Genomic DNA, 115751 nt, shown 5'->3' on the forward strand with positions numbered 1-115751 from the left:
AGATATAACAAAAATAAATATAATGAGGCACAAGACAATTTATAATGGTTCGGTGTCTTCACATACACCTAGTCCACTCTCCTAAGGTTTAACCACCTTTGGGGTTCCTCTAAATCAAAATCACCAAGATTTCCACACTAACTCACATTAGAAACTAAATACATACTTAGATTACAATGGGTTCTAGACAACCACTACACCAATGTTTTCTCCCTAACTCATATTGGAAACTAGATTCACCTAGATTTTAACGAATCTAGGAAACCTATACAATTCTCAATAATAATTTAAATGTTACAAATAATTTGTCCACACTTGGACACAAATAAGAAATTAAGAACAAATTATACAAGGTAATAATATTTAAATAAATAAATAAATTTGTAACCTCAAATGGAGAAGTTCGGATTTGTCGTAGAAGACTTGAAGAACTTTTCTCCACTTGTCTTGTGGCTCTTCGGTGGATCAACAATGAATGTTTGAGAGTCTTGGAATACTTGGAAATTAGCTTGAGAGCTTTTGAGAGTTTTGGATGTGTAATATGTGCAATGGATATTCAAAAAATAAGTTTTGGAGGAGGTATTTATAAGCATTTTAGCCACTAAAAAAATGATTAATATGAAATTTCAAATTCAAAAAAATGTTTAGACTTTATCAAACAATAAAAAAACATGTCTCACATTTAATTCAAAATAAATTTACTTTTGCATAAGAAATCAAGATTTTAAAATTCAAATATAAGATTTTGAGACATAAATGATTAAAACAAGAAAATATGTCTAAACAACAATTTTATTTAATTTAAAATAAATTTACTTTTTGCATGAGTAAGAGAAAACATGTCTAAAATCAATTCTCTTTAATTCAAAATAAATTTACTTTTTGTATGAGAAAGAGAAAACATATCTAAAAGTAATTCTCCTTTAATTCAAAATAAATTTACTTTTTGTATAAGTAATAAAAATATTTATCAATAAATGAAAATTAAAACATAAACTTTTGAGACATAAATGATCAAAAGTAGGAAACATGTCTAAAAACAATCTACCTTTAATTCAAAATAAATTTACTCTTTGTATCCACTTTTAATTCAAAATAAATTTATTTTTTTATATGAGAAAGAAATACATTTATATCATAAAAATATTTTTGTTAATCATCAAAACTTAATTAATATGAGCAAGTTAGCTCAACAATGACAAAATAAGCAACCGATGTAGGATACAAATGATTCACGATGTGTATTACAGTTTAGATGTCGAACACAAAGACCTTTTTACAAAATCATGCTTTGGACACTTACTCAATGTTGCAAACATGAAAATAGCTCTACAAATGGTTCACCAGTTGATTCTTAGGTTAGTCAAGACCTCCAAAGAGAATGAAGTATGGTTCAAATTTGGGAACCAGTTTGCAAGATTTGGGCTCAAAGAGTTCACTTTAGTTAAAGGCCTTAAAGCTGGAGAATTGGAATTTAAGGATGAGAGCTTAGGTCTACAATGTCATCTTTTGCAGAATCACTTCAAAAAGAATAAAGGAAAAATAATGAGAAAACAATTGTTGAGTGCATTCCAAAAATGTAGTGATTAGCATGACAAGTTTAAGCTGGGCTTTTTTTTTTGGCATATGTTTTGTTGGCCTCTGTAGAGAATACAAATTTGAACTTGTGGTAGTTTTATTTGGTTGATGATCTAGATCGATTCAACAACTACGCCTGGAGAAAGAGATCAGATAAATATATAATTGCGATATTCAGAGGTGATTTGGGGAAAAATGTGAAGCAATGTAGAAAAAATGATGGATATCCGTACAACTTTCACGGATTTTCTTTTGCAATCATGGTAATAGTTTTCAAAATTCTTTTTTTGTATAATGTTCTAATTAACTTGTAAACTGTAAGAAATCTTTTTCTTTCTACAGATTTGGGCGTTTGAAGCAATTCTTGATCTTGGGGAGGAGTTTGCTCACAAACTAGAAGGTGATAGAATTCCAAGAATGTTGGGGTGGGAATTCGAGCAGCCTATGCAGGAGGGAGAAAAAGTTAACAGGTTTTTGGAATATGAAATTACAATGATGAAGCTCAAGGTAAATTGCACATTAGTTCCTATATTGAAAGAAGCTGATGAAGAATTTTGGCAGGGAATGACCCCTCTTGATGATGTAGAAGATTCCAGAGTGGATAACAGCTTGAATGAAGATGGAGGAAAGGAGTCTGAGGAAGATGCACCATTTGTTTCCATGCACCATCAATTGTTTTAAGCTGTTTCCATGCACCATAAATATACAATTGCAATATTCAAAGCCTTTTTGGATGAGAATAATTGTTTCCTCTGCACATCCTCGCACTCAGGAATCCTCAATGATGTTCCACAGGGGATAAAATTTAAATTAATTGTTAAATTTGGGGTGTTGTTGTGGATAGTAGATTCACGTGGATAGACATCATGACCATTCTTGCCTGTCACAAGAGATTCTTCACGAAGATCTCGTCTTTTAGGGCTAAATGGAATTATATTCAAATCATCCCATTCTATAAAGTTTCCATCAGCATTCTCATTTGTCATATTACCCTCAGCTTGCACAAAATTTAATACTCTATTCACGCCTCCAAATTCTATTCCATCACCTGTTTGCATTTCATTCAATGAATCATCATGTGTTACAATAGTTGCATGTTCTTCGTTCTCTCTTAAACCATCATTTTCTTGATACTCCTCAACATCTTTCTTCAAAAAGGTTACACAAAGAGGGACTTCCATATAAATAGAGAGATACCATTTCGCATTGTTGTCACAATCAATCTTCATTAGTGGAATTGGAACGTTAGACATCCCAGGGACAATAGTTGTCATCTCTATATCATTTAATCTAGAATCCACCTCCAACGCCAATCGAACTTTATTGTATAGCTCCGCATAGGTAATGGTTTTTGAAACAAGAACATGAGTCACATTTGCTCGACCATTCCCTATATGCCTTCATGTCCACCCACCACTTTCTTTCTCCTCAAACTCAACGAAATAACAAACTAATATCCATACCTTATCCACGAGATCCATAACTGCAATTCAACATAAAACAAATACAATTCAATTGATCATATGATGAAGTGCTACATTATACAATTCAAAGTGTATATCATATATTTTTCAATAAAGATATGAGTGTCAACTATTAGAATAAGTTCAACAGCACTAAACTAGACATATTTTTATTGCCAGTTATCACACTCAAAAATATATAGATTATGACAGTTAAAAATGAGATAACGCTACTTATGCCGTTATACATTATAGATAACGACATACTTGTCTTTATTTTAGAGTGTTATTAAATTCACATATTAACTCACTGAAATGCATAATGATTGGTGTTCAAGAATTTTTCTCACTAAATTGAGATCTGACAGGAAGTGGAAAAATTTAAGACAAGAGCTTGTTTAAGGTTTCAACTTGCTTAGACTTAACTGGTAGCTGTAGTTTTCCAAATTTTCTGTACATTAATGTGATCAAACAGATTAGCAGAGATCAATATTGATTAAGTCTGATCAAGTCAGGTCAACACTGGATCAAGAGCCATTAGGTTTCATAAGAGACAGGTAATACATAACAAATATAATGCATGTGTAAGTCTAATACTAAAGTTCAAATAGTATGAGATTCACAAGATGGCTTGTTATGTTGTTGGGATTAAAAAGGTTATGTGGACAAGTAATTGTACAAAGTGTAAGGTGGATAAGGGGAAAGCTGAAGGATAAAAAAGTGAGGAATAGTTGAAGATTCATCTAATGATAGATATTTGTGCTCACAACTTCAGGAATAAGAAAATATATTGGTGGTGAAAAAATATATTCTGAAATATTATGCATATGATGGGTGTGCTACTGTCAAGATGCAAATGGCATAGAAAGTTCAGTTGGTGTGGGAAAATGGCAATTTTGTATCCACTACAGGATTATTCTTACTTTAACCAGGGCAAGAAAGGTGCCCGATCTAAATAATAATTTTTCTTAGAAATATTAGTGTTAAAAGGGACTTAGATTATTATCTGAAGTAGTTCTTGAGATTCCTATGGGAAACAAGTGCTCTGCATGGATGGTAATTGACAACTTGTATAGAATATTGTAACAAAATGGGATATTGACAATTTGTATAGAATATAGATCACATTCAAAGTTGTATATTTTGATAGTTAAAAATAAGATAACGACAGTAGTGCCGTTATACATTGCAGATAACGACATATGTGGTGTTATAATAAATTCGTAAGCATATATATATATCTGCAATAAACCAATCAAAAAATAAACAAAAACAAAAGGTGCAATAAATAATATATACATTTCTTGTTCTCTAAATGCAAATGATAAATGTGGAAGGATTCAACAAGTTTAATAATAAATCAAAGTTTAAAAAGGAAGATTATAGGATTTTGCTGTAGAATAAGAACAATGTGAGAGATGAAAGAAGAAATCAGATTTTCACCTGTTAATGTTGCTCTCTTGGTGACCCTCTGTGAATGCTGTGGGTTTGGGGAAGAAACAACTTTCTCCCACTCTCTTTGTCTATGAATAATGTGCGATTGGGTGGGGAAGAAACACAAATTACAACCATTAATTGTTAAAACAAGATGAGGGTAGTAAGGTCTTTTGACAAATATGGTTATTTTGGACATTTAATAATAAATTTTACCTTTTATTTAATACTTGAGGCCTTTTGTACAAATAACATTAAAAGAAGCTTTTTAATCAAACTTATCCTTCCAATAAGCTCTTTTAACTCAATCCCCTCGAGTACTATATGTAGAGCTACTCCATCATATTGGGCAACAACAGCAAGAAATCAACTGTCGATGTCGACCTCTCCTTCCTTGGCAGCGGCATGAACATCTCTCGCCACCACGCCAGCACCTTCTATGACTTATCGGGCATTTTGATTCAACTCCAGTAACCCAGATCTGATATTCAGATTTGGAACACGGGATTTCTTTTCTTCTTTTTTTTTTAGTTGTCTTTCTATTTTTCTTTGGTTGGTTTGGATTTTAATTATGCAACAATTCTTGGTTAATTTTGAGAATATTTTATTTATTATGAGTGATTAAATAATTGTCTAGACTTTTTAAAGGATCTTATGCATTAAAATTTTATTGATTACTCAATTTTTGGTTATGAATGTTATATCAATTACATTTATTTTATTTTAAACTTAATGTTTGTAATTGCTTAATCATCAATCAATGCGAGATTTGAAATTTCTTATTATGCTAGATATAGATAAATAAAAAATAGTCCTCGGACAAAATCACATACGTTAATAAGGGAAGACAGTGACTTGATTACATGCGGCTGCTTCGTCGAGGGCGTGCAACACCTTCCCGGTAACGCTCCCGTCAAGCTCGACTCTCAGGACCTCCTCCAGATCGGGGACAAGGAGTTCTATTTCCTTCTTCCCGTGCGCAGCATCCTCGGCGGCCCCATCGGCCCCCGGCACCACCTCAATTACCATCCTCAGCCCGCCGCGGCGGCCGCGCCGCATCACCACCAGTTGCTGCCGCCGGCCGGTAGGGTTGCGAAGGCTGGGAGGAGTAGGGTTATGAGTAGCAACAGTGAGTACTTTGAGGATGACTATGCCGATGAAGAAGGTCGTGGCGCCGGCGACGAGGGCTTGGTTCCGGCTAAAAAGTTGAGGAGGGGAGGGGATGGGCATGAGATGTACGGGCACATCTCGGCAGGTTCCGGTGGAAAGGGGGTGGTTTCGGGACAATTGGGTGAGTAAATATTAGCCTTCTTTTTGCTTTAGGAGAATATTAAGCACCAGAATTTTACTATGATGAATAATAAAGACGCTGCTTGTTGAATAGTTTTATCTAGACCATTACTTGGATTAACAACACTTTTCTTTTATTATCGTTTTCAGATTCTGACAATTGTCAATTTACAAATTACTTGCACCTAGATTCGATACGAGGCTTCCTGCTTTCATTTAGCTGGATATCTAGGTTTGTTTTTAAGAATTTTACCTTATCATCTAACTATGTATCATTCCGCAGGGTATGTGGCATTTGGCATTTGCTGCAAATTGATTCACATAATTTCACACCTGAGTTTAAGTTTCCTTTCTCTTTTTCTTGGATGAGTTTAGGTTTCATTTTACTGGCCAACACAGTATACGTCTCATTCTAACTGAGTGCTAGCTAAACTCTGATTGCACGGCCTTTTTTAGTGAAAGTGTCCTTTTCGCTACCCTCAATTTAGTGGCTAAAACAGGTCCATCATTTTAGGTGTCAAAATTCTGATTGATGGTTGGGATAAAGCAATTCGGTGAAACCTTTTATAGTTTGCTTTATGTTCAGGTTTCAAGATCTTGGAGGGAGGTGATTTTTGGAAACCACAGTTGTGTTTCCTATGTGCCTTTACTTTCAATTCAAACCCCAAGCATACTCAGTCTTGCCTACCAATGGAAGAAGTATTTAGTTGTTGTATGACATTAACTTTTATTACAACACTGTTGTATATCATGGGAAGTATATCTGAATTTAATTGGAAATGAAGGTTTTTTTTTGGTAGTATAGTTGCAATATGTCAGTATGGAAAACTGATTTAAAAACAGTGGTTTGCCTCCCAGACGTCTTTTGCTCCATGAGTTGGGACTAACTAGATACTCTGCTCCACTAAGCACTTCACTTATTTGTCAATGTTGACATTGTTGATTATTATTTTCTTTTGTTAAAACCAGTTTCCACATGGCATTGGTGCTTTTCAAAAATAGAGCTGCTAATGTTTCCCAACTGAGTTGTCGATAAATTAGCTAGGTAGTTAATATCTGCAACAAGGAGCAATCTTACAGGACTAGATCCCAAATGCAAAACCTTGATGTAATTGAAATTCCCCCAATAGTAACCTCTCTCTCTTTCTCTCTCTCTCTCTCTATATATGCGTGCACACATGCATTTGCATGACTACCTTGCCTCTTAACCCAAGCCATTTCCCCAGTGTTTGCACATCACTCAACTGTTGCCATTTTCGCTGGAGCTCCATCCACTCATGCACATCCCACACTTGCTTTTTGGTTCAGTATTTTATTTTTCTTCCCCTTGGGCCCATCTTGAAGGAACCAATTAGTAGAAGCCAAGCCACATTACTTCGTAATCTGCTGCTGTTCTTATAAATCTTATATATTTTAACTATATGCAAGAAGGAAAGGGTAGATAATAGAGAGACATCTTCTCCTTCTCTTCAAATGGACAGTTCCTGTGAATCTTATACACTACATGCAAAAAGGGACGGAGTGTTGAAGGTGAAATGAGATCTTCGGTTGAGCTGTATGAAAAAAATAAAGAATCTAAACATCCGACGGACAGTTTCCTATGCAAGTATCTAGCAAAATAGGTAGAGAGAAACTAAGAAAAACTTGGTGGGAGATAATTAGTATGATATGAATTATGAGGGCCTGCAAATGATAAGGTCATAGTTTGTAATGATATGACCAATCTCAGATAGGAGTTTTTTACTTAAATAGATTTTTTTTTTTAAATGATATTACCAAAATAATAGCCTCCCCAAACTATTTACTGGAGTAGTATTTAGAAGGCCACTCAGCATGCTGCGCAGGTGTATGCTTGCAAGGCTTGTGACAGAAAAGGACCCCTGGCAGAAGCTTAAAAATGCTCTTGGCAGGGTATTTTTAACCCAAGTCCTTGCTTCCCGCACTATAATTATTCTGAGTGTGGGAAGCAAAGCAATATGGTGAGTGATTGATTGAACACTTAGCACACAATCCTCACACTCTCACACAAAAACAGAAAGGAAACAAGAGACAAAAGGGTTTATCCTGGTTCGGACTTTGAATGAATCAAAGTCTTACGTCCAGACTGAAAGGCGATAACCACAATTCACTATATAGATCAGTACAAACACAGCCTTCACACACAGGCTTCCCTCACAAAGATTACAAAGTCTAATAATCCTAGGCTTTTCTCTCTCTCGTGTACATGCAGAAAACTGAAGAAAATGCGCATCAAAAACATAGCCGGCCCCTCTATTTATAGAGTATAGAGGAGGCAGCAATTACAAGACATTTAAAAGAAAGAGCAAAAATTGGTACTAACTGTTACATGGTTAGTTACCATTACAATGACTTTTAAAACTTAAAAAAAACATTCGATTCCTTTAATGCCTTTATTCTGATTTTAAGACTTACTTTGTGCAAACTTCAACACAATATCTATAAACCTATAAATGCTGCTGAGGGAGCTCCAAAATGCTCCCCCCTGCAGCTTTTATATGAAACACATATATAATACCAATAATACATATATCTAATACATGTAATGAATGTACCCCAACATATATGTAATACAATATATCACGAAATATGTGCCATTAAAAGAAACACAATTAATGGTACACACCCACACACATACATGATGACTGCCTTTAATGTTATATACATATACATTCCCCAAAACTGCTTCAATAGACAGTGTTCATCATATTGTGTGTGAGAGTATTTGTCCTAGCTTCAATCAACAGTGAATTGGTTACAGATTAGATTTTGTGCTTGCTTACTCTGTTGGATTGTGAGTAAGACTGGTCAAGACTCAAGACTAAGAGATAGAGAGAGCGAGGGTTCAATGCAGATAAGGGTTCATGCAAAGTAATTTGGGGATTTTGTTGTTGTAACTCACATCGGCATAAAATGGCGTCATATAAGTAGCCTGACTTAAGTCTGATATTGTCCGTAGGCAATATACGCTCTTCATATGTGCGTTTTATCAGCTTTGTGCATTCGAACACTCTTGGCAGGGGCGTTTCTCTGTTTCAGCATGTCATGTGAGCAATCGTGCCTGTGTAGCTGCTGAGTGGCCTCCTCAATACTATTCCAGTAAATAGTTTGGGGAGACTACTATTTTGGTAATATTGTTTAAAAACAATACTATTTTTTAAAAACCTCCCTCACATAGTGGCTTAAAGGCTTGAGATGTTGTTGTTGTTGTTAGGAGAGGGCTGTGCCAAGGCCAACTGTCCTCTATATTGGGGAAAAAAAGCAAGATCTTAAATCTATGAATTGGCTGTTCAAACTCTGAATGGTTCTTTTGTTTCACTCTCCCCATATTGCATCAACTAAAAGGATGTGAAAAAACAAAGCAACAGTCACTTGCCATCAAACATTACAAAAACCACTAGAGCTGCCAGAACCTGTATAAAATGACTGAATAATGCTGTTTGTTGGATTCACAAAAAAATCACAATCCCTTGGTGTATATTCCTCTTTTTTTCTTTTTACTAATATTGAAAAACAAAAATGAAGTACATAGGTAAGTTCCTCATGGAAATTTACTGTAATTTTTTAGTAGGACGTGGCTTTGTTGATTTTGCCTCTTCCAGAGGACATGATGAAGCCTCTTGTGCTTCCATATGAATGCAAATCGTTACAACCTGCTGAGAAAATTGAAAGAATTGAATAGTGACATGGAGCTGTACATCAGAACTTGTTTCTAATGGTGCTCTGTACCATTAACATGATATTTATCTCCAGTCCCTGCAGATAAGAAGGTTGAGGCAAGGTCCAGAATCGACAGAGATTCCGATAATCATCAACTTCTTCAGTTGGAAGAGAAGGATGTGGTATCATCTGTAGCTACAGTGCTTTCTGATCTTTGTGGCCCTGGGGAATGGATGCCAATGGAAAAACTCCATACAGAGGTAACTTTGAAACATTTTCCTTCTGGACACTGTTACTGGTGCTGAAATCATTGGCCAGTTTGGGGTAGTGAGTGTGAATGCAAAGGTAGAATGAAGTAGAATGGGCCTTTTGCCCATTCGCCATTCCAATCCGGCCGATGACTTTTGCATATATTACATTATTCTTTTCCTTTTGCACCGTTGCTTTCTATGCATTAGTTGATTGTGATCTCACCCATAAGGTTAGTTGTGTAGTGCCAAGGATTTACTGTTCAATGGTGCTGAAAAGCTTCTTACTGGCTTATTGTTTTTCTTATCCTGAATGATCATAAATGATCAAAGGCCTCCATCTTTGCTTGATGTTTAGACAATTACAGGTCAACCAGTGAGAATTAAATAAAGAGCAAACGTTTTCAACTATTCTGGTCAATTACAGCTAATGTTTGGTTTAGTCCACTCTCTGGGATAATACAGAACCTTCAGATTCTTGGAATCCTTTTTACTTTCTTGCCTGATTAGAAATCCATTTTAAACGACCACCTTCTACTTATTTTTGCTCCTCCCTTCACTTTGAAACATCATGCATTAAATTGCATATTGGCTTGACTTTAGGTATTCATAGCTGTAGTTAAACTGAATTTTGTTCCTTAATGCATGATCAATATATCACCGCTTTCAAACTTGACATTAATTATAAGGAAATTTGTACATCAGTTGACTGAAAGCTACCTTAAAATTTGATTTGGGAGTATGGTTCCTTTAGGCAAATGGGAAAAACTGCCTTTCTTAGGAAACATTTGTTCTTGCTAGTATTGTTCAAGTTTTAAGGATTGAGTACTTTGACCTAGTACCTCTGAGATCTCGAGTAGTCCAGCTGCACTGCACTGCATCTCGAGTACTTAGACATTCTACTGTTCCAGTGTACCTACATTAAGTCAGATAGTTGTGCTTGGCTTTCTCCATTGTTAGGCAGTCCATGATAAGGGCTACTGATTAGGCTTTTTTACATGGGATTTGAATTAGCTATTGCATCAATGCTGGTCTCCAGTTTCTTTGAATTAACTATTCCACTTGAATTAGGCACTATTCTCTGTTTATTCTTCGGCTCCAGTTTCTTTGGGGCCTCCAGATCCTCAGAATACAAACTCCTATTTTCTTGTTGGTGCAGTTGTTGGACCAATACAGCAATGTTTGGCATCACAGTCGCGTGAGGAGATATCTCACACCGGAGGACTATCCTGGTCCTGAATCGATGGGGAAACCATGGTTTGGATTGCTCATGTTGTTGAGGAAGTATCCGGAGCATTTTGTCATCAATACAAGATCCAAGGGCCGGGTAACCCTAGAGTTCGTCTCTCTTGTATCACTGCTTTCATGAGATATTGAAGCCTCGCCATAAATGCTCCAAGGGCTGTGCAAACCCAAGAGCCCGTCTCTCTTTCCCCGTTGCTTTCATGAGATCTTGAATTCTCGCCTGTTATGACTCTGATCTGTATGTACTTAACCCTGGAACGTGTTAAGCAATAACTTAGGATAGCGGATGTAAATGACCCTCTCGGATGTCAATCATGATATTTGTATATTTATCATTTACAACTTCATGCACATCATCCCGTGTTTGTTTGACTCTTTTGGTGCCTGTCTTCTCCCCTCCTGAGCCAAATGGGGCCACATATGTTTGCGGGATGTTTCATTGGCTCATTTTTGCTCCGTCCTGCCACGCCATGTGAATTAATGATCGTTTGGCTTGATTCTACTTTGCCCCTTTTCTAAAATCTCAAAATAAGTAACACGTTTTCTCCGGGTATAATTGTTTGGTTTTGCTATCTCACTGTAACCATCTGTAGACGGAATCAGAGTTTTCTACTCTTCAGCCAATTCTACCCAGCAGCAAAACTATGAAGCTTTTAGACAAGAAAAAAGAAGAAGCATTCTTCCAAATGTAACTATAAGTTACAAACAAATGACAAGACACCTGATGCATACTTGTCCCTTAATTAATCCTGCATACTTGTGCTTGTGCTTCTGCCGTACAAATTTACAGGCCCATGCCAGTACATGAATTAGCCAGCAACGGCTCACAAGTTCAAGGGTGCTGAAGCTCAGGAAATACTCCTCATGGCATCGACTGGATGTAATTCTCATCCACAGTATAGGTCTCATTCTCAAAGCTCGGGATGTGCCTATAAAATGGAGTCACATCCAGAGGAGGGAAAAAAACTGAGAATATCCCTACTTGCTGCGAATTGTTATTTTGAGGTCGAGCCTTACCAGGAGGCGAAGAAAAACGAAAAAAGAAGCGACAAGGAGTACAAGTAGTATAATGTTAAATCTCATGATTCTTCTTTGCTAAGGTCATCAACATTCCTTAGAGCAGAAAGCTGCTGCTCCCGAGCTTTCTTTGCAGCAAGAGCTTCCTCGTCCAGCACTTGGATCGGTGACCATTCTGGCAGCCTCAACCACCCACCATTCTTATGTGAACTGTCACTGCTCCCCAGCATGGATTCGCGGAAGCTCTTTAGAGCAGGTTTGAATTTTAGAGTAGCAAAATCTACTGTTGTTCCCAAAGCTGCAAAGATGATGGAGTATCGGATAGCATCAATTTGACCACCTGAAAAATCAACGACTTGAAAGGTTAACCTCTGGGGATAAAGAAGAAAAGTTAAGACGGCCTTGAGCATATATTTTAAAAGAACATGGTAACAATTGGAGCTTGATTTATTAGAAGCTTTCATGACATGGTAACAAGGGAACAACCTTTCATAATGGACAAGCAAAAGGCTTCATGCTCTTTAGTAGGAGACAGACATGAACACTTCATATAATATAATATTGTGTGTACATATGTGTAATATCCAAAACCATCTTATTGACCGTTAAACATAATTCTAGGGGCAATTTTTTTTTTCCTAATAGTTTAGAGACTCAAACGTCATTTTTTTTCCATAATTTGGGGAACAAAATGAAAAATTTAGATAGTCCAGATTTTAGCCCTGCCATGACACAAATTTCTTGAATATTCTTGGGGATTATTTGATTTTATTTCTCTAGATATGATATGATTTAAATATTTTTAATTAATAAAAGATAAGATAAGATTATTTGATTTTATAGATATAAATAAATTGATTTCTCTATATACGATATGCTATGATTTAAATCTTTCTAATTGATAGGAGATAAGGTAAGATTTGAATTTATCTTATGGAAAATAGGATATATGAAGAAATTGATTTCTCTAGATACAATATGATATGATTTAAATCTTTCTAATTGATAAGAGATAATATAAGATTTGAATTTATTTTATGAAAAAAAATGAGATATGAATAAATTGATTTTTCTAGATACAATATAGTATAATTTAAATCTTTTTAACTGATAAGAGATAAAGTAAGATTTGAATTTATCTTATGAAAAAGAGGATATTTGATTTAAATATTTCTAATTGATAAGAAATAAGATAAGATTTGAATTTACTTTATGAAAAAAAAAATATTTGATTGAGATTTTGATCATATAGGATTCTTGACTATAAATATGGCTTTCCCTCTTCACAATTCTTCACTTCCCCTTTCCTTAGTTGGTCGACCCCACCCTCTTTTTTCTTTGTTTATTCATTTCTTACTATAAGCAAGACAACAAGGTGTGAAGGTTTTGATTAAGAGAAAAGAGTTAAAGATCTATTTTATTTCAATTAAGTTGAATGTAAGTGTATTATAAACTATTTTCGTGTTTAAATACAACAACAACAACATATCCAGCCTTTATCCCACTATGTGGGGTCGGCTACATGAATTCTAGACTTCTATGTATTTCTGTCTTTTGTCATATCCTCATTTAGATCCATATATTTCATATCAAATTTTAATGTCTCTCCCAAAGTCTTCTTGGGTCTATCTCTACCTCTTTTTGTGACTAATTATTCCATTTCATCAACTCTCCTCACAGGAGCGTCTCTTAGTCTCCTTCTCACATGACCAAACCATCTTAGTCTAATCTTTCTCATCTTCTCCTCGATTGGCACTACTCCTACCTTATTACGAATAACTTCATTTCTAATTTTATCCTTTCTTGTATGTCCGCACATCCATCTTAACATCCTCATCTCCGCTACACTCGTCTTTTGCTCATGCTGGTATTTGACTGCCCAATATTCTGAGCCATACAGCAAGACTGGTCTTATAGCTGTTCTATAAAATTTTTCTTTCAATTTTAATGGGATTTTACCATCACATAACACTCCCGATGCATTTCTCCATTTTAGCCAACCTGCCTTAATTCTATGTGCGACACCCTCGTGGATTTCTCCATCTTTTTGAATCACTGATCCCAAATATCGAAAATGGTCTTTTCTTTGTAAGATTTGGTCTTCTAATTTTATTATAACATCATCCACTTTTGCATTTTTACTAAATTTTCATTCCATATATTCTGTTTTCTTTCTACTTAATTTAAATCCCTTAGATTCTAAATTGTTTCTCCACAACTCAAGTTTAGTGTTCACTCTTTCTTTTGTTTCATCCACCAACACTATGTCGTCTGCAAATAGCATACACCATGGCACATTTGTCTGAATATCTTTAGTGAGTTCATCCATTACTAGGGCAAATAAGTATGGACTTAGTGCAGAACCTTGATGCAGTCCTATTGTAGTTGTAAATGGTTCAGTATCCCCTCCGCATGTTTTGACCCTTGTCTCTACACCATGATACATGTCCTTAAGGGCTTGTATATAGGCTATTTTGACTCATTTCTTCTCTAAAACCCTCCATAATACTTCTCTAGGGACCCTATCATAGGCCTTTTCTAGATCTATAAACACCATATGTAGGTCCTTCTGATGATCTCGATACCTTTCCATTAGACGCCTCAGTAAATATATAGCTTCCATTGTTGACCTACCAATCATGAAACCAAACTAATTTTCTAACACCTTTGTTTCCTTTCTGAGCCTCTACTCTATTACTCTCTCCCAGAGTTTCATGGTATGACTCATTAACTTAATTCCTCTATAATTTTCACAGTTTTGAACATCTCCTTTGTTCTTGTATATAGGAACCAAAGTACTCTTCCTCCACTCATCTGGCATCTTTTTTGATTTAAGGATGGCGTTAAATAGTTGCGTTAGCCAGGAGATGCCCTCTTCTCCCATGCATTTCCATGCTTCTATTGGTATATTATCTGGTCCCACTGCCTTATGATTTTTCATCTTTTTTAAAGCTTGCCTTATTTCATTTGAACTTATGCGTCGATAGAATGTGTAGCTCACATTCCCTTCGGAATTACTAAGATGTCCTAACCTAACTCTTGTGTCACCACCATCATTGAATAATTTTGTGAAATACTCCTTCCAGCTCTCCTTAATCGCTCCCTCATTTACTAAAACATTTTGATTGTCATCTTTTATGCATTTCACTTGATTTAAATCCCGTGTTTTTCTTTCTCTTGCTTTAGCTAATTTATATATATCCCTTTCTCCATCTTTTGTATCAAGTCGTTTATATAGATTCTCATATGCTTTTGACCTTGCTTCACTAACAGCTCTTTTTGCTGCCTTTTTTGCTTCTTTATAATTTTTTTAATTTTCTTCATTGTTGCATTGATATACCGCCTTATAACAAGTTTTCTTATTTTTAATTTTCAATTGTACCTCTTCATTCCACCACCAAGAGTCCTTAAGGTTAGGGGCTCTACCATTTGTCTTTTCAAGGACTACCTTTGCCGTGCTTCTCAGAGCATTAGCCATTTCTTTCCACATTTGGTTTGTCTGTCTTTCTCCATTCCATTCCCTTCTACCCCTTAATTTTTCTTTGAAGATTAGTTATTTCTCCCCTTTTAAATTCCACCACCTGATTCTTGAATTTTGTTTTATGTGATTTTTTCTCTTCCAATTTCTTACTTGGACGTCAAGTACTAGAAGTCTATGTTGAGTAGTCAAACACTATCCCAGTATCACCTTACAATTTCTATAACATAACCGATCCTCTTGTCTCATGAGGAAGTAATCTATTTGGGTGCTTAAGGTGATATTTTTATATGTGATTAAGTGTTCGTCCCGTTTTTTGAACCTAGTATTGGTTATAATGAGCCCATATGCCATAGCAAAATCTAGGATAGATTTACCCTCGTTATTAATTTCCCCGAATCCATACCCTCCGTGTACCTCTCTATATCCGTTTTCGTCTCTACCCATGTGCCCATTTAAGTCACCTCCTATAATCATTTTCTCTCCTCTTGGTATCATTTGTATGAGTCCCTCTAGGTCCTCCCAGAATTTTGCTTTTATCTCATCACCTAACCCCGTTTGTGGTGCATATGTACTAAAGATATTCATAGTCATTCTTCCTAGATTAATCTTCACTATAATAATCCTATCCCCCATTCTCTTTACATCCACTACCTCATCTATTAAGCTTTTATCCATAATAATCCCCACTCCATTTTTTGCTCGATCAGTTCCTGTGTACCATATTTTATATCCAGCTTCTGATAAAGTTTTTGCTTTTTTCCCTACCCATCTCGTCTCTTGAAGGCGCATAATATTAATTTTTCTCCTAATCATCACATCCACCACTTCCATAGCTTTGTCTGTTAATGTTCCTATGTTCCATGACCCAATCCTTAATCTATGATTTTGTTTTTGGCATTGACTTTGGATTTGATTTTGTTTTTGGCCTTGACTTTGAATTTGATTTTGGTTTTGGTTTTGATTTTGATTTTGATTTTGATTTTGGTTTTGATTTTGATTTTGGACTAGCTTCTTTACCCACATCCGTCCAAGCAAATGCGGGAACCCTTGCTCATTTATCACTACATTCGGGCGCCGATGCAGCGGCCCTAGCTCACTTGTCACTACACGGGGGCAGTGTAGCGCGTCGCTATGAAGGGTTACGCCCACGCCCAAACGATTTTTCATAATTTGTCTAGAGTTCATGTTTTGGATCCGACTAAGTTTTACGTTGGCTGTCGGCTACCTAACACAACCCTCCTCCTTTATCCGGGCTTGGGATCGGCAGTGGATAACATCCCCAGGCGGAGTTTATTTTTGTGTTTAAATAAATTTATAAAATCAAGTTTCACGGTCCCTTATGTCATGATTACAAGCAAGTTTCAGGAATAGCTACGCACGAATATTCTTACCCCCACAAGTTGGTAGAATCTATCGTGTCACCTCATGTTGCAAGTTCAAATTATCTTGTATTTAAATACGATTAATAGTTTATTTGTGCTTATTGAGATTTATCTCACCCCCCTTATGTTTCCTCCCCCCCAGGTGGCTATGAATAAGGAGGTTGGATCATGGATGTAATAAGTGTGGCATTTTCAAAGGGATTTCAATAATTTAATTTTAGTTTTTTTTAGGATGTTTATTAGATAAATCAATCCAAGTTTTTTTTTTAAATATTTTTTTTCAATAATGAACTCTAGATTTTATATGAATGCTATAAAGCATATTTTAAAATTTTATTTAAGTTTATGAAAATTTGATTCTCGGTTTAAGTTCTGGATGTCGCAGTATGTGTATCAGAGCATCAGATTTGGTAAAAAAAAGTCTCGCTGAATGAATACCCTATCCATCCTCTTCTCCATCCCCCACCCCCAATGAAAGGATACTTTCAGGAAATAACAGTTCATGAAGATGCTAACACATACAGTGTCTAACTAAATGTAGGCGCAGTTAATAATATATCAAGTGGGACATGCAGTACTGCTTAATGTGAAGGATTTGAATTTTGGATGCCTCCTCTCCAACTTGATGAGTCTACCACCAAACTGACCATAATGGAATCCAACACCAAATAAAACAAAATAATTGGCTATTGGTTATTAGTTGACTAATTAATGGATTTTTCTCGTGTGAACCCCAAATGATCAATATACCTGCTGGAGGGTTTTGAGCCTCATCCCATGCATGCATGGTGTTGTTCAACTTATTACTAGAATCAGCTTGTGTTATTGCTTGACATTCAAGCATTAAGCTCAATAAGTCAATTACAAGTAGTCTTCCTACAGTTTGAAAAGCTAAAAAAAGAAATAAGCATTTTATTAGGGTAAGCAAACAGTGAATTCCTCAAGAACACAAAGGCACACCCACCTAATGCCTTGTAGCGTGGACAACTTGATGATGCGGTAGCCGATCATCTTCGTTTGCCTAAGCTTGAGTACCTACAATGGAGTCGGGGACCTGCTCCTCCAGTATCACTCCGACGTTTAAGCCAGATTACTGGAATATCTCTAACACAAAAGAATGCGATTTTAGAGTTTAGAGAGAGAGAGAAAGATTTGATCCCTTACCCGTTGCTGGTCCTCTCCCTTTTATCCTCCTGCTAAGGTAAGGATCGTCTTTCAAATTATCGGGATCCTTATCCCTCTCTTCGCGGAGTTGGGATCCTACCGGTATGGATTCCATAATCGCCTCCGAGGAGTTTGGGGTAGTTCCCATCTCCATTGTCTTTGGTGAGATAGTTGATCCCGAGGAATCCGGAGAATCCTCGTCAAGTGACAGGCTAGCTGGTGTGGTGATACGCATCTGTCACGTGTCTCATCTAGACCCGAGTAGGATGACGTAAGTAGAGTATCCTATTAGTGGGCCTACAACATTGCTGTCAATGACTATATTTCTGGGATATTAGAGTAATTATGGACTCGAGGGTATTTTCCCTTATCACAACTGTCCAAGTTGTAGGGTAGCCAATTGTTGCTTATAACGTCTTTCAACTGTATACACACCTACTTCGACTGCTATATCAAAGTCGGTTACTAATACAGCCAGATCGGAATTGAATTTTAACTTCAAGTGATATTGAATTCAATTGAAATGATTATTTTGAAAGGTATTCCCAGTGTAGAGGCTCCTCACTTTGTGAGCGTCCCAATTTCAAACACGACATTGTCTTAAATGAATGTTTAAATGCACCATACAATTAGCAACTGATGTATTCTTTTGCAAAGTGTAATAATGATTCTACCAAATTGGATTAATGTAGTAGCTTCACTCTTGCACCAACCAAGTCCCAATATGGAAGATTCAATGCAGTTTAAGTAAATGGATAACCTTCAAAACCCCCAAATGTTGCTCGCAAGTAGCGCACTCACTATTAATATTTCCCCCAAAAAACAAAAAAACACATAATAAAAAAATCTTGATTTGGATGTAAACACAGAAAGTTATAGGCCAAAAACCAGAGTAATGATAGATTATATGAAAATAAAATTTCCAAATTTGAGTAGATATTTCACAGGGCACTTACATGCTCAATACTTGGCCAAAAATTCCAAGTAATATATGTTGGTTTTGTGTTTCCTAATGAGGCCCAAGCCTGTGACGATTTTTCGGGTGGGTTTTATCGGCTTCAGCCCGGGATTGAAGAACCCAAGTCCGTCACCACTTTTAGGCAGCTCATTTTAGAAGCTGAGCCACAAGCCCTATTCCCACTTTAGAGGAGAAATGGGCCTTAGCCCATTTGCTCAAGTGGGGGGAAGCCCACTGTTCTGAGCCCTAAAACCCATTATCTTTAAAGCCCAAAAGCCCACATATAAAAGGCCCGTGTGCGGCCCATTTCCTTGGCATTTCTCTCTCTCTATCTCGACTGAACCCTAGCTCTTCTCTCTCTCTCTCTCTCTTGTATCTCCTTGCTTGGCCGATTGCTTCCTTCGTGGTTTCCTTTTGCGGCTGTTCTTTGATGGCTCTGTTTCCATGTCAGTCCGATGCTTATTTCCATGTTGAGAGATAACATCTGTCCTTGTTGATCTTGGCTGATTTGTTGGTGTCGCATGCCCTATTTAGGGGGTTTCGATCATCCATTCTCGGTAAGCTTTTCTCTTTACTTCGTGCTTTCTACTCTCTGTCTTTGTGACCGATCTACCTTCTGTGGTAACCTACTGTGTGTGGCTTTGATCGATTGGGTGAGAGAGGGCTTCGTTTGGGTTCGGCCGAGAGGTGTTGGGGCTTTCTGGGTTTTCGATTTGAGGGCTGGTTTGAGGGTTTCGTTGTGGCTTGTGTTTCCTATTCGTTGGCGTTACCAAAGTGGTGAACGGACTCACAGATCTAAGCCTTGAACGTGTTTATACAGAGAGTTTTTTTTTTACTTCGTGTTCATCTTCTTGTTACTTATCGATACTTTGTGTATTGTTCTTTACATTCGATTAAATCTGGTTTGATGTTATTGCACTAACCCTACTGTTTTGTAGAGATTTTTCGTAACAATATATCAAAATTAAGCTCAGGAAGTCTAGTTTACATCGTAACAAACGGATCTTGATTTAGATGTAAACACAGAAAGTTATAAGACAAAAAACTGAGCAATGGCAGATTACACGAAAAGAGAATTTTCAGATTCGAGTAGATATTTCACAGGGCACTTACAGATTCAATATTTGGCCAAAAATTCCAAGTAATATATCAAAACTAAGCTCAAGAATTCTAGTTTACATCAAAACAAACGGATCTTGATTTAGATGTAAACACAGAAAGTTACAGCTTGAGATGTACAATATGCGCAAGTTGGCCAAAAATTTAATAATTTCGAAATGAAGAACACGGAAGGAATGAAACTTGCCTTAAATGGAGAAACCGAATTTAGAGAAGAAGAAGATTGCTAAATGCTGCAAAGACACACCCCTTGAAACTCCAAATCAGAAAAAAAAAAAAAAAAAAAGAAGAAGAAGAAAAAGATAGGAAGTTGGAGGAGGAGGAGAAGAAGAAGAAGAAATACTAACGGGAGAGAGAGAGAGAGAGAGAGAGAGAGAGAGAGAGAGAGAGAGAGAGAGAGAGAGAGAAGGGAGCAAGAAAGCAAGGAGAAGAAAAAGAAGGAGAGAAATGGGGGAATGTCTGCCATCCCACCCCCCATTTATGGTTTCTCAACTTTGCCCCTCCCACTTGCACACACACACACACACACACATATATTTTTATGCCCTTTTTATGTCATTTGCTACTCATTTAATTTTCCTTTTAAATTTAAATCATCCTTTTGGGCTCAAGCCCAAACCTATTCATCCTTTACATATAATTTAAGCCCAACTCATTTAATTAGGCCAACATCTCATAAAACTCAAAAGGTTTATTTTCAACTTGGTCCAACACTTAAGGCCTGAAAGATTTATTTTTCAGTTGGTCCAACCTATTTCATTTAAAATCAACTATGGATTCAATCTATACATAGTTAGGTCCAATCCATTAAAAATGGTTTCATTTAAATTCTAACTACCATTTGCCATGGGCTTTCTCACATTGGCCCAAATCTAGCTTCATTAAACCCTCAATCTATTTTATTTAATTTTAAAATAATTAAGATTATATATATATACACCAAAATGAAATAAATATCAATAATGGCATAGACCTAATCACATGTCATTACAAAATCAACTTTGAAATAAAGGTTTCAGTCAAGGGTTTAAGGTATAAATGAGTTGTGTTTGGACCAAATTGAGGATTATGGTTAGAAGGTTTTGATTTAGGAGATCATAAGGAAGAGATTGGGAGAAATTGGTGAAGGTTTGAGGTGGTTTTCATGGTTGGTAGAAAATTGCAACCTCACTAGAATTTAGTGAGGTAAGACGATACCTATAGTAGCTGTTTCTGCCAAGAGGAGAGAAAGAAAGACGAGGAAAAGAAAAGAAAAAATAAGAAAAAAATGAGAAATGAAGCATCGTAGTCGGTTGGCTACATAAGATATGTTAAAGAAAAAGACTTGAGTTAGAGGCCTCGGGCGTGTGCAGATCACACTCCAAATAGTAGGGCATGTGGTCGTATTGGTGATACATGTGTGATTCTCATGCACTAGTAAAAAAATAGAAGGAGAAAAAAAAGGAAAAAAATTAAAAAGAAGAATTAGAGAAAAATTTTGGGAAAACACAAAAGAATTCTAAAAAAAAATATTTTGAAGCAAAGGTCACTTCATTCAAGGTCGACACATAAATTGAGAAAGCAAGTGTTAGTCGTTAATTAACAAATCGTATGGTGAGTGGTTCACCTTAGAACATAAGTTTTTCATACATGTTAGACATATGTAACATCGATACATGTCATATAAGATGCATTTGCACAACACGTTATTACTCATAGTACCTAAGTGCATTCTTTTATCTATCATACTGCACTACTTGTTGTTTAGTGACAAAGTGTTGAGACATTAGGGGTGATAGGTGTAAATCTCCTTGGTTATAGTGTAAAGGGTTGTGTAAAATGATGATATAGTAAGGGTATTCTTAACCTTGCATTAATAAACTTCAAGGAAAATAAATGACATCATTTTGCATCCAAATGTATTAAAATTTTTAAAACCCTCACTAAATAATTTTCCATTTAATTCGACATATTCAAATGTGTTAATTGACTTTGAGCAAAGGGAAAGAGCACCTTCTTGTTAAATGGGCATTTTCATAATTTTAAAACCATTTTCCATCATGCTTACATTCCCATGGAAATTCGTGATGTATTAATTTTACCCCGTCATGATTTCTTTCTAGTCTCGTGATATAATAATAAACATTTCGTTTAATGTGACGTGATAAATGTTATGTACCTTTATTTAGCTATATTTATTGTTTAAGTTAGATCCATGTCAATTTATGTATTTAAATGTTGTTATTTTGGAAAAATTAAGTGTTGGTAAAAAGAAAAAACCTAGTTTTTCAAGACAGCAACATTTCTTGAAAGTAGTGCTATAGTTGGTATCAAAACAAAGTTAATTATTAGAAATTGAGGTTTACATAGTTAGAGTGGAAACATTAGAGATTTGCATGGTCTAGGGCACGACCAAACAAGACAGTTCTATGAAGGATTTTCAATTCATTAAGGAAACCCATAAAGATAGGATCCTAAACCAAAAGGAATCAGTTGAGTTGGGAACTAATATTTGATTGGTTTTAGGATTGAGATAAGTCAAACTCTAAGAATGAATTTTTTTGAAAAGAATATCGAGAATAGATTCAATCATCTAACCCAACTAAACCCTAGTTTAATGGAGAAATCTTCACAGAATCCTAAGAGTCTATCCAACATTTAAGCATAACGCTTTGGAGATATCTTTACACATTAATTAAGCCAACTTGGGTTAAGTAACAACCATAATAATACATGAGGATTTTTGAGGCACTAGAGAATTTGAATGATCTTGGAAGTTGAGGTTTAAAATGGTCATATATGATTGAAATTCATGTTAAGATGATCATTATACATATTGAATGAAAATTTAAAAGTAACCTCAAAAGAAGACGAAACTTAATTTATTGAGCAATGATTATATATAGAAAAGGGATAAGGAAGTAATTAGAAGATATTTTCAGGATCAAATGAAGTCATGTGACTTGAGATGTTTAAGGACAAAGAGAAATGGCTTTGAAGACATTACAAAAGTGACAGTGGTGTAACCATTGTAACTTATGAAAAAGAAACGAGGGACCCTCGTGTAAGGATAACACTGTAGGTGTAATACTCACAAGTGATGGGTCTTATGCTAAGGACCAAAATGGGTTGGATGCTCGCAGGGGATGGGCTTAGACTTTCATTGATGAATGGTTCACAGTGAAGGAGGAAAGGTCCCTTAACCAAAACAACAAAGTGTGCTACAAAGATGATTAAAAACTAAAAACCTAGAGCAATCGATAAAATTATGTTTGGTCTAGTACCTAAGTTTGAGGCACCAGAATGACATGGTAGAACCATTTCATTTCTATGAAAGTCTAGAAGCCTACGAAATGGCCTACCAATGATAAGTTACACCCTATGATAAGATAACAAGACACTTGGACACATCTTGTTAAGGAATCATAACACAAAATGTTTGTTATATTTGATCATGACTAAATCAAGAAAATTGAAATTTATGAACCCTAGAATGATCCTATAATTAGCATTTATAACTTTCCCTATTTGTAACAAATAATAAAAATTGTATCAAGTAAATAGATCGATTATGTTTCTATGAGAGAATTGCTTGGAAGTCAAATGAAGACTTCGAGAAGGATTTAGATAGATAGAAAACTTAGGTTAAAATTCGGGATATAAAGGGGCCTCTTTTTTGATAATTCAAAACCCACAAAACCTTAGATTGTTTGTGTGAGATATCATAGATGTAGTTTTTTATGTATTAGGTCTATAATTAAGATTCGTGTGATATCTTGAAAACTTGTGAAGTATCATGATTTCTCGAAATGAAATTTAGGTTGATGTGCTAAGAAGTTACAAGTGATGGATTTAGGTTCCCAAGGCTTGAGGAACAATAGAATAATCAAGAAGAATTATATGTTTGAGGAGCTTGATATGATCACAAAGGTTTACGCTTAATAAAAATCTCTACGATGATAGAAATTTAAAGACAAATCTAGAAAGAGAGAGAGAAACTATAAATTATGAGGAATCTTGGGGATTGGCCTTCATGATTTGTTATAAGTGATGAAACGTTTTAATATTTTCATTAAGAATAATAGAAAGACCATGAAAATGGTTGGATTTAAGGTTCTTGTACTAGTTAAGATGATTGAGATTTTTGTTGATAAAAAGGATTCAAAAGGTGATTTTGAAACGAACCCCAATACTTTTGTGTATCAAAAAAGAATAACATCATGACTTATGATGATTACAAGACATTAGGATTCTATGATCAAACAATTAGATTTATTATATGTTTAAATGAATGATTGGTGCTTAGTTTTGAAATCCATGACAAGGCAAGAAGTCCAAATTAAATGAATCCTAAGAGACTATAACTTAAGATTATTGTAGCGGCCCGCCTCCCGGAGCCCCCGTCAGTATAGAGAATCTGTGAGAGGGTCATTACTTGAGTGATATAGAATAATAACACAAACTAAAAACTCAAACACCACCCTTATTTAAACCATACCTTTTAATCACATAGCATCTCATAGTCGTTCTTACATAAACATTCATACCGTGAGCCCACCTGGCTTACATAATATATATCCATCTCTAAAATTATAAAACGTTACTCTAACACAAGCACAATGATACCCAGGATCTAGTTTCGGGAGAAATCTGCACTTGCTATCATGATCAACCTATGGACCCAACCCCGTCGAACGTACTTGCCAATACAGGCGTCTTCTCTACCTAGAATGATGGAAAATAAAGGCGAGTCGCGAGACTCAACAAGCTCTAGAAAGGAAGGTTGTAGGTTAAAGACTAAACTATCCCCATAACACCCCATGCAAGTCATGTCATGCCATGTCCAATACCTGCCTTATTTTTAGATGCATAAATATATAATAAACTTCACATAAATGGTCATTGGGGCCCACATAAAACACACATTGGCACCCAAGTCCAACATACAAACCTGTTAGCAGCCCAATATAGGCTACTTTATCACTGCTTACACTGTGGGTCATATCCCACTTTCCCATAATCACTCATACTGTGGGTCGTATCCCATTTACCACAATCACTCACACTCTGGGTCGTATCCCACTTACCACGTGGGCCATTTCCACGGCATACGTTCCGTAGTGGGCGCCACCCATCCCCATCACTTATAGCCACACATCCTCACCATGTAATGCAACAAATAAGAAATGCAATGGATTTTGTAGCACAATCGTGATGACAAGACCCCCATAAACTAAGCATCAGGCCCTGCTATGCCCACATAGGAAGACACACATGTGAAATGCTGTAAATGCACCGGCTCACCTAAGGAACCCAAGTTAGCTCTTAGACTAATCGAGTCATGCAAATGCTCACACATCCCATCACACACAAAGCATGTCCCCCAAATGAATGTAACCCAGTCCCTATGCAACACACGCATCATGATATGCACAAACCAAGACGGGAATCTGACAATACTAGCTCTTCTAGCCCGTCTAGCGCTTATCGTAACAGCCGATGACTAGTGCCCATACATCCAGCCATCAATTGCCACAACCCATGGTCAACAATCAGTGGCTTTGTATCCCATACCCTTAGACACACCCACTGACAACATCAAACTTATACACTTCCGACTCAACATTTCTTAAGCTACTCTCATGACATCTCATGCACTCGTAACATAACCATTAACATACCATTCTTGATCTCATTCCCTCTTATTTACATAAAACCATCTCAACATACATAATAGACTCTTAACATATTCCCATAACCTAAACCATAACATTTACTAAGAACCTAGCCCCAACGGGTTCGACATCATTCCCAAGGAAAGCGGAGCGATACGAAGCTTCATGATGGACGAAAAGAACGACACCGAGACATCGCTGCTTAGCTCATTTCACTAACAATAAACTCATTAATAAAATATAGATCATATGGTGGTTACCACGAGGATTATTTTTATTAATGCGTGGAATCGAGTCACGGTGAGAGAGGAAATAAAATACGAGAAACCGCAGAGATTTTCACGGGAAATAAAGAACATGAGGATAGGGTTAGGAGCTTACCTTTATTTGGCTGGTTCTGGCCTTTATCGCGTTCTCGCTGCGAAGTATAACATTCTATAGAAAATAACAAGATAACGGCTCAAATTAATTAAATCTAACCACATAATCCACGTAATCTAACTGTGAAAAACCTATAATTTAAGTATATAACACCTCCAATAATTTAACCCACTTACCGAAATACTTTAAACACCGAATGCCCCAAGATTCTCTAATTTTTCTTCCTATTTCCTATAATTTTCTCTCCTTCCTGTTGCTAGCCGAGCTCTCCTCCTTCTCACTCAATTTTCTCCCATTTTGGCTCTCTGTTCGTACACAAGAATGGCCATATTTGGCCTTTTATATGAGCAGAAATGAAGGCTTAGCGAGCAAGGCAGATGTGAGGCCCACAGTACGCCACGTGGCGCGCCCAGCTACAGCTGCATCGCCCCCCACCGCCTACCCAAAACGATGCCATTTTGAGTGCCTTATGGCTAAATAAATTCAGCCAAAAATCCTCGCGCGCACCTGCTCCCCTACGGCCTTAAACCCTTGCTTTTAGGGGTGTTCGCGGTTCGGTTTGGCTGGTTTTGAGCCGGTTTAAAGTGCCAAACCGTAGGCTTGATTTTCTACCAAATCAAACCGAGCAGTTTGATTTGGTGCAGAAAATCGAACTGAACTGAACCGCAAATTGTGGTTTGGTTCGGTTCGGTTTTCACGATTTCACTTTTTTTGCATTAGTTCCGGTCCAGGCCGGTTCGGTTCTGTTTGGTTAAAACCAAACCGGTACTAAATTTGTGTTTTTGCTACAAATTCACTGTTTACACTGAGATGACCTAATTTAATCCATATGGTCAACGTGAGTAACTTATGGCCTAGTGTTGTTGGACTACATGGAGCAACTCAATTAAACACCAGCAACATAATGTAGTTAAAAATAGAACATTAAGCATGAAAATGCAGAACCTTAAGAACCTTCTTGCAGGACAAAGATTAGCAAAGTACAAAAATTTAATGGAAACATGGTTTAAAAGTCACAATACAACAGATTTAGGAGGTGTCTACTAAATTTTTAGATCAAGTCAATTCCTGAACAGACATTTAATAAGCATAAATGCAACATAATGCTTTCCCAAGAACCAATAGGACAACTCAGAATCAAACACCAGCAAATGAAACAAAGGAAATATTAATGAGTATAAATAGAGAGCAATAATTCCATTCCTAACACATCATGTAGATGAAAACCTTCTAGTAAAGACAACCATAACAGTAAGAAAGCAACAATTCCATTACCGTTTCAGTGCATTCCCATTGAAACAAAAGCCCGAAACTTTATCTCTAACACCAACCTAACACATCACTAATCAAAGTTCAAACTTCTAGTTTGGTGCAAGATAGCTCTAACACCAAAGTAACACATCCTTTGACTTTATCTCTAAGCAGCAATTGAAACAAAAGCCTGCACAATGAAGAGATTATGAACAAAGGAAATAATGAGTATAAATATAGCATGAAGAGATTAGGAACAAAGGAAATAGAGCACACACACAGTTCAAAGTTTACAAGCATGCTCCAAAGTCTTCAACTTCATCACTAATCAAGGCTGATAAATTTTTTTGTCATAACGGACTTATCTGCAATATTAAGGAGAACAATAAAATTAGAAAATTAAAATGTTAAAATTAAAAATTAATACAAATAAAATAATAAACATGTTTGATGAGTAGATAAAAAATTATCAGATTCAATTGATTTATAAGTAGCATGCTTTTCTAATATTGGGCTCATATCCAATGGTAAAAATGTAGCTCTCAACCAATTCTGGAAATAAATCAACGCTTTTACCATATATGGACACAACGAACTTCGAAAGCAATCAAGCACCCTACCTCTAGTGCTAAAAACTGACTCAAAAGCTATTGTTGACACTTGAATGACAAGAACATCTCTAACAATCAGTGATAGGACATGGTACTTTGTCGAAGATACCTTCCACCATGCCAATATATCAAAAGTCTTGTTTCTTATATCCTTATTTGGCTCATCTAGGTACCTTTCAAGCTCATTTTTCATTTCAGTAGCATTGTAATACCCCATGTTCATATAAAGTTGTCACATAATTTCGATGAGTTTAGAGTACCGAAAAATTGGTTTGATAGCAGTTATAAGTACCGAATCAACTGCAGAGAATGCCTCGGAGTGAAATTATCCAAGAAAAATGATATGGTTTTGATGAGCGTTCCAAGATAGGATTTATGGTATCAAAAGAAATTAAATCGGGAACGATTTTTGATACATCTAAAATATAGCTGCCATTTAGGCTGCAAAACCGAATCGTTGCAAGAGACTCCTGAAAAATTAATGGAACCCTAGGGGGGCTCCGATTTTGCGTAAGGATCAACCCTTCAGTGGTTTTGAGATGAAATGACGGCCCGGTGAGGACATTGGGATGAATCGTTCCTTTTAACTAAGTTTTGAGTTATTAATTTTGTATTTTCGGTATCGTAATGTCAATTAATTCAATGTTTGAGAATATTATTGCAATTAGAGAATTATTTCGGTGAAATTAAGAAAAAAAATTGGGATTTATATGTAATTAAATGTGTAATAAATCAATATAATATAGAATTATATATATATATATAGAGAGAGAGAGAGAGAGAGAGATTGTGTGCGTATGGCAGCCATCCCCTGCAAGTAGCCATGCCCTGTCACTGCAATCTCCATGCCTTTGCAAATTGCCAACCCAAAGCCACGCCTCTGCAAGATTTTTGGAGTGTCTTTCATGCTAAGAGGGATGGGCAACGCACCTGGACGCGCAGGATGTGGCCTATAAATAGAGAGGAATGGAAGCAAATGGGGAAGAAGCAGAGGAAGCAGCTAGCAGCCATGGCTGGCCGCGATGGGAGCTGGGCAGACCGAGGATGGCTGGTGGCAAAGATGCGGTGGAGACCGGTGCGGCTGCTAGCTAGGCTGAAGGTAGCCGGGTTGGCCGTGAGCTCCAGTGCGCGGCCATGGAAGCCGCTGCGGAGCTGGAGGCGTGAGGCAGGGGGCGGCCGGAGTGCATGTGAGGCGGCCCAGCATGGTGGTGGTGGTTTGGCGAGGTCGAGGCAGCCGACGGAGGCCGAAGAGAGCAGCGATAGCGGTCGGCGGAGGCAGGCTGTGCGCGTGGCCATGGCGGTCCGTGCGCTAGAAAAGAAGCAGAGGAGAGGAAGAAGAAGAAGAAGAAAGAAAAAAGTAGAAAGAAAGAATGAAAAAAAAGAAAAGAGAAGAAGCAAGTTGCAAGAGTTGTAGGCGGGCGCTGGAGGAAGAAATGAAGGAAGAAGAAGGTGAATAGGGACAAAAAGAAATAGAAAAGAAAAAGAAAAGAAAAGAAAATGGGAGAAAAAAAAAGGAAAAATTGAGGAAATGTGGAAAAATTTTTGAAAAATAAGAAATAAAGTTTTATGGTTATTTCGGAGATTTTAGGCAAGAAAATGGTTCAGGCACGCGTTTCGAGATTAGGGCACGCATACCGAGGAAGCCAAAGAAGCTAAGTTTAGGTAAGTAAAATTTCCTAAAAAATTTTAGAAATTCAAGAATGTTATTTTATGAATTGTCGTAGCGAAATATTTGAGAAAATATTTGAGAAATATTTAGCTGGATTTATTGAGGAAAAATAGGAAGAAATAGAGAAAATTATAGAAAATGCCAGAAATTATGGAAAATAGGTTTTAATGTTTATTTAAATAATTATGGTGAATAGGATGCTTTGAGGAATAAGTTGAAGTGACTCGTCGAATTTTGAGGTTGGCACACAAATCGAGGCGATGCACGAGGCAATGCATGAAAATCGATGTAGCCCGATAAGCTTGAGAAGGTAAGTGGTACTTCCCAACTAGATTTAGTTTTATGAAAACTGCTTGGTTTGTAAGTAGTTTATGTTCCTCGAAAATGTTTTCATTATATTGAAATACTCTGATACGTACCCATCACGTAGACTGCATACATGACATGACTATGAAATGCATAAATACATGTTGATATCATTGATCACTCGCATTGAGGCTGTAGGGAGTACGAACTGACACTGCTACTTTACCAAGGGTGCACCGATACACCCCGACTTCGAAAGAGGTGGTCGCAAAAATGGTAGGAAGCATGAGGGGTGCAGTTGACACCTACGAGGAAAGACATTACATACACACATGATATAGCATTATGTACTCTTACTGAGATGGTTCATCATCTAACTTGGGTTTTGCCCCTGGAATATTTAAACGTTCCAAATGGAGATTGTAGCAGATTCAAGAATAAATGAGGTATGAAATGGCACTTAGCAGAGTGCATGAAGAATGAAATGTATGTTATATTCTGCTGCTTTGAATTTTGAACATTTTGAGAAATGTTGATGTATATTCTTATGGTTAATAAAGATGTAAGAATTGATTTATGATCAATGTTAAGATATCAAGTTTCGATCATTGTTTCCGCAATTTGATGTGTATAATGATTCTCTTTCGAGATAAATAAATGGGAATTCTGGGATGATTTCGAGGAATGATGTGGTGTAGCATTAATGTTTGAAAGAATAAAAAAATTATTGTCCCGGAATTGTCCCAAGTTATAACGCGCCTGGGAAAGCAGGGCGTTACAATTGGTATCAGAGCTTAAGTTTATTGGAAGCCTTAAGTGACTCTGATGTAGTTGATATCGGAGTCAAACCCTATATGGAGATCAGGGAACAACAATTTGGAGATTTAAGAGGATCCGATATTGATAAAACTAGTTAGTAGGAACCCCAAGTGGAGGTTTAGAGGAAAGAGAGTAATAGTTCATAAGACAAAATCCCTATTTTGGAGGTTCGGGGATTGTCGATTGAAGGCTTAGAGGTTACTGGATTTAAGTGTTGTGTAGTGGAAGTGCATGTCTAGGGAAGTTCTGACTAAGGAAAGACTTGGTATTTAAGTGTGTCCATTTGTGACCCACCTTTCTTTCCTGGGAACTTACCTGGTGTACTATTCACATACAGACACTATTCCAGTATACGATTACTATTCTCAGTAAATAGTGAAAGCCTGATAGAAGCTAGTACAAGCAGAATGATCTAGCTATGGAAGTTAGGATCCGATGATATGAGTCAGGTGTAAGGTTGGCTTGATAACCATGATTATGGATCCGAGAGATTTAGAGACTGTTGATTTGAGGTCATTAGTTAAAATCTTTATAATGAAAGATATGATAATTGTGGTTATCGAGGATAATTGAATCATGAATGATTAGTTTGATGTGACATGGCCTAGCTAAAGAGTTAGGATCAAATGATAAGTATTTCGAGGATCATTTAATGTCTCGGAAATAGGATGTGTAGATCAGAGATCCAACGGATTAAGTCAAGTGAGAGGCCGAAGATGGTCAAATGATGGCGTATGAGTTGTGTCGATCGATGAGCTGGTAGTGGTGCAACCGATGTGACAAGCAGAGACAGGATAAGGAACTCTAGCAACGTGATGACACTACTGGTTCGGTGTTCACAGTGATAGATCTGGATCTAGGGACCCACGTGCAGATAGTTGATGGATAGCTTGCGATAAGGTATGAGAAGCCCGTCGATCGAAGCATCATAGCAGACTGCCTGAGAGACGATCAGATGCTGAAGATCTGGGACAGCCCAGTCAGGTCTATACCTTGTATGGGTCTAAGTCCCAATGGTTTAGGAGTGAGGTGTACCACTAGCTGTAATTGATTGAGACCGAAAAATCAACCCGAAATGAAATGGATTGAATATGGACTGAGTGTCCTATTTAAAGAATTGCAACGAAGTTCGCGGTCATCTTGGGAGAGGGTGACACGATGAACAATGTGAGGCTCGAGGAGTGAAATACCTCGGTATTTAGTAGGGTAATGGGATCATGAAGGGTTGTGTGCTGATAGTCAACTATATCTAAAGGGCAAAATGCGAGAGTTAATGGATTCTCGGCAAACAAGATTTCGGGTAGTAGAGCATGGTTAGTTCAAGGCCTTGACGATGAGTAGTAAGATGGCAACCTCGGTTCAAAGTAGAGTTCAGCTACCGAAAAATGAAAGAGTTGCTTGATAGGTCATATTGACCCTAAAGGAATGATAAAGAGACCTAGTCAACGAAGGTTGTGACTACGGTTCAGTATGCCAAGTGGACTTGAGGATTCAAAAATCTGTAAGAGAAGACTTGTGAATAAGTTATGCCTTGTGTATCGGTATGTGGACCTGAATCGTTATTTGAGGTTTAAAGTATCATTCGGTAAAGAGAACTTGCAAGTTTGAGGTTCGGTTGTTTTTAGGAAATAATTGGAACCAGGTAACGTGATTTGGGATTTTCGAGGAATTTCCCTAAGGATTGGAGTACCATGGGAGACGTAAGTACCTACCCACTGTAGTTAGCGAGATGGTTATGGATAGATGTCTTTGAGAATCTTTGGCATGGCAAATGTGCCAAGATGTCAGATTGTAGTAGGAAACGCCGTTGGAGATCTAGAATTTTCAATTTTAGGAGAATGGAACTCCTGTTGGGCTAAACGGTTAGTCTAGATAACCCTGATGGGCAAATCGGGAGATGTGTAGCTAGACGATCACTAAAGTGATGTAAGCAAGTTATGAAAATAAGGAGCCTGTCAATATGTGGTACGGGCACTTGTGGTTAATGAAAAGCCGTGAGAAAGTTGAGGAAGTGAGAGAAATATCAGAATGTGCTCTCGGAAGATTTATTGGAATTATTTCTTAATGATGGAATTGCCAATAATAGCTTGAGGTCATTAGATGCTTAGCTATAAGTGGCTTGATTGATTATTAGGCTTTGAAAGAGGTGATAATTAAGAGTTAATATCTTTACCTCAAATTTGATGAATTATAAAACAACTGTAAGAGACTATGGTATTTTTTAGGAATGATGTGCGATCAAGGAGTAAAGTAGACCCGTGTAATATTAAGGTTATGTGTGACGCTCTTCATTGTGATGCTTGGGAGTAAATAGTCCCAAGATTTTGATTGGATGATAATGATGTCATAGACTAAGAGGCTAAAATAGTACGAATAAAGTTAATAGCCCTATTACCAAGACAAGTAGACAATAAAGTCGATGAGCAAGTTTAGAGATTGCGAGTTAACAGTGAACTTGTGCTACGGTTGACTGGAAGTCAAAAGAGCCGATGGTCAGATGCAAGCAAAGTAATCAGATGATTTCTTTATGATAAAGTATGATTGGCATGAGATGGTGCCTTAAGGATCGAGTATGATTAAAGTTAGTTGACATGAAACATTATTACTCGAGTATTAGTTCAAGCAAATTTGAGGATTTTATGGTTAAATTGACGATATAAGACGTTATTTGAGGATCACTTCGAAAAGTGCGAGAAGTTACTTAAGTTATGGGTATATGGATGAATAGGTATTAGTTTGGCGACCAAGTAACAAAGGAGCAAGCGATGCAAGAATATTAGTATTGCTAGACTTGGAAGACAACGTTAGATTTCGATCAATATTAAATGTTAAGTTACAGAAGGAAGTTTTGGAGACAGATAGAATCCATTAATAAAGATTTCTTAAGGAAATAGTTACATGACATGATTAGAAGATGATTGTGGTTAATTGGAAAAAAAACTTGAGATTATATCGGGAGATGAATACCTACAAGAATGGGGAAACAACAGAAATCTCGAATAGATTAGCATAAGTAAAGATTAAGCAATGACTAAGTTTGAGATGACCTAAGATAAGGCATAGCTAGTTTTGAGGATATGTGATGACGTATATTTGTGATGTTTTTGGATCCAAGGGTACACGAAATAGTTTGATGACATAAAAAATATTTATTTGAGGATCAATTTGATAAAAGTCAAGATGTATCGAGATCAGAGACTTTTGTGTTAATCATGATTGATTGGTTCAAGATGAATGACGTTGTAGGAAATCGAAATTAGAGAAGTGTCGTGATTAAGGATATCGATTGGATGACTTAGTGAAAATCAAATTGAAAATTGATAATGAAGATATGAGAGTTGCGGGCTCATTATGATGATAAGTGTAGGAGTTCAAGTGGAGACTTGTGGCCTAAGGATCGAGTTATGTGGTTAGTGGCTATGAAAGAGAAATCCGAAAAGCATGTGTGGTTGAGAAGTGTACTTGTCTAGGGATTGATAAGTGTGGTCAGCCCAAGAGTTCTAATTTTGAGATTTAGGATATGTGGCAAATTTTGAGGACGAAATTTTTGTAAGGAGGGGAGAATGTAATACCCCATGTTCATATAAAGTTGTCACCTAATTTCGATGAGTTTAGAGTACCGAAAAATTGGTTTGATAGCAGTTATAAGTACCGAATCAATTGCAGGGAATGCCTCGGAGTGAAATTGTCCAAGAAAAATGATATGGTTTCGATGAGCGTTCCAAGATAGGATTTATGGTATCAAAAGAAATCAAATCAAGAACGATTTTCGGTACAGCTAAAATATAGCTGCCATTTGGGCTGCAAAACCGAATCATTGTAGGAGACTCCTGAAAAATCAACGGAACCCTAGGAGGGATTCAGTTTTGCGTAAGGATCAACCCTTCAGTGGTTTTGAGATGAAATGACTGCCCGGTGAGGACACTGGGATGAATCGTTCTTTTTGACTAAGTTTTGAGTTATTAATTTTGTATTTTCGGTATCGTAATACCAATTAATTCAATGTTTGAGGATATTATTGCAATTAGAGAATTATTTCGGTGAAATTAAGAAAAAAAATGGGATTTATATGTAATTAAATGTGTAATAAATCAATATAATATAGAATTATATATATATATATAGAGAGAGAGAGAGAGAGAGAGATTGTGTGCGTATGGCAGCCATCCCCTGCAAGTAGCCATGCCTTGTCACTGCAATCTCCATGCCTTTGCAAATTGCCAACCCAAAGCCACGCCTCTGCAAGATTTTTGGAGTGTCTTTCACGCTAAGAGGGATGGGCAACATAGCTGGATGTGGCCTATAAATAGAGAGGAATGGAAGCAAATGGGGAAGAAGCAGAGGAAGCAGCTAGCAGCCATGGCTGGTCGCGATAAGTGCTGGACAGACCGAGGATGGCTGGCGGCGAAGCTGCGGTGGAGGCCGGTACGGCTGCTAGCTAGGCCGAAGGCAACCGGGTTGGCTGCAAGCTCCAGTGTGCGGCCATGGCAGTCGCTGCGGAGCTGGAGGCGTGAGGTAGGGGGCGGCCGGAGTGCATGCGAGGTGGCCCAGCATGGTGGCGGTGGTCCGGCGAGGCCAAGGTAGCCAACGGAGGCCGGAGAGAGCAGCGGCAGTGGTCGGCGGAGGCGGGTTGTGCACGTGGCCATGGCAGTTCGTGCACTGGAAAAGAAGCAGATGAGAGGAAGAAGAAGAAGAGAAGGAAGGAAGGAAGAAGAAGAAGAAGAAGAAAGAAAAAAGAAGAAAGAAGGAATGAAAAAAGAAAAGAAAAGAGAAGAAGCAAGGCGCAGAAGTTGCAGGCGGGCGCTGGAGGAAGAAATGAAGGAAGAAGAAGGTGAATAGGGAAAAAAAGAAATAGAAAAGAAAAAGAAAAGAAAAGAAAAGAAAATGGGAGAAAAAAATAGGAAAAATAGACGAAATGTGGAAAAATTTCTAAAAAATAGGAAATAGATTTTTATGGTTATTCCGGAGATTTTAGGCAAGAAAATGGTTCGGGCACGCATACCGAGAAAGCCGAAGAAGCTAAGTTAAGGTAAGTAAAATTTCCTAAAAAATTTCAGAAATTCAAAAATGTTATTTTATGAATTGTCGTATCGAAATATTTGAGAAATATTTAGCTAGATTTATTGAGGAAAAATAGGAAGAAATAGAGAAAATTATAGAAAATGCCAGAAATTATGAAAAAATAGGTTTTAATGTTTATTTAAATAATTATGGTGAATAGGATGCTTTGAGGAATAAGTTGAAGTGACTCGTCGAATTTTGAGGTTGGCACGCAAATCGAGGCGATGCACGGGGCAATGCATGAATATAGATGTAGCCCGATAAGCTTGAGAAGGTAAGTGGTACTTCCCAACTAGAGTTAGTTTTATGAAAACTGCTTGGTTTGTAAGTAGTTTATGTTCCTCGAAAATGTTTTCATTATATTGAAATACTCTGATACGTACCCATCACGTAGACTGCATACATGACATGACTATGAAATGCATAAATACACGTTGATATCATTGATCACTCGCATTGAGGCCGTAGGGAGTACGAACTGGCACCGCTGCTTTACCAAGGGTGCACCCATACACCCCGGCTTCGAAAGAGGTGGCCGCAAAAATGGTAGGTAGCATGAGGGGTGCAGTTGACACCTACGAGGAAAGACATTGCATACACACATGATATAGCATTATGTACCCTTACTTAGATGGTTTATCATCTAAGTTGGGTTTTGCCCCTAGAATATTTAAACATTCCAGATGGAGATTATAGCAGATTCGAGGATAAATGAGGCATGAAATGGCACTTAGCAAAGTGCATAAACAACAAACAACAACATATCCAACCTTTATCCCAGTATGTGGGGTCGGCTACATGAATTCTAGACTTCCATGTATTTCTGTCTTTTGTCATATTCTCATTTAGATCCATATATTTCATAGTAAAGTGCATGAAGAATGAAATGTATGTTATGTTCTGCTACTTTGAATTTTGAACATTTTGAGAAATGTTGATGTATATCCTTATAGTTAATAAAGATGTGAGAATTGATTTATGATCAATGTTAAGATATCAGGTTTCGATCATTGCTTCCGCAATTTGATGTGTATAATGATTCTCTTTCAAGATAAATAAATCGGAATTTTGGGACGATTTCGAGGAATGATGTGGTGTAGCATTAATGTTTGAAAGAAAAAAAAAATTATTGTCTCTAAATTGTCCCAAGTTATAATGCTCCTGGGAAAGTGGGGCGTTATAAGCATTATCTTGAAAACATTCTTTCTCAAAACCAGATTTAAACATGTTAACAGTATCATCCTTATCAAGATCCACAATTGGAAACCTTGGTCCAAAAGTTGTTCCACCTTGTTCATATGATTCAATTGATGCATAAAAATTCACTAACTTCCCTAGAGTGCTCTTGATAGAATCCATAATGGTTTGAACTTGATCTTCAGGATAGAGTTTGTGCAAACAAAATGCCACATATTTCATTTTGTACCTAGGATCAAGTACAACTGCCTCACAAAGAAGCATATTTTGGTTTTCAATGTTGCCCCAATACTTATCAAATTTTCTCTTCATGCTAGAAGCCAAATCTTTCAAGATTGATTCGTAACATGAACTCTATTTGTTTAGTCTACCAAGCACATTACAAATTTCATGGAAATAATTATTTGCAGTAACATTCAAGGAAGCACTAAATGTGAGGGTAGCATCATAAAAAGTCTTCAAAAACTTACAAAATGTTGCACAATTCTCCCAATTTGTAGAATTTGGTGGCCCAATATGTTTTTTTCAATTTCTATCCTCTTGACAAAAATATTGAGAATAAAGCAAATCTTCTTCTTCCAACAAGTTAAATGCATCAACATATTTTAGTGCATGATCCAACATTAAATAGGTGGAGTTCCACCTTGTTGGCACATCCAAGCACACAAGAGCTTTCTTTTCTTTACATGTATTCTTCACACAAGTTTTTAATTTTTCCAATCTTGAAGGAGAAGCTCTAACATAGCTAACTGCACTACGTACAACCATAATAGAGTAATCCAATTCCTTTAAGCCATCACCCACTATCAAATTCAAAATATGAGCCGAACGCCTCACATGTAAAAATTCCCCATCACAAACAGCACTCTTCCAAATCTGTAATCTTTTTCTCATGTGCCCAATAGCCCCATTGTTAGAAGCAGCATTGTCAAATGTGATTGTAAAAACCTTCTCAATCCCCCATTCTTTCAAACACGCCTCAATTGATTTATCAATTGTCTCTCCCTTATGATTTGAAATTTGACAAAAAATTCAATATTCTTTTTTGCATTTTCCATTCAGAATCTATAAAATGAGTTGTAAGCACCATATAATTAATATTTTGAATGGAATTCCATGTATCAGTGGTAAGAGAGACTCTTTGTGAATTCTTAACAAAAAATGACTTCAATTTTTTCTTCTCTTCATTATAAAGACTAATTATATCTCTAGCAATTGTAATGCATGAAGGAGAATTAAACTTAGGGCATGCAGTATTATAAAATAATCTAAACCCTTCCTGCTCCACAAACCAAAATGACAATTCATCAATGACAATCATTTTGGCGCATGCCATCCTACAAGCCGCCTGACTAAATCTTGTAGCTACAAGATTACTACCTAATCCACTTCCATTCTCACTGTCACTCTTCTTTAGATAATGTAAAATCTTTTTCTTCTTATCTTCTAATTTGTAAGGATTCTTCTTACACTGATTGTTTATATGGTTCCAAAGAGTACTTGTCCCATTTCTTTTAGTATCACTTTCATAATCTTTGCCACAATAGTTGCACACAGCTCCAGGCTCAGAATAGTCATCCTCATTTTTTGTAAAATGTTCCCATATTTCAAATTGCTGCCTAGGTTTCCTTTTTACAGCTTTGTCCTTAGAGTCCTTAGGTGACAACAAAGGTTTAGAACCACTACTTGATTCAATGGTCGTATTGGTCATTTGATTTTCACTGATGTTTCTCATACATTCAGGATCAGTATTACTATCTGATTCCATCTGTCATTGAAGCAATGGACATTACTAGAGAATTTAAACAAGGCACTGGACATTACTAGAGAATTTAAACAAGGCATGCATTCAAATTGAATTTACTAGGGTATGCACTAAAAATTAGTTTCTTTCACAGTCACTGCATATAGCTGGGTCCCTTTCTGATCACAAAAGCCAAACTCCTTTCTGTTCAAATAAATTAGCTAGGATGAGGAGATTATAGTAGAATTTATAGTATATATAAGAAGGACAAAGTGGAGGGAAAGATAACATGCCTTTGTTTGTTTTGCGTACTATAACAAAATTGTCTTCTAAAGAAAATACAACTCGCTGAAAGTTTTTCCTCACAAGTCAGAAGCATTTTGTGACTAAAAATAGGTAAATAAATCAACAGAAATAGTTGTGAGAAAGAGTCTCTACCCTCAACCGACAAATCCACGATCGAAAAGGGGGAAGAAGGCGACAGGACTGCTGCAAGGCAACGACGATGTCAAGAGGTGATACTAGCAACTGGGGAATTGGGGATCGAAAACGCTAGGGGAAGAAGGCAACGGGACGCTCGGAGTCGGACTGCTGCAAGGCGAGCGTCTACTGCGACTAGAGCCTACGACATGGGGGCTGTTGGTGGGTGGCACCGATCGGCAATCCGAGGGTCCAAGGGGAGAGAAAGACTGCAGCAGGTGGGTGGGTGCGGGTTAGGGTTTGGGGGAAAAGGTAGAAAAATAGGAGAGGAAGGAAGGAATAGACGATGCCCGAGGTGCCTCTTTTATATTTTATATTTTTAATTTTTTAATTATATATTATATATATGCGGGCGGTTCGATTTTGAACCGAACTGCCGGTCTGCCAAACTGCGAATCGCGTAGTTTGGCAGTTTTCCAAGCTGAACCAAACCACAAATTCAAAAAAACTGGTCGGTTCGGTTCGATTCAGTTCCGCTGGAAATCGCGGTCCAGCGGGTTTTTTGAACACTCCTACTTGCCTTGCCACAGCCGTCCTCGCGCGCGACTACCCAGTTGCCACTTGCTTTCAACCATTATACGCCCCCCATTAATTATAAAGAAACCCCACGAAAAATTCCCAAAATTACACTAGCTACCCAACACTTCTGAAAATCCCACTTACGCCCCACATTTAATTACACTATTACCCCAAATTTTCAAAATTCACCCAAATCGGTTTATTTTAATCTTTCCTTATTTCCATAAATACTCCCAAATAAAATTATTAATTACCTTAATTTTCCATTTCCTCAAAACAATATAAATAAATACCTCCTCTTAAATCTCCAAATATTCCATAATGACTTCAAATAGCATAATTAATCATTATTATTTATCTCCAAATTTTGGCATGTTACAATTATACTTGATGGTAAAGACAAAACAAGTAAAGATGAGATACGAATTTCTTACCATTGAGGTTTAAAATAATTCTGAGGGATAAAATAGCAATATAGTTATACTAGGAGATATGAAAATTAATAGGAGACAAAAATCAATAGGGCTTGGGTAGTTGATGAATTTACTAATCTATTTCCCTAGGATCTATGCCTACGCTATTTTTACCTTGAGAAATTGAAGAAATCATACTTGTAACAAATCCCATTTCAATACAAAATGGCCTGGCAAAATTAAGGAAATTGAAGGGACAATTACAAGATTTACTTAATAAGGGATAAATTCGACTTAGCATGTCTCCTTGGGATGTGCCTATATTGTTGTAAAGAAAAAGGATAAAAGTCTAAGTATGTTTATGGACTACCAACAATTGAACAAGGTGAAAATTAAAAATAAATACTTTCTCCTTAGAATTGAAGAATTGTTTGTCGAACTACAAGGTGAAAAAATCTTCTTAAAAATCAATTTGGGTTCAGGTTACTACCAATTGAGGCTAAAGGACAAAGATGTGCCCAAGGCTGCTCTTAGGTCCCGTTATGGACATTATGAATATTTGGTAATGTTATTTGGATTTTCCAATGCACCTACCACCTTCATGGATCTAATAAATAGAATCTTCAAAACCTACTTAGATAGGTTTGTGATAGTATTTATCGATGACATTTTAATATAGTCAACTAGCAAAAAGGAGCAAGAATAACACTTGAAAACTATATTAGAGACTCTACAAAAGAAAGAATTGTATGTTAAATTTTCAAAGTGTGAATTTTGGCTACCATAAGTAGTTTTTCTGGACCATGTGATCTCCAAAATAGGAATTTTTGTGGACCTATTAAGTTAGTGATGTGTGATGAGAAAAAGCATCGAAAAATAAATTAATAAGCAGATCAACACAACTTAGTTGGGACAACCCAACAACAAAGAGCTGTAAGAGATCCACAACAAGTGGCCAATATGACCCACAGGCCAACAAAAAAAAAAAAATTAAGGAAGGCCCCACGAAAATACCCCAGCAGCTCAATCACAGGGGGCAACCCTTGTGGCCCAACAATGCATGCGCCCCTGTGGCCCTATCGCGGTGCTATGGGGGCAGAAGCCGTGGGGTAGCCCCCATGGCCCAGCAGTGCGAATAGCCCCGGGGCCTTACCGGGCGAGAGGCCCTGTAACCCCAAAAGGTAGCCTTACAATTGCCACACAACCTTAGAACTAGGCTATGCAAGGGGCTTCTTTATTCCCTAGGAGGCCCATGACCTCAACTGGCCTTGACCCTAGAAGCAACACCGCAGGTAGAACATTTTCCATAATATAGGGGGTCCCACTCAACGCGTAAAATAAGATAACTTCAACATTCGAAAATCCCTCCAAATATTCCAAGAAAAGGATAAACAATTATCCAAAAGGAATTAGATCCCAAAATGATAAGATAAACGTCATCTATAAGAATCATAATCTTGGGCTACTTCGGATTACTCCATACTCCTCTATAAATAGGAAAACACTCATTTCAAAAAAAAGTATATCTCTGATACTAGTGTAAATTCTGCTCTACAAATTTCAACAATTTTAGTATCTAACTTAAGTATCGAAATGTTTGCAAAGGAACCCTCCCGCACCCTCTTACTGTTTCTTTCATTGCAGACTTAGACGGCTAGACGATAACGTTTCTCATCAAATAAATTTATTATTATAACTCGGCAACAATAGTTAGAAATAGTAAAAAAATTGGAGACAACCTAAAACAGTCACAGAGGTGTGTTTGGCCAAGTTCCATAGAAGATTTGTAGAAAGGTTTTCAAAAATAAATGTCTCACTAACATAATTAATGCAAAAGAAGGTGAAATTTAATTGGAATGCGAAGTGCAAACTAAGTTTTAAGAGCTTAAAGAAAGACTAACCACTGGCCTTATACTAACCATGCCTAGTGGATTGAGAGATTTTATAGTATACAGTGATGCTTTAAAGATTAGACTAGGATGTGTCCTGATGTATAATGGCAATGTAACCACATATGGGTTCCAACAACACAAACATCATGAACAAAAACTACCCAACCCACAACCTAGAATTAGTTGTTGTAATATTACTTTAAAACTCTAGCGACATTATTTTGTATAGAAAAAAATTTAAAATCTTCAAAAATCACAAAAGTTTGAGATATGTGTTCTCACAAAAGAAACTAAATAGTGATGATGTATAGAGTTTTTAAAGGACTATGACTACATCATTCAATACCATTCAACCCTAAACCCTAAACCATTCAATACCATCTAAGAAAGAATTTTTTTTGTGATATATGCCTGAGTAGGATAAAACCTACTCTAATGGCCAATATGATGACTCAGGAATAAGAATTAGTAGAGGTTTTAAAGCTAATGATGATGGGAGTAACTCTTAACGAAACTTCCACATATATTGCTAGCCTAAGAATTCAATTGGATCTGATGGACCAAATTAGGAAAACTCTTCTAGAAGATTCTAGGATAAGGTTAATAAGGCCAAGCAAAGAAAGTCGATTCTAAGTTTAGAGATGGGGTGCTTGAAGGGAAACAAGGGCCCAAGGCCAAAAACCAACTGCGAGTGGATCTTTGCAAGGATCCACGAGTTTTAAAAATCTTTTCAAAACCAAAACAAACAACGGAGCAGCGCAATGCGGAAGCAAAAATAATCCTTGCAAGAATCGATATATTTCATGCATATGCTACAAATGAAAAACCATGTCATAGGGGGTTTTTCGATATACCTTTTTGGGTAGATCTATTGCCAGTTGTTTGATCTCCCTCATGCAAGCTACTACTCCGAGTGACTAACCCACCTTCTCACTTGTGAAGGACTTAGTCAGTCCACACCCGAGATGAAATTGAAACCCTCCAATGGAGTTAGGCTAGAACTCTCTCAATGGAGGTGAACCATTACTCTATTGGTGTTGCTCATTTGGTTGCTTCTTGACTATCCAATAGTCAGATCTTAATGGGAGAATACACGAGGGAGAAAATGAAAGAAGCTTGGAGCAAGATCAAGCTAAATGCAATTATGGAGGAAGGAGAATAAGCATACGCAAGCCAACACCTCTATTAAGATCCAAGAGAGGGAGAAGGATAATAATAGAGGGATGCACTCATGAAAGTTCCCCAAAATCCCTCTTTATTTTACTCCTTGTCCCTCACTTGTCGACCACACCTCTTCCTTTCCCTATTCTTTTAATCAACCAAATTGTCTGAGTATTAAATAATGAGATACAACAAAGCAGTGGAACTTCGATCGACTAAACTGAAGGTTCGATCGACTAAAGTAGCTCAAAAACTCTCGGATCAAGTCTGGTTGTAACATCCCAACATTTTGGAGATAAATAATATTTATTAATTTTGGTATTTGAGGTTGTTAGGGAATATTTGAGAATTTAAAGGAAAATAATAATTTATGTGGTTTGTTTTGAGAGAATGGGCAATTAGGATAATTAATTATTTTATTTGAGAGTATTTATGGAAATAATGAAAGAATAAAATAAATTAAATTGGTGAATTTATGGAAATTTTGGGGCGTAAGTGAAATAAGGAGAAATGAGATGTGGGTGTGTGTGTGTGTAATTTCGAAAGTTTGGGGGCGCTGGTGTAATTATGAAAAGAGGCGGGGGTCTCCTTAAATATAATGGGATGCGTATATATGTTGAAAGTGGCTTGTAGCGTAGGTGGTCGTGCGTGCGCATGTACAAGGTAAGGTCGCGAGTTCGAATCGGGTAGCAGGCGCACGCGTGCGAGGAATATGTTTGATTTTATTCAGCCTTCAGGTGCCAAAACGGAGCCGTTTTGCTTGAAGTAGTGGGGACGCACGACAACTGCTGGCCATGCCACGTGGCGGCCCCAGAACTGCCTATTCACCTTGGCCAGCAAGCAGCCTCCATGTTGCTTCATTTTTAAGCCAATTTTATCCATTTTAAGGTCATTTGGGGGCAAAAGCAGAAGAGAGAATGAGGGAGAAGAAGAGGGGTCGCGAGCAACTCGGGAAGAGAAAGAAAATTGAAGGAATTGGGAGGAAAATTTGGGGATTTTGGAGTTATTTTACGGTTAAAATAGTTAGGTACGTGGATAAAATTAGTACAAGCGTTGTATGTTTAGATTATAAGTTTTGCACGGTCAAGTTATGTATTTTATATGGTTAGATTTAAGTAATTCAAGCCACGATCTTATTATTTTCTATAAAACATTTTACTTTGCAGCGGGAGCGCAAAAAAGGAAAGAATCGTCCATTTAAAGACAAGCTCCTAACTCTCCCCTTACATTCTTAAGTTCCTAAGTAAGTCTCTGTTGTTTTCTATATTTTATTTCCTCATTTACCGTGACTCGGTTCCATGCATTAATAATGTAAATTCGCATGGTAACCATCCTATGTTTTAGGCGTTATTGTTGGGTTTATTGTTGATGGTATAAGTTAAGTAAATGATGTATTGGTGTTGTTCATTTTGTCTGCTATGGGGCCTTGTATCGCTCCGCTTCCTTTGGGAATGATGTTAAACTCATTGGGACTAGGTTTTTAGAATGGCTGGCTATGGTTTTATGGGGTTATGCTAAGAGTCTTAATGATAAAAGGATAATGTTTAGTGATAAGAGTGTCGAGGTAAGTTCTTATGCATAGTAAGAGATGAGAAGAAGAATGGTATACTGGTGATTATGTTGCAAGTGCATGATGAGTCATGAGGGAAGTTTATGAAATGCTGAGTCTAAAGTGTGTAGGTCTAATGATAATTATGTGTGCCTAAGGGTATAGGGTACAAAGTCACTGACTGTTGACCATGGGTCGTGGCAGTCGATGGCTAGATGTATGGGTGCCGGTCATCAACTGTTACGATAAGCGATAGACGGGCCAAAAGAGCTGGTACTGTCAGCTTCTCGCCTTGACTTTGTGCATATCATGATGTGTGTGATGCATAGGGATTGGGTTGCATTCATTGGGGGGACATGCTTTGTGTGTGATGGGGTGTGTGAGCATTTGCATGACCTAATTAGTTTAAGAGCCAACTTGGGTACCTTAGGTGAGTATATGCGTTTAGAGCATTTCGCATGTGTGTATTCTTATGTAGGTGTAGCATGGCCTAATGCTTGGTTTATGGGGGCTTTGTCATCACGTTTATGCTACAAAAGCCATTATATTTCCTATTTGTTGCATTGTATGGTGAGAATGAGTGGCTATGAGTGATGGGTGTGACCCACCAAGGAGAGTAAGTCGTGGAAGAGGCGCATGATAGAGGTGGGGTCCGACCCACATTGGTGCGTAAGTTAGCAGGGAACAGCCCACGACAACAACATGTTATGATGAATTACAGGATAAGGTATGTTGGGAATGATTATATGGTAGCCTACAGTGGGCTACTAATAGGTTTGTATGCGAGACTTGAGCGCTATTGTGTGTATCTTATGTGGGTCCCAAGGACTCTCTATGTGCAATTTACTTTATGTTTATGCATTTAGAGCTAAGGCACGTATTGATCATGGCTTGGTGTGTGCTCTACATTGACATGTGATGCATGGGATGTTGGGGATGTCTATCTTTAACCAGTGGCCTTTCTTTCTTAAGCTTGCTGAGTCTTGTGACTCACCCTTGCTTTTCATCATTCTAGGTAAAGGATTCGTTTGAGTTAGCAAGTAAATTCAGTGGGGTTTGGATCTAGACTATTGAGCCATGGTAGCAAGTGTAGAGTTCTCCCGAAACTTGGTCCTGGGTATTGTTTTGATTTTGGTCAGGTTAATATGTTATGTTTTTGGAAATAAAGGCAGGTTATGTAGCTAAGATGTTGTATATGGTATGTGTGGTAATGGAAATATGGGTTTGTAATGTCATGTGATCAGAAGGTTATGCATTCTAATGTATTAAGGTTGATGCATGTTTATAGCTTGGGTTATTATTCTATACCATTCAAATAATGACCCTTTTCACGGATCCTCTACGCCGGCAAGGGCTCCAGGAGACGGGTTGTTACACCGGTTGATTAAGTTGTGCATTTTGATCGACCTAAATCGTCTAGAACCTTTCTGATCAAGTTCAATTGACCTAAGTTTAAAGTCGGTCGACCTAAGTTGTCCAGACTGCACTACTTCATTAATTTTGCATTTCGGCTCCGCTATTTTCCAAAAGTAACCTTTGCGTTATCCAATAATGCAACCAAGGCCCCTTTCTATCCAATAGAAATCTCCCATAACCTTAGATCCATGTGTTCAACACATGATAGCAATTTCCCATATATAATAGCAACCATAATCATTGTCCCATAATGATGAGAAACACGCTAAGGGTAATGGATCACTAATTCGTGCATTACTCGGTTTGTGTGTGACTTTCTAGGTTCACAATCATGTAGCAATTGGAACATGTCAACTCCTTGACGTTGGTCTATTCCATCGACCTACTAAGGGGATCTCTTCAAACTCCTAAAGTACCCCGAAAGATCTTAAGTATCCACTAATCAGGACTTAGAACGATCCTAATGGTAGTGAAGTTCAACTTTGTATGAACCTATTAAGACTTCTCGATTATTGTGAACTATAGTCCTTTCACTAACTGACATCTCGATCAAGTGAGAGTCATAGACTAATTAAACTCACATGACTCAGTAACTATGATAATCTGATATGGTGTATGGTATAAATAGCATGTCAGATCCCATCAGACATTAGAACTCTTTCCAATCTCATGCTTACCCTGGCCAGGGAATTTCCAACCACTACAACCAATACAAATTACATAGGATGTACACCTCTAACCCATGGAGGTAAATGGATCCAATCAATAAACATATGTCTCCATACATCACTCTACAAAGACCACACAATGAGCATTTCCACCTCTTACACCAGATGGTTCCTCTCAGCGATAAATCCATGACACCAATGCATAGGACACCATGTCACATCTAGTCCAAGGACCAAATACACAATCGAGAGCCAACGACAGATCATTAATCTCCAAGCCATGTGATCATCGCAGGCATCACATTCAGTGGATGTTCTACCAATACCCACCCACATGTCTATTATATGCGTCCCACACAATGTGGCATGTAACTCACCACCCCATTCCCATTTGGATCCCATACTAACAATGGTAGTAGCCCATATGTCAGTCCACTAATCGATATATCATATTCCTTTTCTGATAAATCTAAGAACCGGGAATACCTTTAAGATATCCTAAACTAGAGATCCAAGTTACACTATCTCAACCATTCGAGAGTAAAAACTCTATTAGGATATCTAAGGACTCATTCATAAAAGCGAGAGGGAGAGGTATGAATGAAGATATGACATTTTTTTATAATATCAAGAGTTAATCAAGAGTGCCATTTACATACATCTCATGTAATGTAAATCTAGCATCTAGGGCACTATCACTAACAGTGCTTTGGTTTCAAGGATGGGTATATGTACCTAGGGTAAAAGAGTTGAGGTAAATAGCACTAGATGAAGCCCATCAGGGCAAGTACACTATCAACCCCAAAGTTTTCAAGATGTATAAAAACCTAAGAAAATAATATTAGTGGCCTAGAATTAAAGACAAGTATAACACAAACACAAACACCTGTGAAAGGGTGACAATTGAATACCAAAAGTCTATTGGGAAATTCTAGTCATTAAAGATCCCAAAATGAAAGTGGGAACATATGATGATGAACTTTGGATTGGGACCACCCAATGGTCCAACTAAAAATGATGCAATATAGGTAATCTTGGACAAATTAACTAAGTTAGCTAATTTTCTACCCACTAAGGTCAAGTAACCCATTAATAAAATTGTCTAGTAATACATTAAGGAAATTGTTAGACTTAATAAGACCCCTATAAGTATAGTGTTAAATAAAGAACCAAGGTTTACTTCGAGGTTCTTAGGGAAATCTACCAAAATGCTTGGGATGAATGAAACTTAACACGACCTACCATCCCTAGATCAACGGTTAATTAGAAAGAACCATACAAATCTTAGAAGATATGTTGAGAGCCTATGTAATGGATTTCACAAGAAGTTGGGAGGCACACTTATCTCTTATAGAGTTTACCTATAATAATAATTATCATAGTAGTATTAGGATGGCACAATATGTAACACTATATAGAAAGAAGTGCAATCACACCTCTCTTTGACAAAGGTAGGAGAATGACGAATCATAGTCCTAAATTAGTGCAAGGACCACCCAAAGGTAATCTAAGAATGTGCTAAGAAATTTATATTTTGATTTATGGAGAAAATAATTTTGAAAAATATATTTTTAGTAAATTGTAAATTTGATTTATTGATGATTTTCAAAACATTTTATAAATTATTTTTATATTGGAGAACTTTATGCTCATATATATGTATGTTTTTCAAAACAACTAAATATCGTTTTGCATTGATCAAAGAGTATGAAGCTTATGAAAATATTTTTTCTTAAATTGGAAAACTTTAGGCATATATAGCCTTATATTCTTCATATAAGCTAAAATATATTTGTGTCAATCAAGCATAATGAAAGGCTCTTGAGAAAACGTTTTTGAAAATTGGCTAGGTATAAAAACCTTTGTTAAACTAAGTATATGTATATATAAAGCTTTTGAAGGCAAAGTAGTCAAATATTATTTCAAACAAGGTTGTTAAAATTGAGATTTTAAGTGGGATTGTAAGGGGGTTCATAAAATCGGATCGTAAATTTGAATTATAAAACCGTAAGATTTTACGAAAATGATTTTACGAAAAATTAAAAATACCATTTAATTTATGTAAATATATGTTTATAATGATATATTCTTTATTATAAATGAAATAGATATACCTATTTCAAAATTACTTCATCTATCAATTTCAAAAATATTAAATAATAAGAAATTTTTAAATATTAAATTCATCATTCATGAATCTATAATCAAAATTTCAAACAACAAACATTACCATCATCATCAACAAACATTGTTAAAAATAAATAAAAATACTGAGTCATAAAAACAACAAATATTATTAAACTCTACATTATGTTATTACACTAATTAAGTTACCAATACCAAAGAGATATTTGTTTCTTGCTAATCATCAATCTTAATATAAAATTATACTCACCCATGATCTGATTGTGATATATTTAAGATTAATTCTTTAAATCTACACCTACTTGTACGTGTAGATAACAACATCACAAATGAGAATGTACACACACAAGCACAGCCGCATAGCACACTCACTCAACACATCAATTAGAAGCAACACAGAGCTCAACACAGCACACACACAACATTTGATTATCGGACTTAGCAAAACATAGTCATTTTCACTCACAACTCACTCACATACATGGGTTGGGTTTGATTCTTCGAACTTTCAAGGTGAACGAACGAAGAAAAAAGGTCAAAACAAGATCGACAATAATTAGGGTTTGCAGAATGGCACAACAAACGAATGCAACAAGCACATAGACACAACGCCGTTTAGGGTTTGTAGAAGAACCAAAATAAGAGATTGACAATGATTGTGTATATATATATATATGTTGGTTAGAGACGAAAATATTTTTATTTCTAACCTCAAAATTGTGGGCAAGACTAAATTTGGTAAAGTCGTACACTCAAATCTGATAAACTCATAAACTCGGATCAGTAAACTTGTAGACTCAGGTCCGATTCTATAAAACCCGATCCTATAAGCGAGTTGACTCGTTTTATGCTTCATGACTCGTAAACTCGTAAAATAGTACGAGTTGACTCGCGATTTTAACAACAATGATTTCAAAACTTCTACACTTATTTTCAAATTGCTTTTGATTTGATCAATAATTGTTTTCTTAATAGTCAAGTATTGCTCAATTTATTTTAATCGACTATTGATATATTTTAATCGAGTATGATAAAATCCTACTTGAGTATGTTCTTATAAAGCTATGTTTCTTAAAGCTACAATTGGGTATAATACTTTCTATAATCGAGTGTGGATCCTTCTCCACTCGAGTAACCTTTTGGAAAAATCCAGTAACTTTATAGCTATTGAGAATCTAAGAATATTTCTCAGTCGAGTATTACTTTGTGTGTCCTTCAAATCAGTCAATTATGTACTTTAGCAAAATCTCTCTTTAGTCAACTATTGAAGTTTCCTACTTGAGTATTTTATGTAAACTCTTTGTTTTTCTAAAATCAATTGAGTAAGGATTATTTTCAATCAAGTATCTTTTTGGTATAAAAAATTCCAAGCATCTTCTTAGTCGAGTATATCTTTCTCATCAATCGACTAATGTATTTTTATAATCGAGTATCTTATGTTCTAATCGGAAAAAGGTTGGATGAAATATGACTAAGTCTTCGTGCTTAATGTTAATCGAGTATCAGTTATCTATACTCGAGTATATGCTTCTGTTAGTTGAGTAAGCTTAGCCAAGTAGTCGAGTGCTTAACACAAAGTCTCTATGGCTTTTGAGTCAGTTAAGTAATGACTTCATCATACTCGAGTGATGCTTATATATAATCGATTACTTGAAATATCCAATCAAGTATGTGCTCTATTAGTCGAGTAAGTCTTTGAGTTAGTCAAGTAACTGGCATCTAATTTCAAATTATATAATCGTTACTCAGAGAACAGATTTAACTGTTAGAGCTTTATTTATTTATCCTGTGAAGTCTAACCTTGTTTTCTTATATAAGAATGATAAAAAATGAATATGCATGTATTCTAAATGTTTATCTTTATATTATGCATATGGTTTCTGACATATTTAATCGTTATTGGTCAAATCGAAAAAGCTATGAGTGTGTGTAGATATCATGATAAACCCAAGCATTAAGCTTTTATAAAAGGCCAAGTGCAGCAAGAGATGAAGCTGCCATTGAGGAAAAACCTAAGCAGTTGTTGTCGTGTGAGCTTATGTCAATCTAATCTAGATACAACCAAGCCGAATCTTTTTCAAGCTAAAGCTCACTACTTGAGTGACAAGATTTCATACTTATTCTTTCTTCACTCCAAGTAATTATTTGCTGAGATTTCATATATATCTTTCTAAACCAAATATTAGAAAAGTAAGTTGAGTGATTCATTCATTCATTTTTGTAACTCTCTTTTATTCAAGAGAATACTTGATATCATTGTATTATCTATATTTTTCTCTTGAGAAATCCTTTCACAGAATTTGTGAAATTTGTAAAAGGTTATACTTGCACCTTTGAAAAGCAATGTCTTGGTTGTGGCTGAAACAAGTGTGAAAAGGCCCCATGTAAAAGGTTACTGCTAAGTTCGTAAAAGTAGGGGTTCCTACTCAACCCATGAATAGTGGAGATTACTTGTTAATCTGTAAAAGTTGGGGTCCCTTCCTAGCCTGCAAAAGTGGAGGTTATAGTTGAACTTGTAAAAAATTATGTATGTGCTATAGTTGAGCCATGAAAACTAATATCCTTAGTAGATAGTTTTAAAATTCTTAGTGATAAACTAAGATAGTAGATTAAACAGTTAGTCGAACCACTCTAAAATTACTGTGTTCATGATGTTTGTCTTTTGTTTTTCTATTTTAACAATATCTTTTCTTATCTACCATACAAAAGTTTTTCATACATAAATTCATCTAATAGCATTTCTTTTGATCTGTCATTAAAATGCTTTCTTGGTTGGAATCGTGTTAAAAATTATATCCTCTTACATCTTCATAACTGGTTTTGCTAGTTCTTTCCTTTAAATCCTCATTGTTACCTTTTCATAAAAATTACATGCCTAAAAAATTCTTGCACTCAGTTTTCATAAAACATCTCATTTATTCTATAAAACGAATTCTTATCTATTTCAATCATTTTCAAGCGTTGCTAAAAACAGTTAAGATTGCTTATATAGAAGTTTTTCAAACATAAGTTTTTCCATTGCATAATGAAAGGCTTTTCAATTTTAATTACATACTCTAATTTCTCAAATGCACTTGTTTAGATCTATGTGTTTCAAACTTCTTCTTCTAAATGCATAAAGGTTTCATAAGATTTTCAAGCAAACCATAGAACTCCATGAAGATTTTGAACTAGAAGGAACAAACCCTAAGAAATAAGGTGATGCCTCTCATAGAGGTATTTTGAAAACATCATGACAAAGAAAACCTACTTGGGAATGTGAGGAAAACATGAGAAATGGTTACCCACACCTCTTTGATATGATGGAGAAAGATTTAAAAATAATATTCAAACACGAAACAATGAAACCATGCGTTTGATATATGATAAAGAGTTTTAAGGGTAATTTCAAGAGCGAAATTTATTTTTAAGGAGATTGGAAGTAATATCCAAAATTTTTTAAGCAATTTTGGATATTATTTTTGAAATAAGGGTAATGTAATAAATTTGAAGGAAACAAAATCCATTAGGGATTGTTTGGCAAAAATTTTCTTAAAAAAAAGGCCTTGGTAAAAGAAACCTTAAACTTTGGGGCATAGTGTTGGGTCCTAGAATCGCAATTGTTGGGTCTAATCTAAAGAGAGAAAAAATAAAAGGGAAAGCATCGCAATTGTTATGAATAAAAATATATCACCATCCCTAAAAAAGGAACACTTTTTCCCTTTTCCATCTTGTTGCAACCCTATCAAAAAAATGGTTTGATTCCTAGTCAGTGTTTGGAACCCATCCTCGTCTACAAAGAAGTTAACCCTATTGATTTCGTGAACTAGAAAAAAAAAAAAAAGAAAAGAAAAAGGAGAAATATATTGCAAGAGCAAAATGGTCATTTCACATTTCTATTAATGGTAAAGAAGATCTGTGTTATTTTTAATGACATATGAGTAGTTATGCACTTTTATTCAACTTATGAGTGCCACATGAAATTTACCCTAATTCAAAAAAAATTTAATCAAATTGTTACTTAAGCATTAAGAATAAGTTCTTTTTTTTTTTTTAAAGAAAAAAAATCACTTCAAAGCAACCACTGTCGAAAAATTTTAGATAGAAAGGAAAGGAGATAATTTTATTTAAAAATAATCATAACAGTATTTGGTTAGCCAAAAGACAAATCATAATAGCATTTGTTGATTTATTTTCTTTTCTTTATCATCACAAGCCCTCCTTCCCAATCCCTCGATAGAGTTGGGTAAATTATTTTGATAAACCTGAAAAGATAATCGATGGAACTTCATGATTAAATATGAACACCCTTAGTTTATGTTTCCATTATCATTACCTCATTAAACCCAAAATACAAACATAGCATGAGCTTGTCGATAAGGAATCACTAAGAAATTTGGTATCCAAACTATACCATGTAATCATTTTTCATACAGTAGATTGTCTAGGACAATTTAGTTCTTACACTAAAGATAATAAATACATGGTCCAAAGAATAATACATCAGTTATGATATAATTAGTTGGTGATATCACACAATATATTACAACAAATACTTTACCCCCTGGATGTATACCTAAACAAGATCTAGCAAAGTTGCCTTAACCTTGCGAGCTTACACTCAAACTCAAAGCTCTGAGGGGGACATACACATTAGGTGAGTGTTAATTTACAATGTTTCGTATCCTAAACCCAATCAAACATAGCGCACACGCAAGAGACGAGGGGATATCAGTATACGCCTATATATATCTATATATCTATACAAGTACAAACTGTAAACCTGATGTATTCTTCACATTGAATGTGAACTAGCATTATACCACAAAGCTTACAACTCCATTGACATCAGTAGCCTCTGATCTTTCGACAGAGGAGATGAAGCAACTTCGACAATCTGCAGAAGGGAAATGAATAAAACCCATGAAGAGCACAGCTCAAAAACACAAGTACTTGTATGCACATATAGCCTGAATACAATACCAAATATAACCAGCCTGATAAAATTGCTAAGAGTAGTCTGGAGCTGGTTCAATCTTCTGCATCATAATAGACTACACCAAACTAATCAGACACATCAAAACTGCAACCCACTATAGTTTAGTTACTGCCTGAATTTCTACAAGCTTTACAAAAACCTAATTCATGTAGCCCGCCCACCTACTGGGATTCAGGTTTGTGATTGTTGTTTTGTGTTCTTCCTATACAATTTCTAGTTTTGCATCCTACAATTCCTTGTCCTCTTCGCATTACTCATTTGGCACCTCAAATGTCTTGGACATTTTCCCATCCCAAGAGGAAAGTTGCAATAAAAAATTTTCTACTCTTTGGGCCAATGATACATGGGATCCATAGAATTGTCTACTCTTTGGACCACCGATACATGGGATCTGTAGAACAAATGTATAGTTGGACATTGATAGGTCAATATAAAATGGACAAGCAAAAGCCCTAGGTGGCAAAGGGTTGTGCTCATGTTTATTAGTTGGATCACTTTGAGACTCTCTTAGGTGGCTAAAATTCCATGAATCCATCTTGTGATTTCTCTAACTATATGTTTCACTGGCATCTGCCTCAACTTGATGTCAAAAAATCCAGATGGAACCACCTCCACAGCTTGTTGCTTATAGGAAGTCTGCATAAGAGTATAAACTGAAGAATCTTTAACATGGACTCAATTAGTCTTCTCATGCTTCGTTTGGCAAAGTCAATTGTATTGTGATACAGCTTGGTCTTTCGAGATGTGTTAATCATTGTCTTCTTACTTTTTTTCTTTTTTTTTTTTTTTTTTGTGGCTTAAGTGATCCTTATGTGTTCTATCATCAACTATAGATCATAAAATATAATTATATTTGTTGATGATATTGTGGTTCCAAGTGATGATATTAGGGGCATACAACAGATCAAATCATTTCTACAGCTTCTATAACATACTAAAGATCTAAAACCCTAAAAGTATTTTTGGGTTAGAAAGAACCTTAATATTACCCTTTCTCAACCTAAATATGTTCTTAATTTATTATCTGAGACGAGAATGTTAAGAGCCAAGCTTGGGGATACTCCTATGAATTCAAACACCAAAATTGTAGCAAATAAAGGTCCTCAACTGGGTGATTCAAGTTGTAATCAAAGATTTTGTTGGGAGATTGGATTATTTCACCCTTAACAAAATTATCATAGCTTCTGCCATAAGTGTCATACCTGCCATCAGATATTATAATTCGTGGTTTGAGATATCTTAAGGGTGCACATGAACATGTTCTGTTGTGTCAGGATAGTGGTTTTAGATGAATTTAAAGATGCACAGCAAATTAAGTTCCTCACCTGACAGAATGTCTACCATAAATATTGTATCTCTTGGAGTTCCACATTCATAGTCAATGGAATAATAGACAACAGAGTATGTTACTTTCATCCTTTTTCCATGAAATAAGTAAACAAATTGAGGTCAATTGTCACTTTTATTCGGATGAAAACATTACAAAAACTCATGTGAAGTCTGGAAATCAGCTTGCAGTTTGTTTATAAATTATGTATTGAAGCTAGAGTGAACTTTATCTATAACACATTTGAAACATATTATGATGTGATAAGCTCTAGCTTGAGGGAGAGTGTTACCAGGTCCATTACATGAAGCTATGCTTTAGGTGAATTACATACAAGTAAGTTGTAAAAGTGTATACTATTGTCTTTCAATAGCCAGATTTATGGTCAATCCAGTTAATCCTTGCTTTGGGAGAAAGAAAAACAAAGATTATTTTATTCATAGTTATTTATCTATATATACACAATTCTACAAGATACAACTAAGAGAAACATCACACTATGTACAACACCACAAAGCTATATCCTTCTAACACCCCCCCTCTCAAGATATATATCATATGTGCCTAGTTTGGAACAAATGTAGTCAAACCTTGGACCCTATAATGCCTTTGTAAGAAGATCAGCCAGTTGGTTGTTAGAGCCAACAAATGAGATACTAATCTCTCTAGAAATCAACTCGTGTCTCACAAAGTGACAATCTATCTCTATGTGTTTAGTATGCTCATGAAAAACTGGATTAGAGGCAATATGAAATGCAGTCTAATTATCACAAATGAGTTGCATAGGCCTTAGATCTCCAAATCTCAATTCCTAAGAAGTTGCTTGAGCCAAACCAACTCACATGTGACTAAAGCCATGGCCTGATACTTTACTTCTGCACTATATCTAGCCACAACATTTGTTTCTTACTTTTCCAAGATACTAAATTACCTCCAACCAAGATACAATAGACTAAGGTACAGCACCTATCTATAGGACAACCAACCCAATTTGCATCGGTATATTCAATAACTTGTTTGTGTCATTTGTTCTCAAACAACAAAACATCTATCAGGAGCATTCTTAATGTACCTCAAGATATGCACTTAAGCATGTTCGTGACTATTATAAGGGGTGTTCAAGAATTGACTCACCACACTAACAATAAAAGGGATGTTTGACCATGTGATGGTGAGGTAATTAAGCTTCTCAACCAGTCTCCTATATTGCCAAGGATCCTCTAATGGCTCCCGCTATCCTGGTACAACCTTAACATTAAGATCCATAAGAATATCTAGAGGCTGGGAATCAAGCATGCCAATCTCCAAAATATCCAAGGCATACTTCCATTTAGAGATGCACGCACCATTTACAAACTGAGCTATCCCAATGCCAAGGAAATACTTCAACCTGCCCAAATCCTTGTTCTAAAAATAAGAGTGCAAATGAGCCTTCATTTGCCCAATACCAACCTCATCATCACTTCTAATAACAATGTCATCTACATACACCATAAAAAATATTATTCCATCAATAGAATGACAATAGAATGACAATAGAAAACATAATGATCAACTTCAATTCTAGTCATACCAAAAGACTAGATGACAAAACTAAAGTAACCAAACCAGTACCAAGGAGATTGCTTCAAGCTATATAAGGACTTCTCCAAGCAACATACCAAACCAGACTCCCCCTAAGTAATAAACCTAGAGGGTTGCCCCATATACAACTCTTCTTGAAGGTCACCATGAAAAAAAAAAAAACATTCATAATATCCAATAGATAAAGAGGCCATTGTTGAATAGTTATCATGGCAAAAAAGACACGAACAAAAGCAATCTTAGCCACTGGAGATAAGGTATCGCCATAATCCAATCCAAAATTTTGAGTATGGCCCTTTGCAACCAACCAGGTTTTCAAACGATCAACAATGCCATCCAAACCAACCTTAACAGTAAACAACTATAACTAACAGTGGACTTCCCCAATAGGAGAGGAAAAAGATCCCTTGTCTCATTAGCCAACAAGGCAGAGATGAGTGTTACATTGAAATATGCCACAATAGACTAAATATGACACAAGTAATTAGCCACATTTGAATCTCCCTTCCGAATATAGAGCATATTGTTAATAATATTGTATAAGCACATAATATCATTAGTATATAATTGTTGAGCAAAAGACCAAATGCAAAACAAAAAAAATTCATATACACAAAATGAGGGGATCAAATCAACATCTATCAACTACCATAAAAATGTAACCAACTATCCATCCATGCGATCCGATACATTCCTATCAGATTCAACGATGTCAAAGAGTTTCGTAGTCATATGGTCTCTCACACCATGTCCTCAAAATCACATTCGAATAAAGGGTGACCATGAGAGATAATTCTTGCCATTCAATTTGTCATTTGTAATGGCAGGTATACCAGAAAAAGACAAGTACAGTCACAGTAGAAGACAAACACTCCACTCCAAGATTTGATAATGCCATATCTCAAAACCCAATCACAAACAAAATTTGAAGAAACAACAATAAGTTAAGGGCCTCTCGAATGCCTAGTTTTCTTTTCATTTTGTTAATTTCCAGCTTGTAGTTCCTTTCGATTATCAGTATCCTATCAATTTGGTATTAAAGCGTCATCGATCCTAATGGTAAACTTGATGGACCGAGTAGGAAAATTGGAAGGGAGGGTGGAAAGCATGCAACGAGAACTTGATGTCATGAGGGGTGTGGTTCAATCGGTGGGGAAGAAGGTAGCGAGCTTGTTGGAACAGTTCGCTTGGATGAGAACGAGGTGGGAAGAGCAAGAATAGGAGAGGAAGAACGAGGAGAGACGGGAGTAGCAAGAGAGAGAGAGAAAGGGGGAGAGAGATAAGGAAGACCAACCTGCGGGTTCGCCCTTGTCAAGGGAAGGAATGCCGATTGCTGGAGTGAGAAGTGGCGAAGGGGGCGACTAGGTCAATGGTGTCGGAAGACAGGAGTACCGTGGGAGACGCTTGGAAATACCCATCTTCGAGGGAGATGATCCAGATAGCTGGGTCTTTAGGGCTGAGAGCTACTTCATTGTGAACTAGTTGTCTGATGCGGAGAAGCTAGAGATAGCGGCCTTATGCGTTGAAGGAGCAGCCCTGTCGTGGTTCCAGTGGGAGCAGCGAAGGAGACGGGTGAGGAGTTGGGGGGAGCTTAAGGCGACGGGTGAAAAGTTGGAAGTTGCGGTGAATGGGCTAGCTGACAAGGAGAAGATGGAGGGGATGCAGAAGGGAGTCGACGCCTTAAGAGGGGAGGATCAAGAACGGGAGAGGAAGAGCAAAGCGAAGAAGGCAGATAGTCCTTTGGAATTTACCCAGAATTCCGAGGGATCACTTGGAATCGAAATGGGCAGGGAGTTCGAGGGTGGAATTAGAGGGAATTGGCGGCTGGAAGTGTGGGGAAGAAGGCTGGAGATGCCGCTTGTTGAAGGCGAAGAACTTGACAGCTGGATATTCCGAGTCAAACGTTACTTTTTGGTGGCTGTGATGACTGATGAGGAGAAGTTAGATGCAATAGCATTGTGTTTGGAGGGTGTTGCATTTTCATGGTTCCAATCGAAGCAACGGAGACGAAGAGTGAGAAGCTGGGAAGAGTTGAAGGGGCTGCTGAGGAATCGCTTAGGGTCCACGCATGAAGGCGCGATGGAGAAGTCGGACGAGCTGCATATTGAAGGGGGATTGACGGTTGAGCAGAACATGGTGTTGCAAGGCGGAGTGGCTGTCGTCGACGATGGCGTTGGGGAGTTCTCCAGCGAGGCAGAAGGGCAGCCGATGTTCAGTCCATTTAAAATGCCACGGATGGCCAAACCGGTGACAGCCACGTAGAGCATTTGGCCAAGGGTTGGGGCGCCATCAACGGTCCCTGATGTTGAGAATACACCCCCCATGTATTCTCACCATCATGAGGGGGTGGGTGCCTCGTCCAAGTAGGTCATGATGGTGGAAGGGTAGCATGTTTCTAGAAGTCAAGGGCTCAATTTGCATTCTGTTGTGGAGCCTAATGATATAGAAGTTCTGCTTGTATGTATCATCCTGATTAGTTTGTTTGCCCTTCAACATTATGGCACCCACAAGGTTAGGTTCTTGTTTGCACCCATTATCATGATGTGGTTGTTGTGCATTAGTGCTCTTGGTCTATATAACATCTTTCATTGGAACCATAAGGTCTACAAAGCACTAAGCCCGTATTACATGTACAAGTTTTTTAAGAAAACCCGAAGAGATGGTTGGATGTCCTTGGGTGGCATCCTGTTATGCATAATTGGTTCAGAAGCTATGTTTGCAGATCTAGGACACTTCTCACAGTTGTCAATCAAGATTGCATTCACATCCCTGGTTTACCCACCCTTAGTACTGGCATATATGGGACAAGCTGCTTATTTATCTCAGCACCATGATATTAGACATGACTATCAAGTGGGATTTTATGTTTCTGTACCTGAGAAATTAAGATGGTCAATTCTGGCAATTGCAGTACTTGCTGCAGTTGTGGGAAGCCAAGCCATCATCACTGGGACTTTCTCAATCATCAAGCAATGCTCTGCCCTGGGTTACTATTGGTATAGACCCAAAGATCTTAAATATTGATGGGAATTTGGGCATGAAAGTTATCTACGGAGGATTGGCTGTTGTTATTTTAAGAAACTTGAAGGTGTGGATCATGTTTAGGGTGCCAATAGGCTCTTCAGATACACTACCGATAGTAATGCAACCATCTCTTCTCCAAAGTTAAAATGAGATGTCATTTTATGGCCGTGGATGTTGAGGTTGACCAGATTCTCAGCCTAGAAGGGAAACTGATTGTTCACAACAAGGTGGAGATCATCAACGAGGTGGAGGAAAGGATTGGGGGGGTTGGCGTACAAGCGGTCTCTACCCCTATCATATGTGTTAGAGGTGCTCATACAATGGAAGGGGCTACCCCCATTGGAAGCTACTTGGGAGCCTTTATCTTTTGATCCAGTAGCAATTTCCATTTTTCCACCTTGAGGACAAGGTGAAAGTTGGGGCGGGGGGCGGGGGGAGTAATGATAGGTCCCAGTTCATGGGACTTACCAAAGAAGGTCCAAGAGGCAGGGGTGGGGTGATAAATTGGTTGGCTGGCTGGCATAACAGCCAACCATGTGCGTAAGGGATAGAGTGGGGAAATTGCTGGGTTGTGTAACAACTCAACAAGTGTGTGTAACAGAATGCAGTTGAGGGGGAGAGAGGGATATATGTAGAGGATGAAGATATTGGTAAGGGAAGAAGATTTTTGATATTGAGTGCTTGGGAGAGTTAAGGGCCTCTTGAATGCTCAGTTTTCTTTTCATTTTGTTAATTTCCAGCTTGTAGTTCCTTTCGATTATTAGTACCCTATCACAAAGCCAAACCAGTAACAGCAAAGAGGTGCTGCAAACTAGATGAACCAGATCCAAAGGTGTCGTAAGGAGGTGTCATTGGATCTAGAGGAGGTGTTTCCAAAGCTGGAAAAGGCATTGCAAGATCTAGAGGTGTCATGAAGGAGGTCATGGAATCTGGAGATGTTGCAAACTGAAATCACGACATGAAGTGTTACAAATTGAAACCTCTAATCCTAAAGCATAGGTTTGAAGTGTCACGAACTAAAATAGTTGGATCTGCAAATCTCGCCTGAGATGTCACCACATCTGGAAGTAATTTCGAACTCAGAGAGATTGCACAAGGAAGAAACGTCACAAAGGCGCAGCTCTAGGTGCCTCATCACCACTAATGTGCAAGGCTCAAGACGCATTCCTTGTACATACAAGTGTTTTAAAACCCTATTTCTTGTTCATTTGTCATCTTAGATCTTATTTCTTGTTGATTTGATTGCATATCCTGTATATTAGAGAGAGGCAAACCCAACAGTGTAACCAAATCTCCCACTAACTGGGATCCTTTGACAGAAATGTTAACTTGCTAGAGAACTACTCATGTCTGCATTCTGCGTCATTTTTGTTTCTTTCTAATTTCTATTGCAATTTAAAAAAATTAATTATTTTTCTGCAACTTTTTATGTTGTGTTTGGCTATAATTTTTTTTTTTCTTTCAATTAGAAGAAACTAATTATTTTCCTGTAATTGCTTTTTAACAGTGTGTTCTACAATAATTTTTTCTTTCCTTTAATCTCATATGTAGTTAGAAGAAACTAATTGCAAAAGAACTAATTGCTTTTTTTTGAAAGAATATTAGTTGTTATTATAGGGTGGGTTAGTTGTCACTTATGATTTTTTGAGTTTACATCTACCTCCTAATAGTTATATATTGAAAAGAATAGTGTATAAGTATTTATAAGCATTTTGAATAAATGTCTACCTCATGTGCCTGAGGATCGTGCTTCGCCTCGCACCTCGCGCCTAGGCCTCAAGCACTAATTTGCGCCTCAATGAGCCTTGCACCTTTTACAACTATGGTCACAAAGAAGTCACTATCGCTTGACGGTGATGAAGGCAGCGATGACAATAACTAGCGGTGACAATTGTTTAGGATTAGAGTTAGGGTTTGGTTGCTGTTAAGGGTAATGGCTCTGATACCATCTTTTAGGAGAAAGAAAAAAGATGATCATTTTATTCATAGTTATTCTCTCTATATATACACAATTCTATGAGGTACAACTAAGAGAAACATCACACTATGGACAGCACTACAAAGCTATATCCTTCTAACAATCCTGAACTGTCTACTTTATAAGAACAAATTAAGCTGACCATAATTGGCTGTCCTACATTCTACCATCATGTATCAAGTGTATACATTCCATTTGCTGGAATTATGCTCAATTAAGACTGATCTGGCCTTGATCCTATAATATTCTAGCATCAGTGTTTTATGTAAATATTATGTAAATATAAAAAGTTAATAATGTAAATTAGGATGGTAGGATGCTGTCAATTATTTCCTTCCTTTTTTGCTAATAATCCTCTCCTTAAAAGAGGATGTTGTACACATTCATTTAAATTAAATCATTTTGGTCTGTGATAATTTCTAAGTCCATCAAACAACAATTAACTGGGAGCTTATGCATATCATATGAAGATGTTACTTTGGCAAGCATATTACATAATGATTAACTATTTATGAAAAACAAACATGACCAAGAAGATGTCAAATTTGGAAAAACACTTTCAGTATTCAAGATTTAAAATTTAAAGGACTAAAATATACTAGCTGTTAATCACATATGCATCAAGCCTTAATTTTTTTTTTATCCTTGCATATTTTGTTCATTCTTCCTTTAGCCCAAATAAATTTGAGAGATGCCATCTTAAGGGACTTGAGGAAAATCATAGACAGCCAAACTTGGACGAAGAACAGACTACAAGGATATAATGTGGCAGTAAATTATGAGATGCCTACAGAGAAAAAAGACTATTACAAAAATAAATAATGCAAAATTGTTGGTGCAACTGATCCACCAGGTCCAAAGCGGATAGCTATTGTGCAGAAAGAAAGCATATTAAATAAACAAGAAAATAAATAAATTCTGTGACACAGCTACCCAGGGGACAAACATAAAGGGAAAACTTAATAAAAATGGCTTTCTTCCACTCACACACTCAAGGAATCAGTCATATTAATACTGTTGAAGGAAATAAATATGAAAGTATAAGAAGAGGTTTGAAAGATTTGAAAATTAAAGCAAGCTGAGATGAAAAGAAGGGATAAGAAGTTATAGATAAAGTAGCTCCAGAAAAATAGGACAGGATTATTTAAGTTCAAATCCTATCTTATCTCCTATCTTATCTGTTGTATCCTCTTTGAATTTGTATTTTGTATTCCTGTATTCTAGGAGAAAACTAAGGCCTGCTCGTGTATAAATACCACCACTGTACATTCAATATAAGATGAGAAAACAGTTCATTTGTTCATCTCCAATTGTCCCTAAAGTATTGTTTTGTTCATGGTATTAGAGCCACCGACCTTGTGGCTGACTATCTTATTCTTCCCTTTCACCAAGCAGTAATTTTACAATGGCTAGCAATCCACCAACTAGTGAGACCTCCACTGCCAGTCTTATACCTACCAGAACCATCCCAATTCCAGCTGTCCTGATTTCCTTAGATAGCCATACCCTTCAAATCACACAACATAAACTAAATGGGATTAATTTCCAAGAATGGTCTCAATCAGTGTTGTTGGTCATAAAAGGGAAAGGAAAAGTGGGATACCTAACTAGTGCCACACCCATGCTAGACCCCGAGGCTGACACTTGTGGAGTTTGGGATGCTGAAAATTCAGTTGTTATGGCTTGGCTTATTAATTCCATAGAGCCAGAGATAGGAAAAACCTATCTGTTCTCCAAGACAACCAAGGAAATATGGGAGGCAGTGCTAGCTCTCTACTCGAATATGGAGAACACTGCTCAATGTTTTGAAATCTGATTGGCCATTCGGACAACAAAACAAGGTAATCATTCCGTTACTGAGCACTATAACTTGTTGAATCTATTTTGGCAGGAAATGGACATGTTTTATGACATTAGTTGGGAGTGTACTAAAGATGGAGTCAAAAACAATAAGATGGTGGAGAAAGAATGGGTGTTTGATTTTTTTCATGGCCTTAATTCTAACCTAGACGATGTTCGAGGAAGATTACTGGGAACTAAACCATTCCCATCAATCCAGGAAGCATTTGCAGAGGTAAGACGAGAGAAAAGCCGTAAGAAGATAATGTTGAACTCATTTTCTACAAGTGAGAATAATACTCAGAATTCAGCCTTGCCTACTTCTAAACTAAAAACATCACCATTGCGTGGTGAATCACAAAGGGACAAACAGTAGTGTGATCGCTGTCATAAGCCCTATCATACTAGAGATACTTGTTGGAAAATTCATAGTAAACCAGCAAATTGGAAAGCAAAGAATCCAAAGAAGGTGACTCAAACAGCTTATACAGTAGAATCTGAGGAAGGCAAAACCACTAATCTCACCCTAACAATAGATCAATTGGAGCTACTCTAGCAGGTATTAAATCAAACAAAGGTCACAAAATTGTTTGATTTAGCTGAATCTCCTAAACCGACTGTATCACTAGCCAAACAATGTACATCCTATCAGTGTTTCTTATCTAAAACTATGTCTACTAATGTTTGGATTGTAGATACAGGAGTCTCAGACCATATAACAGGCTCTTTACATGGATTGTTAACCTATAAATGATGTGATAGGGTTATAAATGTGACAACAGCTGATGGGATAGTGTCATATGCTAAAGGAGAAGGAACAACATATATAGCCAGCTTGCATTTAAAATATGTTTTATATGTGTCTAATTTGAAGTGTAACCTGTTGTCCATCAATAAACTAACAAAGGATATGAATTGTAAAGTGACATTTCTTCCATCTCATTGTGTTTTTCAATACCTAACTTCAGGGAAGATGATTGGCAATGCTGAGGGAAAAGAAGGTTTTTATTATGTCAATAGAGCAGTCTGTATCCCTACTTCATCTAGGTTACATAACAAATCTTCTCTTTCTACTGTCTCATATTTCAATATTCAGTTATGGCACAAACAGTTGAGTCATCCTAGTTTTAAGTATTTGAAAATCCTATGTCCCCATTTGTTTATTAATAAAGGGAGTGATTCTTTTCAATGTGAGCAATGTATACTTGCTAAACAAACTAAAGCCTCACATCCCATTCATTCTTACCAACCCTCCAAGCCATTTTATTTGGTGCATAGTGATGTATGGGGACCAACAAGAATTCCTAATCTAACCCACACACTCTGGTTTGTCACCTTCATAGATAATCATATCAGGGTTTGTTGGGTCTTCCTAATGAAGGAAAAATCTGAAGTTCATACAATTTTCAGAAAAATCCACCAATGTGTTTCAAACTTCAATCCATATCCCTCAATCGGATAATGGTAGGGAATATTTCTCAAATGAGTTTAGTACCTACTTGAGTGAAAATGAGATTCTTCATCAAAGCACTTGCCCTTATAATTCACAACAAAATGGAGTGACTGAGAGAAAAAATCGCCACCTCCTTGAAACTACCGAATCCTTAATGTTTACAAATTCAGTTCCTAATTCCTATTGGGGAGAGGCAATTCTTATAGCCACATACCTCATCAATAGGCTTCCTAACTAGGTTCTCAAGTTTAAGACTCCCTTGATCACTCTTCTTGCTAGCTGTTCACTTTATACTAGAATGCTTAATTCACTATCACCAAAGGTCTTTCATTGTATGGCGTTTGTGCATAACTATTCTTTACTTCAATCCAAATTGGAACCTAAGTCTAAGAGATGTGTGTTTGTTGGCTACTGTCCAACACAACAAGGCTATAAGTGTTATTGTTCTAACAATAGTAAATTTGTTGTCTCATGTGAAGTCTCTTTTCTCGAGAATCAATATTTTTATCCCTACATAACTCTGCAAGAGAGGACTTCTAACCCTAATGCAGACCAATGTCAGGCTTCTTTATTTTGTCCTGAGGCAATTACCATAGTCAATTCTATTACCAGTTATGTAACAAGTCAAGGGCAAGAACAAGAAGTCCAACCTCCTAGTAAATCACCCTTGGTTTACTCTTGGAGATCTTATGACTCAAGGCAATGCTAGCCATCAACTCAGGAGGAAGGTCCAGTAATTGAAGAGGATGAGGCAATAGTAGTCCCAGAAGAAGCTAGGAGGTAGCTAGGAGGACAATACCTGAAAAAGAAGAGCATGGTACATAAATCGAACCCTATGATTTGGACATCCCCATAGCCTAGTGAAAAAGGGTAAGGTCATGTACCAAGTATCCCATTTCTAATCACTTGGTATATTCCAAATTATCTCCACAGTTTAAGGCTTTTACTACACGAATTGATGAAATTCAAATCCCTAAGAACATTCATAGTGCTTTACAAAATGCACAATGGAAGACTGCTGTAATGAATGAAATGCAAGCATTGGAAAAGAATGGCACTTGGAAGATTGTGACCTTACCTAAAGATAAGAAGGTGGTAGGCAACAAATGGGTATTTACTATTAAATATGGTCTGATGGAAGTTTTGACAAGTACAAGGCTAGATTGGTAGCCCAAGGATTCACTCAAACTCAAGGATTAGATTATGAGGAGACTTTTGCTCTTGTTACAAAACTAAATTCTATACGTGTCTTGCCCTCTCTTGCAGCTAATTTTGATTGGAAATTACACCAACTTGATATTAAAAATGCATTTCTCAATGGTGATCTAGAAAAAGAGATCTACATGAGAATCCCTCCAGGATTTGAGACAGAAGACAGGAAAGGAAAGGTTTAAAGGCTAAAGAAATCATTGTATGGACTTAAACAATCCCCTAGGGCTTGGTTCTAAAGGTTTAGTTCAACTTTAAACTAGCTAGGATACAAACAGGGGCAGGCTGACCATACTTTGTTCACTAAACACACATCAAATGGCAGAAAAACTATCCTAATTGTATATGTGGGTGATATTATTATCACTGGAGATAACACCCACGAAATAGAGATGTTGAAAGGGCAGTTACAACAAGTTTTTGAGGTAAAAGACCTAGGGCAACTAAGGTATTTCCTAGGAATGGAAGTGGCAAGAAGTAAAGAAGGAAAAGTACACATTAGATTTACTAAAGGAAACAGGCAAGCTTGGCTGTAAGCCAACTAGTACACCATTGGAACCAGATTGGAAGAATAAAGAGGATGGAAAGGAGGGTTCAACAGACAGAGAAAGATACCAATGGTTAGTGGATAAATTGATCTATTTGTCTCTCAAAAGACTTGATATAGCATATGCGATGAGTGTAGTGAGTCAATTCATGCATTCACTCACTAGCAAACACCTCAATGTTGCCTACCATATCTTAAAGATATCTTAAAGGAATACCCGGAAAAGGGTTACTATTTTGGAAAATTGATGATCGAGGAATAATAGGCTTTGTGGATGTTGACTAGGCTGGACCTATTGAAGATAGCAATTTTACATCAAGTTATTGTACTAAGTGTTATGTCATTTGTACTAGATTAGGACTCTAATTTGTAGTCGGCCATTTTGTACTACTACATTGTATACTTTTTTCCTTTCTTTAGGGTTAGAATGAGTATTCTTCTAAAAGGCATGTTTCTAGAAGGGCGGCTAACCGAGTTAGTTGTTTGTTATTTCCAGTCAGGCAATTAAGCAGTTGCAATTCACGTCCCTATGGTCTCTATAAATAAGGATCGTGGGGTTAGGCAGGAACAGAGCTTCATTCCAAGACATTTTTTGTTTCTATCTTGTGGGTTAGGATTGATTGAGTGACTGAGAGTAAGGCTGGGGATAAGCTTTTGTAATCTCAGGGAATCCGGTTAGCTTTCAGGGCATATGGGCTGAGTGAGGATTCGGGTTTCTTCTTTGTTATCATCCTAAAGATTGTTTTCAAGATAGCGGATTGAAAAGGTTGCATCAGTTTGGACGTAGGTCCCATAATTTGGGACTGAACCAGGATAAATCTCCTGTGTTCTTTACTGTTTTCTTTATTCTCGTTCATTCCTTTTATCGTTTGTGTTCTGGGAGGTTTTGAGTGTTTTTTGTGAGTCATTGGGTTGAGAGATTCTAGAGGGAATGCTGTGATTTTACTCCTACACTAAGGTTTGGGGCAATCTTGTTACATGGAGGAGCAAGAAACAAAGGGTGGTAGCTTGACATATTGCTGAGGTAGAATACCGAGCTGTAGCTCAAGGGGTATGTGAAATCATTCGGCTTGAGACGCTAATGGAAGAATTAAAGGTGCCAATTACTATTCCTATCAGGTTGTACAGTGATAGCAAATCAACAATAAGTATTGTGAATAATCCAGTACAACATGACCAGATGAAACATGTGAGGATTGATTGCCACTTTGTTAAACAAGAAATTGAAGATGGAGAGATTAGTCTGATCTATATTCCTACCAGTTCACAAGGAGCTAATATACTCACCAAAGCAATGGCTAAACAAGAGTTTGAATTGATTAGAGGCAAACTGGGAATGAGAGATATCTATTCTCCAGTTTGAGAGGGAGTGTTGAAGGAAATAAATACGAAAGTTCTTGTTGTTGCACCGAAGGGAGATAAGGTGATAAGAAGAGGTTTGAAAGATTTGAAAATTAAAGCAAGCTAAGACGATAAAGAAAGGATAAAAAGTCAAAGATAAAGTAGCTCCATAAAAATAGGATAGGATTATTTAAGTTCAAATCCTATCTTATCTATTATTGTTTGATTCCTCAATTTAGGGGATTGATTATCAATCTCAATTATCCCACAATCTATGGGATTGATTATAATCAATATTAATTGTTGAGATTGATTGATTGATGTAAATTAGTAATTGATGTAATTAGGATTCCTTCTTTTTTCCTTAATTATAGGGATTTGATTGGTTTGTTTCTTCTATATATATCGTAACCATTCCTTGTGAAGTGTAAGAGAAATATATACCAAATTTTCACTTTTCTTCTACATGGTATCAGAGTCGATTGTTGCCTAAAGAAGACTCATTCTCTTCTGGCCTTCATTGCCACTATAATCCAATTGCTTCTCACTTCATCTTTTCCTTTCATCATTCCATACAATGTCCAAGATCTCAGAAATTGCTTCTCCCATGTCAACAAGGGAAGTGATACCAATAGAGCCATCAATGGGAAGTTCTTCTTCTAGTGAGTTGCCTGGTATGCACCATTCATATCTGTTGGATGGAGGTAACTACCTTCAATGGTCTCAACTAATGAGAACCTTTTTAAAGGGTAGAGGGAAGATTTCTCACCTCACTGGATCAGCCCCTAAAACTACGGATCCTACGTTTGCTGCCTGGGATATAGAAGACTCAATGTTGATGTCATGGCTGTGGAGTTCAATGCAACCTGAGGTGAGTAAAAACTACATGCTCCTATCTACAGCTAAGGACATTTGGGAGACTGTGAAGAGGACTTACTCAAAGGTACAAGATGCCTCGGTTATTTATGAAATTAAGACTAAAATCAATAGCACAAAACAAGGATCCTTGTCTGAGACTGATTACTATAATAGGATGAATAGTTTTTTACTTGAGTTAGACCATTATCAAGATATCAAGATGGTATGTAGTGAATATGCTATTATTCTAACTTCTGTGCTAGAAAGAGATAGAATAGTAGAATTTTTGACTGGTCTCAATCCTAAATTTAATCAGGTCAGGGCACAGGTCCTTGGTCATGAAAAAATGCCATCTTTGAATGAAGTCTATTTTATAGTTTGAAGTGAGGAACATGGGAGGACAACCATGTTTAATGACCATCATTTGGAAGGTTCTGCTATGATTTCTAATAAGGTGCAGGGTGCATGGTCAAAAACGTTTCAAGGAAAGGATCAAGTTGTTCCTAAACAAAACTGTGAGAATCTAGATAAAGAGAGGGAGAGATGGTTTGAGAAAAATCTCTATAGCAGTCCAAACTAAGAGAGAGCACATATATACACAAATGTCATGACATCATCATGACATAAGCCATGACATCATATTACACTATGACATAAGCCATGACATCGTGCTTACCTATCTTAACTATCTCTATATACAACTCAACACTTCCTCTCAAGTTGGAGCATAGATATCATATGCACCAAACTTGTTACAAATATATTCTACCTCAGAACCTTTTAAAGACTTGGTGAAGACATCTGCAAGTTGATTATTAGAATTAACAAACACTGTAACAATTAACACCTTCAACCAACTTTTCTCTAATAAAGTGACAATCGATTTCAATATGATTGGTTCGTTCATCGAACATTGGATTGGAAGTAATGTGCAAGGTAGCCTGATTATCACAAATAAGCTTCATAGGAGATACTTCACAAAACTTAAGTTCTTGCAAAAGTTGTTTAAACCATACGAGCTCACAAGTTGCATTAGCCATAGCCTGATATTCTGCCTTTGTACTTAATCTAGTTACTACATTTTGTTTCTTACTTTTCCAAGAAATCAAATTTCTTCCCATAAGAACACAATACCCAAAGGTTGATCTACGATCAGAAGGAGATCCTGCCCAATTCGTATCTATATAACAACAAATATCTATGTGTCCCTTATCCTCATAGAATAGCCCTTTACTTGGTGCTCTTTCGATGTATCTTAGAATCCGAATAACAGCATCCCAGTAAGAGTCACATGGAGAACTGAGGAACTGACTAACTACACTTACAACAAAAGCAATGTCAAGGCGAGTGACGATGAGATAGTTCAGCTTGCCTACCAATCTTCGATACCTTTCAGGATCTGAAAATGATTCCTCCTGTCCCGACAAGAGTTTGATATTCAGGTCCATTGGAGTATCAGTCATTTTGCAATTCACCATGCCAATTTCTTCTAAGATGTCAAGCGTATACTTTCTTTGAGAAATTGAAATACCATCTCTTGATTGTGCAACCTCAATACCCAAGAAATACTGGAGTCTGCCTAGGTCTTCACTTGCCTAGCGCGTGGCTCCGGTCGCCAGCGACTACTGGTTTCCCCTCTTACCTTGATCTACTCCTTAAGTTGATCATGATGGTGCCTTCGAATGCTTGAAACAACCATCGAAAGTGGCTCAATTGGCCATTTAAAGATTTGGCTAAAGCTTCTGTCAACTTTTCCGGTGAGCTCTCAAAACCCTCTCAAACCTAAACGAAAGCTCACCAAACTCTCCAGAAAAATTCTAAAAAACACAAGAAACAAAAGCCCCTTATTCTCAACACTCGATTCACCCTTTAAAGCCTCGAATTTGAGCTTGAATTGCTGAAAAAACCCTCAGCCATCAGCCCCTATTTATAGCTGATTCTTTGGCCGCAAAACATTCATTCCTGTCAAACCCTCAGCCCTTATCATCATTACAGCCATTTAATGGCCTCAAAATGCCCTAATTTAGCTGAGATTTGCCTCGAAATTCCCTCAATTTTCTGGTGACCTCACGATCGAACATCCATTAAATTAGCCATCCCCATGGTTAATTCTCATCCAATGGCTGGCCATGATGGCCCTAGGCCTAGCCCTGGACACTCTGAGCCCCTCCTGGCAGCTATCACGACCCTAGGGGAGTAGTGTGTAATATTGTAAAATGTAGGGCCTAAATGAGGAAATAAAGGAGTTAGCAAAAATGCTGTAAACGGTTAAACTAAGCCGTTGAGTAGTTAGAAGTCAATTGAGGCAGTCAGAGGTCCTATAAAACATGGACCTACGACACTTTGAGGGTTATCTTGGAAGTGAATAATCAATTACCCTCTCTTGATTCTCTATTTCCCTCTTCTATCTTTTCGTTCTCTCTCTTTCTATTAATTCTTACATTCACATTTTACCAATTTGCAAGTCCTAATTCAAGGGCTTGACAAAGTGATATCAGAGCCGGTCAGTCGGCGGTGGGTAATGGCGACAAAAGCGGAAGTAACAACTGAGGCCTAGTATAACCAAGGATCATGAAGCAATGGCCAAAGGAATGCGCCTAAGGCAACTGGAGGTAAGATTAGAAACCATAGAATTTGGCGTGAATAACACCCAAGGGGAGTGTTGATTGATTAATTCTTGTTGATTGATTCCTCAATTTATGGGATTGATTATCAATCTCAATTATCCCACAATTTATGGGATTGATGATAATCAATCTTAATTGTTAGGATTGATTGATTGATGTAAATTAGTAATTTATATAATTAGAATTCCTTCTTTTTTCCTTAATTATAGGGATTTAATTGGTTTTTTTCTCCTATATATATTGTAACCATTCCTTGTGAAGTGTAAGAGAATTATATACCAAGTTTTCAGTTTTCTTCTACATCTATTGTATCCTATTTGAATTTGTATTTTGTATTCCTGTATTCTAGAAGAAAACTAAGGCCTGTACATGTACAAATACCACCTCTGTACGTTCAATACAAGCTGAGAAAACAGTTCATTTGTTCATCCCCAATTGTCCCTAAAGTATTCCTACTTAGGTTTTTTCGTTTTTCTCAAATACAAAAGTTCCAACAGTTTTATCTCAAACCAAGGCATGTGAATAAGAGTTCTCAGGTATGCAAGTCAGGACTAAATAAAAATATCAAAAGCATTCAGGTTCCATCAATCAAATCATATGCCAGACACAAGTGCCAAACCTTAAAGCCAGTCTTTTTGTACAATTCCTGGGCAGGCTTGTTGTCTGCATTTACATGAACAAATAATTGATTCATACCTGTTGCCATACCAAAAGAGGAGAGTGCAAAGAAATTAAAATGATATTGAAGCCAAAAAGAAAACAAAGGCAATCTAGAATTATAGCAAAAGAAACTGTTAAAGCACTCTTTTTGGTATCAGAGCTTCCATGTTTTCTAACAGGAACCCTTTAATTGGCTGAAAGTTGAGAAACTAGTACCTGCCATGGTGGCAAAATCAGCAGCCAAATATAACATATTTGAAGCCACTCCCTGCCGCCGAGCAAACTTTGAAACACAAGCATTTGCAACATAAGCATATTTATGTGCATCAAAGGGCCCATGACTTGCCAAGGTTGCAGACAATCGTTTTACTTCCTGAAAACAATATCCAGCAGGTTCTAATTGATAAAGAATCAGGACATATCCTAATCCCCCAGTGCTGGAAAATTAACACAGAGCAACTAAATTTAGGGGGAGAAGGGAAGGTAAATGTACAAAGCTGTCTGCCAATTCTTATATATATATATATATATATATAGAGAGAGAGAGAGAGAGAGTTTAGAGTTTAGGGCTTAGAGAGAGAGATACGCACGCACACGCACACATTAAAATCCAACAATATAAATAGCATACAAGGCAGTGTGAGAATCAGATAAAAGTTCCCATCTTTGGCACTCTACCATCCTCCTTGCAAAGGAAGTAAATCACTATAAATATTATACCTCAACTTATAAGGACATTCTAAAACTTGCAAGAAGAGTTGAGATACAATCAGTTGCATACCCCGGGGTATGTTTCTCCTTGCAAGAACTGTCGGATGCTAAGGTCCAGAGTTCCCACAACACTGTTTAGGACAGTTCTTCTTCTGCTTTTATCTTCTTTCTTAACCTGAACGTTGAAGAACAAAGGCCACAGACATTCTTAATATCAAATATCCAGATATGCAATGTAATATGATCTCTTGCATGATGAAGCAAATGACATAAGTGTTATTTATGCATTAATTAGTGAGGAATTAACACTTCAGTAACATCTCAGGTTCATGCATTTCTCAATATTCATGTATTTAAATTAAAAGAAGAAGAAGAAATAGGAGGAGCAGGAGGAGGAGTGGCTTCAAATATGTTAACAAAGAGGGAGATGACATAAATCTTCAGCAAAAAGTTGTTTCACTTGGGGTAGATTAGATATCCGCAGGATTGTTGCCACAATGAGGTTCCCCATCTTCCATGTAGACAGCTCTCCACTCGATTATGTCTAATATCTTCTCATGTTTCTCTTTGTTCTCTTACACTGGTATCCCAAATGCAACTTAAAGCACTCTTTTTGGTTTATTTCTCTCTCTTTGCAATCTATTCCTAAATCCATCCAGGGTCTCTTATTTTAATATATAGCTATTGCAAAGTGCAGACACTGGCAAACCTCTTCTCCACACCAGCACTTTAGTTCCCCCCCCCCCCCCCCCCCCCCCTTCCCCCTCATAAATGCAAGCTCTATTGCAGCACTCTCTCCACAAAAACGTACACATATCTTTACCTCATGCGTTTTTTAATATTTTTACTTTCAGTACCCCATCTTCCTACTTCCAAGAAAAGTTTATTGAGTACATAACTTATCAGGATTTTAATTAGGATCTTATCATTCCTGATTCTATCCATGTCCCCACCACAAAAGAGAGAAGAGGAGGGGGGGATCCAATATAAGATCCTGTTCTAACAACACGATATCCCTACATGTCAGGGACAGGGGATCACAAGGGCATTAAAATAGCATGATAAATATTTTTGCACTAATTTCTAATAAGCTAACAGCTCAAGCTTTGGGACATGGTGCTCCAACAAAGACCAAAATTGCACATCATCACTTCCAAGTGTCCTTTCCTCTCCCTTAACATCCATTTCAATTGCCCCTGCTGCTGGCTCTGTGCAGCCACAAGGAAGACAAGTCCTATGCCTTCATTGCCAGTGAGAACAAAGAAGCCATTGACATCAGCTGAAGGACCCAGTTCCCATCACTTCTATAGACAAATCAGAAGAGACCTATGCCATTGACACCCCTGTTGTGTAGACCGGACCAGGAAAGCCCACACCACAGCTTGAGGAGGTTCCTAGAGCTCATAGGGTATTATAGGAAATTCATAAGAGGGTATGCTAGCCTAGATAGCAGTCAAACTTCATGATTTTATCCAACAGTGGCACATCTTTTCAACCAGATAGCAGTCAAACTTCACGGCATTCCCAAAACCATAGTCACTGAGATGCAGTTTTCCTCATTAAGTTTTGGCAAACAATCTATAAAGAAACTGGTACTGCATTCAAGTTCAACTCCTATTACCAACCTCGAACTGATGGCTGAACTGAGTGGGTGAATAGAGTCCTGGAAATGCACCTTAAGAGTTTTTGTTTCCAACTCCCTTGTTCAATGGTCTACATAATTACCTTGGGCTGAGTTATGGTACAATAATTCCTACCATTCCTCCATAGGAATGTGTTACGACCCTAGGGGTAGATTAGACATTTGGGGGGAATGCTTAAAACTAATTGTAACAAACAAGAGGTTGAGTAGTTGTATGCGGTTATAGGCAGTGGTTGTAGACAATTATAACTCCTTCAGCTGACAGTTACCTCTCAACAGAAAAGAGAAGCCTTTAAGAAGGCTTTTGTAAGAAGTTGGCATCAGTTTTTGGGATAATAATAGAATCTCTTCAATTCTCTCTCTCTCTCTCTCTCTCTCTCTCTCTCAGGCAGAGGCTGAATAGCGTCTTGGGCATTTCATCGTCCTTGCCGCAATGCCAACTCTCACCGGAGTTTCCACCTAGGGGTAATTTGAAACCCTTACTGTCAACCTAGGATCATGCACCAAATCGAGACCATATGGAGGTGGAGTCGTCTTGACCAAATCAAGAAACTCAAGTGCGAAACCCTCAGTATGTTCCTCATAACCATACTCCTATTCCACATCTAGAAATTCCTCTACTTGAGGGGACTAAGCCTAGGTGGTGGGTGAGGTGCTGTGAGAGATTCTTTCAGTTGTATAAGGTGCTAGAGGAACAAAGGGTTACCTTGGTCGTAGCCTATCTAAATGATACGATTGATTGTTGGTACCAAGGGTGGATCCAAGATCATGGCCTTGAAAGGAATTGGGATGTTTTTGCGGAAAAGCTGTGTGCAAAAGGTTTGGGGAGAGGAGCATTGAGGATGTAATTGAGGAATTCAGTAAGCTGAAACAGGAGGGATTAGTAGTGGATTACCAAACACGGTTTGAAGAGTTGAGATCCATTGTATGCTTGGCTCAGCCCGGGTTAACGAAGCAATACTTGGTTTCTATATTCACAAGTGGATTGAGGGATGAATTCCGCTCAATGGCGAAGATGATGATGCCTGTGACAGTGGGTCAAGCGGCTGAGAAAGCTAGGCTCCAAGAGTTGACATTAGAAGCAATTTTCAAAAAACACAAGCTAGGATTGAGGGATGAATTCAGCTCAATGGTGAAGATGATGACGCCTGCGACAGTGAGTCAAGCGACTGAGAAAGCTAGGCTCCAAGAGTTGACATTAGAAGCAATTTTCAAAAAACACAAGGTGCCTCTTAGACTGGGATTAGGGAATGGCCAACTAGTTGGGGGTAATTTCAAGGCTATGCCTCCGCTGGTGACTCAAGGGACACCTAAGGGGTCGTATAACCCCTATGGACCCAGGAATGCGATTATGGAACAGAGGCGACAGTTAGGACTCTGTTTCAAATGTCGCGACAAGTATAGTTTCGAGCATCAATGTAAGAAACAAATGCAAATGGAAGGTTCAAGTGGGGAGAAAGAAGAAGAAGAAGAAGCAGTGGATGAAAAAGAAGAGTGCCCAAGGGAATTGTAAGATGAGGAAGGGGGTGAAATTTCATTCCATGCATTGAAAGCCAGTCCCATGGGGCAAATCATTAAGGTGAAAGGTCAGGTGGGAAAAACAAGGCTGATGGTGTTGATTGACAGTGGGAGTACCCACAATTTTATCAGCGAAACTACAGCCAAAAGCTTGAAATGGCCTTTAACAGCAACTACCCCCTTATCTGTAACAGTGGCTAATGGGAGTGGAATGTACAGTCACTACAAGTGCATGGGTTTTAAATTGGTGATGCAAAGCCAAGAGTTTGTGGTTGATCTCAGGGTTCTAGAGTTAGGAGGATGCGATATTGTCCTCAGTGTTGACTGGATGAAGACGATTAGCCCCTTAACTTTTGATTTTAATAAGCTGGAGATGACTGTGGAAGTTTATAGCAGGAGACTTACTTTGTTGGGCATCTTGGAGCAAGGCGAATGTAAGTTGATCAAGGGTAGTAAGCTGCAAAAGATGATGATCACTAAAGCTAGACAGATAGCACATTTGTACTCTATACAAGCTGTAGCAACGGAGGAGGACATCAAGTTTCTAGAAAGGCACAGTTGATTAGACTCTAGCAACTGATAACATAGTTGATTAGTTTCCAAAAAGGTACAGTTGCTAGAAAGGTACAATTGCTAGCTGATCAGACTCCATAAAGGTACAATTGCTAGAAAGGTACAGTTGATCAGTTTCTAGAAAGGTACATTGGAGGTACAGTTGCTAGCTGATGGGCAACTGTAGCACAGTTGATTAGACTCTCGAATCTCAAGTTTCTAGAAAGGTACATAATTTAGATACTTTGTGCCTACTTTTGATGGATTTTAAGGACTTGTTCGATGAACCACATTCTTTACCACCTCAACGTTCTTTGGACCATTCCATATCTTTGAAGCCCCATTTGGACACTATTAACATCTAGCCTTACAGATATTCTCCCATTCAAAAATTTGAAATCAAAAAACAAGTTGATTCTATGCTGAACACCTCTATAATTCGTCTCAGCCAAAGTCCCTATACCTCTCCCGTACTACTTGTCAAGAAAAAGGATGGTACATGGAGATTCTGCATCGATTATAGGCAGCTTAGCTCTAACATTGTCAAAAACAAGTTTCCTATACCCTTATTGAAGATTTGTTGGATGAATTGTGTGGTGCCAAAGTCTTTCCAAGCTGGATCTTAGATCTAGCTACCACCAAATTCGAATGACACCTAGTGACATTAATAAAACCGCTTTTAGAACACACCAAGAGCTGTACGAATTTACTATCATGCCCTTTGGATTGACAGATGTGCCCACTACTTTTCAAGCTTTAATGAACCGCATTTTCTAACCATACTTGAGGAAATTAATCCTTGTGTTTTTTGATGACATCCTCATCTATAGCCCTGACTTTGAACGACATATTCTCCACCTTAAAGTTACCTTTGAAGTCCTTAGGTCTCATCAACTGTATGTCAAGTTATCTAAATGTGCCTTTGTTGAAACTGAAGTGGAGTATTTGGGCCATATTGTGGTCGAGGATGGAGTGAGGACTGATCCAGCTAAGGTGGCTGCTATGGTGGAGTGGACAAGGCCAACAGCTGTAAAGGAGTTAAGGAGTTTCCTCAGTTTAACGAGGTATTACAAAAAGTTTTTTAGGCATTTTGGGTTAATAAGTAGACCTCTAACCGAGTTACTCAAGAAGGATGCCTTCCAATGGAACTCTAGAGCTGAAGCAACTTTTATAGAACTTAAAAGGGCCATGATTGAGGAACCGGTGCTGGCATTGCCTGATTTTACCAAGGGCTTTATAGTGGAGACAGATGCATGTGACAAGGGAATAAGTGATGTCCTTATGCAAGAGGGGTGGCCATTGGCATTCATTAGTCAGGCTCTAGCTCCAAAACACTTGGGATTGAGTGTTTATCATAAGGAGCTACTTGCAGTCTTGGGAGCAGTGGAGAGGTGACAGCATTATTTAGAGGGGTCACCTTTTGTGATTAGAACAGACCATAAAAGCCTTCAGTTTTTATCACAGCAATAGTTGCATACGCAATTACAGAGGAAAGGTATCTCAAAACTTATGGGTTTGGACTTTACAATCCAATATTGAAAGGGTAAAGAAAACATGATTGCTGATGCATTGTCAAGGAGGGACGAAATGGGCAACTGTCATGCAATATCTGTCATCTTTCCTGCATGGATTCAGGAACTAGTACAAAGCTATGAGGCAATGTTTGGGTACAAACCATCCCTCTTACTCGCGATATCAGGACCTAATCCCACTATGGCTACAGTTAGCAATTATTTTTCACAAAGATAGCTATTGTTATCAATTCTAAGGAGGGAATTAGACATTGCCCAAAACCGTATGAAGCAAGTGGCAGATAAAAGAAGGACCGAACGTTCGTTTGAAGTGGGTTATTAGGTCTATCTTAAGGTCAAACGGTTCCTCCAACATCCTTATACCACAATTCTAGCTTCTAAGTTGAGTCCTAAGTATTTTGGGTCGTTCCCTATTCTGGCCAAAGTGGGAACTGTGGCTTATAGATTACAACTTCCGGAGGGGGTGCAAGTTCATCCTATTTTCCATGTCTGATTACTCAAGCCAACTAAAGGACCACTACCCAATGTAAGCACAGATTTACCTCCTATAGCAGGGCAACTGGAGGAAGAGGTGGAGCCCCGCGCCATTGTTGAAAAAAAGGTTATATACCGAGGCAGCCTACCTATCACTCAAGTTCTTGTTCAGTGGACTCATTGGCCACCGAATTATACCACTTGGGAGAACTTGCTAGAACTGTTGCAACAATTTACCAGGGCTGCTGAACTCCTATAATTCTTGAGGACAGGAATTGATTCGAAAGGGAGGGCAATTGTCACGACCCTAAGGGTAGTTAGGGAATAAGTCCTACTTTGTATGTTAGTTAGTTGTTGTTGTACAAGGGGGGAGGGAGACCTGGCTATAATAGATCCTGGTAATTATGTTAAAGAGTGATATAAATGTAATCTATTGGAGGGAAGGGAGGTTATCGAATAACAGAAGTACCTTTTCAAATCTCTCTCTCTTGTTCTCTTTCCTCTCCTTCCTCTCTCTTTCTTCTCGTACGACAAATTACTCAACTATTCAAGACCAAATCTTGGGTCTTGACACTTAACATGCACGTGTATTGTTCCAAGGTTAGATTCAATTGTTAGAAGAGTAAAATAATTGGCAGGAACATAAGGAAAGTAAAAAATGTGAATGATAGTTTAATGAAAGCCAAGAAAGAAAAATGTTATCCTCGCTCCCTCAAAGTTGTTCCATTAATGGATGACAAAGAGCTGATAACCGGTTTCCTTAGTGAGCTCAATCCCATCGGGCATCATGAGAGTGAAGCTACTGAAGACGATGAGAATATGGAGATTGAATTAGACTTTTATTCCATAAGTCTTACTTCCCTTTACATGCTTAATCCCTATTTAACGAGAACAAATATGGAAACATGAAATTAAACCCAAATGATCAGCCCCAAATAAACAGCCTAAACATTCCAAATATTGGATCTCTCAATCTAAATCTCTTACCACAATCTCCTCCAAATCCCCTTCAAATCATTCAGGATTTCAACACTCCCCCTCAAGTTGGATAATAGATGTTGATCATGTCCAACTAGCAGATAAACTCTTCAAAGCTAGACCTCTGTAACCCCTTAGTGAATATATCTGTCAATTGTTCTCTAGTAGGAATATAGGTCATGCAAATTGTCCCTTTCTCAATTTTCTCCTTTATAAAATGTCTGTCAACTTCTATATGTTTAGTCCTGTCGTGCTGAACAGAATTATAGGAAATACTGATAGCAGCTTTGTTGTCGCAGTAGAGTTTGTTGGGGAACTCTACTGTGATATGTAGTTCCTCCAAAAGATTTTGTAACCATAGCCCTTCACACATCCCTTGTGTAACAGTTCTGAATTCAGCTTCAACACTACTTCTGGCTACCACATTCTGCTTCTTACTCCTCCATGTTACTAGATTTCCCCAAACATAGGTATAATAGCCAGTAGTGGATCTTCTATCTTCTGCTGAGCCTGCCCAATCTGCATCTGTATAGATTTCTATCTTCTTACTATCTCCTTTCTTAAAGAATAAACCTCGCCCTAGTAAGCCTTTCAGATATTTGAGAATCTTATACACTGCTTCTAGGTGACTCTTCTTTAGTGAATGCATATGCTGACTGGCAACACATACAGAGAAAGCAATGTCAAATCTAGTGTGAGATAGGTAGATCAATCTACCTACTAGCCCCTGATATCTCTCTCTATCCACAGGCTTTCCAACGTCTTCCATTCTTTTCCCTGCCTCGATCGGGGTATTGCTTGGCTTGCAACCAAGCATACCAGTCTCAGTCAAAAGGTCAAGAACGCACTTTGTCTAAGAGACACTAATTCCCTTCTTGGATCTGGCAACTTCCATTCCTAGAAAATATCACATTTGGCCTAGGTTTTTTATCTCAAACTCTGTGGCTAAGACTTTCTTCAACCTCTCCACCTCTCCTATGTTATCTCCAGTGAGTATGATGTCATCGACATACATGATCAGAATGGTCCTCCTTCCATCATTAGATTGTTTGAAGAACATAGTAGATCTGACTGTCCCTGTTGATATCCTAGATTCTTAATTACCTTCGCAAATCTATCAAACCACGCTCTTGGTGATTGCTTGAGCCCATATAGAGATTTCTTCAACCTACATACTTTGGTTTCTTTTCCTTCCTTGTAAAATCCTAGTGGTAGTGTCATGAATACTTCTTCCTCTAGCTCACCATTCAGAAAGGCATTCTTGATATCAAACTGATGGAGTGGCCAGTCCAGGTTTGCTGCTAAGGACAAGAGAACTCGTATAATATTCAGCTTTGCTACTGGTGCAAATGTCTCGGTGTAGTCAATACCATATGTTTGAGTGAACCCCTTTGCAACTAGGCGGGCTTTGTACCGCTCTACTGTGCCATCCGCCTTATACTTCACCGTGAATACCCACTTACAGCTCACTAGTTTCTTCCCCCTTAGCTACGTCATCACCTCCCAAGTTCCATTTTTTCTAATGCCCTTATTTCTTCCATCACTGCTTCTCTCCATTTTGGAACCTCCAAGGCTTCTTGAATATTCTTAAGAATCTGGATTCTGTCAAGGTTAGACATAAAAGCACGACACTTGGCAGAAAGAGCATTGTAAGATACAAATTTTGAGATAGGATGGAGAGTACATGAACGAGGTTGTTTTCAAAGAGCAATGGGTCAGTCATCAAGATTTTTTACCTGGTCAGGATTGGGTTTTGGCTCATGAGTAGTCGAAGCTATCACCGGTTCAAACTCTTTTAGTGCTTCGGATGCGAGGGTCTCATCGGGCTTTGATTTAGGTCTCCTTGAGTAGACAATTATTCCCTGTCTGTTTGTTTTCCCACATCTCCCCCTGAGTTCAAGATCCCCTCTGCATTGGACAAAGAAGGAGAATGTATATTGTAAGAGGTAGATTCAAAGATTGCAACATCGAGGCCGATGTTTGAGGGTCGAGCTTCACTCAAGGACTCCCCCTGAAGCGAGTAGTAGGGAGTATGCTCAAAAAATGTGACATCCAGACTAACATATAATTTCTATGAAAGAGGGTCATAACATTTGTAACTCTTCTGAGTAGGGGAGTAACCAAGGAAGACACATTTGAGGGCTCTCGGATCCAACTTAGTACGTTGGGAGGTGTGAATGTGGACAAACACGGTGGACCCAAAAACACGAAGCGGGAGAGATGAACTGGGCCGAGAATTAGGGAAGATCTCCTGGAATTTTTGGAGAGGGGTTGCAAATGAGAGAATTCGACTAAGCATTCGATTAATGAGGAATGCAGAGGTTAGAATGGCATCACCCAAAAAATTATTTTTCATGTGAGAGGTAAACAGTAGGGCACGAGCGACCTCAAGAATATGCCGATTTTTTCGTTCAGCAACCCCATTTTGTTGGGGGGTGTGAACGCAAGAACTCTAGTGAACAATACATTTGTCTTGAAAATAAGGGTCCAAAGAATGATTAAAGTACTCAGTGCCATTATTAGTACGAAGAATTTGAATTTTTGTGTGAAATTAAGTGTAAATCATAGTGTAGAAGTTCATGAAGACAGAATTAACTTCAGATTTATCATGTAGTAAATACACCCAACAGAGACGAGAATGGTCATCAATAAAGGTAATAAACCATTTTGTGTGGGTCCTATTGGGAACACGTGAAGGCCCCCAAAGGTGACTGTGAATCAAAGTAAAAGGCAGTGATGGTTTATAAGGACATGAGGGAAAAGTAATGCGAGGATGTTTTGCAAGTTCACATACTTCACATTGTAAATCCAAAGGAGTTTTATTCGAACAAAGTGAAGGAAACAACCGTTTTAAATATTGAAAATTTGGATGACCCATTCATTTGTGTCATAATAAAAGATCACTATCCCTAGGACTGGATGTAGAATTACAAATAGAAGGATGACATTGTTTACTCATGTGAGCGTCATCAAAGTAGTAGAGCCCCTCGTATTCCTTACCACTGCCAATCGCCTCCCCGATGATAGATCCTGAAAGACACAATGGAAAGACAAAAATGTAGCTGAGCAATGAGATTGGTTGGTTAGCTGACTAACAGACAACAGATTGCAAGACAGATTAGGAACATGTAGGACAGACTCCAAAGTAATAAATTTAGAGATACGGATACTCCCCTTGCCAGCTATTGGGGATAAAGTATCATCTACAATTTTTACTTTCAAGTTACCAACACAAGGTGAATATGTGGAAAATAAATGATGGGTATCAGTCATCTAGTCGAATGCGCCAGAATCAACAATCCAGGGAGAACGGTGCAAAGTAGTACTAAGAGCAGTAAAAAAAGTACCTTTGTGGGCTAAGGAACCCGATGGCAGAGGCGTAGAAGATTGACCTGAGGCTTGAAAGGTCAAAAAAAGAGCATATAACTTCTCAAGTTGCTCGGGGTTAAAACCCCCAATAGAGGCTGACTGAGTATGATGGGCCATTTTTATTTGTTGTTCAGTGAAGGCCTGGTACCCATGAGATTTATTGGGTTGTCTGGGCTTCCAATCAGCAGGCTTGCCATGTAAAACCTAGCAGGTATCTTTGGAATGGCCTAATTTTTTGAAATGGTCACAAAATGGACTTTTGTTTTGTCTCAGCCCAGATCCTGTGGGAGGCCCACGGGTTACAAGGGCTGAAGCCTCAGGCCCAAATACAATTTTCTCCTTCAACATCACCTTCGGCCTACTTTCTTCAGGCCGAATTTCATAGAATACTTCCAGAATGGAAGGTAATGGCCAACGACCCAAGACTTGGCTCCTCACACCATCGAGCTCTCTGTTGAGCCCAACCAAAAATTCTTACACCCTCTCGTTCTCCATCCTCTTCTTGAATCGCACACTATCACTCGTGCACTCCCAAGATTCTTCACAGCTGAGACCCAGTTCCTGCCATAAACCCAGCATCTTTGTGTAGTATTCTGTCACCTCCCTGCTTCATCTGCCACAACCGAGTCTTTATCTCGAAGATTTGAGAGGCATTCTCCGCGTCGGAGTAGGTTTCGCGAATAGCTTCCCACACGTCTTTTGCTGTCGGTAGGAACATGTATGTTTTGTCGATTGCTGGTTGCATGGAGTTGATCAAGTAGGAGGTGATGAGGGAATTCTCAGACCGCCATTTCTGGAAGGCCGCTACCTCCTTGGAAGATGGTTGTTTGATCTCGCCAGTAAGGAAGCCCAATTTGCCTTTGTCGTCGATGACCAACTTGATGGATTGGCCTCATTCTCGATAGTTCTTCCCATTCAGCTTTTCTACGGTAAGACAAATTGAAGAATTTTTAAACCCGTCGGTCGAGGCCATGGAGGGGATTATCTCTAATTCTCCCTCCTGAGTTATCGACTGGGTGGACTCATGGCTGTCGGCCATGGCTTGCTAGGGTTTTCAAAGTGACCTGGGCTCTGATACCATGAAGACGATGAGAATATAGAAATTGAATCAGACTTTTATTCCATAAGTCTTACTTCCCTTTACATGCTTAATCCCTATTTAACAAGAACAAAGAGAACAAATATGGAAACATGAAATTAAACCCAAATAATCAGCCCCAAAGAAACAACCTAAACATTCCAAATATTAGATCTCTCAATCTCAATCTCTTACCACAATCTCCTCCAAATCCCCTTCAAATCATTCAGGATTTCAATAGTTACTTCCATAAAAATGGAAATGTAAAACATTATCTATCATAAAATTTAGAAGCAAAAATAAAAAATAAATAAATAAAAGAGATCTAAGAGGTGAAATAGAAAAAATAAAACCTCAAACTCAAACTCAAACTGGAGGCTACACCAAAAGTCACAAACTTAAGGAACATACAACAAAGATAATTTGCAATCAAAAAAAATTCTAAAGAATGTAATGATGTAAAAGAAAAAATGAAATAAAATAAGACTAGACTAAGAGTTTTAGACATACAGCAACAAAACAGAAGCACTTCAATGAATTTCCGTCCCTCCCAGTACACCGTCGCTTCAAAGCATAGAACTCCTGCTGTGTCGTTTGTTTTTTTGGGGTTTGGGGGGGAGGAGAGAGAGAGAGAGCAGTTAAAGATGGATCGAGACTGCAAGGATCATAACCTTAGCAAAATGTGAAGACCAGTGCAAGAATCCATTTATCTTTTATTTATTTATCTTGGTCAGGAGAGCAAGAGAAGGAGCATGCTAAGTCCCAGAATTGCCACAGCTCAGACAGATATTTGGAAACAGGTAGTTAAGAAATCAGGCATACATTTTGAAGTAATAACAGTTTTATATAACTTGGGTATACATAAAATGATTCCCTTGATGAGCTAGCATCCCAGAATGTTTACTCACTTAAAAGATTTGAATTCCAGTCAACTGACCATAGAACTTGTCCCTGATTATTTAAACTACTAAACTTGCAAATATGCACAAACAATGGGGAAAATAAATGAGCATTTAGTTGCCAAAAGTGAAAAAGAAGTGATAGTTGTTAAATTGAAGCATGAATTATGTCCATGGACGAGAAGTTGAAATGCTATAGCAGTAGGATTAAGGGAACCAAAAGAAAAGAAATAAAATTAAATGATAACATTTGTATAGAAAAGGTACCTACTTGTAATGCCCAATTTCTCTTCTACTCTTATCTACTTTATATTTTGTCAAATTTTCTAGCATATACCTTAAGATTTTCCTTTTTTCTGTTCCTAATTATTATCCTATAATGAACTTTTATCTCTCTCCTCATATCATGGAAACACGCTATCTTTTTCAAAGTGTTTTCATAATGTATAACACCCTTGACATAATGTTTCACTAGAACATGTTCCTGAAGCCTCTCTAACTGCAAAGGTACAACAGCACAAATTCAAGCCTGGTAACTTTAATTACCGACGATAAGTAAGCCCATAAGAGTCAACTGGATCCATTTCAGCCAAATCATGACTGAGTCTGGACAACAAAAAAACCAACCCAAGTTGAAAGCCTAACCTTGTTGTGGACACCCCACCCCCCCCCCCCCCACCCGCTTTCTTTTGGCTTTTTCAGAATAAATAAATAAAAAAAGGCACTATTATGGATTAAAGGTTTCAAATTTTTAAAAATATTATATTGTTATAGTTAAACAATCAGGTATTGTTTATATTTCACGTTATCAAAGTTTTGGAACAATGAAATTGGCTATCCCAAACCCTTTTGCTTAAGGAGGTTGAGTTTATCATGACAAATTCCACAATTAGAAATACCCTAACTGAGAGATAGTATGGTATTTGGAGTTCAATCAACATGTCATGCCACATAATCTAGTGCCTCTGTGCAAGTCCACTCCAAAAGTTAATGTGCATCTATCTAAGAACGAAGATATTGAGAGGTTGGAAATATCCACAGGAGTACATTGAAGACTAAACAATCATGGTTGGGCAAGCTGTAATTTGGATGTTGTGTCATGTCCTAACTTTTTGTTAAAACTACCATGGTGGCTTGTCAATGCTGTGTCATATCTGTGCTTCTTCTTAGATACTCTAGTTTGGATCTTTGGTGAAGACTTATCAAGGAAAATATGAAAAAGTACAAGCCCCACTGATCTTTGTAAATCCTTTACCTTCCAGCCCACCATGCCTTTGACATGATTGCATATTTTTTTATCGCAATTTCATTCTGTTTTTTATTGCAATTTCATTCTGACACTGTCCCACCGGAGAACTTGTACCCACAGATCAAAAGTAAAAAGACATGTTAAATCACAACTCACCTGTTCAGCATACTTTCTTTTATAGCTGTCAACATGCCTGGAAAGCCATAAAAACATCTCAATTAATACTTGAGATCCAAAGAACTTCTAAAAATGTACATGTATAAAGTTAGATCTGAGTGCACATCTCTGTACATGCATTTTTGCATTTGTAAGTTGATAATATCATGCACAATTTAGTAAACCATCAAGTAAACATCAAAAAAGCATACAATCCAAATTGAAGCAGGCAACTAACCTCATGTACAACATGGATTCCCAGTGCGCTTCTGCTCGCAGCCATGCTGCTGTCTGCATGTTACATTAGACACAAAGCCAAGAAATAAGTTAAGTACTTTCATAATATAAATAAAGGACATGAGAAATCTCCAAGAAGTACACAAGAAAGAGCAATACCAACCCAATATTCTTCATCAAGCACAGCTTCACGGGCAACAAATCGGCCAAAATATCGCTTTTGCAAGCCTTTATATTCCTGGTCACTCAGCTGTAGCCGATTAAAAGAGAGTTCTGCTAACTTTGAATTATCACTCCTTGAAACAGCTGACTGCCAGATACTTTGGCCATTATCACAATGGACTTCAAGAGTTTTCCACTTAGAATGTGAAACAGGATATGTCTCCCTGAAAAAATATACCCAAATAAAAATTTAAAAGTGAGATAACAGCATAAAAGTATAGTAAACACTGTTGATCCCTCTACATAAAGTTAGAGCTATCTTAACATCATATTGAATTGTACTTGTTGGGAATTAAGGCACCTTAATTCTAAATTCATACTCTCTTATTGTGAGTCTCATTCTAAGATTTTGTTCACAAATGCAAAAACTAAAGGCAACACTTCAGTCATTCTAAAATTTTCTTGGTTGTTGACCAGTTGACCTTACAGCAACATTGCCTGGGATAGTTGTATCCCAACAGTCATCGGCCTTCAGTTGATGTTCCCAACATTCGGGTTTGGATGGTCAAACAGCACTGGCTGACAACCAATGCTCCAGCAACCATTTCAGACATCAATACTTACATAAAACTTGGATGCCTTCAGTTGAGCCCATACTCCATTGGTGTCTATGGCAGTCAAACTTCCAGACACTCTAGAATTGCACGGTTGACTCTATTTTTTACTGTGTCCCTCAACTGTCCTATTTTCTCAGCAATCTAGTTTGGTCCTTTGATTCATACTAGTCCCTTATGTTTTCCTTTAGTCTTTTTTTTAATTACATTTGGGGTTCATTTTCTAACATTAGACATGTTTGTGTAAACTCATCAAGTGATTCTTCTAGGTTCTTCTGCATGCCTCTCATCAACATGTCCTTTACCATGCTCCACAAACCATTCACTATCCATACATCAACTAAACCACGTATCACATCAAAACCATACCACATCTTACTGAAATCATAGATTCAACCCAATTACATACTAAAATCTTTGACCTCATATCCTTGGACTTAAATACACCATAAATAAAACATACACAAGTCAGAATCACAGCTGTCCTCTCACAAAATTGTTCTTGTATGTTATAGGTTAGCAAACTAGGTGACAATAGCTCCGCTGCCTCCCAAAAACCATACCAACAGGTCAAAAGCCGCATCAGCTTTCCTATCAACCAATTCCTCATTTCAGGAACAATTGTGTCTTTTTTTGCTCGTAATGATGTTTCGCTATTAGATCCAAGGGTTGGATGTTAAATTGAATGAACCCATACCCCAATAGAAGGGCTTAGGGCTTGCACTTCAGATTGGAGTAGGAGACTGGGAAGTTATGAAGCTAGTTACTATCCTTGCTAATTGGATCAGATCAGACTTGGTCCAAATATGGCATTCCCCTCTCCAATAAGATCTAGCTATCAAGATTTAAGGGTTCTAAAAGATCTTCAGCACACTCAATACTGACTTTTTTGAAATGGATGGAAGAATCCAGAACAAACTCTGAACAACCATTGTAGTCAAATGCTTAGTACATTTAACTCCAACACATCCTACAAGTATCTCGAGTTAATGTTGTCAAGTAATTAATATGTCAAGGAATGGGGTTACCATATTCATGAATATAACTTCCTAAACCTCTGGGTTGATACAAAATTTTCTACAGTAAATTAAGGTCACTTTCCCATATTTCCATTTTTTAGTTTTAAAATATTGTCCTCTTTTCTTCCTTATTGCCATTTCATTGCATCTCAAACTTGAGATTGCATGTTTTGTTATCTATTCACATACAATGAGTTTAATACTTGGCTTTTCCCTCTCCATGATATGATCTATGAATATTCTCCATGCCCCATTCTTTTGTCATCTTCACCTCCTGCTCTCATATTTAACACTCCAAATTCTGGTGGTTTCTTTGCTTTTTGTCCAATTCCAATATAGTGAAATAGCCCATCTATTCTTCCACCAATTCTGTAACTACTTGATACTGATACATTTCTTTCAATTATAATTAACTTATACATCATTCACAGCCAGACAAGTGCTGACTGGAGTAACTTAACAGGATAGGTCCTTGCTTGCTGATGGTATGGTTGGTTTTTATTGCTCTGCCCCTATATAAATATTATGATATATTAAGGTCAGAAATCCACATTTATAAAAATTTTGAATCATCATTTTAAAGAGAAAACCTGGATTGAATAGTAATGGAAAAGCAATAGAAATGCCTTCATGCCTAAATTACAAAAATAAATAAATAAATAAATAACAAACTTATTAACTAAAACCCTTCAATCATCTCATCTTTAAGCAGTTAGAAATTTGAAGTTCAATTGTCCAAGCAAATTGTACTTGTTCAAAAATAACCATAACAGACAAATTTAATGTCACTTCTCCCCCACAACTCAAAAACATTTTTTGCTGGTAGTACAACAAGTTTCCTTTACAATAAATAATGTAAATTTAAACCGTGATAATCACAGTGACAGCCAAAATGATGGAAATGAATCCTCGTCCATTTGTCCAATTTAAGAAAAAAAAAATTGAAAAGGTTAGTGGCTCCAACCACCAAGGCTAAGGATTACTACTCCACATCATATCCACCATGACAAACAAAAAAAATACAAGTTCGTCAAGCTTCCAAGAACTGTAAAATGAGAGTAGGGGAAAAAGGACTCTCAGGTGACCAATTCAAACTTCTGTTGGAACCAATCAACATGAGGTGAGGTAGAGAACACTTCAAAGACAGGTACCTTAGCAAAATTGCAAGGTACTTCTATAACTAATGAAGAAATATTACAAGAAAAGAATACTTATGCCCCTGCCCCCAAAAGGATGCCAGAACAATCAAGCTCAACAGATCATTAACCAAAAACCCAGGGCTGAACAAAGTTATGGCATGATGCATGAGGGTCATTGGTACGTGACCACCTGAGCAAATTGCCTGGTGGTTCAGAAAATGTGCAATAAACAGGAGATCTTGAGTTTGAAAACTAGACAGAACTGCTACATGCACTCACTCCACCATGGCCTTGGTGGAGCCATTCTATCTGTAGCATTGTGAACCAGTGATTTAGCCTAGATTCATAAAATTCAGTCCTCTAACTTGAGAAACAATTGGGGCCCCTCCATGTCTGAAACAAAATATACTCAATCACAGAAAGAGCTTGAAAATTTCCTACAATTCTGATGTGTAAGGGCCTGCTTGGTATCACTTTTTAAATTTCCATGTTCACATTCCGTGTTCTCAAAAATAAAAACAATCTAAAGTTCAGCCACCAACAATTTCATGAAAATATTAATTTCAGAATTAAGCATTTAGGTATCTGTCTTATCCTAAGTAGGGGTGTTGGAAGAAAACTTTGTTGAGATTATCTAATTTTTAGTTAATTGGTTGATTCTGGTAAGGTTAGTTAATGCTGTTATTTCTGTTTAACTGATTAGTTAAGTTGTTACTGTTTCTGTTATTTGCATCCTATTCTGTTTTCTCGAACTCAATATAAAAGCGAGACATGGGCATGTACTTGAAGATAATGGAATATATGATCTTTGATTCTTCTTTCTCCCAGTGTCTTCTGCTACCTTCCTTCATGTATGATCCTTGATTCCTCTGTCTCCCAGTGTATTCTGCTATCTTTCTTCATGGTATCGGGAACAGAACGCAGGGACCTAGTGCCTGGTTGCTCCATCAAATTGCCTTTGATTCGAAAGGTTCAGGCACTCCTCAACTCACATCGTGTTCTCAATTAACTAAGATCCGTGACAGCCATCATCAAAATGGACAACAATATGGAGAGGTTTGAAGGAGTCATTGACAACAGAGGCGTGAATCAAGCTGTAGGAGATCCGATGCATCTACACAGTGCTGATCATCTAGGTATTTTGTTAGTCTCGTTTCCTTTAAACAGTACGAATTACAGAGCCTGGTCTAGGGCAATGAAGATAGCTCTTGGAGCAAAGCATAAACTAGGTTTCATTGATGGTGGAATTCGACCACCTGAGGAAGGATTGGAACTGTTTGAAGTTTGGCGAAGGTGCGATTATATGGTCTTATCTTGGATCCTCAACACTATTTCAAAGGATTTAGTCAAGGCTTTTCTGTATACCACCACATCAAAGGAGCTGTGGGATGAAATCACAGAACTATTTGGAGAGAGTAATGGCCCTCTCATTTATCAAATTCAGCGAAAAATTTCCTCTATTGCACAAGAAAATTCTTTGGTCTTGATGTATTACACTAAACTCAAGAAGCTTTGGGATGAACTTGCAGAAGTAGAACCATTGCCACATTGTACTTCTGGATCAGCTCGTGTAATGGCTGAAATAACAAATCGGAACAAGCTGATGCAGTTTCTAATGGGATTACATGATGGATATGACCAGGTACAAAACCAAATCCTGCTACTTGATCCATTACCAAAACTGTAAACAAGGCATACTCTATGATCTTAAGGGTGGAATCACAGAGACAAGTAGTCTCTTCCTTTGCTGAAGACAGAGATGTTTCAGCATTGCTTGCAAAAAATCCTAACTCTCACACTAGTTCACGGCAAGATCAAAAGAAAGGAAAGGGATCTAAGGGTCACTATGTGTATTGTAAACGTGATGGTCACACCAAAGATCAGTGTTTTAAACTTGTGGGATATCCGGACTGGTATAAATCTAACAAAGAAAAGAGGGGGACTAATTGTGGAACTGCAGCTCAAGTGAGTGCGAAGCAAGAAGAATATCAGGACACACCTGTGGATAATGTCAAAACAGAGGAAGAGGAATTGGGGGCCAATTTGGCCAACACTTTTATCAAGTTTCTCAAGACCAACAGTTCATCCTTAAGCCTAAACAAAATGCTAAACTGTGCTGGTAATGTTAATCGCATTCGTTTATGTTCTTTTGGATCTGCTATCAATGATTCATGGATTTTAGACAGTGGTGCTACACACCACATGTGCTTTAACAAACAGCTATTTCATTCCCTATTTACACTTACCCAAACTGTTTCCATTTCTTTGCCAAATGGATCCACTGCCACTGTAACCCAAGCTGGTTGTGTAAACCTAAGTCCGACATTTCATATCCAAGAAGTTCTTTACATTTCTACATTCCGCTTCAATCTGCTATCTGTCAGCAAATTGTTACATGACAACAACTTAACTGTGCTGTTTTTTCCCATTGGCTGTCTCATTCAGGACCTGAGGACTAGTGCCGTTGTGGTGGTTGGGAAGCTAGAAGGCAGGCTATACAAACTGACAAAAACCAGCTTCACAAAGGATAGCATTCTGTTGTTTGTTACTCAACTTCATTTGTATTACCTCATTCTTGTTAATGCTACTTTTCCTGTTACTTTCCTGACTAATAAAGAGCATGTTTCACAAGGCCTCTCTGTTGCTCCTACTGCCTTGAATACTCTTGTTGATTATGATATATGGCATGCTAGGTTGGGACATACTTCACCTGCTAAAATGGCATTTCTTCACTCCCTCAGTCACCTGACACATACCAGTAGTCCATGCACTATTTGCCCTCTGGTCAAACAACCTAGACACTCATTTCCTAACAACCCAAATCTTACAACAGATCCGTTTGCCCTTACTCGTGTGGACGTATGGGGTCCCTATTCTACTGTGTCAATTAGTGGGGCACGATATTTCCTGACTATTGTTGATGATTTTTCAAGGGCCATGTCATGACCCAAGGAACAATAGAAGGGCATCATTGTAATAGGGTTGTAATAATTTGTTAGGATATTTTTCTCTTTTTGTCTTTTCCCTTTTGTCTTATAGCTTAGGTGGTTGGTGAGCTTTGTTTGTTAGCTAAATGAGGCTATACATATATTGCCTTAGCTATAAGAAGTAGGCATGAAAAAATGAATTGAAAACTCTATTTCTCTCTAATATTTCTCTCTCTTTCTCTCTTTCTCGATGATCTCCTCCCTTATCTCTTGTTATTCTCTCCCTCCCAACTGATTTCTCCCCCAAGTTCTTCTCTTAATATTCTCAATCTTCCTCTCATACCCTAGCTCATCCCCAAAATTCATGACAAATTGGTATCAGAGCCGTACCATCCTCGGCTGTGATTCTATTGCGACTCCGATTTGAGGGCGAATCCGATTGGGGCTCAGCGGTGTGCTGCTCATCTGGATCAGAAGGTGATTCCGACCAGAGCCAATTTTCCTCGGTTGTAAATTCAATCATTCTTGTAAGTGAGTTGGCCAATTTTTGTCGACCATAATTTCCGTCGTCGATTCATAGCGGAGCTAGCGACCTCTGTTAATTGCAACAGAACTGATGGTCTGGGCAGTTGAACAGAGGTGGGTCGACCGGCGGGCACACCGGAGGCAACGCGAACGGACGGTCATTCATGAGAGGCAACAATCTGTCAAAGGTGACGCAGGCCAACAGGCGCTCGTGACTATAGCGGACGAAGAGTGCAGACGTCCTGAGGCGATTTCGAGTCCATCGGAAGTTGACGCAGACAACCAGGAGGTCATGACTGGGAAGGGGTGACGCGGTTTGGTTGGGCAAGTGGAGGTTGATACAGACAGCCAAGAGATCGCGACTGTTGCAGGAGTTCTGAGTGATTGTGATTGTGCAGTGGGTTTCTGGCAATCCTGGTTTGGGCGAGGAAGTGGGTGTTGCGGCCATTGTCAAATTATAGCCGGTGATTGGGCATAGCCAGGGGAAGGAAGCTTTGATGCATCACAAGCTGGGCTATCATTGGCAAGAAGTTTGTGATTGGTAGCAATCGTGACTGGAGCGAACAGACAGTGAAGCTTCCGATTGGCACATTGCTGGTGCTGCGACTAACTTGCCATAAGCTAAAGCGGATTCAAGGCCAGGTGATTGTGAACTGGACGGCGTCACAAAGAGGGGCGACTTGTAGGAGGCTGATTAAATCTTCGGCCATTGAATTGGATCTGGACAAATCTAGGTAGAATCGCTTAAATTTTGAAGCAACTTGAAGAAGTGCAGGAGACGGGTGATTTTCGAAAAATTGATTCCGATGCCTAGGATGATAGATGGTTGTCGTAGCACTGAGGTTTGGAGTTCGAGAGGCAAACTTCATCAGCGAGCTAACCAAGTGAATTCTGATCCGTTTAGACTATTACCAACCAACATGGTTAATTTCCAAGTGATGGAACAACCCTCGGTTTGGACGTGTGAATTTGGGAGGCGAAGCAAGGTGGACAGAGTTTCAGTTTCTTGGCATGTGGCTGGTTTCACTAGTGAAAGTTCTGCCAAGATAGATAATATACACGTGAAGCCGTGGGAGACTCAATTGCAACAGAAGAATGTTGCATCTTCAGTGGGGTGTCCTATTCGGGAAGCTAGGGGAGGCAGTTCACACATGAGGCAATTAGAGCCTCGATGGCAGCAGGAGAAGGCTATAGTTGGCAACAACAAGAATCATGATCATTTTATCCAGAAGAATCAAGCAAAGGAAAGGTGGAATAAGGAGCCTAGCCGAATTGACAAAAAACCCAATAGCAGGATACATGAAGCGTGCAAGGAATTCGAACGTATGTTACACGAACAATTGCAGGAGTTCGCAATGATACTTACTAAGAAGTATCATTACAACTTTCGCGTTGAATTCTTCGAGGATTATCATGGGAGTCTTAACAAATGGGACTTTCTTAAAATGGAGCAGTCGAAAAACGAATACCTTGATGTAGGCTTAGGAATTGACAAGGAAGATGGATGTAATAACAATGCTGGCAGTGACATCAGGGGCTTGGTCCAGGGTGTTTGGACAAAAGGAACACACCGATCCCCTTGGAAAAGAAGTTCTTGATAAGGATGTTCCAAATGATAATCATAGAAGTCCTTAACTAGAGCTGAATGGTGCAGCCAGTTGGATGACAAGGATAACAGGAGGCGACAAGGAGTTTCTGGAATTGGAGAGGAATTCTCTTGCTGAGTATCGAAGGCAAGTCGGCAATTTGCCATTGCTACATTTCCAGGATGTTGCTGGAAGTTTTGCAGTAAAATATGGCAGTGGGTTGGATGGAAATGAAATCACGGCAGCTAGGAATACGTGCATACCTATGGAAGTTCTAGGGAAACTTAGGCTTGGGATTGATCTTGGGCACTTAAGAACAAAGAAGAAGAAGAGGCCTAGAAGAAGAAAGAAAGAAAGGAAGATAAATCAGCTAGAAAAGGCGGGAATTGGATGAAGCAATGGCTACTTGCTGCAAGTTCTTGGGGACAAGAACTCTCTCAAGAAGAGGGGAATTGTCATGACTCAAGAAACAATAGAAGGGCATCATTGTAATAGGGTTGCAATAGTTTGTTAGGATATTTTTCTCTTTTTGTCTTTTCCCTTTTGTCTTGTAGCTTAGGTGGTTGGAGAGTTTTATTTGGTAGCTAAATGAGGCTATATATATATTGCCTTAGCTATAGGAAGTAGGCATGAAAAAATGAATTGAAAACTCTATTTCTCTCTAATATTTCTCTTTCTCTCTTTCTCGATGATCTCCTCCCTTATCTCTTGCTGTTCTCTCCCTCCCAACTGATTTCTCCCCAAAGTTCTTCTCTTAATATTCTCAATCTTCCTCTCATACCCTAGCTCATCCCCAAGGTTCACGACAGGCCACTTGGACCTTCATGATGCAGCAAAAGTCTCAGACCATTGTTGTTTTGCATCACTCAAAACTGTTGGAATTGACAATGGCAGTGAGTTTGTTAACCTTAAATGCAACAAATTATTCAAATCTGTTGGGATTGTTCACCAACGCACATGTGTCTATACTCCAAAACAAAATGGAGTTATTGAGCGTAAACACAAGCACCTTCTTGATATTGCACGAGCCTTACTTCATCAATCCCATGTCCCCAAGATTTTTTGGTCTGAATGTATACTTACTGCCACACATATTATCAATCGGTTGCTTTCATCATGCTTCATTGGAAATCACCGTACCAACTATTATACAATAAAATTCCACATTACTCTCACATGAGAGTCTTTGGATGCCTTAGTTTTGCCACTAATAATACACTGAAGAAAGACAAGTTTGAGCCAAGAGCCTTGCCGTCTTTGTTCATTGGCTATTCAACTCAGCAGAAAGGTTATAAATTGTAGGCCTTCAAACCAAGACCATTTTTGTCAATCGTGACGTCCAATTCTTTGAAACCATTTTTTTGTTTATTCACCTTCAAGTGTCTGATCCAGTTCCTAATCCTTTGCTTCCAATCGTTAGCCCCTCTCTTGACACACATTTTAAAATACCCCATACTACCATTCCATCATCTTTCGGCTCTCCTCTTCCACCTACACCCTCATCCAATAATGACCTTAGCTCAATTTCTCATACTTCTCCTACTCCTACTTTCTCCTTAAATACACCACCTTCACCTACTCTAGCCTTGTCTCCACCACCATTGTGCCAGAGTACTCGACCCATTACCAAGCCTACATGGCTTCAGGACTTTGTATGCCTTGCACATCATCAAGCTGCCCCAACTGTCTCTTCCTCACTTGTACCAGGTATGAATTTGACTGCACCTTCCTCATTTACCTTTTCCCCTTCTTATGCCTCCTTTATTCACAATGTTTCACTTATATCTTAGCCATCTACCTATGACCAAGCTAAATCAAGTCCTACTTGGGTTGATGCTATGAATAAAGAGTTACAAGCTCTAGAACAAAATAACACCTGGAAGCTTACCACTCTTCCTAAGGGTAAGAAAGCCATTGGTTCTAAATGGGTTTATAAGGTCAAGTATAACGCTGATGGGACTATTGATCGTTACAGAGCCTGGTTAGTTGCTAAGGGTTATCATCAAGTTGAGGGCTTGGATTACAAGGATAGTTTTTCTCATGTTCCTAAGCTAGTTACAATTTGGATATTCATTGCCTTGGCCACCTCTAAAGGCTGGCCCATTTATCAGCTAGACATAAATAATGCCTTTTTACATGGATTTCTTGATGAAGAGGTATATATGCTTCTGCCTCCCGGTTATTCTAAAGCTCAACCTGGTCAAGTTTTCCTATTGCAATGTTCCCTCTATGGACTCAAACAAGCTTCACGCTAGTGGAATATTGAATTAACAACCTTCCTTGCTGCCTTGGGTTTTACACAGTCTTCTCATGATCGCTGTTTGTTTCTACAGTCCACTAGTTCTCATTTTGTGGCTCTCTTGGTGTGCGTGGATGATGTTATCATCACAGGTGATAATTTAGAGCTTATTCAACAGGTTAAACACAAACTTGACAGTAAGTTCACCATCAAGGACTTTGGTTTCTTGAAATTTTCTCGGCCTTAAAGTGGCACTCTCGCCTTCAAGAACTTTCATCACTTAGCGAAAGTCCATTCTCAATCTGGTGGCTAAAACAAGCCTTGATAAAGCTAAGTCTTCTCCGTTTCCTTTATCTAAAGGTCTGCATTTGCATCCTGACGAAGGTGCTTTCCTTCTCACTCCTGAACAATATCGTCAATTTGCTTGGTAAACTTCTATACATCAATTTAACCCAACCTAACATCAGTTATGTGGTTCAGCACTTAAGCCAATTCATTGACAAACCACGTCAGCCTCATCTTACTACTACACTTCAAGTTATTAAATATTTGAAAAGGACTGCTTCTAAGGGTTTATACTATCCTGCATCTAACAATTTGTCACTCCAGGCCTATTGTGATGCCGATTGGGCCTCTTATCCTTCCTCATGCAGATGCAGGTCTCTTACAGGTTATTGTGTTTTTCTTGGCGATGCATTGGTGCCCTGGAGGACTAAAAGACAATCCATTTTTTCGTGTTCCTCTGCTGAGGCAGAGTATCGCAGTATGGGATCAACAGTTTGTGAGCTTTTATGGATCTCTTACTTGCTAAGGGACTTCAATATCCCCTATCTAGTCCTATTTCGCTCCATTGTGACAACCAAGCTGCTATTCACATTACAACAAATCCCATATTTCACGAATGCACAAAGCACTTGGACATTGATTGTCATCTTGTGCATGATCAGTACAAGCAGGGCTTTATTCCCCAGTACATATTTCCTCGTCAGAATAACTTGCGGGTGTCTTTACCATGCTGTTAAGCTCAGCTCAACATCACATTCTTGTTTCCAAGTTGGGTCTGTTGAGTCCCCAACAGCCTCCAACTTGAAGGGGGCATGATAAGATTACCTAATTTTTAATTAGTTGATTCTGGTAGGGTTAGTTACTGCTGTTATTTCTGCTTAACTGATTAGTTAAGTTGTTACAATTTCTGTTATTTGCATCCTATTCTGTGTTCTCGAACTCAATATAAAAGCAAGATTGACGATAATGGAATATATGATCTTTGATTCTTCTTTCTCCTGGTGTCTTCTGCTACCTTCCTTCATGTATGATCCTTGATTCCTCTGTCTCCTGGTGTATTCTGCTATCTTTCTTCAAACTTCCCTGGCAACAAATTGGAATTAATCTACCAAAACTAAAAATCCATTTACCAATTTTCCCTTTTTCTCTTGTTCTTTCTCCTCCCCTTCATAAGAAGAAGGCAGTAATCAAAAAGCAACCCAACCAGTTCTCACAATTCAACCTGACAGCACACACTTCATAAAACTAATAAACAAAAAATAACAGAGTCAAAAAATTAATAGCCAGAATTCGAAATCCCTAACTGTTACAAACAAAATCCTCTTAAACTCTGAAAATCAGTAGCAGAATGATATGCATACACATGCGCAGAGAGCGGATGTAAATAAGATTCAGATATTGGCTTTCAGTACTCATTATACCTAAAGACGCTGAGCACGACCAGAGATTGGCGTTTGGCGCGCTTTCCGAGCACCCAAGCTGTCAATTCAGGGGGCTGCTGCCGTACTTTAAACTGCGTCATGAATTTTCCTTTCAGCTCCATCGCCCTTCTCTAACTGCCTCTCAACTCTTCAAATTTCCACGTTTCGCGCAACAGGAACATTCGATTACTTACAGGCAACCCAGAAAACCTAAAACCTAAAAAAGTGTTGGTACTTCCTTTCTAATATCTCAATCAACCAACTGAAGCTCAACCCATTCGATTACAGGACTTGGAGCTGATTGAGGAGGTAAATGAAAAGAATGGACGATCTTAGTTTGAAGGATCGAACCCTGATTCAGGAATCTGGCCGTGAGAATTTGCTGGATTTGACAGGTGAGCTCTCTCTCTCTCTCTCTCTCGAACGGTGAGGTGAGCAGAGAGAAGGGAGAGAATTGAAAGAACTTTTCAGTCCTTCATTGTAACATTTATAGATTTCATCCTCCTATTTGTTATCGATAATGATTAGGTAAGGGATAATGATTTAAAAAAATTTAGATAAATGTTTATTTGATAGCTCTTGAGTTTGACCTCAGAATGTTTTGATAATAAATATTTTATGTCAAATTCTAATATCTTCATATATTATATTAAGTTTGTTTTGATAGATTTGATATATATATAAATTATTTAAATCCTCATATTTTTTATAAATATGTTAAGATTGTGTTGACAATCTTATAATATTTTATTTGTGATTAAGACATGTTATATTCCTTATCTTCTAGTATGCTTAGGTAGTATTTGTTAAAATGAAAAAAATAAATCTTTATCAAGATAATTTATCTGTAAAGTTCAAGATAAAATATTTGAAAAGAAAAAAGAATAAATTTATTTTAAAAATTCAAGATAAAAAGTCATATAACTTATTTATAAAAAATTTAACAAATACAATAGAAAGCACTTTTATCCGAAATGTTTTTTATAGCTTATCTTTTCCAGTCTATTAATAGATTGTTCTAGGAATTCAAGAGATATTCTAAATATCCAAAAATGCATTAATATCATGAATAAATGTCATATATTCTTATGACACTTAAGAGTAAGGTTGAGGTTGAAAAATATCTTAAGTACTTTAAATTAAATATGTGACAATTCTTCTAACAATTTATTTCATATATATATTCTTGATGTATAGATGTCAAATATCTAAATTATTAAGTAAATGATGACTTTTGTAGGCAGTAAATATGAGCTCTAATAGAGTCTAAATTACTTATTTTAATATTTAATTCACAAAATTCTCAAGTCCTGAAATTTAAGAATGATCTCTTAAAAAACTTATTGAGTTGAATGTATATTGCTTAATAAATAAAATCATTCAAGTACAGGAAATCATTTAAATGTTAAATAGTTGTCGAGCAATACTTCATAGTATTGCTTGTCTAATCTCTACTCATGTTACAAAACTTTTTGTACTCGAGTAATGCGGTACTGAAGCTGAAAAATAAAGCCATTAAAATTAGTCGTTGCAAGTGCATTTAATACACAGTTTTGACCATTAAAGCTCCTAAATGGCTCTAAATTTTCCCTCATTCTTTTATCTTGATTTTTGAATATTTTAATAATTATTTTATGAAAAAAAAAATGATATACTTGCATATTTCATTCTTTTAATAACAAGTATAAAAGAAGAAAATTGTCGACGTTTGATTTCGGCCGACCGTGATTCGTTTTGGGCCGCGGTGAGTCAATCCAAAAATACCGAGAATGAAGGAAGAAAACCCCTCCCCCTAAAGTTCCAAGCGTGTACACCAGAATCTTTTACGTGGTTCGGCCAGAACGATGCCTAGTCCACGGCCGCCATCTGATTATTCTCCCAGAGTGGCGGTATCTGATTATTATTTTTTTTGTCCTCCTTGCCCCTCATGGTCTCTTTGATTCTCATTTATCTTAAGGGGCTTTTACAATCTAGATAATATATAAAAATACAGTGTTTGTATAATGGGGGACAAACAGTTCTTACCGCCTTCGCAAGACCGGGAGTGGGATCCTCATTACGAGGGGCATGGGCTGTTACAGATAAAGTGATCGGACCCTACCTCTGACTTCTCAACAGCTTTGCCGCTCATGCGAGCTGGAGGTTTTAGGCCAGCGACCTGGATGGGCCAGCAATCTGGAGGATATTTCAGGAGCTCGTTAGTCGATTGCTCCGAGCTCGTTGGGGGATTACCGGGAGCTCGCCATATGCTCGCTTTACGAGTTCTGGATCTTTGGTGGAGGCTGGACCTTCCTTGACGAGGTCGTCCGGGCCTTCTTGGCCTTGGGTGATTGGGCCGGTCTATCGGACCGAGTCTGGCCCATGCGGGGTGATGCGGGAAATACATATAACAAAAATGATGAAGAAACTAAAGCTGATCTTTGAATTCTTCATACTCCTTCCTTAAGAAAAAAAGTTCTCAAAAGCATATATCTTCTTTTAGCAAAAAGAGAGAATGTTTTTACTTTCATATTCTTTTTATCTCTTTTTTTTCTTTATGAGAAGCCATTTCTCTATTTAAATTTGAATATGTCACAACTTTTTAAAGTGTTTCAATTGTAAACTTTACTTCACTTATCTTATCATGGTTAGTGCTTGAGCCCATAAAAAACATAGTGTAAAAGGTTTCAGCTGATCCTTACAAAAGTTGTAGACCCTCTGCTCATCGTTATACTTGAGCCCATCTTCATACTTCCCTGCTGCAGTTCAATGAACTCGTAGACCCTTTGCTCAAGAACTCACTCAGGAATGTAGGTCTCGCAAAATAATATCTCAAACTCAACCCACGATGGCACTCGGTCTGTAAACCGCTGCCTAGTCATCTCCCACCAGCATCACCCTTCAGAAGGAAGGTTCCCAACTGCACCTTCTGACCCTCTATACAGTCCATAGGTCGCATATGTTTCTTCATTTCCAATTGTTAATTCTATGCTTCTACTGCATCTACACCTCCCCTAAACTCGAGTGGATGTAGAACCATAAAGTTCTTGAGAAGTGTGCCCCCAAAGTTGCCCTTGGCACTAGATGTCTCTAAGCAAGATACTTGACCTGGATTATGGTGCTCTTGATCATGTTGCACATTCCTCAACTACGTTGCAGCTAATACGTCCATTGCTGGCAAGATAGCTGCCAAGGTATCCTGCATCTCCAGAGTACCCTGCGGTCGCGTCCCACTAGCATTTCCAAGCACCTCAGGAGGGGGAGTATCCTACCCACTATTCACATGGCGTGGTCGTCCTTTACGAGTATTCATGCTTCTTACATAAAAACAATACTTAGAGACAAAATACAACTTCAAATATTAACTCAATACCAAAACAATCTAACTCTACCCGATAACCTGGGTGTACAGGGATAACTTGACCTAAATAACCCAAACTCGCTCTGATACCAACAAATGTAAGGCCCTCACCCAAGTCACCAAAGAAACCAGAGCAGGTGCCCTACTAAAATAGAGACAACCTGGGCCTGAAAGAACCTGTCATGCAAGCAACTAATAAAGGAAACTTGTTATCCCGACATGAATATCCAAACCACAACTTATTATACAGCAACTGATCTCTAGGCCTACATAGCCTAGGCATGCAAAACATACATCATGGGCACACCGGCCACAAAATACAACACAATCCATATAGACTCAAATAAATTGAAGAAATATACAATCTGGAAGTAACAAAATGCACAAAAAGAAACCCCCAGGCTAACAACTATTAGGTATGCATGGCTCTATACACTTCCTAACCAAGAAGTCGGGAACTACTAGACTCACCCCTAACCAAGTCCTTGCCTTTACTTGGAATGAAGAGAAAACAAGATGAGTCCAAATGACTCTACAAGCTCATAAAGAAAAGAAAGACGGATAGAGTATGTGCTAAGAGTAAACCTGCATCTCAAGTGCATAACAAACCGAAACTCATGCATAACATGCCATGCAATTTCATAAATTGATACAGGTACCAATTGTAGAAGTAATAATGCTCACATACAGGATTTTGGGGCTCAGATAAGAAATAAACTAGTACCCAAGTCCTTATAACAAACCTGTTACTATCCTGAAGGTAGACTGTACCTATACTACGAGCCGAAGCTTACTTGGGCGAGAGCTACCACACCCGCTGGCACGCATAAGTGTCCAAGATAAAAATTGGGCATGCGGGGGGTCCCTAAATGACTCGATTCTAAAGACCAGACACCATACAACTGTATCTCAAAACTGACACCATGACTCGTGTAGATGCAACAAATAAGGGATAGCGTAGTAGACTGGACAGGATATAAAGCCCTCATAAGCCAAGCATCCCGCTAAGCCTCACCCAACTAGTAAAGCACACCAAATGCAAATGTTCGTCCTTAACAACTAATAAATAAATACCATGGTCGTGTGACAAGCACTCAGATCTGATATGCCACCATAATATATAAACCTGACCCTACATACATAACATACATTTGAAATACACAAAGGTGTTTAATTAGTTAGAACAAGAAAAATAGTGTTATAAAACATACAACTATCCCTTATGGACATTAACTAGCTTCTGTCCCGAAGGTACCTATCTTCATTCATTTTAGAAGGTAGGGAGTGAACAAGCCCCCTAGAAACAAGTGAGGCTTCATAAGTGTGACTACCCAGGTCCTCAAATTTACTAAGTTGGAATATATATATACATGTATACTCTCCTAAAAAGAGACAATTACTCTTATGAAAGGAAGGATGCCTTTAACTTAAACATTATAGGAAAACATCTCCCTTATCTACCAACTCCGTAATTATTATGCTATTATATATATATAATATAATATAATAAAAGGGCCAATATAGATGATATTCAGGTACATGTCTTACCTATGTTATTTTATGTTATTATATGCACATAAAGTAACATAAAAAGTATTTTACATATACTTTTTATTTTATTTTATCTTATACATATATATATATTCCTTTTCCAGCTTTCTCATCACCCAAAAAAGGACAAAACATAGGATATGTAATTATAGATATATAAGCAATTGTGAGGAAGAAAAGTCCAACACAAAGCAAAACCATTAAAGATATAATCGGCCACTCCTTAGCTATACATGAGGATTCATAGGAAATTGTTACTTCACCATAATTATTTAGATACATATATAATGTTATTTACAAGTAATTATATATATAATTATATAAGTATATCTTATAATTGCATTCCTTCTAGATTTACGAACAACCCCAAATTAACTTGGAAAATTTTTTAGAGCCAGATAGGTTTACAAAATGGGGGTTAAAAGACTAAAATGCCTTCATCCACATTGCATTGCACTTTTTTCAATACAATATGAGATAGGGAATTTTAATCTTTTAACCCCCATTCTATAAGGTTGTCTATCAACCTGTCTGGCCTTGTAGAATGACTCAATTAACTTAAGCCTTCCACCAACAGCAACCCAATCCAGTTGACTGAATTTAAAAAGAAAAAAACTTTATAATCTTGGCAACAACAACTACTCTAAGAGGGATTGAACATAAGAAAATCAAGGATTTAAACTTGAAAGACCTCTTCCAAAAACTGAACTTACGCTTGCATACTTATATATGTGTGTGTGTGTGTGTGTAGGCAAATAAGGGACTCATGGATGACATTGTGCTCGGCCCCCAACAATTCAAACCTTCCCACCTTAAAACAATGTAGACTTGATTGAAAGAATAATGGAAAGAAGAAAAAGGAAACTTGTTGCACCCTTGGCCAAATAAAGACTCTGCTACTCGAAATTATATATATATATATAAATATAAATATGTATATATAGTCGCGAACCACTTGGAATCAATGCACATAAACTACAGCTCACCCTCCCCATCCAAGATTTTACACAACTAGCTTGGAAATCAAAGGTAGCTGGGAGGAGAAGAGCTTGCCTGTGACACCTAAAGACAACAAAACCCAAAAGCTTTACTGTTCATCTTCTTTTTCCTTTCGTCCCTGTAACTTCCTCTGTTTTTTTTTTCCCTTTTTTTTTCTTCTTCTTCACGACTTCTTCTTATCCCTTATGCCAATTGAAAATCCTCCTCTCAACCTACTAACATCTATCTTATATATACTATGAACCTAATCCACATGATAGAAACACGTGGGTGGATCTTCTGAACATCGTCCACTACCCACCGCACCGATCGACCTACACGAAAATGGCTTGGGAGTTCGCAGCCCACTACGGAAGTGGGGATCATCCGGATGGAGGAGGGTACATCTGAATACCCTTGGCTCATCCGGATACCATGCTAAACCCTTCTCAAGAACTTTATGGCTCTACATCCACCTGAGTTCAAGGAGGTGCAGATGCAATAGAAGTAGAGAATTGGTTATTGGAAATGGAGAAGCATATGTGACCTATGGACTGTATAAAGGGTTAAAAGGTAAACATTGAAGCTTTTGGGTTTTGTTGTCTTTAGGCGTCACATGAAAGCTCTTCTCCTCCCAACTACCTTTGATTTCCAAGCTAGTTGTGTATAATCTTGGATAGGGAGGGTGAGCTGTAGTTTATGTGCGTTGATTCCGTGTAGTTCCTAACTTCTTGGTTAGCGGTGTACAAGGCCATGCAGACCTAGCAGTTGTCAACCTGGGGGTTTCTTTTTGTGAATTTTGTCGCTTTCGGATTGCATATTTCTTCAGTTTATTCGGGTCTGTATGGATTATGTTGTATTTTGTGGCCGGTGATGTATGTTATGCATGCCAAAGCTATGTAGGCCTAGAGATCAGTTGTTATATAATAGGTTGTGGTTTGAATATTCATGCCGGGATGACAAGTTTCCTTTATCATTTACTTGAATGACAGGTTCTTTCAGGCCCAAGTTGTCTCTATTTTAGTAGGGCACCCCCTTTGGTTCTTTGGGGGACCTGGGTGGGGCCTTACATTTGTTGGTATACCTCTCTGTAAGATAATTTCCTCTCTTACAAACACTCAATATATATATATATAAGCAAGAGACAATTGGAAATGGGTGTAGATACGTGGCAAGAAAGGAGGAGAAATTCCTGACATTCCTCTTGAAAAGCTGCGATCTGAGTTGAGAAAATGGCCTGGGAACTCATTAAAGAAGAAGAAGAAGAAGAAGAAGAAAAGGGTTTAATTCTCAGTGCAGACAAGCTCCTCATTCCTTCTTTTGCAAGTTCTTTCTCCTTCTTCCCTCTTCGTGCAAGTACCTTCCTACCTACTTCCATATGTGGTCTCCTCAAAACATTGTGCTTTCTCACCTTTGAACATAGCTTTAATACACCCCCCCCCCCCAAAAAAAAAAAAAAAAAAAAAACACTTATATTATTTTCTAACCATTCTTGAGAATAACACATCTAGCTAGAACTAAGTAAATCCCATTAACTAATTTAGAAAAGATCATTAAAATAGTGTTCTACCTCTTCAAGAAACCTCGACGTTTCTCTCTCAATCTCCTTGCTCAATGAAAGCTAAAAAATAAGGGTGAAATCAAATTCATTGCTATTTTTTTTATGTCAAAATGAATTGACTACTCAGTGACCAAATCATTTACTCCATACTTTGATAGATCTTTTGGAGAACTAAGTAATTGGTGTTCCAAGATGTGAAGTGGAAAAGAAGGGAAATCATGGTTGGGGTCTTGAATAAGAGGGCATTTTCATTTATTATTTTTTTAAGTAATAAGAATATGCATGTATGTGTGTGGGGATGGGGGATGGGGGGTGTTAAGCCATATCTAGCTCTCATTTAAACTTACATGGAACAAAAGAAAGGGAAAATCAAATTAGACAGCTTGTAGGTGGTTTCCCTTACTATTTCAAACATTGTTCTCATATTTCCCACATTCTATCTTTTCTTATCACCTTAGACTTGCTAAGCACAAAAACATGTTCTCATTAGGTCAAGATTTAACCCAAAGTTTAGGGCTTAACTCACTTCGAGCCTAAGTTTCATCCCAATGCTTAATCATGTTCTTTTTGTGTGTGTGTGTGTGTGTGAAAATCAACCACTTTAATCCTAATTTCAACTCTCAAATGATCATTTCATCAATCCAACACCATCAACAAATGGCTAAATTTATGAGAGATGTGTTTAAATTTTTGTGGCTAAATTCAAAGAAATGAACCTCTACTTGTGTTTTCAATTAAACAATAGCTAGCTAATCCTTTCAACTTTAGGAGACTTAGTTTCTAAACTAATCCCTTGATTTTGAAATGTAATAATATATCTAAGTCTTGGTAAATCATCCTTCCAAAAAGTTAGTTTCAAAACTAAAAGTTGTGGTTTAGAAATTTACCTACATTTCAACTTTCTATACACCATAGAGTTGAAACTTTTATATCTAATTTTGAAACATAGTCCTTTAATTTTGGAATTTTAATAGTTTTTATCTGTCGAATTTATCCCGCAAGTGGAAGGGTCATGACAAATAATATAATGATAAGTAGAGTGTCGTATCCACGAGAATTGACTATTGATTTTCACTTTAACCACACTTAACTTAGATAAGACACACACAATTATAGGGTAATTAACAGTTGGTTCTATACTCAATAATCTACGACACTAGGGTTTATGAATCCACCATTGTTCTTAATATGGTTTAATCCTTCACTACTCGAATTTTCTACTTCTTGTCTTGAGTTGAAAATCGTTGATCCTATGCCAACCGATAGCCTCTCTCAATAGTTATCCGATTCTATGCATTTATATATAAGATTAATTATCTCTTATCAACCTACAAATATATAAACATGCATTCAATCTTAATGATCATCCCAATATGATTTCACAAGGCATAATAATATCTCTATCTATTATAGGATCTTATGTTGCTTATTACCATGTGCTAAATTCATATTAGATTTCTCGAAAGCAATATAAATCACAAACACGTTTTAATGGTGATCAAGCATCAAAACGAATTTAGAGTATAATAAAAATCAATCTAGAAGATAAGAATACAACAAAAACAAACAATGTCAAACTAAACCAATAAGAAATGAGGTTTTATCATTCACCCTAGTTATAAAACACTTAGCCATACATGATTTCAATAGATAAAAGAGTAACAAAGATTGAAAATCATGATCTAGGATATGAGAAAGAACAGAGAAATACAACCCAGCTCTTGAGTTTTCTTCAAAAATGTCTCATTCCTCCTTCAACTTGATTGTGCCTCATTCCATCCATGGCTACTCTTGAGTTATGAAGAATGAGTCTTTATATAGTGCTTGTTAGGGTTTCAGAGTTGTGTACTAGAAAGATGTCCATCACCGATATCAATTTGGAAGAAAACAAGCCCAAAACTCACTTTCAAACAAAGCTATGTGCCCTACTGTAGTCCTACCGCAAAATGGATGTCGCTGCAGGACCGTGAGCTCCAGCAAATGTTTCCAACTACGGTAAGACTATGAACTCCAGTAACCTTATAACGGCCCAGATTGTCACTACAATTTTTATTTACAACAACGGAAATAAATTGATTAAAATTACACATTGTAGGGGCTTTTACCCACACATCATAGAGTCAACTAAACAAATCTAACAAACACCCTATTTGAGCTCATGTCTACACTTACCTCCAAAGATCTTTTAGGTCAAGAGAGCCCCGTACACATAGCTATCGGCAAGGATCTGACACCATTGAATCCGACCTCGAACTTTTCCTTCCTCAACTTGGAATGATGTTAAAAACAAGGTGAACCACAAGGCTCAGTAAGCATACTTGAATTAAATGGGCATCATAGGAAATTTTGTCATGGAAGAATTGTTAGATTGAGAGGTGCTATGGCACACACCAAGAGAGGGGTGAATTGGATATTTTAAAATTTTATTTAAACTTGAAAAACCTTTTGATACAAATTGAGGTTTTAGGACTTAAAAACGTGAAGTATATAAAATGACAGATGTAAGTTTACAAAGAAAAATATGTGAACCAACTGAGGAAAAATGAAATACTTGGAAAGATTAATAAATCAAGAAGCACAAGCACAAGAAACACAAGGATTTATAGTGGTTTGGCTTAACTCAAGCCTAATCCACTACCTTAGCTCCTCACTAAGGATTTTTCAAACCATCCACTATCAACTCCTTACTCAACCCAAATAGGTCCTCTAGTCTGAGACTAGGAATTACAACCTCCCACTCAAATGGGCCCTCTAGCTACACAAACTAGGAAAATAATAACGATACAAATGAAAGAGAGAAGCTAAGAGTTAACACTCTTAGTTACAATTTCTCTCACAATGAAAACAAGGCTTAATAATAAATTTACAATGATAGAACAACGAAGCCTTGGAGAAAAAATACAACAGTGAAAGCGCAAATATTATAAGCTCGAGTAAAAATGATTTGAACTCTTTAGATCAATTCGTTCCCATCCATTAGCCTTCTCTTGATCATCCATAACTTGTATTTATAAGCTTCCCAAGAGATTGAAGAGAAATGTAACCGTTTGTGACCGTTGGGATTGAAAAACTAGCCGTTGGAAGCTTTCTGCAAAAGATATAGTCAACAGAAGAAAATGCATAGTCGATTATTTTTACAAGTAAAACAAGACATAGTCGACAGACAAGAAGGCATAGTCGACTATCTTATAACACAAATTTTCCATAGTCGACAAACACAAAAACATAGTCGACAGATGCAAAAATATGAAGAGGATTTTGAATTTTATGAACAAAAATAGTCGATAGATAGTCGACAGATGAAAAGCCATAGTCGACTATCTTTACATGATAGTCGACAGATCAAAAAATAGTCGACAGAAGCCTTAAATAGTCGACAGATCAAATCAGCATAGTCGACTATTTTCAGGCATAGTTAACAGAATGAACCACATAGTCGACTATCCATTTTGAAAAAATGAAAACTTAACATATCCTCATTTCGATTCTTTTGAAGGCAAGTTGAGATAATTAAAAACATATTTATTTTGAATCTAAACACACTCAACCACACTTCAACATTTCTCTTATATAAATTTTCATAACTTTGCTTCAAGGAGATTTAAAGATTGTTTTTCACAAACTTATCCATAAATATTTACTCATAAAGATTTAGAGATTGATTTTCATATAGTCATTATCAAAACCACTATTTTATTATCTAAGAGTAAAATATCAATCTCCCCATTTTTGATGATGACGAAACCAAATATGAAAATCAATTCATTTATTTTATCTCCCCCTTTTTGTCAAAATAAAAAAGATTAATACTCCCATTTTTTTGGAACATACTGAGAGCAAATAAAAAGAGGCTCCACCGAAAACCAAAACCTCATAGAAATCATTCATCAATTTAAGCATATATTCAGATGCAAGCATTCATTGGCAAGACTAAAATGTCAATATTTATCCATATTTTAGAAACTCGAAAGCAAACATCCAAGACTGCCAAGATAAGCATACTTATATCAAAAGATTTGTTCTCCCCCTTGATCAAAGCATAAAAATTGAAAATCATTTTAACATTATAACTCCCCCTTAATTTTAGAAACCAATATAAGTTTTCAACAAAATCATAAAGCCACACTTATAACTCAAGATCATCAAAACTTATAAACACAGAGAGTTTAGGGATAGAAAATATACCACCAAGATTAAATTTAGCAAACTCTTTTACTCTTGGTTGGTAGAATGAGGAATGATCTTTTTGTTTACTTTCTTTTTTCTTCATGCTTGATTCATTCATAAAGATTTTTCCTTGAATTTCATTTGAATGACAAGCAACCTGCAAAGATAAATCATTCACAAGCTTTTGGTGCCCAAACCACTTTGGGTTCACCAATGTTAACATGGAGCTCCTCCTTAGGAACCCAAATTTGTTTAAGCTTATGTGGATTGTTTCCTATGAAACTTTTATGTTCAAAATGATACCAAGGAGACTTCCAACATACGTACTCACGTCATGTCTTAAAATATTGCATATGTTCGTTATACTTTACGTTATGTGCCCATGTCAGGCACTAGGTTCACATGGCACATATTCATAATTATGGAAATGGCCAATTGGGCCTAGTTCATATGATATGGCGTGTCCCACCATACATGTCATGTTCACATTGTTTTTCATGTCGTATACCCTATGTTATGGTTTATTTCATATGTAACACAAGCCAATGCTCATGAAACACAAGTGGCCCTTAGGCTTACACATGTCAATATGATCAACAATATCATATTTAATATCAAAACCCATAATACTCATCAACCATACGTCACCCTCTTTGACATGGCATCACAACCCTAGCCTGCCAGAATGTCACTGGCACAGCGATAACAGTGCCCTCGCTCAGAGGTCAAGGAGACAAATACCATCATGTAGAAATAAATTCACTTAATACACATATATACAATGCCATGCATGATCACACGCTTCTCCATATTTTATGCAACACATCGGTATACTCATGTTTGGATGGTCCCGATATACTTATGGCATTGGGCTACGACCCAATATTTGCAGGTTAACATGTTGAAATTTCATCTGATTTCGGGGTCAATTTATGAACCCTTATATGGCATAAATATTTGTATCACCTCACTTTCGGTATTAAGGATAACACTCGTCGTTACATCACATAATAGACTAGTCTCGGATATTTGATAATATTAAAGATTAGATGGAAGCTGGTCAATTCAATTGACCGCCACAACCCTATAGAACAACCATGCGGACACACTCGTATTGCTATAACCACACTGAGTCTCCCTAACTCTCTAAGAACTTAGCCCCACATCGATTCGGCATCATTCCTAAAGAAATAAGGGTAATACAAAGTCTCGTGATAATTAAAAATAAATATCACCAAGAGTCACATATTTAATTTAAATCCACTATCCACAGACTCAACAGCAACTCGTATATTATAAAAGTGGTTACCATACGTATTTATATAATTAATGTGTGAAATCAAATCATAGTAAGGAAGGGAATAAAATATGAAAAACAACGGAAACTTGCGTAGGGATTAAAGAGCACGTAGAGAGGGTATGAAACCTACCTTTTAATAGAAGATCCCAATCTTTTTGCTCACCCGTTGCTAAAATTAGTATTTTTACTAAAACACTAAAATCACTGTCTAAGATTTATCCAGAAAGCTGACGCCATGACTCTGAGTTCCTTAAATAAAAATTTAATATATTTAATTATAAAATTTATTTATTATCAATATTATCTTAAATATCTTTCATTTAATTCTAATTATTTTTACTCACCTAAGACCCGCTGTATAATTTTCCTCCCAGTTTCCTCTTAATGTCCTCCTCTTCCAGCCGCTGCTCGTGCTTCTTCTTCTTCCCCATATCTTCTTCATTCCAATTTCATCTTCAATACTCCCTCGACTTACCTAATCATGACATGTAGAAGCTTAAACACCTCCAAAATAGAGCAATAGTGCACCATTTTGCCCTATTTTATAGATTAATCCCTATTTTATAGATTAATCCCATTAACATTAAAATCCAACCATAGTTCATAAGTATTTTACTAACCAAGACCAAGTTATCTTCACTTACCTTGTGAAGAAATCCCAAGAACAACTTCAAACTCCTCAAAACATTGTGCTTTCTTACCTTTGAACATAGCTTTAATCCCCCCCCCCCCCCCCCCCAAAGAAAAAAAAAAAAAACACTTATATTATTTTCTAACCATTCTTGAGAATAACATCTAGCTAGAACTAAGTAAATCCCATTACCTAATTTAGGAAAGATCATTAAAATAGTGTTCTAGCTCTTCAAGAAACCTCAAAGTTTCTCTCTCAACCTCCTTGCTCAATGAAAGCTAAAAAATGAGGGTGAAATCAAATTCGTTGCTATTTTTTTTATGTCAAAATGAATTGATTACTCAGTGATCAAATCATTTACTCCATAGTTTGATAGATCTTTGGGAGAATTAAGTAATTGGTGTTCCAAGATGTGAAGTGGAAAAGAAGGGATATCATGATTGGGGTCTTGAATAAGAGGGCATTTTCATTTATAATTTTTTTAAGTAATAAGAATGTGTGTGTGTGTGTGTTGGTTGGGAGGGGGGTGTTAAGCCAAATCTAGCTCTTTTTTAAACTTCCATGGAACAAAAGAAAGGGTAAATCAGATTAGACAGCTTGTAGGTGGTTTCTCTTACTATTTCAAGCATTGTTCTCATATTTCCCACATTCTATCTTTTCTTATCACCTTAGACTTGCTAAGCACAAAAACATGTTCTCATTGGGTCAAGATTTAACCCAAAGTTTAGGGTTTAACTCACTTCGAGCCAAAGTTTTATCCCAATGATTAATCATGTTTTTTTTTTTTTTTGTGTGTGTGAAAATCAACCAATTTAATCCTAATTTCAACTCTCAAATGATCATTTCATCAATCTAACACCATTGACAAATGGGTAAATTTAGGAGAGATATGTTTAAATTTTTGTGGCCAAATTCAAAGAAATGAACCTCTACTTGTGTTTTCAATTAAACAATAGCTAACTAATCCTTTTAGCTTTAGGAGACTTAGTTTCTAAACTAATCCCTTAGTTTCGAAATGTAATATATATAAGTTTTGGTAATCATCCTTCCAAAAAGTTAGTTTCAAAACTAAAAGTTGTGGTTTAGAAACTTACCTCCATTTCAATTTTCTGTAAACCATAGCGTTGAAACTTTTATATCTAATTTCAAAACAGTCCTTTAATTTTGGAATTTTAATAGTTTTTTGTCCATTGAATCTATTCTGTAAGTGGATAGATCATGACAAGTAATATAATGATAAGTAGAGTGTCGTGAGAATTGACTATTGATTCTCACTTTTACCACACTTAACTTCAACAAAACACACACAATTATAGGATAATTAATAGTTGGTTCTATACTAACTAGAACTAATTAACAAACTATAGACACATAAAAACAATTCTTGAGATTTCAAACTCAATAATCTATGACACTAGGGTTTATGAATCCACCATCGTTCTTAATATGGTTTAATCCTTCATTACTTTAATTTGCTACTTCTTGTCTTGAATTAAAAATCGTTGATCCTATGTCAATCGATAGCCTCTCTCAATAGTCATCTGATTCTATGTATTTATATATGAGATTAATCATCTCTAATCAACCAAAAAATATATAAACATGCATTCAATCTCAATGATCATCCCAATATGATTTCATATGGTATAATAGTATTTTTATCTATTATAGGATCTTACGTTGCTTATTACCATATGCTAAATTCATATTGGATCTATTGAAAGCAATATAAATTATAAACACGTTTTAATGGTGATTAAACATCAAAACAGATTTAGAGTATAATAAACAATCAACCTAGAAGACAAGAATACAACAAAAACAAACAATATCAAACTAAACCAATAAGAAATGAGGTTTTATCATTCACCCTAATTATAAAATACTTAGCCATACAAGATTTTAATAGATAAAAGAGTATCAAAGATTGGAAATCATGATTTGGGATATGAGAAAGAATAGAAAAATACAATCCAACTCTTGAGTTTTCTTAAAAAACGTCTCATTCTTCCTTCATAGTAATGAAGAGAATAAAATTTAAAAAATAACGGAGATTTGCATAGGGATTAAATATAGAAAACACGTAGGGAGGATATGGAACTTGTGTTTTAATAGAAGATTCCAATCTTCTTGCTCACCCATTGCTAAAATTAGTATTTTTACAAAAATACTTAAATCACTATTTAAGATTTATCTAGAAAGTCGACGCCACGACCCTGAGTTTCTTAAATAAAAATTTAATATATTAAATTATAAAATTTATTTATTATCAACATTATCTTAAATATCTTCCATTTAATTCTAATTATTTTTACTCACCTTAAGACCCGCTGTATAATTTTCCTCCTAATTTTCTCTTAATGTCCTCCTCTTCCAGTTGCTGCTCGTGCTTCTTCTTCTTCTTCCCCATATCTTCTTCATTCCAATTTCATCTTCAATACTCCCTCGACTTGCTGTCCAAGTTGAACAATTTATACCCCTAATTTCCATCATATTTAAATTGCCATAATTACTCATCTTTTCCAACAATTAATCTCTCCTTTTCAGGCCATAATTTGGCCATTTAGTCAAACCATCTGATCCCCATTTCACTTGGCTGACAGACAATGCCTCAAAATTGGATAGAAAAAGGACAGCTTGGCCAGCAAGGTTCCAAGTTTTCAGTGGGGACACGTGACTGCTGCCTGGCATCCATCCATTTAGCTTCAATTTGGCGCTTGCAACGGCGCCGTTTTGGTGCCCAGTTGCTGCTGGAAAATTCCAGCCGTGTGCCTGCTCCTCCCGCCTTTCTTTCCTTCCTCGATCAACTTTCCTAATTAAATTATTTCATTATTTTATTTTATATACTACTTGTCACACAATAAATATTATTATAATATTTAATCCACTTAAACACTTAGTGACGATTTAAATCCCAAAAATTTCATAAATTCCCAATTACTTTTCATTTAAAAAATATAATAAATTCAATACCCTCAATTAAACTCCTTAAAATCATAAATGCTCAATAAATTATTTCTAATACTTAAAATTACACATTATTATTATTATTATTTTTAACATATATAAATTTTTAACATACCTTATATATGGACAAATAATATAAAGAAATTAAGAAACTTATTCATGATATATTCATGATTATATTTAAAATCATTCAATTGACATATCATAGTATCAATATTACATAAATCCAAGTGCTGGCCACACCATATATGAATCACCTAAGACTTTATTTTAGTATTAAAATTTACATGACTTGTGTGATACAAATTAATTGAAAATTTTAAATGATTATTTTAACATTATTAAAAGTTTCACTAAAAAATATTTTTAACTAAATTTTTGTACTTTCCGTAAATTTTACATCAATATCTGTCAATATTGATATTTTTGTCCAATCACAGTATTAATATTTCCGTTGATATCAATATTTTCAACATTGATCCTCACAAATATAAAAAAATGACGCATATATTTTTAATATATTTTA

General features: G+C 37.2%; 1 protein-coding gene and 1 pseudogene across 8 annotated transcripts; one reads left to right on the top strand and one right to left on the bottom strand.

Annotated features, from left to right (window-relative positions):
• Positions 1-11287, top strand: part of LOC127791229 (FHA domain-containing protein FHA2-like) — a 16426-nt pseudogene extending 5139 nt beyond the window's left edge.
• A 16391-nt stretch (positions 11288-27678) lies between these two features.
• LOC127791236 (uncharacterized) lies at positions 27679-99212 on the bottom strand. 8 transcript variants are annotated; one of them, XM_052321111.1, is made up of 9 exons: positions 98731-99211; positions 86977-87199; positions 86815-86867; positions 86577-86613; positions 84783-84857; positions 73200-73304; positions 72635-72791; positions 72378-72421; positions 27679-27708 (listed from the first exon to the last, which is right to left on the bottom strand). In XM_052321111.1, exons 1-9 carry the CDS (start codon positions 98850-98852, stop codon positions 27694-27696), a joined length of 831 nt encoding a protein of 276 aa, XP_052177071.1. In that variant the 5' UTR covers positions 98853-99211; the 3' UTR covers positions 27679-27693. The 8 variants fall into 8 exon arrangements, with proteins under 8 accessions (XP_052177071.1, XP_052177069.1, XP_052177068.1 ...); XM_052321109.1 differs by having other exon boundaries at positions 72378-72454; positions 98731-99210; XM_052321108.1 differs by lacking the exon at positions 27679-27708 and adding an exon at positions 53350-53869.
• Between the last annotated feature and the right edge of the window lie 16539 nt (positions 99213-115751).

This window comes from Diospyros lotus, chromosome 1, assembly GCF_014633365.1.
Source record: "Diospyros lotus cultivar Yz01 chromosome 1, ASM1463336v1, whole genome shotgun sequence".
NCBI lineage: Eukaryota > Viridiplantae > Streptophyta > Magnoliopsida > Ericales > Ebenaceae > Diospyros > Diospyros lotus.

Bases quoted from the DNA above. Each gene is read 5' to 3' on its own strand.
- LOC127791236 (XM_052321097.1), bottom strand. From the start codon at position 98,852: ATGGAGCTGAAAGGAAAATTCATGACGCAGTTTAAAGTACGGCAGCAG. The intron at 86,868-86,976 runs GTTGGTATTGCT...TGTAACATGCAG, and splicing joins TGCTTGATGAAGAATATTGG to ACAGCAGCATGGCTGCGAGC. The intron at 72,792-73,199 runs GTATGCAACTGA...TATTGTTTTCAG, and splicing joins AAGGAGAAACATACCCCGGG to GAAGTAAAACGATTGTCTGC.